This window comes from Hyla sarda, chromosome 8 (assembly GCF_029499605.1).
Source record: "Hyla sarda isolate aHylSar1 chromosome 8, aHylSar1.hap1, whole genome shotgun sequence".
Lineage (NCBI taxonomy): Eukaryota > Metazoa > Chordata > Amphibia > Anura > Hylidae > Hyla > Hyla sarda.
Genome location: NC_079196.1, coordinates 202,998,436 through 203,142,614, shown reverse-complemented (window position 1 = coordinate 203,142,614; position 144,179 = coordinate 202,998,436). Strand labels below are relative to the sequence as shown.

General features: G+C 45.4%; 1 protein-coding gene across 1 annotated transcript; it reads left to right on the top strand.

Moving 5' to 3' along the window:
- Window positions 1-48,680: 48,680 nt before the first annotated feature.
- Window positions 48,681-99,275, top strand: LOC130284834 (heparan sulfate glucosamine 3-O-sulfotransferase 2-like). Its single transcript, XM_056535672.1, has 2 exons — window positions 48,681-49,406; window positions 98,188-99,275. The coding sequence occupies exons 1-2, from the start codon at window positions 48,886-48,888 to the stop codon at window positions 98,804-98,806; spliced, it is 1,140 nt and encodes a 379-aa protein (XP_056391647.1). The 5' UTR covers window positions 48,681-48,885; the 3' UTR covers window positions 98,807-99,275.
- Window positions 99,276-144,179: the final 44,904 nt, after the last annotated feature.

Sequence of the window (144,179 nt, the reverse complement as noted above, 5' to 3'; positions counted from 1 at the left end):
TCTGGCTTTTTCAGCCAATAGCTCCTAGGGTGTGTCTATTTAATGTCAGGCCAGTCTAGCCTCTTGGCAGGTGATTGACTTCATTATATCCTGACTTGCTAAGATGCTGGACATGCTGCATGGAGCTCTTGGGGAACACTCTGGGCTTTTAATCTACTATTTTACTTTAGCATGCACTTTGTATTTTCTGATTTAAGCCATGGTTAGGTGGCATGCTTATAGTAGGTTTTAGTCTGTGTTACATTTGTCGGTTTTTCAGACTATGTTTGTTCGTTCTGCTCTGTCTGTGTTCACACTGTGTCTGAGTCTTGCTTGTACCCTGTGCTCTGTATGTTATGTTCCTGTTTGGTATTCTGGAGTCTATTCAGACTCATCTGGTTCTAGTCTAGTGTTTCATGTATTATATTTCCGTTTCCTACTGGGTCAGCATTTTGTCCACACGGTGGAGTGTGTCCGCTGGCCAGTAGCCTATTTGGCTTTATTATTAATGGCTACTTCATTAGTGAAGTGGAGTGTCCAGTCTTGTGTCCAGTGTGAACAGTGTCCTATGTTAGATCCCTGTTACCGCTCCATGGGTACTCCTTGTCTACTGGAGTTGTTCTGAGGGATTGCTATTTCTGTCTTGTGTTCAGTGTGAATAGTGTTCTATATTTATATCCTGTTGAATCCGTTTTCTGAGTTGTAACTTGGCATCCCTGTTACCCCTCATTGTGGACTCCTTGTCTACTGGAGGTGTTCGGAGGGATTGCTATTCCTGTCTTGTTTTCAGTGTGAACAGTGTTCTATAATTATATCCTGTTGTATCTGTTTTTCAGAGTTGTAACTTGTCATCCCTGTTTCCTGTCCATGGGGACTCTGTGTCTACTGGAGGTGTTCGAAGGGATTGTGATAATTCCTGTTTTGCAATAGATCCCGTTTACCTGTCCATGGGGACTCAGAGTTTATTGTTATTCCTGTGTCTACCAGAGGTTTTCTAGGGGATTAAGCTTATTCCTGTTTTGTTCTGGAGTATGTTCAGACGTATCCATTTTCCTGTCTGGTGTTTTGAACTCTATATGTTTCTTAGTTCTTTATTCAGATCCTTGGAGTTCTGTTCATGACTGCTTATCTATAGTGTCCTCTGTTCATGACCACTAAGTCCTCTGTTCATGCCCGCTGATATAAATTCCCCTGTGCTGCTCACTGATCTGTGTCTTCTGAACTTTTATACTATGGAGTTCTATGTTCCTGTATGTTTCTGGTTTGTGACCGACTATTTGTTAGTATGTGTTTTTATTTAGCTCAGGGAGGGACCAGCGCCCAGTTGTCGATCCACCGGTTAGGGTGGATGGGCAAGTAGGCAGGGAGGGTGGTTTTAGGGTCAGTTTAGGGCTCACTCTCCCTGTCCCCTGGTCGGTCCCTGACAACATCATTTACAGGGAGAACTTAGTAGTCAGTCCTATCTGTGCCTACTTCATTGAAAGGAAGGGACAGGAAGGCAGAATTATTTGTACCTGCATAATTTACAGGAAGTCACTTTTATATATACACATACTACGAGAGACATGGTAGTACTATCTATTCCTTCATCCTTCACATGGAGAGATATCGAGGCAGCACTATCTATCCTGAACTCATTTAAAGAGACAAGAATGGAGTACTATCTGTACCCACATTTTTATATGGGGAGACAGTATTATCTATACCTCAATAATTTACCTGCAGGGGGGCGCATGCACGCGTCTCACTAGGAAGGATGCGTTCTCTGTTGGCTCCACGCCACCTGCCGGGATTTAGCCTTCATAAGCGCTGTTTATTCAGCTCAATAGCGGTAAAACCTCTCCTGACACCTTGCTAAACATTCCGGGATGGGGAAGAGCAATCCTGGGGGTTCACAGCAGTCCCTTTCTCAGACAATTCCCGAGATCTTCAGAACAGGCCCCAAATCCGACATGGCGCCAACTCCTTTGCACGTGCCGAGCCCGCCAGCTACTGAGGAGGATGACATAGCAGACTCTGCACCACTCCTTCCCTTACCTGCTGATCCGATCACTCCGGCTGAACTATACCGATCCATCCAACAGATGTTCAAGGCCGAACTGAGAAAAGCGGTAGTCGACTTCACCAAGCAGGTGGGTTACCTGGGACAGAGGGTCTCCGACATAGAAATGAGGGCAGACGAACTGGTGGACTCCATTGAGAGCAACCGTACTGCTATTACAGACCATGCAGAACATATGAAACTACTCGAGCTTGAAATAGGGGATTTGGAGAACAGGTCACGCAGAGCTAACATCCGCATTCGTTGCTTGCCCCAATCCGTTACAGATCTTTCTCTCACCTCCTTCCTCAAGTGGAGGTCTCCCTATTACACATGGACCGTAGGCCGCCCCAAAGGCCCTGATATACCCGGGGACATTGTCCTCTGCATGCACTACCTGGAGATGAGAGACAAGATTCTACAAGCGGCTCGGAATGTATCTCCCCTTCCAGGATTTCCTCCATCAGTACACCTCTATGCTGACCTGGCCCCCTGCACTCTGGAACGGAGACGTAACATGAGACTGGTCACTCTCGCCTCCACTATAGATGGGGCTACCCCTTTAATCTGCTGTTTCAAATCCGCTCCCAACTGTATGTGGTACGCACCCTCTTAAGCTATGGATATCCCATATGATGAACACGCACCACTGCCGTTTAGATCACCTGCTCTTAAACATATGTGGCAGTGGGCTGAAATCCATCACAAGAGACACTGCTCTCACCCTCAGAAACCGAGATGATATGCTTACTGTTACGCCGAGCGCTCCGGGTCCCCGCTCCTCCCCGGAGCGCTCGCTTCACTCCCTCCGCTGCAGCGCTCCGGTCACGTCCTCTGACCCGGGGCGCTGCGATCCCGCTGCCAGCCGGGATGCGATTCGCGATGCGGGTAGCGCCCGCTCGCGATGCGCACCCCGGCTCCCCTACCTGACTCGCTCCCCGTCTGTTCTGTCCCGGCGCGCGCGGCCCCGCTCCCTAGGGCGCGCGCGCGCCGGGTCTCTGCGATTTAAAGGGCCACTCCTGTGTTGTTGTATATCTGGACGATATCCTAATTTTTTCTGCCAATCTAGAAGAACACCGCCAGCATGTCCGTATGGTTCTTCAGAGACTTCGTGACAACCAACTCTATGCCAAAATTGAGAAATGTCTGTTTGAATGCCAATCTCTTCCTTTTCTAGGATATTTGGTCTCTGGCCAGGGACTACAGATGGATCCAGACAAACTCTCTGCCGTCTTAGATTGGCCACGCCCCTCCGGACTCCGTGCTATCCAACGCTTTTTGGGGTTCGCCAATTATTACAGGCAATTTATTCCACATTTTTCTACCATTGTGGCTCCTATCGTGGCTTTAACCAAAAAAAATGCTGATCCCAAGTCCTGGCCTCCTCAAGCAGAAGACTCCTTTAAACGACTCAAGTCTGCCTTTTCTTCGGCTCCCGTGCTCTCCAGACCTGACCCTTCCAAACCCTTCCTATTGGAGGTTGATGCCTCCTCAGTGGGAGCTGGAGCTGTTCTTCTACAAAAAAATTCTTCCGGGCATGCTGTCACTTGTGGTTTTTTCTCTAGGACCTTCTCTCCAGCGGAGAGGAACTACTCCATCGGGGATCGAGAGCTTCTAGCCATTAAATTAGCACTTGAGGAATGGAGGCATCTGCTGGAGGGATCAAGATTTCCTGTTATTATCTACACCGACCACAAGAACCTCTCCTACCTCCAGTCTGCCCAACGGCTGAATCCTCGCCAGGCCCGGTGGTCTCTGTTCTTTGCCCGATTTAATTTTGAGATTCACTTTCGTCCTGCCGATAAGAACATTAGGGCCGATGCTCTCTCTCGTTCCTCGGATGCCTCAGAAGTTGATCTCCCTCCGCAACACATCATTCCACCTGACTGCCTGATCTCCACTTCTCCTGCCTCCATCAGGCAGACTCCTCCAGGAAAGACCTTTGTTTCTCCACGCCAACGCCTCGGAATCCTCAAATGGGGTCACTCCTCCCATCTCGCAGGTCATGCGGGCATCAAGAAATCTGTGCAACTCATCTCCCGCTTCTATTGGTGGCCGACTCTGGAGACGGATGTTGGGGACTTTGTGCGAGCCTGCACTATCTGTGCCCGGGATAAGACTCCTCGCCAGAAGCCCGCTGGTTTTCTTCATCCTCTGCCTGTCCCCGAACAGCCTTGGTCTCTGATTGGTATGGATTTTATTACTGATTTACCCCCTTCCCGTGGCAACACCGTTATTTGGGTGGTCGTTGATCGATTCTCCAAAATGGCACATTTCATCCCTCTTCCTGGTCTTCCTTCTGCGCCTCAGTTGGCTAAACAATTTTTTGTACACATTTTTCGTCTTCACGGGTTGCCTACGCAGATTGTCTCGGATAGAGGGGTCCAATTCGTGTCTAAATTCTGGAGGGCTCTCTGTAAACAACTCAAGATTAAATTAAATTTTTCCTCTGCATATCATCCCCAGTCCAATGGACAAGTAGAAAGAATTAACCAGATCCTGGGTGATTATTTGCGACATTTTGTTTCCTCCCGCCAGGATGACTGGGCAGATCTCCTTCCATGGGCCGAATTCTCGTATAACTTCAGGGTCTCTGAATCTTCCTCCAAATCCCCATTTTTCGTGGTGTACGGCCGTCACCCTCTTCCCCCCCTCCCTACCCCCTTGCCCTCTGGTCTGCCCGCTGTGGATGAAATTTCTCGTGACCTTTCCATTATATGGAGAGAGACCCAAAATTCTCTCTTACAGGCTTCTTCACGCATGAAAAGGTTCGCGGATAAGAAAAGAAGAGCTCCCCCCGTTTTTTCCCCTGGAGACAAGGTATGGCTCTCCGCTAAATATGTCCGCTTCCGTGTCCCTAGCTACAAGTTGGGACCACGCTATCTTGGTCCTTTCAAAATTTTGTGTCAAATTAATCCTGTCTCTTATAAACTTCTTCTTCCTCCTTCTCTTCGTATCCCTAATGCCTTTCACGTCTCTCTTCTCAAACCACTCATCCTCAACCGTTTTTCTCCCAAATCTGTTCCTCCCACTCCTGTTTCCGGCTCCTCGGACGTCTTCTCGGTCAAGGAAATTTTGGCTGCCAAAAAGGTCAGAGGGAAAAAATTTTTTTTAGTAGACTGGGAGGGTTGTGGTCCTGAAGAGAGATCCTGGGAACCTGAGGACAACATCCTTGACAAAAGTCTGCTCCTCAGGTTCTCAGGCTCCAAGAAGAGGGGGAGACCCAAGGGGGGGGGTACTGTTACGCCGAGCGCTCCGGGTCCCCGCTCCTCCCCGGAGCGCTCGCTTCACTCCCTCCGCTGCAGCGCTCCGGTCACGTCCTCTGACCCGGGGCGCTGCGATCCCGCTGCCAGCCGGGATGCGATTCGCGATGCGGGTAGCGCCCGCTCGCGATGCGCACCCCGGCTCCCCTACCTGACTCGCTCCCCGTCTGTTCTGTCCCGGCGCGCGCGGCCCCGCTCCCTAGGGCGCGCGCGCGCCGGGTCTCTGCGATTTAAAGGGCCACTGCGCCGCTGATTGGCGCAGTGGTTCCAATTAGGGTTTTCACCTGTGCACTTCCCTATATTACCTCACTTCCCTTGCACTCCCTTGCCGGATCTTGTTGCCTTAGTGCCAGTGAAAGCGTTCCTTGTGTGTTCCTTGCCTGTGTTTCCAGACCTTCTGCCGTTGCCCCTGACTACGATCCTTGCTGCCTGCCCCGACCTTCTGCTACGTCCGACCTTGCTTCTGCCTACTCCCTTGTACCGCGCCTATCTTCAGCAGCCAGAGAGGTGAGCCGTTGCTAGTGGATACGACCTGGTCACTACCGCCGCAGCAAGACCATCCCGCTTTGCGGCGGGCTCTGGTGAAAACCAGTAGTGGCTTAGAACCGGTCCACTAGCACGGTCCACGCCAATCCCTCTCTGGCACAGAGGGTCCACTACCTACCAGCCGGCATCGTGACAGTAGATCCGGCCATGGATCCCGCTGAAGTTCCTCTGCCAGTTGTCGCTGACCTCACCACGGTGGTCGCCCAGCAGTCACAACAGATAGCGCAACAAGGCCAACAGCTGTCTCAACTGACCGTTATGCTACAACAGTTGCTACCACAGCTTCAGCAGTCATCTCCTCCGCCAGCTCCTGCACCTCCTCCGCAGCGAGTGGCCGCTCCTGGGATACGCTTATCCTTGCCGGATAAATTTGATGGGGACTCTAAGTTTTGCCGTGGCTTTCTTTCCCAATGTTCCCTGCATCTGGAGATGATGTCGGACCTGTTTCCCACTGAAAGGTCTAAGGTGGCTTTCGTAGTCAGTCTTCTGTCCGGAAAAGCCCTGTCATGGGCCACACCGCTCTGGGACCGCAATGACCCCGTCACTGCCTCTGTACACTCCTTCTTCTCGGAAATCCGAAGTGTCTTTGAGGAACCTGCCCGAGCCTCTTCTGCTGAGACTGCCCTGTTGAACCTGGTCCAGGGTAATTCTTCCGTTGGCGAGTATGCCGTACAATTCCGTACACTTGCTTCAGAATTGTCCTGGAATAATGAGGCCCTCTGCGCGACCTTCAAAAAAGGCCTATCCAGCAACATTAAAGATGTTCTGGCCGCACGAGAAATTCCTGCTAATCTACATGAACTTATTCACCTAGCCACTCGCATTGACATGCGTTTTTCTGAAAGGCGTCAGGAACTCCGCCAAGATATGGACTCTGTTCGCACGAGGCGTTTCGTCTCCTCGGCTCCTCTCTCCTCTGGTCCCCTGCAATCTGTTCCTGTGCCTCCCGCCGTGGAGGCTATGCAGGTCGACCGGTCTCGCCTGACACCTCAAGAGAGGACACGACGCCGTATGGAGAACCTCTGCCTGTACTGTGCTAGTACCGAACACTTCCTGAGGGATTGTCCTATCCGTCCTCCCCGCCTGGAAAGACGTACGCTGACTCCGCACAAAGGTGAGACAGTCCTTGATGTCTACTCTGCTTCTCCACGTCTTACTGTGCCTGTGCGGATGTCTGCCTCTGCCTTCTCCTTCTCTACAGTGGCCTTCTTGGACTCTGGATCTGCAGGAAATTTTATTTTGGCCTCTCTCGTCAACAGGTTCAACATCCCGGTGACCAGTCTCGCCAGACCCCTCTACATCAATTGTGTAAATAATGAAAGATTGGACTGTACCATACGTTTCCGCACGGAGCCCCTTCTTATGAGCATCGGATCTCATCATGAGAGGATTGAACTTTTGGTCCTCCCCAATTGCACCTCGGAGATTCTCCTTGGACTTCCCTGGCTTCAACTTCATTCCCCAACCCTGGATTGGTCCACTGGGGAGATCAAGAGTTGGGGGTCCTCTTGTTCCAAGAACTGTCTAAAACCGGTTCCCAGTAACCCTTGCCGTAACTCTGTGGTTCCTCCAGTAACCGGTCTCCCTAAGGCCTATATGGACTTCGCGGATGTTTTCTGCAAAAAACAAGCTGAGACTCTACCTCCTCACAGGCCTTATGATTGCCCTATCGACCTCCTCCCGGGTACTACTCCACCCCGGGGCAGAATTTATCCTCTCTCTGCCCCAGAGACTCTTGCCATGTCCGAATACGTCCAGGAGAATCTAAAAAAGGGCTTTATCCGTAAATCCTCCTCTCCTGCCGGAGCCGGATTTTTCTTTGTGTCCAAAAAAGATGGCTCCCTACGTCCTTGCATTGACTACCGCGGTCTTAATAAAATCACGGTTAAGAACCGCTACCCCTTACCCCTCATCTCTGAACTCTTTGATCGCCTCCAAGGTGCCCACATCTTCACTAAATTGGACTTAAGAGGCGCCTATAACCTCATCCGCATCAGAGAGGGGGACGAGTGGAAAACGGCATTTAACACCAGAGATGGACACTTTGAGTATCTGGTCATGCCCTTTGGACTGTGCAATGCCCCTGCCGTCTTCCAAGACTTTGTCAATGAAATTTTTCGTGATCTGTTATACTCCTGTGTTGTTGTATATCTGGACGATATCCTAATTTTTTCTGCCAATCTAGAAGAACACCGCCAGCATGTCCGTATGGTTCTTCAGAGACTTCGTGACAACCAACTCTATGCCAAAATTGAGAAATGTCTGTTTGAATGCCAATCTCTTCCTTTTCTAGGATATTTGGTCTCTGGCCAGGGACTACAGATGGATCCAGACAAACTCTCTGCCGTCTTAGATTGGCCACGCCCCTCCGGACTCCGTGCTATCCAACGCTTTTTGGGGTTCGCCAATTATTACAGGCAATTTATTCCACATTTTTCTACCATTGTGGCTCCTATCGTGGCTTTAACCAAAAAAAATGCTGATCCCAAGTCCTGGCCTCCTCAAGCAGAAGACTCCTTTAAACGACTCAAGTCTGCCTTTTCTTCGGCTCCCGTGCTCTCCAGACCTGACCCTTCCAAACCCTTCCTATTGGAGGTTGATGCCTCCTCAGTGGGAGCTGGAGCTGTTCTTCTACAAAAAAATTCTTCCGGGCATGCTGTCACTTGTGGTTTTTTCTCTAGGACCTTCTCTCCAGCGGAGAGGAACTACTCCATCGGGGATCGAGAGCTTCTAGCCATTAAATTAGCACTTGAGGAATGGAGGCATCTGCTGGAGGGATCAAGATTTCCTGTTATTATCTACACCGACCACAAGAACCTCTCCTACCTCCAGTCTGCCCAACGGCTGAATCCTCGCCAGGCCCGGTGGTCTCTGTTCTTTGCCCGATTTAATTTTGAGATTCACTTTCGTCCTGCCGATAAGAACATTAGGGCCGATGCTCTCTCTCGTTCCTCGGATGCCTCAGAAGTTGATCTCCCTCCGCAACACATCATTCCACCTGACTGCCTGATCTCCACTTCTCCTGCCTCCATCAGGCAGACTCCTCCAGGAAAGACCTTTGTTTCTCCACGCCAACGCCTCGGAATCCTCAAATGGGGTCACTCCTCCCATCTCGCAGGTCATGCGGGCATCAAGAAATCTGTGCAACTCATCTCCCGCTTCTATTGGTGGCCGACTCTGGAGACGGATGTTGGGGACTTTGTGCGAGCCTGCACTATCTGTGCCCGGGATAAGACTCCTCGCCAGAAGCCCGCTGGTTTTCTTCATCCTCTGCCTGTCCCCGAACAGCCTTGGTCTCTGATTGGTATGGATTTTATTACTGATTTACCCCCTTCCCGTGGCAACACCGTTATTTGGGTGGTCGTTGATCGATTCTCCAAAATGGCACATTTCATCCCTCTTCCTGGTCTTCCTTCTGCGCCTCAGTTGGCTAAACAATTTTTTGTACACATTTTTCGTCTTCACGGGTTGCCTACGCAGATTGTCTCGGATAGAGGGGTCCAATTCGTGTCTAAATTCTGGAGGGCTCTCTGTAAACAACTCAAGATTAAATTAAATTTTTCCTCTGCATATCATCCCCAGTCCAATGGACAAGTAGAAAGAATTAACCAGATCCTGGGTGATTATTTGCGACATTTTGTTTCCTCCCGCCAGGATGACTGGGCAGATCTCCTTCCATGGGCCGAATTCTCGTATAACTTCAGGGTCTCTGAATCTTCCTCCAAATCCCCATTTTTCGTGGTGTACGGCCGTCACCCTCTTCCCCCCCTCCCTACCCCCTTGCCCTCTGGTCTGCCCGCTGTGGATGAAATTTCTCGTGACCTTTCCATTATATGGAGAGAGACCCAAAATTCTCTCTTACAGGCTTCTTCACGCATGAAAAGGTTCGCGGATAAGAAAAGAAGAGCTCCCCCCGTTTTTTCCCCTGGAGACAAGGTATGGCTCTCCGCTAAATATGTCCGCTTCCGTGTCCCTAGCTACAAGTTGGGACCACGCTATCTTGGTCCTTTCAAAATTTTGTGTCAAATTAATCCTGTCTCTTATAAACTTCTTCTTCCTCCTTCTCTTCGTATCCCTAATGCCTTTCACGTCTCTCTTCTCAAACCACTCATCCTCAACCGTTTTTCTCCCAAATCTGTTCCTCCCACTCCTGTTTCCGGCTCCTCGGACGTCTTCTCGGTCAAGGAAATTTTGGCTGCCAAAAAGGTCAGAGGGAAAAAAATTTTTTTAGTAGACTGGGAGGGTTGTGGTCCTGAAGAGAGATCCTGGGAACCTGAGGACAACATCCTTGACAAAAGTCTGCTCCTCAGGTTCTCAGGCTCCAAGAAGAGGGGGAGACCCAAGGGGGGGGGTACTGTTACGCCGAGCGCTCCGGGTCCCCGCTCCTCCCCGGAGCGCTCGCTTCACTCCCTCCGCTGCAGCGCTCCGGTCACGTCCTCTGACCCGGGGCGCTGCGATCCCGCTGCCAGCCGGGATGCGATTCGCGATGCGGGTAGCGCCCGCTCGCGATGCGCACCCCGGCTCCCCTACCTGACTCGCTCCCCGTCTGTTCTGTCCCGGCGCGCGCGGCCCCGCTCCCTAGGGCGCGCGCGCGCCGGGTCTCTGCGATTTAAAGGGCCACTGCGCCGCTGATTGGCGCAGTGGTTCCAATTAGGGTTTTCACCTGTGCACTTCCCTATATTACCTCACTTCCCTTGCACTCCCTTGCCGGATCTTGTTGCCTTAGTGCCAGTGAAAGCGTTCCTTGTGTGTTCCTTGCCTGTGTTTCCAGACCTTCTGCCGTTGCCCCTGACTACGATCCTTGCTGCCTGCCCCGACCTTCTGCTACGTCCGACCTTGCTTCTGCCTACTCCCTTGTACCGCGCCTATCTTCAGCAGCCAGAGAGGTGAGCCGTTGCTAGTGGATACGACCTGGTCACTACCGCCGCAGCAAGACCATCCCGCTTTGCGGCGGGCTCTGGTGAAAACCAGTAGTGGCTTAGAACCGGTCCACTAGCACGGTCCACGCCAATCCCTCTCTGGCACAGAGGGTCCACTACCTACCAGCCGGCATCGTGACACTTACTCTTCCCCCCGATAACCTTCTGAGGCTAGTTACTTGGAACTATGCTCAGGCGTGGATGCCATAACCCTGTTGGGACTTTCTGTTTCACAATCCTAGCTGATGATGCAACTCATGCCTATTTTGTTATGTATTGGTCTACTCTGGAACGGTTTATTACTTCTGGACTTTCTGGACACTTTTCCCAGCCATGGACTTTATTGTTCATCCCCCATCTGGATGATTCTGCTAGCCGTTCTACGGGATACACTTTCGTGCTCAAAGTTACCAGTGTCCTGCTACATCCTGTTATATATCTCTGGACTTAACTCCTGAATGTGGTCTACTGTACTTGATTCTTCCTCCTTTCCCCTCTCTTGCATTCCTTCTTTTTTTCCCCCTCTTTCCCATTACTTCTTCTCCTGATCCTTTTACCTACCCTCTGACTGATTTTCTTAATTTTCTGGTTCTTCCTCTCCCCCACTCCGATTTATTTACGGCTCTCCTGCAGACCACAGGGGGTTTTGACCTGTCTTCTAGTTTTCCCAGTGGGATGGACTATCATGTTGCCCTACTCTCTTGGGTTGTGTCGGACTTCGAGGGAAATGGTTATTGTTGCCCTCTTACTGTTCATCCTCTCATGTGTTATACTTTTACCTCCTGGGTTTTTTGTTGTTTTTTGTGTGTCCAGTCTTCCCCCTTTTTCCTTGTCTTGGTCCTTGTATGTTGTTTATTTTTCCTTGCCCGGTGTCCTGTATTTCTGTTTCTACTCCTCGTCTCTTCCTTAACCCCTTAGGCTGGAATTCCACTTGTTTTTTTTTTTCTTGTTTTTTTTAAATGCTAAGAAAAATGCCAATTCTGCCGCATGGCGTTTTTTCGGCCAAAAAACGCTGCGGCCAAATGTTAGCTGTAAATCAATGAGAAAATCGCAAAAGTCTTATTCCACTTGACATTTTTCACTTTGGCGTTTTTTTAAATCCTTTTGGCGTTTTTTCACTCTTTTCTTGCATTTTTGAAGTCGTTGGTAATCGCAGCATGTTGAGCCACTGGCGTTTTTTTTGTCAAAATCGGGGCGTTTTTCTCCCATTGAAGTCTATGGGAGTGAAAAAACGCCAAGAAAAATGATATGTTGGTTTTAACTTTGGCATTTTTGCAGGCGGTTTTTATTCTTTTTTGGACTTTAGCAATCCAAAAAAGTGATGGATATACCTTTTTTTAATAAAATTTTGTAGGGTAGCATAAAAAAAACCAAAAAAAGATGCAGAAGTGAAGGAAAAAACTTTATCTAACTAAATGTATCTTGTTTATTCCAAAATTTTTATAAATTTATGGGATCAATTTATGTGGGCGGTTGGGGACCCAAAATGTAGCCGACAATAATAAAAATTTAGTGTGTGTGTGTGTGTGTGTGTTTTTCACTTTCTTTTTTCAAGGTAGTACTACTACTCCCAGCATGGAACACACTGTTCCATGATGGGAGTAGTAGTACCTGTACTAATTGACAGATTGCCCGTTGCGATCCTTCTGTATAATATATAGATGCGGCAAGCCACTATTCTATGATCCCATGCACTCACGTATATATATACACATATTCATTTTTCCCGCAGAGAGCTGTGATTGGCCAGATGGTTCCAGCCAATCACAACTCTCTGTGGGAAATCGGAATGTGTATATTTACGGCAGTGCAGGGGACCATAGGAGAGCGGCCACTGCCTCTATACATTATACAGGAGGATCGCAGCGGGTGTCAGTAGTGATACCCACTGTGATCTTTCCTTAACTGCAGGTACTACTACTCCCAACATGGAGCACACTCTGCTCAATGCTGGGAGCTGTAGTACCTGCATTAATAGACAGATCACAGCGAGTGTCAGAAGTTACACTCGCTGCGATCTGTCTATTAATGCAGATACTACAGCTCCCAGCATGGAGCAGAGTGTTCTCCATGTTGGAAGTAGTAGTGCCTGCAGTTAAGGACACATCACAGTGGATTTCACTACTGACACCCGCTGTGATCGTCCTGTTGACTGTATACAGCGCTCCCATCTCTGCTCTGTATTCCGGCCACTCACTCATTGATATTTCTCTCAGAGCTGTGATTGGCTGCCACCATCCGGCCAATCACAGCTCTGGGTGGGAAATATGAATGAGTGATGTTCTATTGATATCACTGGCAGGAGTACAGAGCAGAGATGTGAGCACTATATAAAGCCACTCCACATCTCTACAATATTATGGACGATCGCATCGGGTGTCAGACTGACACCCGGGGCGATATGTCTATTAGTACAGGTACTACTACTCCCATCATGGAATAGTGTGTTCCATACTGGGAGTAGTAGTAGTACCTAAAAATTTAAAAAAATTGAGAAAAAAAAGTGAAACACACACACACTTTATTTAAAAATAATAAAAAATTTGTTTTAAAATATATACATTTTGTTTAATAAAAAAATTTCCATCACTGCTGCATCCTTTTTTTGGTACCCAACAAATTTTGGGTACCAAAAAATATGCCAAAAGGTGCCAAAAATGTAATTTCCACACAAATGAAAAAACGCCAGAAAAAACGCCAGACGCAGGACATTGCACTGGCGTTTTTTCAGGCGTTTTTTTATCCCAAAAAACGCAGCACAAAAAACCATGTGGAGTCCATGTGTCGTTAAGGTGGTATGACGCAGGCTCCCGACTCGAGCCCTGCGTCATACCGGCCACCCCCTAGCTGATTACTGTAGCTGGGTGCCGGCGTTAATAACCGACATGCGGCGATTGCCGCGGCCGGCTATTAACCCTTTAGATCGCCGCTGTCAAAGCTGAGAGCTGCGTCTAAAGGGGCCTTTATTCCATCCCTAGTGGTCCAGTGGTGTGGATTGTGTGATCACGCGCGGGGGGGTCGATCCATTGCGGAGGTAGCCTGAGGGCTTACCTCTCCTGCTGTCCCGGCTCCAGTGCTCAGAATGATAAAGCCTGGCAGGGCCATGCTTTATCAATCGAGCGCAGAGCACACAGATCAATGTGGTTTTATACAACCACATTGATCTGTATGAGGAATCAAATGATTCCTCCTAAACTAAAAGTGTAAAAAAAAAAGTTTAAAAACACACCCATTAACCCTTTCCATATTAAAAGTTTAAATCACCCCCCTTTTCCCAAATTCCATATAAAAATATATAAACATAATAATAATAAATATATGTGGTATTGCCGCGTGCGTAAATGTCTGAACTATAAAATAATATTGTTAATTAAACCGCACAATGGCGTACGCGCCGAAAAATTCCAAAGCCCAAAATAGCGTATTTTTTATCACTTTTTATATCATAAAAAAAAGCGATAAAAAATGGTACCAATTAAAACTTCAGATCACGGTGCAAAAAATGAGCCCTCATGCTAACCTATACGTGGAAAAATAAAAAAGTTATAGGTGTCAGAAGAGGACAATTTTTGTGCATGTAGTAATGATTTTTTCCAAAAGTACGACAAAATCAAATCTATGTAAGTAGGGTATCATTTTAATCGTATGGACCTACAGAATAAAGATACAGTTTCATTTTTACCGAAAAATTTACTGTGTAGAAACGAAGCCCCCAAAATTTACAAAGTGGTGTTTTTTCTTCAATTTTGTCGCACAATGATTTTTTTTCCTGTGTCGCCGTAGATGTTTGGGTAAAATGACTGATGTCATTACAAAGTAGAATTGGTGGCGCAAAAAATAAGCCCTCTTTTTAGGTACAAAATTGAAAAGGTTATGATTTTTAAAAGGTGAGGAGGAAAAACGAAAATGCAAAAACAGAAAAATGCTGGGTCCTTAAGTTACTGTTATACTTTGTATGATTTTTCTTGATTTGTACCAATGTGTTGTATTATGTCTCATCATGTTCGGGGTCTGAATTCCCCGTTTAAGCAGAAAAAGCCTTCCTTGATTACTACGGATGAGAGAATCGAATCTGACAAATCCAAATTCATTACGAATTTCAGGAAAAATTTGATTTGTAATGAATGAGAATATCGCCGCGATTCGATCATGCAAATCGCTTCATTAGACTCTATTTAGTGCAGTCCAGGCTCCAGGCATCTAAAATGACAGATCCACATATGAGGACATAGGGCAAGAAATCCTGGGAAGGCGGAAGGCAAGGCGGTTAGGCGGGATGACCCTGAATCACATGCAGCATGTAGCCTATCAGCAGCCAGTCACCCCTGTGATGTCACAGCCCTATATAATCGGCAGCCATCTTGCGAGCAGTCACATCAGCGTTCTATTACAGAGAGAGAGGGACAGACAGCAGTGTGTTGCCCAGAAAAGCTTTTTTCCAGCAGCGATTCACCTCCCAGTCACATCAGCGTTCCATTGCAGAGAGGGACAGACAGCAGTGTGTGTTGCACAGAAAAGCTTTTTTACAGCAGCGATTCACCTCCCAGTCACATTAACTTTCTATTGCAGAGAGAGTGGGACAGAAAGCAGCGTGTTGCACAGAAAAGCTTTTTTACAGCAGCGATTCACCTCAAGCCCAAATCCAGCCTAGAAGCACTGATAGGGAAGGGAGTAAGATTGAGAGAAAGAATGCAATTTTGGGTTTAGTATACAGTGACTGTGTGCTGCAGCACTGGTGTGTACAACAACTGAATAGCTAATAGTAGCCAGCCAGTTAGGGTGAGCAGAGCACTAAAAGCATATTGTCCTCTATTAAGTGTAACCTGTCCGTACATCTAAGTGGTGTACTATTTTGTTCCTGTTAAAATCTTAAGGGCCTAGATACTGTGAAAGGCCAGCCAAAAGTACACACCTGCTGGTGTTGTAGACAAATACTATTTTAAATGTACTGGAGTGCATTGTTCTCCCCTCATAAGTGCATACCACATACGTACATCTAAGTGGTGTACCATTTTGTTCCTGTTATAGTCTTAATGGGGTATTTCGGGCAAAAACATTTTATCCCCTACCCTGCAGCACCCGCTTTCTATGCGGTTGCTGAATCTCCAGTTTTGGAAACCCCCGGGTCTCCGGGACTGGGGACGTGACGTCACGCCACGCCCCCTTCATTCATGTCTATGGGAGGGGGGCGTAAAATGTACAGCGAAACCCCAAAAAATATTTTTTTAGGGAGAAAATTAAAATGAAAACTACAATTTTGCACATTTTGGAGGGTTTGGTTTTCACACTGTACACTTTACGTTGAAAAACGACATGTTTTTTTTATTCAGTGGGTCAATAAGATTAAAATGATACCCATGGTTAGATGGTTTTATATTTTTGTACCGCTTAAAAAAATCTAAAACTTTTTGTACAAAATCAGTAATCTAAAATTGCCCTATTTTGACCACCTATAACTTTAACACTTTTCAATACATAGGGCGGTATCAGGGCTCCTTTTTAGTGATGCCATCTGTACTTTTTATAAATACCACATTTGCATATATTAAACTTTTAGATAATTTTTTATTAACTCTTTGTGGAATAAAATGTGACTAAAAAGCAGCATTTTTGGATTTTTTACGTTTACGCCGTTCACTGTACGGAATCATTAACATTATATTTTGATAGCTTCGACATTTACACATGCGGCGATACCAAATATGTTTATTTAAAAAATGTACGCTTTTTGTGGGTAAAATGGGAAAAACAGACAATTTTCATTTTTATTGGGGGAGGGGATTTTTCACTTTTGAAATAGGAGGATAGGAGGACGAGATATGAGGACAGGATATGAGGTTGAGATAGGAGGTCGGGATATGCGGACAGGATATGAGGTCAAGATATGATGATGGGATATGAGGACGGGATATGAGGTCGGGATATGAGGACGGGATATGAGGTTGAGATATGAGGACAGGATATGGGGTTGGGATATGACAACAATATATAAGGACGGGATATAAAGTCAAAAGCTTCCTCCTTTGTTGATTTTCCTCCCCAACAAGGATTAGGAGGGAAAAACCGGGCAATGCCGGGTACTCAGCTAGTTGGTAATAAAACTGAATTCCATATGGTGGGGATTTGGAGCTCTGTTTCAGAATAACAGGGCTCTGAAAAATTATATAGAACTGAAGGGAGTACGGTTGGCATGAGTACCATTTTGAAAACATTTATTTCATAATGTTTTTTTAGATATTAAACTTTTCTTTTTTTAAACTATTCTTTTTTAGATATGACTTTAAAGTTGTGGGGAAACAACCAAAGGACCATAAAGTCATTTTCTGAGCATTGTGAGTTAAAGAAGTCCCGGGAAGACATTGCTTACATTTACTTTCTCTTCCTTGCCTTGTCTGTAAGCCATCACATGTAAGTACTGTATCCAGGTGATAGTCAGGAGGTGTGAATCTCATCTTTTCCAAAGATATAGAAGACGTAGCTTACAGACAGGAGACATGACACTTTGTCACTTGACTTTCCACCTGACCGCTTCTCGCAATCTCGGAACATCTTGTGTGGTGCAGACAGATTCTACATAATTTGGTGGCGTGACCCAAAAGTCCCATTTCAATTTTTACAAAATGGAGCCCAATATGCCCACTCATTATGGGCGGCAGGTGGTGTGTCATCAATACACATGTAGAGGTCACATGACTGCAGTGAATATTAGGTCTAGCGTTGTCTGAATGAATGATGTCACCCACAATCGGGCATTCTGGGTAGGGGGCTGGTTGCAGTTCAGATCCATACTGATTTCAATAACTGCCATCTTGTAGCTTGTTATCAAGTCTCTGGTTATATGTCTGCAGATTATTATTGTTGTTGTCATGAATGGGAGGGGGGGGGGCAGGGAGAAGTGAGCCCTGAACCTAAGACCACTCTCCCTGCCTACTTGCCCATCTGCCCTAAATTACGGATCAACAACTTGGAGCCGGTCCTTTCCTAGCGCTAAAGTGCATGGATGTCAAAGTCAAACAAAACAAACAGAACTTTAAAAAGCCGGGAAACAAGTCAAGAACATAATGGAGCCAACAAACAGATATATAAATACAAACTAGGCAGCATATAACATACTAACAAAAAACAGGTCAGGAAATCAAGAGCACTGTTCATCCTGGACTCAGAATAAAGAACACACTAGACACCCCACTCAAATCATGGAGGGACATCAATACCTAAGTCAAATAGGGAGAGATGGGGAAGCAGTACTATCTGTACCTACATCTTTTATAGACTGAGACAGGGACACAGTGCTATCTGTACCTTCATATTTTGTAGGCAGAGACAGGGACACAGTGCTATCTGTACCTACATACTTTATATGGCGAGACATGTACTATCTGTACCTACATATTTTGTAGGCAGAGACAGGGAGGCAGTATTATCTTTACCTAGATCTTTTATTGGCCAATACATGGAGGCAATACTATCTGTGCCTACATGGTTTACAAGGGAAGGAGTATTTTCTGGGGGTCCCTCCAATGACATTCACATGTCCTAATAGGAGATATGAATGTCATTGAAAAGGCCCCCAGGCCGGAGTTGTCTTTTTGACACAACTTCTTTAATTGAGACCACTTTTTCCTTTCCGAACAATTTGGCTCTATTCTCCATTAGCCTTGTTCCTTTTCTTAACCTAATCTTGACTTTGTCATTCCACTTAAGCCCAACATCCGACACCAGGCAGAACTCCACACTCATGTATGATTCAGAGCTCATCCCCGACACTATTAGGTTACCAGCTGCTTCCCACAACAGGCGGCCATCTCATTCATGGATTCTCCTCTCTGGTCCATTTCCACATAGTAAAAATCAGAAGAGAACTTCTAGAGAACACTGACCACAGTAATGGCCGCTGCTAATGTAATAATGTCACGCTGCGGCAGTGCGGAGGATGGGCTGACTTTGGCCTTGTGGTAGGATGCAGTTGCTTGCACAGCAAAGAATTAACAGATGGAAGATATGCAGACTACTGAGTAAAGGATCCTTTATTTGTCCTAGGAGGTAAAGCCGAAAATATTCTATCATCAGAGGTATTTTTCATCTTTTATATCCAGCAGGGCTGCAGCGAAAAGACAAGATGAAAAAAAAAAAAAAAATAGGAAGAAGATGAAAATAAGGCAGCTTTTTCTCTTTCTTTTAAGCAGGGTAGAGCGGGCTTAGATTCTGGAGTGTGCGGTAATCCCAGAGGACAATGTTAGTTAGGTAGTAAAAACAGACGTCCCTGTTATTCTTCCCCTCACACCTTGGCGTTGTCTCCAATCAATCATTGGCGTTTCACGCGGCAGGAGGTGGCCATATAATGCTGAGGAATGGGCTCCACTTTCCAAATATTTTCCACAACGCATGCAGTTCTATAAAGCATTTAAACAGGGGCATTAGTCAGCCGCTAGTCTTACTGTTCCCTATCCTCACACACAGCAGTATTCCATAAATTACTCCGAGGGGCGCCGCTATTACTGAATCTTAATGAAGAAATCATTAAAGGTCCAAAAAATGCCCTAGAGCTGAGATCAACGGCTAAGCAGCTGTAAAGGAACGTCATCTAGTGAGTTCTTATCATTCTAAAGTAAAGTTTCCAAAAGTGCTCCAGGACTTCAACGTTGGTCAACCCTCAATGCTCGAGGTGGCCTGACCTCCAGGGCCCCTCATGGTGGCCACAAGAGTACTAAATAGCTTTAATTGTCTATGAAGGTGCAATGGTTTGCTCATTCCATTTACCTCTTCATTGGGCTGATCGTGGGGGGGGAAGGTGAGTACAGAAGTTAGACCCTACCAATCAAATATTAAAGGGAGTATTCCCCCCACAGACATCTTACCCCCTATCCAAAGGATAGGGGATAAGATGTCTGATCGTGGAAGTCTCATCGCTGTAACCCCCTGCGATCTACGTGCCTCCCCTAGCATTCTAAACAGCTGGGTTTCCACGGCTGGAGATGTGATGTTACGCCACGCCCCATTGTGACATCACGCCACACCGCCTTCATGCATGTCTATGGGAGGGGACGTAACGCCGGTGCTGCACGGAGATCGCACGGGGGGGGGGGGGGTCCCAGCAACAGGACCCCCAGCGATCAGACATTTTATCCCCTATCCTTTGGATAGAGGATAAGATGTCTGTGGGCAGAGTACCTCTTAAATGGCCTTATCCTACAGATACAGCACTTGCCTATCCAAAAACAAGCGAGCAGCGCAATGGGGGACACAGGACAAGGCCATTTACAACCAACGCAAGCACAGATCCTTGGTAAGCATGTCCATTTTTGGCCCTAGACATCTTATCCCCTATCCAAAGGATAGGGGATAAGATGTTTGATCACGCAGGTCCCGCAGCTGGGGACCCCCGCAATCTCTCCTGCAGCCCCCCGAGTCATCACTGCACGGAGCTAAGTTTGCTCCATGTGTGATGACTCACGATACAGGGGTTGGAGTATTGTGACGTTGCGGCTCCGCCCCCTCAATGTAAGCCTATGGGAAGTCCCTTCCTAGCGCTAAAGTGCATGGGCGTCGATGTCAAACAAAACAAACAGAACTCTACAAAGTCGGAAAACAAGTCAGGAACATAATGGAACCAACAAACAGATATATAAATACAAACTTGGCAGGATATAGCATATTAACAAAAAACGGGTCAGGAAATCAAAAGCACCGTCCACACTTGACTCAGAACAAAGAACACACTAGACACCCCACTCAAATCATCTAGGGACATCAATACCTAAGTCAAATAGGATTCTAGTCAGAGGGCACACTCCACCGTGTGAATACAGACTAAGGCAACACAAAACAAATGCAGAACGAACATACAAAATACTAAAACCCTGACAAATATACCAAAACAAAGCAGGCTACAATCTATATATCAAACAGGACAGATAACCATGGTTAAAACTCAGGACATGTGTTCAAACAGACAAAACTAAGGTGCAAGACATGGTCAGTATACAAATCCAATTACCAGCAGCAAGTTCCAGCAGAGCTCGGGTCTAAATAAACCCACCCGAGATGCCATAGGCTGAAAGCATTGACTCTTCCTAAACCAGGGAGGATAGCGCAGAAACTGTTCAGAAACAAACCTAATGTCTGAACTTGGCCAAAAACAGAAAAATGCAAAAACATGGAAACGGTGGAATAAAAGGTAAATTTTAAAATTCGATGAATATGCACCGATAGGATTTATTCAGCCACAATTCCTCATTGTGAATGTAAAGCTGATTTTATGTTCTTGTTACCACTGAAGTCAAAAGTTTTTTTCCAAAGAAAGAACTTTGACAGGGACTGTAACAGATTTTTTGGCTTCTTTTGAAACTTCCTGTTTCTTTATCTGTAAAAAAGTCAGTTTTTTAAAGGAAGCAACAGGAAGCTTTTTAAGATCGAGAGTTCAATTTCTTTGACAGATCCATTGTATCAGTTTGCATCCTTTTTTAAACTGATGCTTTTTTTAGTTTGCCTTTTTTTTTTAGTGTTAAAGTCGACACACTCTGGAATTCTTTTTTTTATATGCTCATAGAATACTGTAAAGGTTCTTGGGTAAAGGTCTGTATGCTTACCTGTTTTAGCTGATGTGGCAGGCATGGGATAGGCTCCCTTTTGGATGTAAATTCATCACTGAACTGGTTATGTAATGTAGCCTACTTTTTCTATGAATCCTCTGGCTTTGGTTGTGGGGTTTGATCACTGCATCAGGTCATCTAATCAGGCTGCTGGCATTGGCATTCACTAAGGTGAACTCATTAGACTCATTAGGGAATTTAGTTCAGTTCACATTAAATTCTGATTTTTGATGTGTTTTCTGATTTAAAGTGTGTTTTTTTTTAGAGAAATATTGCCATGAGTAATTGTACCTATAATCACAATTGTGGATTTCTCATCTTTAGGCTGTGTCTGCACAATGAATTTTTTCTGCATTTTTCACAAGTTTTTACAGCATTTTGGATGTTTCTACCATGTTTTACCATGAGTCGCACATTTGCTGTAAAACAGCACCAATTTTGGTAAAATCAGAAAAAGTGCAGCAAGAAATGCAATGTGTGAACACAGCCTGAGAAGAGTTGTATAACTACATCCTACTTTATCCTGATTTCATAGATAACAGAAGCGGTAGTACACAGAACCTGGTGGGGAGGGGAATGGTAGATGATTATGCTATCCTGTAGTTCACCGGAAGTCAGGTCATTGAGGGACTCAACCTGACAGGGCCTAAGTGTAGTGTAGGGATCGTCCATGGATCGAGCTCCTATCTGACCCCAGCATAGTGCAAGGGGTTAGGGAACTATGGGGCTTGATTGGGGGGGTTTAGGAGCAGGCGTTGTTTGGGGAGGTTTGATTAAGGTGGGGGTTGAATAAGGGGGTTTTATTAAGAGAGGGCTGATTGGGAGGTTGAATAAGAGGGGGTTGATTGGGGAATTCGATTAAGGGGGTGTTTAATTAAAGGGGTACTCCACCGAAAAGCATCTTATCCTCTATCCAAAGGATGGGGGATAAGATGTCTGATTACTGGGGTCCCGCTGCTGGAGACCCCCGCAATCTCAGAAGCGGTACCCTAGTCATCCGTGCACGTAGTGAACTCCGCTCCATGCCGGATGACTGGCGACTACAGCCACCACCCCCCCTCCATTCATGTCTATGGGAGGAGGCGTGATGGCTACGTTGTAGCTCCAAGCTTCCGTGTTCCGCATGCCGCTGCTGCAGGCCAGGAGACCCTTTGGATAGGAGATTACATGTTTTTTGGCGGTATACCCCTTTAAGGGGGGTTGACTATGGGGGAGTTTATTGATGGTTTCATTAAGGGAGGTTGATTAGCAGGTTTCTTTAAGAAGGGAGTTGATTGGGGGAGTTGATTAAGGGGGTTTATTAGGGGAGTTGAATAAGGGGGGATGATTGGGGGAGTTTCATTAAGGTGGGGGTTGATTGGAGGATTAATTAGTGGGACCCATTGCAAAATCAGGAATCAGGGGGGGTGGACAAGGCTTGATTCAGATTTTTACTATAAGCCCCATGAATTCTAGTTATGCCCCTGCGCAATATGTCAGAAATCAACTCAGCCCAATTTTGATGTAAATATGGACGTATGGCCAGGTCTCCAGGTCCAGCGCACAGACCACGTTCTTCTGCTGTTGTGAAGAAATAAAAGTTCCTCCCCATCCTTCAGGAGCGGAGTGCCCCCTCACACATGCTCTAGTCTGGTCTCACTTGGCACAGAAAGGGTTTCACCGCCGCTAAGTATTATTTCACAGTAATTAGCTCTAGGATTCCAGTCCCTATAGATCCTGCAGTTCTAGCGCCTGTGACTGAGAGTCTGGGTTTGTCCTGTTCTTTGCACAATGCTAATTGCCTGAATCCAGATTTCTGGGTCACTAATTATCAGCAGCTCAGGGACACAATTACACAGAACCCTAATTAATCAGGAATAATTAAGAAACTTTACAATCCTGCATGAGATTAATGGAGCTGGAGCCGAGAAATCAATGGGCACAGGCTGAGGTTGGTACTACGAGATGTATAGTCTCTTCTGTATAGTGGACTCTCTGAACTGTGTCATGCAATGGTCGCATCCATTACTAGCCCCAGGTTATCATCACATGACTTCATTCCAGTTTTCCAGTACCATTCAGTGAAGTGCATACTAAAATTTTGTGACAAACCAGATGGTGCCCCCCCCCCCCCCCTTTTCACAGTGTATGGTATTACAACTGGGCCCCATTCACTTGAGTTGAGATGCAATACCAGACACAGCCTCTAGGGAGTGTGGTGCTGTTTCTAAAAGAAAGCATCCCGTTTCTTCTACAGGCTGTGTTCATATGTTAGAGAACATGTATTAACCCCTTCAAGTAGAACCCAATAAATGTACACCGTCTGCGTGCTAGGGGAAAGCCAAAATTAACCAAAGCCCCTCATCCCCCCCCCTGCAATCTCCGGAATGGGACCCTGTATTGCTCAGTGAGGAGCATGCGTCGTCTACCGCTAGACAGCGAGAGCTCCATTGATTTCTATGGAAGCTCCGATGATTTTCGAGTGCTGGACTCGGGTTTCTTCGGAGCTCCCATGGAAATCAATGCAGCCCGTGCCGTCTACTGCACCCGCTACTCACCCAAGCCTGGTACCATTCAGGAGATGGCGGGAGGTCTCAGTGGTCAGACCCCCCGCGATCAGCTACTTATCTCCTATCCTGTGCATAGGGGATAAGTTAGTTTTGGCTGCAGTACCCCTTTACCCTTTAGGTACTGTGATCAACGCTGATCACTGAACCAAAAAGTGAGAAATGGCAGATGCCAATGCTTTAGGGAGTCAGGACCACTGTACTCCACTGCTAACATAGGGGCCGGTGGACCTCTCCTGACTTCTGTGCTGCTCAATGGCCAATCTTTTCATGCAAGTAAATTGCATAAAGCACTGATCAGTGTTATGCCACTGAATCAATTGAATGATTGCTTACAATAGTGCCACATGAAGACTTAATAATGTGAAATAATTACATAGTTTATAAGGTTGAAAAAAGACCAGAGTCCATCAAGTTCAACCTATAACCCTAATGAGTCCCTTCTGAGTTGATCCAGAGGAAGGCAAAAAAAAAAAAAAACCTTCATACTAGAGGTAAAAATTCCTTCCCGACTCCAAATATGGCATCAGAATAAATCCCTGGATCAACATTCTGTCCATATAAATCTAATATCCATAACCTGTAATGTTATTATTCTCCAAAAATGCATCCAGACCTCAAAATTATTTTACCAAGTTAACCATGACCACCTCCTCAGGCAGAGAATTCCACAGTCTCACTGCTTTTACAGTAAAGAACCCCCATCTGTGCTGGTGTAGAAACCTTCTTTCCTCTAGACGTAGAGGATGCCCCCTTGTTATAGATACAGTCCTGGGTATAAATAGATCATGGGGAGATCTCTGTACTGTCCCCTGATATATTTATACATAGTTATTAGGTCTCCCCTAAGCCTTCTTTTTTCTAAACTAAATAACCCTAATTCTGATAATTTTTCTGGGTACTGTAGTCCTCCCATTCCCCGTATTACCCTGGTTGCCCGTCTTTGAACCCTCTCCAGCTCCACTATATCTTTCTTGTACACTGGTGCCCAGTACTGTACACAGTATTCTATGTGTGGTCTGACTAGTGATTTGTACAGTGGTAGAATTATTTCCTTGTCGTGGGCATCTATGCCCCTATTGATGCACCCCATGATTTTATTAGCCTTGGCAGCAGCTGCCCGATACTGGTCATTACAGCTAAATTTACTGTTAACTAAGACTCCCAAGTCCTTTTCCATGTCAGTCGTCCCAAGTGTTGTACCATTTATTACATAATCTTAGCCTGTATTTTTCTTCCCCATGTGCATTACCTTACATTTATCAGTGTTGAACCTCATCTGCCACTTCCCAGCCCAAACCTCCAACCTATCCAGATCCATTTGTAACAATGCACTGTCCTCTATGGTGTTTACCACTTAAAAAAAATAGGAAAATAGAATAGGACCCAAGACTGACCCCTGTGGTACCCCACTAGTAAGAGTCACCCAATCAGAATAAGTACTATTAATAACCACCCTCTGTTTCCTATCACTGAACCAGTTACTTACCCACTTACACTCATTCTCCCCCAGCCAAATCTTTCTCATTTTATGCACCAACCTTTTATGTGGCACAGTATCAAATGCTTTGGAAAAATCCAGATATACGACTTCCAGCCATTCCCCCTGATCCAGTCTGGAGCTCACCTCCTCATAAAAGCTGATCAGGTTAGTTTGACAGGACCGATCCCTCATAAAGCCATGCTGATATGGAGTCATACATTTATTTTTATCAAGATACTCCGAAATAGCATCTCTTAGAAAACCCTCAAACAATTTACATACAATGGAGGTTAAACAGGCCTATAATTCCTGGGGTCACCTTTTGACCACTTTTTAAATATTGGCACCACATTTGCCATGCGCCAGTCCTGGGGAACAGTCCCTGTTACTATAGAGTCCCTGAATCGGGGTTTGTCTATTACATTACTTAATTCCTTTAGAACACGGGGGTGAATGCCATCTGGACCAGGTGATTTGTCTATTTAGATTTTTTGTAGGCAGCACTGTACTTCTTCCAGGGTTAGACAGGTGACCTGTACTTCTTCCTGGGTTAGACAGGTGACCTGTACTGGGGAGGTTACCTTATCTTGCTGTATTTCACCTGGAATTTCATTTTCCTCTGTGAATACAGTGGAGAATAATTTGTTTAATATATTTGCTTTTTCCTGATCCCCGTTTATAATTTCTTCCTCATCATATTTTAAAGGGCCAACACTTTCATTTTTAACCTTTTTGCTATTTATATAGTTAAAGAACATTTTGGGGTTAGTTTTACTCTCTTTGGCAATGAGTCTTTCTGTCTCTATTTTTGCGACTTTTTTATTTTTTTATTTAAATATTTTACATTTTTCTCTATAGCTTTTTAATGCTTCTTCACTGTCATCCTGTTTTAGTAGTTTAAATGCTTTATTTTTGTCTTTTATTGCCCCTTAACGTTTTTATTCATCCATACTGTTTTTCTTTCTGACCGTTTTATTCCCATAAGGTATATACATTTTACAGTGAGAATTTAAGATATTTTTAAAAGTCTCCGATTTAGTGTCAGTATTTTTGTTTTTTAAGGACATTATCCCATTTTATATTGTTAAGGGCTTCTCTGAGTTGATCAAACTTTTACTTCCTAAAGTTCTTGTCATCTTCTCCCCAAGCACAGCTGCACCCTCCCCATTGAGGTACAGCCCGTCCCTACGGTAGAGCCGGTATCCGACAGAGAAGTCGGCCCAGTTCTCCATGAACCCAAACCCCTCCTTCCTACACCAGATTCTGAGCCACTTGTTTACCTCCCTAATCTCCCACTGCCTCTCTGGTGTGGTTCGTGGTACAGGTAGTATTTCAGAAAATATTACCTTGGAGGTCCTTGCCTTAAAGGGGTACTCCGCCCCTAGACATCTTATCCCGTATCCAAAGCATAGGGGATAAGATGTCAGATCGCCGCGGTCCCACTGCTGGGGAGCCCCGGGATCCCCGCTGTGGCACTGCGCTATCATTACAGCACAGAGCGAGTTCGCTCTGCATGTATTGACGGGCAATACAGGGGCCGGAGCATCGTGACATCACGGCCCGCCCCTTTCAATACAAGTCTATGGGAGGGTGCGTGGCGGTCGTCACGCCCCCTGCCATAGACTTGCATTAAGGGGACGGGCTGTGATGTCACAAGGGGCGAAGCCATGGCGTCACATTGCTCAGTCCCCTGTATCACGCGTCATAACGCAGAGCTCGCTCGCTCTGTGCTGTAATGATAGCGCGGTGCCGCAGCTTCAATGAACTCCAGATTAGATGACAGCCCGCCCGGACGATGATAAAGTCTGACACCGGCATCCTGACAGCACTACAACACATCCCTCTTCATGATTGGTCGCCGCCGGGACCTACCCAGCAGCTATTGGTCGTATTCTTCAAAATGGATTTGCCCCCAATGCCTCTAGGAATCACCCGAAGAGGATATACATGTCTTTATTCTGATTGGCCGCCACCCGGAGCGGTCCAGCAGCGATTGGCTGATACTTTTTGTACTTTTTTCTACTGCCACCAGCGACAAGGACCTGCAACCCGGACTTATACGTCCCCCCTCTGTTTGGCTCATCTAACATCACGGACAGCCAATCAGCATCCCGCCCACTATCCCCTTTGGACTATATCCCCGTACGGCCTATGACAGCGTAACAGTACACAGCCCAGTACGGCTCGCTCCTGATTGGCCACCTCTCACAGCAAGCGGCCAATCAGCTTATAGAGGCTCGTCTCCATTCATTCCCCACAGCGGCAACCCTGCACCGCGATTACAGCCTCCTCCTACTGCCTCCTGATTGGTTGCCACCACGGACATTTCTCGCGGTTCAGTTTGAACATCCAAATACTCCTGTAAAAGACTATACCTACCTACCTGTAGCTTTTTTACATGTTTTATGTGGTTTTCATGCCCCTTCTTTGAATATGTTTTATTATATAGGTCTTTAATGCCCGGCCCTTACCTGGCCCCGGCACATGATGTCACCAGCTCACCTGGTTTTGGCGCCATTTTTTCATGTATTTAAACACGTATACCTGTCACCTTGCCATACAGCAACCACCTGCAATTGAAAAAGGGAGCTGTGACTCCCGAAACGCGTCTTGCTTTATATTTATTATTTTCTTTGATTTCTTATGCTGTAAGAATAAATTATTAATTTTTCACCAATACCCACGACTTCGGGTTATTTCCTTGGGAGCGCCATCGCAGCTTTTTTCTCCTATACCTCTGCACACAATCAGTAGCTCAGACAATCGCTTAGTATACTTTCTTTTATAGTTACCAGACACCACCTCTCTCTTCCACTGCCTGGAAGTGAATGCAAAAATGTTTTTAAAAACATAATAATAATAAAAATATAGATATTTAATATTGCATTGTGCAGAAATGTCCACACTATCCACATATTATCTTTATAATCCTGCCAGGTGAACGTTATTAATATTTACCAAACACCTGAAAGGTATATTACAAAGGTAAAATAAAACAAAACATATATATGTTGTGGAAAAATAAGTGATGTCATTACAAACTACAATTGGTCTCACATAAAACAAACTCCCACATGGCCCTATAGATGGACTTATGTCTATGAGAATGCAATTAAAATTAGGGTTATCCAGCCTTGTCATACTGACAGCCTAGGACATCCATATTAAACCAATGGAACCTGGCACTCCCACGATCAGCTGATTAAAGGAGCTATGGCACTTGCACCGCCATCAGTTTTATAAGACTTTATAACCTCTTTAAAGGGGTACTCCGCTGCTCAGAGTTTGGAACATACTGTTCCGCCCCTTCATGACGTCACGCCCCGCCCCCTCAATGCAAGTCTACGGGAGGGGGTGTGACGGTTGTTTATGGGGAACAGTTTAAACTGAACTGGTTGGCAATGGGTAGGCAGTGAAGAGGTTGGCAGAGGGGAGGAGGACGGGGAGGAGCGAGGAGAGAGGTGGATCAGTCAGGCAGTTGAGGATAGACTAGAAGACAGCAAGAGCGTTTGATGGAAAGGCACAGAGAAGGATGTTGCAGTAGTCCAAGCAGGAGATGATGAGGGCTTGTACCAATAGTTAATAGGGTTATCCAGAAATGGAAAAACAAAATTCAAAAACCACTCCCCGTCTGTTTCCAGGTTGGGTGTGGTTTGGCAGCTCAGTTCTATTGAAGTAAAAGGAGCCAAGTTGTAATACCACACCCAACCTGGAGACAGGGAGACAGGGAGCGTTTAAAAAAAAAAAGAAATTAGCTCTGTTTTTCTATTCCTGGATAACCCCTTTTGTTTGATCCAAAGTTGAGAAATGTTTTGGAGGTGAAGGTTTACATCAAAAGTAGAAGGAAAGCATGAAAGACCAGAGGAAGGTAGTAGAATAACTTTATTTACCAGTACATGTTCATTTATTTCACAGCTGAAAATCGGCTTTATCGGCGCAAGCAGAAGGGACATAAAAGCTCCTAACAAAGAGAGTCCTGAAAAATTGCCCTTTGACCCCCCCCCCCCCCCCCCCTCCTCCTCCTGCCTAAAATCCAGCCCTGCTACATCTCTCTGTAGTAGTCTTTCCCAACCAGGGTGCCTCCAGCTGTTGCAAAACTACAACTCCCAGCATGCCCTGACAGCCTTTGGCAGGGAAGCTGCACACACCAAGCAGTGGTATTTATTTCTTTTTAACCCAAACTATTTGCAAGGTTTCTTTACTTTTTCATTTCAGATGCTTTGCAGCAATAATAAAAAAAAGAATTTTTTGCCAAAGTGTTCACCGTCTTTAAGATAATCAGACGAATGGTGATAAGGTCATCTGAAAAATGTCTTGTTTGGACGGGTTAATGAATGCTGGTGACTCTTCCTGCTTTGGACTAACATCTGTAATTTCCCTTTAAAGGGGTACTCTGCCCCTAGACATCTTATCCCCTATCCTAAAGGGGATAAGATGTCTGATGGCAGAGTTCCCGCTGTTGGGTGATCTCCCTGCTGCACTCGGCATGAGTTTAGAGCAGTGGTCTTCAACCTGCGGACCTCCAGATGTTGCAAAACTACAACTCCCAGCATGCACGGACAGCCGTTGGCTGTCCGTGCATGCTGGGAGTTGTAGTTTTGCAACATCTGGAGGTCCGCAGGTTGAAGACCACTGGTTTAGAGCAACAGGTGCAGTGCCCGAGGCTGGTGACATCACGGCCACGACCCGCTCGTGATGTCACGGCCATGCCCCCTCAATGAAAGTCTATGGGAGGGGGTGTGATGGCCGTCACGCCCCCTCCCATAGACTTGCATTGAGGGGGCGTGGCCATGACTCACGAGTGGGCGTGACCGTAAAATCACGAGCCTCTGCCCCGCATCGCCAGTCATCCGGCACGGAGTGAGCAGTTCGCTCAATGCACCAGATGTCTGGGGTGCCGCAGCCGGATAGGGGATAAGATGTCTAGGGGCAGAGTACCCCTTTAAAGGGAAATTACAGATGTAAAGTCCAAAGCCAGAAGGGTCACCAGCATTCATTTAACCGTCTAAACAAAATGACATTTTTCATATTACCTTATTACCATTCGTAATTAAAGAACCCCTTTAATTGAGGACGCTCGGTCTGCTGGTCCCACGGCTGAGCAGTCATTACCGTCCTGGTTTTACTGGCTAGTTACACAAGGACCCCCGGCTCCACCATCTGTGACAGCGGAATGTTGCTTCTCCTCTGATGTCCCTGTTTGCCCAGCTCTTTGGATACCCAGACACGATCTTCCTGAAATATGTCACATCAGTTTAAACAATTCCAGAGCAGCGGCGCCAGGAGGCTTCTCCGGCTCATCTCCAGTCAGGGGTGCGCGGCGTGCTCCTTTATGCTCCCCCCTGTATTGAGATAAGGAGTCTTTTTTTCCGTATGTCATCAGATTTTCTATAACATTACAGCAGGTTTCATGATCCCCTCTGGCGCGATGTTATGTTGTAACTTTCAAAGCTCCCATTGCCGCTCATTCTTACAGTCGCCCTATGATATTGTGGGGGCTTTAATAAAAACTGTTTTATCTGGTGCAACAATGACGCGGGCTCCATCTGTACGAGCTGATAAACCCAGCGTCTCACCAAGTCTTTCTTCTTGAAGGAGTTTAATCCTTTTGCTGCAATGCGATGCCAGCCTCTGGGGCAGTAACAGGATTAAGAGGCCTTACCACCCAATACAATGAGTGCATCTCATCTCGCCTAAATGACGTCCTTTTATATCTGTCACCCATAAGTGACACTCGCGGCTTGATGTCTGCGCTGGATTTGTGCTGAATTGATTGGATTGGAAGGAATCACATTAGTAACACGAATAGAAAGAATGTCAAACAGGCGCCCTCATTCTAGTAAGGTATTTGCACCCAAAGGGGCATTGGTGGTGGTAGTGGAGCTGGGCACCAGAGGTAAATAGTCCTTGGGTATTTGGCCTAATGCTCAGAGCTCCTGGTGTCAATGTCAGGGTGACGGCCAGAACGCCACGATCGGACATCTTATAAGATGTCTAGGGGTGAAATACCCCTTTAAAGGAGTTATCCAGGAATAGAAAAACAGAGCTACTTTCTCCAGGTTGGGTGTGGTTCTGCAGCGCAGTTCCATTTGTGGTGGCCCAGTACAGGAGGTGTTACCCCGTACCCTTGCTGTCCTGTCCGGCAGCCTCCCTTCAGTGTCCCCTGGGCTCCCTTGTACTTGTTGCCCCTCTGTATATGTTTATATGTGTGGTAGCCATTGGGGGGTGTATGGTATGATGTTGATATATGAGGGGTTAATATTAACCCAGTCACTCGTGAAGCCAGGGTGAGGGGTGGTATGCTGAATCTATGTTCCGGCCTATCGCCGCCCTTCCCAGAAGAGATAGGTGCAATGAAATGACTGAAGGTCCACAAGCAGATTTAACTTGAACTTCAATAACTTTACTGCAGTGCTTGCAATATCCAACACGTAATAACAGTCTCTTAATACAGTTCTTTGGTTGCTTAGCGATTGGTAGAAGTTGTGGACCTTGCATAAGACCTATAGTCTCTGAATTTAGGGAGTGATGTGCAGATCCGTCCGGATTTAGGGGAAATATTGAGTCCGGTGATGCTGCAGAGTGCTTAGGGGATGACACACTCTATAATTTATATCGTTCGGACGTTGCTGCAAGGCTCAGGCCTAACTCACTGTGATTACTGCAATACAGGTCCTTCTCTGATGAAAGCCAGGAGCAAGAGAGGTGTTGCTAGCTCAGCAACCAAGGAACAAGAGAGAGATAACATGGCCACCGCTCCCTTATATGGGCAGGGGGCGTGGTGATTTTGATTGGTCCGAACGTCTGCCACTCACTTTACATGGTGAGATGGGATTGCTTACGTCACAGGCTCCATGTACACTGTAGAACCAGAACGAGGCTACAGATACCAGAATGAGGCCTGGAATGCATCCAGAGTGAGGCTTGGAACGCATCACATGACCCGAAGGCCCTGCAATGCCATAGAAACAAGCAATTAACCATTTACATGCAGAAATAACACTATGTACATTATTTTTAGTGTTGAGCGGCATAGGCCATATTCGAATTCGCGAATATTCGCGAATATATGGACGAATATTCTTCATATATTCGCGAATATTTGCATATTTGTAATTTTCTCGTATTATTTTCGCATATGCGAATATTCGAGAATGCGAAAATTAGCATATACAAAATTAGCATAAGCGAAAATTCGCATATGCGAAAACTAGCATATGCAAATTTTCGCATATGCGAAAATGCGCACGCCAGTCTCACACAGTAGTATTAGAGCCTTCTTTACACCACACAAGCTGGAAGCAGAGAGGGATGATCACTGTGATGTGTACTGTGAAAGGAAAAAAAATAAAATAAAATATTCGTAATTACGAATATATAGTGCTATATTCGCGAATATTCGCGAATTCGCGAATATGCGCGAGCAACACTAATTATTTTAATCTATACACTATAATGGAGGCGACTAGGGGCGAACTGACCAATAAATACTACAAAGTCCTAGGGACTCTGGCTATGGGGACCCACAGATAAACAAGTACCGTGTGAAATGCGGTACTGGGACACCACATATGTATGTATATATGTACTTGTTGCCCCTCTGCATATGTTCTGCATTGTAATGTATTATAAAATGTAATGTTTAAGAGTTATACCATGTGACTCGTCATGTGATTGTTACCCAGGCGGTACCAGTGACCAGGTGATCCCAAGAGTGACCTATGGGCTCCCTGCTAGTCTCCCCCATATAAGCCCTGGGTGGAGCTTCTCTCTCTCTTCTGCTGAGGTCCAGTGCAGTCTTGTCTAGTCTGTGTATCCAGAGTGTTGGAGACCTCAAAGTCCAGTCCTGCAGCCACCATCAAGTCAAGTAAGATAAAGTCACAGCTTTATGAGTCAAGTCAGTCCTTGTCATCTGTCAAGTCAGCGTGGTCTGCATTCAATAGTCCAGTCCTACTACAAGTCCCAGCAAGCCCTTAAGTTCTCCGCATCACTGGTCAACTCCTTGGGCCCTGGCTGAACCGTATAGACCAGTGGTCTTTAACCTGCGGACCTCCAGATGTTGCAAAACTACAACTCCCAGCATGCCCGGACAGCCGTTGGCTGTCCGGGCATGCTGGGAGTTGTAGTTTTGCAACATCTGGAGGTCCGCAGGTTGAAGACCACTGATATAGACTTTACCAACTGTCTACCCTCAGTAAAGCTACCGTTGTCCGTAACTTGGCATCTGAGTCTTTATTGCCCCCGTGCCTAGCCCGGGAATCAGCGGTATACCTTCGGGTGGTTACAGGCTAAACCTCGCCCTGGCGTCACGAATACAAGGGGGTAATGCCATCTGCCCCTAGGGTAACAACATACGCCCTGCACCACACACCCCGTTACCACACATTGAAGTAAATGGAGCCAAGTTGTAATGCCACACACAACCTGGAGACAGACAGGGAGCTGTATAGGAAATAAGCTGTGGTTTTCTATTCCTGGATAACCCCTTTAAGGGTATTTCCATCATTAGCCTGTGCCCAATTGAGTCCAAACAACACCCTTTAAGCTTAAGCGTAACTGGGCACTGTCAGAATCAAAAACTTTTTATATGTTGTATATCTTGCCAAACATTAACCTTTCTAATATACTTTATAAAAAAAAACTGTTATCTCCTTTTTTTATAGAAACACCACTAGGGGTCGCCATATCATCCAGAACATAATCCTGTCCGGCTGCAGCATCATCTTTGTCCCAGCTGAAACACAGGCAGTGACAAAGTCCAGGAAGTGAGGGCGGGACTAGCACTCCTCTGTGCTCACTCCTGTCCTATCAGACAGCAGCATGATAACAGAGAGGAAGGGGTTACAGAGCAGCCTGCAGTGATTAGATGAAGAGACCCGGAACAGCACAGCAGACTCAGGGAGAAAGGGAATGCATCGTGAGTGAGAGCTGGCTCTTGGACACATTGTTTCCTGAGCAGTGGATGTCAGAATGAGTGAGCAGAAGAACAGAGGAAGCCAAATACATGAAGCTAGACATAAAAAAAACATGTAAACATTCTAGACATGTGAAGAATCTGTCATATGACAAGTATGCTTAAAGATGCCAATATGGGTACCAAAATGAAATGTTTAAGGACCCTCCCAGACAGGCAGCAACATTGGCCTGTTCTAAAGCAGGAATGACTTCATCAAAAAGTCAAATAAAGTGACAACCATCTGAACTCATATAAAAGACAGCAGAATTGATGTCTCTTCTATCCCAGTCACCCCATTTCATCCTACATGCAGGCGCCGGATAAAAGATGTTCCTTGCAGCATTTGTTCATCCAACCAAATCACACTGGAAAGCAACTATGCCGGGCAGTCCATAGATCCAGTGCTGAACCCATTGTTGCCTATGGGGCAATGGATGGCCAGAAATAGTGCCTCTCCTCACACACAGGGCAACTAATCCTGAATGGTCACCTGAAATGACAGCTATGCTTTAAAGGGGTAATCCACCCCCAGACATCTTATTCAAATGATAGGCAATAAGATGTCTGATCGCGGGGGACCCCCTGCACCTGGCGTTCGTCTAGAGTGCTGGCTGTGGTGCCGGAGGCTCGTGACCAGGGGTTATCCAGGAAAAAACTTTTATATATATATATATATATATATATATATCAACTGGCTCCAGAAAGTTAAACAGATTTGTAAATTACTTCTATTTAAAAATCTTAATCCCTTCAGTACTTATGAGCTGCTGAAGTTGAGTTGTTCTTTTCTGTCTAAGTGCTCTCTGATGACACCTGTCTCGGGAACTGTCCAGAGTAGAAGCAAATCCCCATAGCAAACCTCTTCTACTCTGTGCAGTTCCCGAGACAAGCAGAGATGTCAGCAGAGAGCACTGTTGCCAGACAGAAAAGAACAACTCAACTTCAGCAGCTGATAATTATCGGAAGGATTACGATTTTTTTTTTTATATAAGTAATTTACAAATCTGTTTGACTTTCTGGAGCCAGTTGATATATAAAAAAAAAAAAAAAGTTTTTGCCTGGAATAGCCCTTTTAGTCCTGCAGGGACACGTGGTAACTGAGTTCCTGCATTTTTTCCTCAGAAGAACACCATTCTCATTATCAGGAGTCCTGCAGGACCAGTCTTTGAGTGGAAGAGTTCCCACACTTTTTTTCCCCAGAACTTGACCCCTGCTCGTGATGTCATGTCACGCCCCCTCCCATAGACTTGCATTGAGAGGAGGGGGGTGTAGCCGTGACATCACAAGCCTCCGGCACCAGATGACTGTGGTTCAGCAGCAGAGATCGCGGGGGGTCCGATCAGACATCTTATCCCATATCCACAGTACCTCTTTAAGTCTGCCAACTGGGCGACCTTCCCTCTGTAATGGCAGCCATAAGTCTTGTACTAATTCACAGCCTTTATTATAGTCCAGAGCTGCATTCACAATTCTGCAGGCATATAACTAATGTCTCCCAGCATTCCCTGCTTGCTCAATGTCTTTTTTGGTACGCATCCTCTTTACAGAAGAAACTGTACATGAATCCAAGGTGGGGCATGTCTGTCGACTATATCCAATGACAACCAGCAGAATTGTGAACGCAGCTCTGGACTATAATGCAGATTGCTAGAAAATATCTAATACAATGTATATAGGAACTTACTTAAAGGGGTACTCTCCCCCTTATATATATATATATATATATATATATATATACATACATATATATATATATATTTTTTTATATTTTTATATTCATACATTAGTATTATACAGTCACAATAAGTATATAAGAGGGGATAAAAGGAGCATTGTGTTGTAATGAATATACTTATTGTGACACCCCTAGACATCTCATCCCCATCCAAAGGATAGGGGATAAGATGCCTGATCGCAGGGGTCCCACCACTGAGACCCCCGCAATTTCTGTGCTGCACCCAGCTTTCGTCTAGAGCGTCGGGTTCAGCGCCGGAGACTCGTCACTTCACTGCCACGCCCCCTTAATGCAAGTCTATGGGAGTGGGCGTGACGGCAGTCACACCACCTCCCATAGACTTGCATTGAGGGGCATGACCGTAACATCTCGAGCGTGGCGAGCGACATCTCGAGCGTCATCCGGAGCAAAGTTTGCTCCGTGCACCTGATGTCTGGGGTGCCGCAGCCCAGATCGTGGGGGTCCCCAGCGGCGGGATCCCCACGATCAAGCATCTTATCCCCTATCCTTTGGATAGGGGATAAGATGTCTGGGGGCGGAGTACTCCTTTAACTTATTCCACATATTCAATTAATATATAGAAGGTGAAACAGCGCTGTAAATTGGACGCACCTTTAAAGGGGTACTCCTCCCTTAGACATCTTATCCCCTATAAGTTTAGTTACCGCTGCAGGAGATGTGACATCACGCCACTCCCCCTTGTAACGTCCCACCACTCCCCCTCCATTCATGTCTATGGGAGGGGGCGTGACGTCTGTCACGCCCCCTCCCATAGACATGAATGGAGGGGGTGCGGTGTGACATCATAAGGGGGCATGCTGTCACGTCTTCCACCGCGGGAACTCAGCGTTCTAAACATACTGTTTAGAATGTCGGGTGCAGCACGGAGATCGCGGGGGGACCCCCGTGATCGGACATCTTATCCCCTATCCTTTGGATGTCTAGGCGTGGAGTACCCCTTTAAACTAACTCCTCTGAATACTATGGGGGAGATTCATCAAAACCAGTGTAGAGGAAGAGTGGTGCAGTTACCCGTAGCAACCAATCAAATCGCTTCTTTCATTTTTAACAAGGCCTTTGAAAAATGAAAGCAGCAATCAGATTGGTTGCTATGGGCAACCTTTACTCTGCACAGGTTTTGATAAATCTCCCCCTATATGAACTGGGACGGCGATTATTAGGCTTTCCCTATAACTTATCCATGAGGTAAAGGAGCGGCGGCCCATAATGAACACTAATTATATGTATAGAAGGTTTTTTGCGCTCCCATTTTTTAGCAGCCGCTCGGATGGGTCTGACTATAGGATTTAATCTGGGTGATTTTCTGCATTTTTACCGAAGATTCTCATTACGTTTTCTTATTAGGTGTTCTCAGGCTGGAGATTGATTAACACATAAAGGCTGTAATATGCCGCCATTGTCCCCTGTGGAATACACTTTAGACTTTTACGATGAAACATCGATTCTTGTTTTTATGTTTCGGTGTAATATACCGTGACCTACATTCATCAATTGGCTATAAAGGAGAAGTAAGTGTTATATGAAGAGTAGGAAGGCTTATGGCGGCCACTCACACTGCGATATCTGCAGGGCTATCAGACTAAGGCTGGGTTCCCACTACGTTTTCCCCCATACGGGAGCGCATACGGCAGGGGGGAGCTAAAACCTCGCGCTCCCGTATGCCTTTCTATTGGCTCCCGTATGCCATTCATTTCAATGAGCCGGCCGGAGTGAAACGTTCGGTCCGGTCGGCTCATTTTTGCGCCGTATGCGCTTTTACAACCGGACCTCAAACCGTGGTTGACCATAGTTTTAGGTCCAGGGAAAAAGCGCATACAGCGCAAAAATGAGCCGACCGGACCGAACGTTTCACTCCGGCCAGCTTATTGAAATGAATTACATACGGGAACGCATAGAAAGGCATACATCACGTTTTCCCCATACGGGAGCGCATACGGCAGGGGAGAGCTAAAACCTCACGCTCCCGTATGGGCGAAAACGTGATGTGAACCCAGCCTAAGGCCGGGGTGGACATGGCCTTCCTGCATTCACACCACGTTTTTGCAATACAGTTCCCGTATCAGGTTTTTGATGAAAAACGGATTCCTCAAAACCGGACTAAACTGTATTAAAACGTGTGTATAAATTTAAACCCATATACAGTTTGAAAAATGATGTCCGGTTGCATCCGTTTTTTTTTTTTAAATGTATACGTTTTTAACTTTTCACTCCATTTTGAATAAAGTTTCACTTGTTTGATTGAAATTCCAAGAAAGAAAAACTGTGCAAAGTCAAAAACCGGATGGTGAAAACCGGATGGTACCGTACGCACATACAGGTCTGTACGGGTCCCATTGACTCCCATGTTTAAAAAAAAAACTGTATACAGATTAATATGGTTTTTCATCTGGACCAAAAAATGTAGTAGTCTGCGGTTTGGGGTACATGTAAAAAAAAACGGACAAAACCGAATAAGACGCAAAACGGACTAAACCGGATGATGCATTTGACACACGGTTTACAATGTTAGGTCAATGCATACGGTTTTCAACTTGAAACCGTATACGGGAAGTGTATAGCAAAAACATGGTGCGCATGCAGCCTTAGTAAGACTGCTCTGCCATGTCCCACTGCGTGGTTTTCTTGTTGTCTGTTGGTTGTCAGAGGACGTTCTGCACTTTTGATTATTTGTCTTATTGTATTTATACCATTTGTAATGTATCTGTTATCTGTATTGACGATGTATGACCAGGGCCGTTTTTTAAATGGTCACTCTCATTAAAACTAATTTTTGCTATTGCGCTTATGGTAAATAAAAAAAAATCTTTCTAATGTACTTTGTTTAACCCCTTAGGGACTCAGCCTATTGTCACCTTAAAAGGTAACTCTCATTAAAACAAATTTTTGCTATTGCGCTTATGGTAAATAAAAAAAATATTTCTAATGTACTTTGTACTTTATGCAGAAATACGTCACTCTCAAAAGTGTCGTGGGTGCTGGAGTTAGGAATCCCAATCCTTAAGTATATACAAATGATAGAACTTCGCCATCCACTCTTCAGATAGATTAGATTTTATTAGCAATCCAACAGTTAAACAGTATGACGTTTCGGTCCTACCTGGACCTTCATCAGACCCGGATTGCTGTGGAGGTCGGAATAAAGAGCTCGGCATATAGCGGAATAAAGAGCTCGGCGTATAGCCGTGTATGGAGGTAGTATGGAATGCGACCTACGGTCGCATTCCATACTACCTCCATACACGGCTATACGCCGAGCTCTTTATTCCGACCTCCACAGCAATCCGGATCTGATGAAGGTCCAGGTAGGACCGAAACGTCATACTGTTTAACTGTTGGATTGCTAATAAAATCTAATCTACTTTACCATGAAGAGTGGTGTGCGAAGTTCTAATATACTTTGGTTTAAAAAAAGGAAGTTTTCTATGTTTTAGTTGTGCTTAAAAAAGCTCTAGAGCACATTCCCCCCCCCCCCCCCCCCCCCATCTCATACACAGACGTTGGACCGAAGCCCAAACACAGGAAGTGCAGCCTGGAGTGCTGAGGGGGGTGTGTCCAGCCTCATCCAATCATAGCTCCTCTCACACTTAACTGCCATATGCTGTTGGTTGGACACACCCTTCTCAGCACTCCAGGCTGCACTTCCTGTGTTTGGGCTTCGGTCCTAAGTCTGTGTATGAATTGGGGGAAAATGTGCTCTTGAGCTTTTTTTAAGCATAAAAAAAAACATATAAAACTTCATTTTTTTAAACAAAGTATATTAGAAATAATTTTTATTTACCATAAGGAGTGCAATAGCAAAAACATTTTTTAATGAGAATTACCCTTTAAGGTGAAAATAGGCTGAGTCCCTAAGGGGTTAAACAAAGTACATTAGAAAGATTTTTTTTATTTACCATGAGGAGCGCAATAGTAAAATTAGTTTTAATGAGAGTGCCCATTTAAGGACTCAGCAAATTTTCATTTCTGCATTTTCACTTTTTCCTCCTCCCCTTCTAAAAATCATAACGCTTTCAATTTTGCACCTACAGACTCATATAAGGGCTTGTTTTTTGCATCACCAATTGTACTTTGCAATGATTTCACTTATTTTATAATATAACCTGCGGCAAAACAAAAAACTAATTATTTGGGGGATGAAATTTTAAAACAAAAACGCCATTCTGTAAATTTTCGGGGCTCCCGTTTCTACGCAGTGCAATATTTGGTAAAACTGACACTTTATCTTTATTCTGTAGGTCCATACGGTTACAAGGATACCCAATTTTTATAGTTTTTAGTTTATTTTAATACTTAAAAAAATTATAAACTACATGCAGCAAAATTAGTTGGTTTGAAATTGGCATCTTATGTCCCCTATAACTTTTTTATTTTTCTGCATACGGGGTGGTATGAGGGCTAATTTTTTGCGCCGTCATCTGAAGTTTTTATCGGTACCATTTTTGTTTTGATGGGACTTTTTGATCGCTTTTTATTAATATTTTTTATGGTATATGAAGTGACCAAAAATGCACAATTTTGGGCTTTGATATTTTTTACGTGTACGCCATCGACCGTGTGGTTTAGCTAACCCTATATGTTCTGATTGCATACACTGATCAGTGTAGCCGGCGATGTGCTGCTCTAGGCTGCTGCGCAGGCATGGAGCAGTAGATTGCCGATCGGACAGTGGAGAGGCAGGTGAGGACCCTCCCGTCGTCCGGTAAACTGATCGGGTCATCGCGATTTTGTCTGCTGGGGATTCTTTTACTTTAGTTTTAGATGCCACATTCAACTTTGATCGCTGAGTCTAAAGGGTTAATTCCAGGCATTGGCCCGATTGGCCGTGCCCGGCATTAGCCATGGGTCCTGGCTGCCCGTAACAACTGGGACCCACCGGGTTTAACCCGTTCACCGCCGGTGAGAACGGTTTAAACCCGTTATACCAGACCAGGGCGTACAGGTACACCCTGAGTCTTTTATGATCGGAGGTGCAGGGCATATGCATACGCCCTGTGTCCCCAAGAGGTTAAAAACAAAATACATTTTTCTGTTTTCTTTGTGTTTAAAAAAGCTGCTCCAGAGCACATTAAACCCCCCATACCCCCCCCCCCCCCCCCCCATCTCTTGCACGGACTTTGGACTCCTGCTGGCCTGGTAGAAGTCCAAAATCTGGAAATGCTGAGGGGGGGGGGGTGCAGCCTTAGCCAATCATAGCTCATTTCGCACTGAACTGCTTTGGGCTGTGTGTAGCAGAGTGAGGGAGGAAGTTCTCCCCTGTACGGCTTCAGATGATGTCACGCCTGCTGGGGAACGCCCCTTCCCAGTCTGTGAATCTGACTGAGACTGAGCAGTTGATTTGAAAAAAATAGTTTTCCACCGGAGTACCCCCTTTAATCAACTGGTGTCAGAAAGTTAAACATATTTGTAAATTACTCCTATTAAGAAAATCTTAATCCTTACAGTACTTATTAGCTGCTGAATACTACCAAGGAAATTCTTTTCTTTTTGGAACACAGAGCTCTCTGCTGACATCACGAGCACAGTGCTCTCTGCTGACATCTCTGTCCATTCTAAGAACTGTCTAGAGCAGCATATGTTTTCAATGGGGATTTGCTCCAACTCTGGACAGTTCCTAAAATGGACAGATGTGTCAGCAGAGAGCACTGTGCTTGTGATGTCAGCAGAGAGCTCTGTGTTCCAAAAAGAAAAGAATTTCCTCTGTAGTATTCAGCAGCTAATAAGTAATGGAAGGATTAAGATTTTTTAATAGAAGTAATTTACAAATCTGTTTAACTTGCTGGCACCAGTTGATTTAAAAAAAATATGTTTTCCACCGGAGTACCCCTTTAAGTGGGCACTATATGGCAGTATTATGAAATCACTATTTAATGGTATTATGAGGGCACATACTATTATGTAAGTACTGCCAGGTTAATTATTTAGGGGGTACCATCAACTTATGAAAAAAAATGGAAGGTGCACTTTAAAACTCGAATTATCCATCACTGATATTATATCTATCTATCTATCTATCTATCTATCTATCTATATATATATAAGACGTCCAAAAACACAGCACCAGTCAGGTCATGGATCTTAGAAAAGCTGGGTTGTCTTTATTTTCCCCACAACAGTAGCAACGTTTTGACGGTAATAGCCTTTATCAAGCATGCTTGATAAAGGCTATTACCGCCGAAACGTTGCTACTGTTGTGGGGAAAATAAAGACAACCCAGCTTTTCTAAGATCCATGACCTGACTGGTGCTGTGTTTTTGGACATCTTGTACAATTATCCTGGGCTGGCTGCCTGGGCAACGACGAGCACAGAGGTCGAGACTCGGTGCTGTCTCATACACCCTTCATATATATATATATATATATATATATATATATATATATATATATACACACACACACAGTGATCCCTCAACTTACAATGGCCTCAACATACAATAGTTTCAACATACAATGTTTTTTCTGGACCATTGTAACTTGAAACCAGACTCACCATACAATGCACAGACAGTCCAGATCTGCGAAACGTCACAAGTGGAGGAACTGACCAATCAGAATGGGCATTTTACTGGGTCAGCAGAGAGCACTGTGGTCAGACAGAAAGGAAATCCAAAAAGAAGAGAACTTCCTGTGGAGCAAATAGCAGCCGATAAATACTGGAAGGATTAAGATTTTTTAATAGAAGTAATTTACAAATCTGTTTAACTTTCTGGCACCAGTTGATTTAAAGAAAAATGTTTTCCAGCGGAGTACCCCTTTAATATTGTAACTTGAGGGACCACTGTATATATATATATATATATATATATATATATATATATATATATATACAGTAACCCCCCGACATGCGATGGCCCCGACATATGATCAAATCGACATACGATGCTTTTATATGTCGGGGCCATCGCATTAACTGCTATCCGACAGCGCAAAATGCTTAAGCTGCTGTCAGATAGCAGTTTATGCATCCCGGGCAGGTTCACTTACCTATCCCCGCTGCTCCGGGTCCACTTCGCGATCCTCCGGTGTCTTGCGCATCTTCTCCGGGGTACGGGCCTCGCTTTCCGGCGTCGTTATTACGTCACTACGCACGCCGCGCCGGCGCCGCAACATAATAACATCACCAGAAAGCGAGGCCCGGACACCGGAGAAGATGAGGAAGAAGCCGGAGGATCCCGAAGAAGACGCCGGAGCAGCGGGACAGCATCGGGAGCCCCTGGGACAGCATCGGGAGCGGTGAGGATGCGGTCCGGAGCGGCGGGGACAGGTGAGTACAGCTTCCTATACTTTACATTGCACGGATCCCTCAACATACGATGGATTCGACAAACGATGGGTCGTTTGGAACGAATTATCATCATATGTTGAGGGACCACTGTATATACATATATATATATATATATATATATATATATATATATAGCATCAGGCATCTCGCGGCCTTGATTTCAACAATGTGTAATTTCCAGTGTCCTAACCGTCTGGATCTTCGATCGTCTCCTTAGAGAAGGCAGCAGTCTTGGCTCAGATCCGGAGGCTCTGGGGGCCACCCCACCGTTCCTCTGTTCTGCATGTCTTCTTCATGACAGCTGGATACCATGTAACCTGACACATTGTGATGCCCTCATTGATCCAATACTGTAGCATTTGACAGAGTTGTGGAGAAGGTTTATTTTATTCCGACAGACGTTCTCTGCAAAGTCCATCTTCAGCCGGCAATGCTAATGAGTGCACCAGCCGGAGCCGGGGCAGAGGTGGAGAGGGGCGGCTTTATCTGCTGTCATATGCTTTTATATGGGGGGAACCAGCTTTATAGTGGGCACAGAAGGGACAGGCCCCTCTCCACTACAATGCCAGCTCTTACATACATTATCGCAGAAGGGGCAGGGCGGCGGATAATAGTCTTCTGCCATGGTCACGGGTGAACTGAAGGCGAATGACCCTAGCGGGATGACGCTTAATGGTTTCCCATCACCGTATGCAAATTTATGGATGAAGAAAGCGATGGAAGTCGGAGTGACAATGTCCTTGGTCAACGCAGAGTGAACTCTGTATCTTTATTGTCTGATAAAGGGGTACTGGTTTAAAGGGGTACTCCTGTGGAAAACTTTTTTTTAATTTTATTTTTTTTAAATCAACTGATGCCAGATTTGTAATTTACTTCTATTAAATAAAAAAAATAAAAAAAATCTTAATCATTCCAGTACTTATTAGCTGCTGTATACTACAGAGGAAATGCTTTTCTTTTTGGATTTCTCTTCTGTCACGACCACAGTACACTCTGCTGACCTCTGCTGTCCATTTTAGGAACTGTCCAGAGCAGCATATGTTTGCTATAGGGATTTTCTCCTGCTCTGGACAATTCCTAAAATGGACAGCAGAGGTCAGCAGAGAGCACTGTGGTTGTGACAGAAGAGAAATCCAAAAAGAAAAGCATTTCCTCTGTAGTATGCAGCAGCTAATAGGTAAGAGAAGGATTGGGATTTTTTTTTTTTGCTAGAAGTAATTTACAAATCTGTTACATTTTCTGGCACCAGTTAATTAAAAAAAATAAAATAAAGTTTTCCCCTTTAAACATTGTCTACAACAGTGTTTCCTAACCAGGATGCCTCCAGCTGTTTTGAAACTACAACTCCCAGCATGCCCGGACAGCCGAAGGCTGTCCGGGCATGCTTGGAGTTGTAGTCTCACAACAGCTGGAGGCACCCTGGTTGGGAAACACTGGTCCACAAACTCATTTTAATGCAAATATGTTCCGTTCTTGAGCCACCCTTAGACACGGGGCTGTTTTCTCACGCCCCCCTCCCATAGACTTGCATTGAGGGGGCGGGGCATGATGTCACACGGGGGCAGAGTCGTGACATCACGATCTTCCGTCCCCGTGGTCGGGAGGAATTAGCCAGAGAACCTCCAGCGCTTCCAGAAGCAATTACAGGTGGGTGCTGCTTGCTATATTGTGGGGGTCCCCAGGGGCGGGACCCCGGACATCTGACATCTTATCCCCTATTCTTTGCATAGGGGATAAGATGTCTAGGGGCGGAGTACTCCTTTAAAGGCAATCTATCACAATGAAAATGCAGTTCAATCGTCAGGCCTCAGATAATAGAGCAGGAGAATCTGAACAGATTGATGTATAGTTATGTGGAAAAAGATTCAGTATAAGGTGTTTCCATGTCAATTGATGCTCAATCTGGGCTAAATAGTCATGTGGGCGGGCCTACTCAGTAATGACAGCTGTTTGTGTGTAAGTGTGTATATTTAGAGAGCTGTCAATCACTAAGTAAGACTTAGTGAGTAAGACCGCCCATACGAGCCCACCCTTACTGACCTTCACTTCCTCCCTGAGTCTGCTGTGCTGGGTCCCTTCATCCAGTCATGGCAGGCTTCTCTCTGATCTCCTCTCTGTTTTCATACTGCAGTCTGACAGGACAGGAGTGAGCACAGAGGAGTGCTAACCCCGCCCACACTTCCTGGACTTTGTCCTTGCCTGTGCTTTAGCTGAGACAAAGATGATGCTGCAGCCGGACAGCATTATGTTTTGGATGGTATGGGGACCTCTAGTGTTTGTTTGTTTTGTTATAATCCATGATTTCTATAAAAAGGAAATACAATTTTCTTATGAAGTATTTTAGAAAGGTTAATGTTTCGCCAAGATGTACAACATATAAAAAGTTTTTGAATCCTTGAATCACAAGGCTTGTAATGTAAAAAATGCATGGGATTAAAGGGGTTCTACGGTGCTTAGACATCTTATCCTCTACCCAAAGGATAGGGGATAAGATGCCTGATCGCGGGAGTCCCGCCGCTGGGAACCCCCTGTGATCTTGCATGCGGCACCCCAGTTAAAATCAGTCCCCGGAGCGTGTTTGCTCCGGGTCTGATTACCGGCGACCACAGGGCCGACGGTGTGTGACGTCACGCCTCCGCCCCCGTGTGACATCACGCTCCACCCCTCAATGCAAGCCTATGGGAGGGGGCGTGACTCCCGCGATCAGGCATCTTATCCCCTATCCTTTGGGTAGGGGATAAGATGGCTAAGCACCGGAGTACCCCTTTAAGTAACAAAAAAACACCTATACTAAAAAACATAAAAAAATAAAATAAAATAAAACACAAAAACTGCCCACTGCTGTCCGGGCATGCTGAGAGTTGTAGTTTTGCAAAAGCTAGAGGTACCCTGGTTGGGAAACACTGAATTGAATTCTACTGAATTCTATCTAACATTTGGCCTTTTTGAGAGAAAAAAAAAGGGGGGGGGGGGTGTAAGTAAATGTGGACTTGTGTATTTCAACTTTATCGTTTCATAAGATAATATTCATAATTTTCTGACAAGCATTCCGATTGCAATAAAATTAAATAAAAGAATAAGTAAATCTATATATGTATAAAACTCAACGTGTGTATGTATGTATGTATGTATGTGTGTGTATGTGTGTATGCATGTATGTATGTATGTGTGTATGTATGTATGTATGTATGTGTGTGTATGTGTGTATGCATGTATGTATGTATGTGTGTGTATGTGTGTATGCATGTGTATATATGTGTATGTTCCACAAAAACTTTCAAACGGCTAAAGATATTAACATGAAACTTGGCCACATGTTACTTATATGTCAACAACAAACATAGGATAGGTGATTTAACCCTTACTCACCCCCATTTGCCAGGGGCAGGGTTTTTGTTTAAAGTCCCATACAAGTCTATGGGAAATATATGTTACTGCATAACTTCCAAACGGCTGGAGATATTTTGATAATACTTGGTCACATGTTACTTATATGTCCACTTAAAATATAGGATAGTTATTTTAACCCTTAACTACCCCCATTTGTGAGGGTCAGGGTATTTTTTTTTTAAGTCCCATGCAAATCAATGGGAAATATATGTTCCTGCATAACTTCCGTACGGCTGGAGATATTTCAATACCTGGTACACATATTACAGGTCGGGATATGAGAACGGGATGGGAGGACGGGATAGGAGGACAGGATAGGAGGTTGGGATAGGATGTCAGGATAGGAGGTCGGGATAGGAGGACAAGATAGGAGGATGGGATAGGAGGTCAAGATAGGAGGTCGAGATATGAGGACAGGAAAGGAGGTCGGAATAGGAGGTCAAGATAGGAGGTCGAGATATGAGGACAGGAAAGGAGGTCGGAATAGGAGGTTGAGATAGGAGGTCGGGATAGGAGGTTGGGATAGGAGGTTGGGATAGGAGGTCGGGATAGGAGGTCGGGATAGGAGGTCGAGATAGGAGGACGGGATAGGAGGTCGAGGATGGGATAGCAGGACGGGATAGGAGGACGGGATAGGAGGACGGGATAGGAGGACGGGATAGAAGGTCGGGATAGGAGGTCGGGATAGGAGGACGGGATAGGAGGACAGTATAGGAGGTCGGGACAGGAGGTCGAGATAGCAGGTCGGGATAGGAGGTTGGGATATGACAACAATATATGAGGACGGGATATGAAGTCAAAAGCTTCCTCATTTGTTTATTTTCCTCCCCAAAAAGGATTAGGAAGGAAAAACCGGGCAACTCCGGGTACTCAGCTAGTAAATAATAAATACCAAAAAATTGAATAAATAAATAAACAAAACTAAAATAAATAAATAAAAAATAGATAAATTAATTAAATTAATAACTACATAATAAATGGATAAATAAATGAATGAATTATTAAATAATTAATTAATTATATAAATAAATAAATAAATAATTAATTATAAAATAAATATTCAAATAAATAGCATATAAATAATTAAAGCAATAAATAAATGAATGAATAAAGAATTAATTAATTAAATAATAAATGAATGGATAAGTAAGTAAATAAATAAGTAAAAATAAATAATCAAATAAATTGTAAATAAATAAATGGATAAGACATAAAAAATGAATGAATATGAATGAAGAATGAATTAATGAATTAAATAAATAAATAAATAATAAATGAATTGATAAGATAATAAATAAGTAATCAAATAAATAGTATATAAATAAATAAAGGAATAAATAAATTAATGAATAAAGGATTAATTAATTAAATAAATAATAAACGAATGGATAATTAAATAAATAAATACATAAAAATTAATAAATAATCAAATAAATAGTATAGAAATAAAGAAAGAAATTAATGAATAAATAATTAATTCATGAATTCATGAATTAAGTTAATTAATAATAAATGAATGGATAAGCTAGTAAATAAACAAATACATAAAAATTATCTAATAAATAGTAAATAAATAAATACATGAAAAATTTAAGAATTAATTAATGAATTAAATAAATAGATAAATAATATATGAATGGATTAGTAAATAAATAAATACATAAAAATAAATAAATAATCACATAAATAAATAACAAATAAATAAAAATTGAACTCTAGAAGCAAAATTCTTTTGTCGTATCGTAGAAATATGGTAAATGTGTGGTCAGTTTAACCCCATGTATACCAGTGCTGGGATAAGACATGGCAGATTCCCAGGTAAGACTGGATGCCAGGCTGCTGCTGCTGCTGCTCTTGAACCTGGTCTTGGATGTGATGTCTTGAAGACGTTTGCAGCAGCAGGGCAGGGGTTAAGCGTTGTGTAATGCATCTCTGGCCCGTTTTGGCACTGGGAGGGTTAAGGCAGAAGGGTGGGGGGATCCTGAGAGCCCTCCTTCCTCCCCCAGCTGATCTCAGACAGGGGGTGTGTGTGCCAGTCACCGGTGCCCGGGATCTGTGTGCAGCTTTTACCGGGACAGTCACACACATGCAGGAGCCCGGGGGGCCACAATGTGGCCCCTGTGCATGGAGTCATGGCACCCAGACTGAGCCCCCGCAATGCCCGCAGGTATCTCTTCCTATGCACCCTCTGCTTATCCTGCACCTTGCTCTGCTACAACCTCATCCTGCGCGGGGGGCACCCCAACATGCACAGCCGGGGGTACCAGCACCTAGGCTGCCCCCCAGTATTGGGGGGCAAGAAGCTTCTGCAGAAGGTCCTACTCCTGTGCCCGCACTCCGGAGCTGCACTTACCTTCTCCAACACGGACATAGCCTCTTACCCCGACTGGAGTGGCAAGAATCAGACTGAACCCCCAGAAATGAAGGGGACCCCTGCAAAACCTACAGAGCACCAGGCGCCCCCCACTGGGAATAGCACAGCTGCGCTAAGATACGGGCACAAGAGGCTGCCCCAGGCTATCATTGTGGGGGTCAAGAAGGGGGGCACTAGAGCAGTCCTGGAATTTATTAGGGTGCACCCCGAAGTAAGAGCTATGGGCACTGAACCCCACTTCTTTGACAGGAACTATGAGATGGGGTTGGACTGGTACAGGTAAGTGGAGAGAGGAATATGATGGATCATTATTTGGAAAGCTGAATGTAACAATCCATAGGACAGGGTTTTCCAACCAGTGTGCCTCCAGCTGTTTGCAACAGCTGGAGGCACAATGGTTGGCAAATATTGCCATAGGAGGAAGGGTCCAAGAAGCTAAGCTGTAATGTATTTGTAAAGCTGGGTATGAGGAATGTAACCATCCATAGGACAGTGTTTCCCTACCAGTGTGCCTTCAGCTATTGCAAAACTACAACTCCCAGCATTCTGGGAGTTGTAGTTTTGCAACAGCTGGAGGCACAATGTTTGGGAAATATTGCTATAGAAGGAAAGGGTTCAAGAAGCTAAGCTGTAATGTATTTGTAAAGCTGTGTATTAGGAATGTAACAATCCATAGGACAGTGTTTTCCAACCAGTGTGCCTCCAGCTGTTGCAAAAACTACAACTCCCAGCATGCTGGGAGTTGTAGTTTTGCAACAGCTGGAGGCACAATGGTTGGGAAATATTGCCATAGGAGGAAGTGTCCAAAAAGCTAAGCTGTAATGTATTTGTAAAGCTGGGTATGAGGAATGTAACCATCCATAGGACATTGTTCTCCAACAAGTGTGCCTCCAGCTGTTGCAGAACTACAACTCCCAGCATGCGGGGAGTTGTAGTTTTGCAACAGCTGGAGGCACAATGGTTGGGAAATATTGCCATAGGAGGAAGGGTCCAAGAAGCTAAGCTGTAATGTATTTGTAAAGCTGGGTAATAGGAATGTAACCATCCATTGGACAGTGTTTTCCAACCAGTGTGCCTCCAGCTGTTGCAGAACTACAACTCCCAGCATGCCCAGACAGCCATCGGCTGTCCGGGCATGCTGGGAGTTGTAGTTTTGCAATAGCTGGAGGCACACTGGTTGGGAAATATTGCCATAGGAGGAAAGGGTCCAAGAAGCTGAGCTATAATGTATTGGTAAAGCTGGGTATTGGGAATGTAACCATCCATAGAAGAAATGGACCAAGGATTTTAGTTGTAATTTAAATGTATTTATTTATTTGTAAAGCTGGGTATGAATGTAACAATCCATAGCAACCATCCTTGACAACAATGGTCCAAGAATCTAAGTTGTCATTTAAATGTATTTGTAAAGCTGAGTAGGAATGTAACAAGACATAGCAACCATCATAAACAGGATCATAGCTGTAATTTAAAATGTTTTTTCTTTGTAAAGTTGGGTATGAATGTAATGATCCACAGCAACCATTATTGACAGCAGTAGTCCCAAAAAAAAAAAACTTAATTGCCATTTAAATTTATTTGGAAAGCTGGGTATGAATGTAATAAACCATAGCAACGATCATCGATACTAATGGTCCAAGAAGCTAAGTTGCACTTTAAATGTATTTGTAAAGCTGGGTATGAATGTAACAAGCCATAGCAACCATGATTGACAGCAAAGGTCCAAGAATCTTAGTTGCGATTTGAATTTATTAGGAAAGCTGGGTAGGAATGTAACAAGCCATAGCAACCATGATTGACAGCACTGGTCCAAGAATCTTAGTTGCGATTTGAATTTATTAGGAAAGCTGGGTAGGAATGTAACAAGCCATAACAAAGATCATGAACAGCAATAGCCTAAGAATCATAGTTGTTATTTAAATTTATTTGGAAAGCTGGGTATGAACGTAACAATCCATAGCAACCATCATTGACAGGAATGGCCTAATAATCATAGTTGTTGTTTAAATTTATTTGGAAAGCTGGGTATGAACGTAACAATCCATAGCAACCATCATTGACAGGAATGGTCAAAGAATCTTAGTTGCAATTTAAATGTGTTAGGAAAGCTGGGTATGAACGTAACAATCCATAGCAACCATCATTGACAGGAATGGTCAAAGAATCTTAGTTGCAATTTAAATGTGTTAGGAAAGCTGGGTATGAACGTAACAATCCATAACAAACATCATTGACAGGAATGGTTTAAGAATCTTAGTTGCAATTTAAATGCGTTAGGAAAGCTGGGTATGAATGTAACAATCCATAGCAACAATCTTAAACAGCAATAGTCTAAGAATCTTAGTTGTTATTTAAAGGGGAACATCTAAAATATCAGACGACTGATCTGTGTGATAATTGGAAGGCAAAATATTTACAATAAATCAATGTAAATTACAACTAAGCTTCCAAAGATGGTTGCTATGGCTTGATACATTCATACCCAGCTTTCCTAACAGATATAAAGGGGTACTCCAGTGTAAAACTTTTTTTTTTTTTTTTAATCAACTGGTGCCAGAAAGTTAAACAGATTTGTAAATTACTCCTATTTAAAAATCTTAATCCTTCCAGTACTTATTAGCAGCTGTATACTACAGAGGAAATTATTTTCTTTTTTAATTTCCTTTTTTGTCTTGTCCACAGTGCTCTCTGCTGACACCTGATGCCCCTATCAGGAACTGTCCAGAGCAGGAGAAAATCCCCATAGCAAACCTATGCTGCTCTGGACAGCTCCTGACATGGACAGAGGTGTCAGCAGAGAGCACTGTGGACAAGACAAAAAAGAAATTCAAAAAGAAAAGAATTTCCTCCGTGGCATACAGCTGCTAAAAAGTACTGAAAGAATTAAGATTTTTTAATAGAAGTAATTTACAAATCTGTTTAACTTTCTGACACCAGTTCATTTAAAAAAAATAAAAAAGTTTTCCACCAGAGTACCCCTTTATTTTTGTTAGGAAAACTGGATATGAATGTATCAAGCCATAACAACTATATTTGGAAGCGACAATGGTCCAAGAAGCTTAGTTGTAATTTACATTGATTTATTGTAAATATTTTGCATGCCAATTATCACACAGATCAGTCATCTGATATAAAAAAAAAATGGGGGAAAAAAACATGTTAAAATGGTACTGTCTCTTTAAATGTAAAAAAAAATTTTTGTAAAGAAGTAACATTTATCACATGTAACTTTTAAGAACAATACACTGAGCAGCCAGGAAAAGTAATTACTGCCTGCATTATAAAAAGTTGATATATTTATAAGGCGGTGGTCTCCAAACTGTGCACCTCCAGCTGTTGCAAAACTACAAGGCATGCTATTAGATGTAGTTTTGCAACAGCAGGAGGTGCACAGTTTGGAGACCACTGTTATAAGTTATTAGTCATAAGATATATAGTATTATAAGGCAATGGTCTCCAAACTATGCACCTGCAGCTGTATCAAAACTACAACTCCCAGCATGCCCGGACAGCCGTTGGCTGTCCGGGCATGCTGGGAGTTGTAGTTTTGAAACAGCTGGAAGTGCACAGTTTGGAGACCACTGTTATAAGGTATTGGCTGTCTGGGCATGCTGGGAGATGTAGTTTTGAAACAGCTGGAAGGGCACAGTTTAGAGACCACTGTTATAAGGTATTGGCTGTCTGGGCATGCTGGGAGATGTAGTTTTGCAACAGCTGGAAGTGCACAGTTTGGAGACCACTGTTATAAGGTATTGGCTGTCTGGGCATGCTGGGAGATGTAGTTTTGCAACAGCTGGAGGTGCACAGTTTGGAGACCACTGTTATAAGGTATTAGTCATAAGATATATTATAAGGCAATGGTCTCCAAACTGTGCACCTTCAGCTGTTGCAAAACTACAACTCCCAGCATGCCCGGACAGCCAACGGCTGTCCGGGCATGCTAGGAGTTGTAGTTTTGCAACAGCTGAAAGTGCACAGTTTGGAGACCACTGTTATAAGGTATTAGCTGTCCAGGCATGCTGGGAGATGTAGTTTTGCAACAGCTGGAAGTGCACAGTTTAGAGACCACTGTTATAAGGTATTACTCATCCCACCTATCCCACCATACATTTAAAAATAAATATTGAAAATTCAAATTTTCATAACGAGGTATGGACACAAGATGGACCAATCAGAGCGCAGGACTCATGCAGGTACTATGTGAAATGTATCCACATGTTTCCAAAGGAAAACAGCGCTGCAATCAATAAAGGGGGTGGGGGTAGTTGTATTTATTTATTTATTTTTATTTATTTATTTATTTATTTATTTTTATTTATTTATTTTATTTTTATTTATTTATTTTATTTTTATTTATTTATTTTGTAATATTAAGTCAATTGGACTTTCCCTTTAAATCAGTCCAGGACGGCACCGACATGTATTCACGGTGTCACATGGAGGGAACGTCGCCACTCTCATCGTTTTAAGGAGTCGCCGAAATTTCTGATTCTTCCAAACTCACATCTCAGGCACGGAGTCATTTAGAAATGATGGAGCGCGGTTACCGAGAAGCATTGCATGGACTGCACAAATACTGCCAGCAAGGTGACCATGACAGATGGCTGGTAATATGGTATAAAATCACTGGAGACCATCCCTGCAGTGGATTCACCCCCCCCCCCCCCCCCCCCAATAAATAAAATTCCATCAGGCTTGGTGTATCCCAGCAGCACGCCTGGCCATGGAGCTGGGATCACTTGAGGTCTTCCTCCTGGATACAGGGACAACCTCCCAATATCTTACATTCATTGGTGGAGAAGGAAATATTAAGACTTTACCCTGCATAAGGGTCCCAGGGGGGGGGGGGGGGGGGGCGCAAATTGGTTCCAACACCGAAATGACCATCCAAAAAATAGTCGCCTAGGCCCCCCGGCTCTACAGCCGCACATTAACCCTTCCAGCGCCCCGGATCTACCTTGTTGTAATTGGCCTTGATTGCTGTCATAACCCAGTTTATCCGTCAGTCATCTGTAGAACGTTTTACTTCATTTTTACGATATGCGTCAGTCGGATTACGGGGGGGGGGGTTATGGGTTTTGGCAATAGTTTCCTAACTCTTATCGTAGTGCAGTCTGGATATACTGCTGGGATGTCATGTTATATATACAGTGTATACATAGGGAGGTGTGTCATATACTGAATGGATGGATGGATGGATAGATAGATAGATAGATAGATAGATAGATATGAGATAGATAAATATGAGATATAGATAGATAGATATGAGATAAATAGATAGATAGATATGAGATAGATAGATAAATATGAGATAGATAGATAATGAGATAGATAGATAGATATGAGATAGATAGATAGATATATAGATATGAGATAGATGGATAGATAGATAGATATGAGATAGATAGATAAATATGAGATAGATAGATAATGAGATAGATAGATAGATAAATAGATATGAGATAGATAGATAGATATATAGATAGATATGAGAGATAGATATGAGATAGATAGAAAGATAGATAGATATGAGAGATAGATATGAGATAGATACATATGAGATAGATAGATAGATAGATATGAGATAGATATGAGATAGATAGATAGATAGATAGATATGAGATAGATATGAGATAGATAGATAGATATGAGATAGATAGATATAAAATAGATAGATATGAGATAGATAGATTAGATAGATATGAGATTAGATAGATAGATAAATAGATGTGAGATAGATAGATATGAGATAGATATGAGATAGATAGATATGAGATAGATAGATAGATAGATAGATATGAGATAGATAGATATGAGATGGATAGATATATAGGAGATAGATAGAAATTAGATAGATATGAGATAGATAGATATATAGGAGATAGATAGAAATTAGATAGATATGAGATATGTATGAGATAGATAGATATATAGGAGATAGATAGAAATTAGATAGATATGAGATAGATAGATATATAGGAGATAGATAGAAATTAGATAGATATGAGATATGTATGAGAGAGATAGATGTATAGGAGATAGATAGAAATTAGGTAGATATGAGATAGATAGATATATAGGAGATAGATAGAAATTAGATAGATATGAGATATGTATGAGATAGATAGATATGAGATAGATATGAGATAGATAGATATGAGATGGATAGATATATAGGAGATAGATATGAGATAGATAGATATATAGGAGATAGATAGAAATTAGATAGATATGAGATAGATAGATAGATAGATATGAGATAGATAGATAGATAATGGGTGATAGTATGTACAACATGGATTCATCTTCTAGAAAAACTCCCCTTAAGCAGCAGTAGGAGGGTCAGAGGTTACAATGTGTGAGCGGCGCAGACACCGCCAGTGGCCATATTTATCATGTAGACGCAGATACTGTAGAAAATAACTCAAGTGGAAAAGTGTAGTAACATATATTTTTCGGTTACACCTAGATTACTATTTATGATGGACCGGGGTAAAGAATTTGCCAAGTTCTAGGAATCATCATGCTGAAGGCTGTCAGGGCATGATGGGAGTGGTAGTTTTGCTACAACTAGAAAGCCACAGATTGGAGTACACTGCTTTAGTGGGTGGGGAGGGTGTTAAATAGGTGGTTCAGGATTAGAAAAAAGGAGTTTACTTTATTTTTTCCATAAACAGCGCCACTCCTGTCTGTAGGCTGTGTCTGGTATTGCAGTAGACCCTTGTATGGAACTGAATATCAAATCCAGCCCATGGACAAGTTTGGTGCTGTTTCTTGGCAAAATTAGACTTTTTCCTGATTCTGGACAGCCCCCTTAGGGCCCCGTTCACACTACAGAATTTCACGAATTTGGCACGTGGAGACAACGGTGCCTGGAACCACTGCTTATTTTATGCAGAATTTTACAATGGAATAAAGCATTGTGGAAAAAAATCTTATTAGGATTCCGAGACAGAATTCCACAGAAAGAGTGAACATGAAATTCCACAGTGTGAACAGGTCTGCAGAAATCCCATTGAAATCGATAGCAGCTTCATGCAATGGAAATTCCATAGTGTTAATGGGCCCTAAAGGGGAACTCAAAACCCCCTCCCCCCTTTGGCACCTGGTATCCATGACTCTAAATTTGGCACCTTTGCTCTTGTTGTCATTATCCCCTGCAACTACGATATCTACACCTCCCCTGATGACGTCACTGTGACTGATGACAGAAACCCGTAGAGAGGAAGTCATTAATTACATCTAGGGGATGTTCTTTTGAGCGCGCTCGATCAATCTAAGCATGCTGAAGGACATCTGTATATAGTAACCTCATGACAATTGTGTATATATTTGGTCCAGTTGCTGTATCTGCCCATGATGCCGAGCTTTTAGCCATTTAGAAACAGCTTCTCTTTTTTACAGGGCATTGCAGTTCACTTAACTTTATATTAGCTGCCATACCAGTCACAGCCTTAGGAAATGAGTGGCACTGTTACTGGGGGAAGATCTAAAGCCTTTAGAGCCCATTCACTCTATGGAACTTATAAATGGAAATTCTGGTGCAGAAGCCTCCTATTAACACTGCGGACTCCATTGAAAGATTGAACATGTTCATTCTTTCGGCATCCCCCGTTACCATTGACAGCAATGAAGTCCGCACTGTCTTAGCAATGATAGATCCCGCCGCAGACTGAGATATTGTAGGGTGAATGGGCCCTTAAAGGGATACTCCACTGCCCCAGTGTTTGGAATATTTTGTTTCAAACGTTGAGTGCGGGCTTTGGGGGTTCGTGATGTCATGACCACGCCCCCTCCTTATGTCACATCACGCCCCCTCAATGCAAGTGTATGGGAGGGTGTGTGGAGATATTGTAGTGTGAATGAGCCCTTAAAGGGATACTCCACTGCCCCAGTGTTTGGAATATTTTGTTTCAAACGTTGAGTGCGGGCTTTGGGGGTTCGTGACGTCACGACCACGCCCCCTCCTTATGTCACATCACGCCCCCTCAATGGGAGGAGGCGTGGAGATATTGTAGGATGAATAAGCCCTTAAAGGGATACTCCACTGCCCCAGTGTTTGGAATATTTAGTTTTAAACGTTGAGTGCGGGCTTTGGGGGTTCGTGACGTCACGTCCACGCTCCCTCCTAATGTCACATCACTCCCCCTCCTTATGTCACATAACGCCCCCTCAATGCAAGTCTATGGGAGGGGGCGTGGCGGCTGCCACGCCCCCTCCCATAGACTTGCATTGAGGGGGCGTTATGTGACATTAGGAGGGGGCGTGGTCATGACATCACGACCCCCTAAGCCTGCACCCAACGCTCAGAACAGAATGTTCCGAAACGCTGGGGCAGTGGAGTACCCCTTTAAAGTAAGCAAAGTAAATGATCAAAACCCAAAAGGCGCAGATGTATAGGTCTCCATTACTCCAGTTGGCATTGATGGAGGGGCAGCAGTATGTATACGCCGCCCGCTCACTACTGACAGTAGGACCATTCGTCAGCGTCTCTGATTCATCCCTGATTCACTTCTCTGTCTCTCTGACTCACCTGTCACTGAGTTGTTTAAAGGGAACCTGCCGTGTTGAACATGCATTCTGATCTGCCAGCATTATTATAGAAATGGAAGATGTATAGTGTAATTAGCAAGAGAAGAAAAGACTCGTAGACTCACCACTCTGTAAAGACTTCTCCCTATGAAAAGAGGAGGTCACATGTACACACGGCAAGGGAAGCATGTAGCTTGAGGAAGTGCTAGACCGGCACGAAACCGCGCTGTCCTACTCGCACCCCCTGCCTTGTCCCCTGCCCTCCCTTGCCGTGTGTACATGTGACCTCCTCTTGGAATAGGGAGAAGTCTTCGCAGAATGGTGAGTCTTTTCTACTTATTATTTTTAATTCTGCTTAGGAGCCCAATGAGTGGTCTTAATTAGGGACTGACACTATATCCACAGGGACATAATTATAGGGGGCACAGAGGTAGCAGTCATACCGGGGCCCTGGTGCCTAAGGAGGCCCCAAGGCACATCTGCCCCATAAGAGACCGGTTTTGTTGCAGATTTTGCATAGGGGCCCAGAGTCTACAAGTTCCGCCTCTGTATATCCACATGCATGCTCACACTGGGAGGACTGTCAGTCAATGACTGAGACCGCCCTTTGGACTCCTAAACCAAAACGTAGTACCAAATCTTTTCTCCATAACCAGGGTTCAACTCCTGGGGAGAAAAAATATAGAAATATCCAATTAAGGGCTGGTCCTGCTAATGGGAACAGTGTTCCTGCTGTAAAAAAGTGCAGGAACTCAGTTCCTACACGTTCCTGCAGGACTTGAGCCCTGTCCATAACACTGTATAACAGCATTCACAGCTTCTACTAACATGAGTCTGCCAGTCCTCACATCTGCTTCCTCCCAAGTAAAGTTGGTCATAATTGGGCATTTGGGAAGCGACAAGGGTCGCGTGACCAATGATTACTGTGTCCCTCTGCATGACTCGTATTGCATCACAACATATGCAAGAAATCCATCTCGGATGGACTTCTTGTCATTACTGGGTGTCAGGATCCGGACTGGTATGTGGAGAGGACACTGGAGGTGAATCCTCTGTGTCAGTGAGGTGATGGCGTGGGCCGTACCAGGGGAACGGAATCTAAGGGGTTACTGGTTTTCACCAGAGCCCGCCGCAAAGCGGGATGGACTTGCAGCGGCAGGTAACCCCCAGGTCGTTCCACCCGATAGCGACTCAACCTCACTGACAGCTGAGACAGGCGCGGTACACAAGGGCAAGGCAAGAGCAAGGTCGGACGTAGCAGAAGGTCTGGGCAGGCAGCAATGGTTCCTAGTCAGGGGCAACGGCAAGGATCTGGATACACAGGTAATGGAACACACAGAAACGCTTTCTCAGGGCACTAGGGCAACAAGATCTGGCAAGGACAGGAAGGGGAAGTGGGTTTTTATGGAATGGAAGTGCTTAGGAACTAATTGGGCCAGGCACCAATTAATAGTGCACTGGCCCTTTAAATCTGAGAGACCCAGAGCGCGCGCGGGGACTGAGCAGAAGGACGGGGCCGGTAAGAGACAAGGGATGCGACCCGCCGGCGGGCACGTCCCGCCGCGGGGATCGCATCCCCGCCGAGGGACATAGAGCAGCGCTCCCGGTCAGACTCGCAGACCGGAGCGCTGCAAGCAGAGGAGCAACACCGCGAGTGCTCTGGAGGGGAAGCGAGACCCGGAGCACTCGGCGTTACACTGGGTTGGGTCTACTTCCTATTTGTTTGTTTTTTTTACCGCTAGTAAATGTCCGCCAGTACTTCATGTCGCGGTTTTACAGTTTATGGCGCATAATTGTTACTTGACTACAATCCTCTATAGTAGTGTTTCCCAACCATGGTGCCCCCACCTTTGGCAAAACTACAACTTCGGGCATGCTGGGGGCACCCTGGTTGAGAAACACTGCTCTATAGACCCAGCATCTCCATAATGCCTATCTTTAATAAAAATTACAAACAGGAACAGTCACTAGAGTATTTACCTAGGACTCCCCCATTTCTCTCCTGATTATGTGTCATGGTTCAATAATTTTTTTAAAATAAAAAACACATTTAAATAAAAAATTAAGATAACTACAGACAGGTATAAATTACATATGAGCCCTCTCGGCTGTGATATATGACTGCGAACACTTGTGCTGCGAAGGTAGATGGCTCATATATTTATTATGGAAATATATTGAATTTATGAGGAATTGGTTTAGCATACAGTTACTCCCATTATGTTAAATGTAATAGGCTGGTTGAGTGGGATCCCTATAGAACTTCCCAATCCAGTGGTGTCCAACTTGTTGCTCTACAGCTTTTTTGATTAAAAATAACTTTACTAGCATTCTGTCATCAGAAACATACATACAGTGTGCATCATACCACATGCTACACTAACATTCCTGCACACATTATCTAAAAAAGTCAAACAATAAAGCATTAAAGGGGGTACTCCACTGGAAAACATTTACATTTAAATCAACTGGTGCTAGAAAGTTAAACAGATTTGTAAATTACTTCTATATAAACATCTTAATCCTTCTAGTACATATTAGCTGCTGTATACTACAGAGGAAGTTCTTTTTGAATTTCTTTTCTGTCTGACCACAGTGCTCTCTGCTAACACCTCTGTCCATGTCAGGAACTGTCCAGAGCAGGATAGGTTTGCTATGGGGATTTGCTACTACTCTGGACAGTTCCTAAAATGGACAGATGTGTCAGCAGAGAGCACTGTGTCAGACAGAAAGGAAATTCAAAAAGAAAAGAACTTCCTTTGTATTATACAGCAGCTGATAAGTACTGGAAGGATTATGATTTTTAAATAGAGGTAATTTACATATCTGTTTAACTTTCTGTCACCAGTAGATTTAAAAGAAAATGTTTTCCAATGGAATACCCCTTTAAAGACAGAGGTGTGCGCGGCCATCAGGTTCTTCACCTCCCTGCAACTCCCAGGCATCTTGGCTTTGGCCAAGATGCCATCAGTATACGGCTCCTTGGCTGACACCTTGGTTATCGCTTAGGTCGATGTCAGGTGCATTTACGGTCCCTTAGTAACTTCGGCGAAAAGGGACGTTGAACCAGGACCCTTGCAGGTGCTTTTTGGACCGGAGGTGAAGGGTAGGTTTGTTGGGGGGCCTCTCTCCTGTTGGAGAAGGGCTTTGCGATAGAATGCATCCTTTGTGCATGTTTTTTATGTGACACATTTACACTTTTTCTTGCACTTTGGGTGATAGAGAGCACTTGCCTCGGCTCTAAAAAAAAAACAACAATTAAAGAGTGATAGGGGATGGGGGTTGGGTAAGAGAGGAGTAGGGATGAAAAATCAACGGCCCAAAAAATTACTTGTGGCTCTCTTGCTTTTTTAATTGAAAATAACATTATTAGCAACCAATAATGAGAAAAACATACTTACAATGTACTGTAACACTTCACAGGCTAGGAAGCGGCACACAATAAATTAACACAATTAACATACATAGCATGACCGTACAACATCCTTTACAGGCGTCCCTACATTATACATCGAAGAGAAAGCGACAGCGTCCAGCGCAGTCTCAATGCAATACGTTTCTTTTTATTCAGCAATCAGCCAACATAGAGAACAGGTGACGCATTTCAGCCACAGTATGTGGCATGTACTAAGTGGCATGACTAAGGCTACATACTGTGGCCGAAACGCGTCACCTGTTCTCTATGTTGGCTGATTGCTGAATAGAAAGAAACGTATTGCATCGAGACTGCGCTGGACTCTGTTCGCTTTCTCCTTCATATTACATGAGACGTGGGTCCGGTCTCGTCCGAGTTGCAGTGGAGGCTAGTAGGTGAGCTGTATCTTAACATATTGATGTATTACATTATACATCATACCACATGCTACACTAACATTCCTGCACACATTATGATACAATAAAGCATTATAGATAGTAAATGGGGATAGGGTAAAAAGCGGGAAAGGGAGGGGAAATCACAGGCTCAAAGCTTTTCTTGTGGCTCCCCAAATTTTTTGATAGAAAATAACTTTATAAGCAATCAGTCGTCATAAACATATATGCAATGTACTGCGACACAGCACAGTCTAAGAAGTAGCACACAATAAATTAATACAATTAACATAAATAGCACGGCAGTACAACATACAGCACTGGTGTCATGATACCACATGCTATACTAACATTCCTTCACACATTTTAAAATAAAGTCAAACAATAAAGCATTACAGACAGTGATAGGGGATAGGGGAAAAAGGGACTAGGGACAGGGGACCACAGGCTCAAAGCTTTACCTGTGGCTCACCAGCTTTTTCGATTGAAAATAACTTTGATAGTAATCAATCTTCATAAACCTACATACAATGTACTGCAATATAGCACAGGCTAAGGTGTAGGACACAATTAATTCTATTAGGGATCCTAGCCATACAGTACAACATACAGCACTAGTGTCCTTATGCTATACATCGTACCACATGCTACATTACCATTCCTGCACCCATTAAAATACAAAATCAAACAATAAAGAAACATACATACAATGTATGAACAAAGATGTAGGACACAATAAATTAGTTCAATTACTGTACATAGCGCGACAATACAACATTTTACATCTTACCACATGCTACACTAACATTCCTGCACACATTATAATACAAAGTCCAACAATAAAGCAATACAGACAGTGATAGGGGATGGGGAAAAAAGGGTGTAGGGACCCGAGACCACAGGCCTGAAGCGTTACTCGTGGCTCTCCAGCTGTTGCAAAACTACTACTCCCAGCATGCAATGCATATTGGAGACTATATTTTAGTTTTCTCTATCCCTGGGTTCTCCAACCCGTGAATCTAACGCTGTTGCCAAATTTTAACTCTTATCATGCCCTGACACTCTCACAAAATAACCTGGGAGTTGTCGTTTTGCAAAAGCAGAGGACAGGTTCCCTATGTTGGGAGTTGTAGTGTTGCAACATCTGGAGAGCCACAGTTTGGAGAGCACTTAACAGATTGGGTCATGTCTCAGCGCGGACTTAGAATGCAGGCCTTGTCACCTCGCAAGTCTCTTCACCACTTGATTCCTGTCTCCTTCTTCCCGTAGATTATAAACTCATTTTTAGCGGGGCTCTTGTGCCCGTTGTATCTTGTTTGTTTAAACTATTTAATTAATGATGTAATTATAATAATTATCCGGAGTAATCCCGACTCTGAAGAGCACTGCAGGAGACGCCCGCTATATCAATGCAGCAGGAGTATAAGCTGTCTACGATAATGTCCTTCAGAGGAGGCTCCTAATTGAACAAGTATATCAGTATTCAGGAATATCTTTCGCCTCAAGTATTTTTCTTTAAAGGGTCTTGTTTAATATGACCCAAGAGAATAAAGCCCCAACCCCCTCTCCCCTTCCTTCAAGCATCTGGAGGACCTAGCGTGCATCACACAGACTGGTTTCAATGGCACTGTGTAATGCTTTGTTTCTCCAGTGGTGGCGCTGTAGGAAAAACATACCACTTGCTACCTGGCTCTTCCACAGCTAATCCTCATTGTAAGAAAAAAAGAGTAATTAGCTCATTTTTTGAGGGGAGATCTTTCTAATAAAAAGTGGGCTCAATATTAGAACCATATTGCATAGTATACTGTTGCCTATTATTTCTCAGCCAAGTGTCAAGGAGGTAGAGACAAGTTTCTCAAGTGCCACAGCTTGGCATGCTCCCAGCCCCTCCTTGACTTAACTACTGGGCTGGTCAGTGAGGGTGAACAAGGAGGTGTGTCAGGCTGTGGCACTGGAGCAGCTCAGCTCCGCCTCCTTGACACTTGGCTGAGAAGTAAAAAAGGATATTTTATAAGTTTGGCAACACCATCTGATCCAGTGAAAAGTAGAATGTCTTCAGCTCTTAGCAGCAAATAACGCTGAGAGGTTAGACAACCACTTTGTATAGTATATTATTGTCTTTGTATTTCTCAGCCAAATGTAAAGGAGGTGGAGCCAGGATTCTCAAGTGCCACCGCTTGGCATGCCTTCCTGCTCGCCCTCACCTCCTAGGAATAGAAGTTGAGGGTGAACGAGTAGGGGTGCCAGGCAGGGGCATGTGAGCAGCTCAGCTCCACCTCCATGAAACTTGGCTAAAAAATAAAAAGGAGATTTTGTAAGTTTGGCAACCACCATCTGCTTCCAGGAATGGTGCTGTCTATGCAGCTGACATATTGCACAACCAATTTTGGAACCACTTTGCATAGTATATAATTGCCTTTTTATTTCTCAACCAAGTGTCAAGGAGGTGGAGTCAGGACTAGAAGGTGAGGGTAAATAAGTAGGGAAGACAGGATGTGGCACTTGAGCAGCTCAGCTCCACCCCCATGACAATTGCCTAAGAAATAAAAAGAAGATTTTGTAAGTTTGGCATCCACCATCAGCTCCAGGAATGGTAGAGCAACCACTTGGGCTCAATTTTGGAATCACTTTGCATAGTACATTATTGCCTTTTTATTTCTCTAACAAGTGTCAAGGAGAGGAGGAGCCAAGATGTTCAAGTGCCACAGCCTGGAACACCATTCCACTCGCCCTCACGTCCAAGCCTCTCCTTGATGTTCATACAGGACTGTAAGGTCAGGGTGAATGAGTAGTTGTGCCAGATTGTGGCACTCGAGCCGCTCAGCTCCGCCTCCTTGACACTTGAATAAGAAATAAAAAGTTTGTAAGTTTGACAATCACCGTCTGCTCCAGTAAAGGTAGCATGTCTTCAGCTCTAAGCAGCATATACAGCTGTCAGATCGGACAACCAATTTTGGAGCCACTTTGCATAGTTTAATATTGCTTTTTCATTTCTCTGCCAAGTGTCAAGGAGGTGGAGCCAAGCTTGGAACTTTTCCTCGTTTTATCACCTCCCAGTCCCTCTTTGATATACAGTACAGACCAAAAGTTTGGACACACCTTCTCATTCAAAGAGATTTCTTTATTTTCATGACTATGAAAATTGTAGATTCACACTGAAGGCATCAAAACTATGAATTGACACATGTGGAATTATAGACATAACAATAAAGTGTGAAACAACTGAAAATATGTCATATTGTAGGTGGAAAGTGTCCCCAAGTGCAGTCACAAAAACCATCAAGAGCTACAAAGAAACTGGCTGACATGCGGACCACCCCAGGAAAGGAAGACCAAGAGTCACCTCTGCTGTGGAGGATAAGTTCATCCGAGTCACCAGCCTCAGAAATCGCAGGTTAACAGCAGCTCAGATAGAGACCAGGTCAATGCCACACAGATTTCTAGCATCTCTAGAACAACTGTTAAGAGGAGACTGTGTGAGGCCTTCATGGTAGAATATTTGCTAGGAAACCACTGCTAAGGACAGGCAACAAGCAGAAGAGACTTGTTTGGGCTAAAGAACACAAGGAATGGACATTAGACCAGTGGAAATCTGTGCTTTGGTCTGAAGAGTCCAAATTTGAGATCTTTGGCTCCAACCACCGTGTCTTTGTGCAACACAGAAAAGGTGAACGGATGGACTCTACATGCCTGGTTCCCACCGTGAAGCATGAAGGAGGAGGTGTGATGGTGTGGGGGAGGAGGTGTGCTGGTGTGGAGGAGGAGGTGTGCTGGTGTGGAGGAGGAGGTGTGATGGTGTGGGGGTGCTTTGCTGGTGACACTGTTGGGGATTTATTCAAAATTGAAGGCATACTGAACCAGCATGGCTACCACAGCATCTTGCAGCGGCTGCTATTCCATCCGGTTTGCGTTTAGTTGAACCATCATTTATTTTTCAACAGGACAATGACCCCAAACACCTCCAGGCTGTGTAAGGGATATTTGACCAAGAAGGAGAGTGATGGGGTGCTGCGCCAGATGACCTGGCCTCCACAGTCACCCGACCTGATCCCAATCCAGATGGGTGAGCTGGACCGCAGAGTGAAGGAAAAAAGGGCCAACAAGTGCTAAGCATCTCTGGGAACTCCTTCTGTTGGAAGACTATTTCAGGTGACTACCTCTTGAAGCTCATCAAGAGAATGCCAAGAGTGTGCAAAGCAGTAATCAAAGCAAAAGGTGGTTAGAACCTATAATATGACATATTTTCACACTTCGTTATGTCTATAATTCCACATGTGTTAATTCATATTTTTGATGCCTTCAGTGTGAATCTACAATTTTCATAGTCATGAAAATAAAGAAAACTCTGAATGAGAAGGCGTGTCCAAACTTTTGGTCTGTACTGTACTTCCCTCAAAATGATACTAATAGGTAATACAACTCCTTTCCATTGAAATGAGAGGGGGGGGGGGGGGATTCAGAACGTTGTGTGGTAGCCCTTTGGGGATATAGTGTAGTTGGGGTGTTGCTTCAGAATATAAGGGGTGAGGGTTAATATGCTGAGGTAAATCTCCGGTCTACCGCCACCCTTCCCAGGAACGATAGGTGCGTGCTTAAATGAATGAAGGTCCACAATGGAGATGAACTTGAACTTGCATAAACTTTATTGAGGTACTTGCGGTACATCCAATTAACAGCAACAGTCTTAGTAATACAGTCTCTATATAGCACGGCAGTGATTGACAGATGCTGAGGACCATTGACTTATCCAAAGAGTTATTAGATTTAGGATTTTTGCAGAGATCCGTCCGGATTTAGGGGAATATTTAGGTCCGGTGATCTTGCTGAGGTAATAGGGATTGAAGTAACTCACAGTTCTGAGAGATGGCCGTTGCCGCAAGGCTTAGGCCTGGTTACTGCTGATGACAGCTGCGCAGATCCGTCCTCATCAGCAGCCCACGAGGAAAGAGAGGAGAAGAGACCTAGTCATGACCGCCGCTCCCTTATATGGGCAGGGCCGTTTTGGATTGGTCCGTGTCAGCTGTCACTCACCGTTACAAGGCATGGTGGGTGAACACGTCACGGGGACCTCAAAAGGTCCTTAAGTAAAACCATAGTGTTTCTACCTGATCACGTGACCCGCAGGTCCTGTTACACTCCGTACAGGTAAACAACCAAATATATACAGTTTCTATACCTATAGCTATATAAATATCAAATAGAATTACTATATATCTACTGACAAAGTGAGAGGTGACAAGGGGAAGACTAGACAAGAGAGACCCCGACGTCCTAGGGACTCTGTGGGATACCACAGTTGCGTGGGAGTTTTATTGTGGCCCCTTAAAGGGGGGATAAGTTATGGATCGTGTGGGGTCCGAGCGCTGGGGCCCCCAGGATCTCCTGGACGGGGCTGCGGCAGTTTGCAGGAAGTGAAGTTTCATCCCCAGCAGAAAGCCGCGGCAGACACGCCCCCTCCATGCATCTCTATGGGGTCGGCTGGGACGGAACGCCCCCTTTCCAGCATACTGCCACGTCCCCATCCAGGAGATCCCGTGGGGCCCCAGCGCTCTGACCCCCCAGCGATCTATAACTTATCCCCTATCCTTCGGATAGGGGATAAGTTATATTGCACTACAGATGTCCTTTAAATAAAACAATATTCTACAACCCTCAGTGCATCAATATTGGGCACCCCTGGATTATACCATTATATTTGGCGTTTGCTGATAAAGCAATTCCCTATGATGATCTGCCAGGTCTCTTTTTTTTATCATGCAAACTCGTGTAAAAAGACTTGAAATAATTTTTCAACTCCTTTCAAGATAAAAAACAATATATAAAAGTATAGATTTCTACGCAGAACGAGAAGCAATAGTCTTGGCTGCCTCCCAAGTTCTCTGGTAATGAACGGGGAAGGGAGGGCACACGAGGACTCGTTGACTCCTATGAATTATAACACGACAGCTCAACTCGCCAAGTCACGGCTAAGTGTTTTCTTATACTGGAGTAGTTCTTAAAGCTTGTCGCTGCATTTACCCCTGGGGGGGGTCACTAATTTCATAGGGCCATATAGCAATGTCAGGAATAGGCCCCTACTATGTGACAATAAACTGTAGTCCTGCAAACTGTAGTGGTCTCCAAACTATACCATCAATGGTCTCTATAGACCTCCAGATGTTGCAAAACTACAACTCCCAGCATGCCCGGACAGCCGAAGGCTGTCCGGGCATGCTGGGGGTTGTAGTTTTGCAACATAGGGAACCCGGCTTCTGCTGTTGCAAAACGACAACTCCCAGGTTATGTTGGGAGAGTGTCAGGGAATGATAAGAGTTAAAAATTTGGCTATAGCGTAAGATTCATAGGTTGGAGAACCCAGGGATAAGGAAAACTATAAAATGTAGTCTCCAATATGCATTGCATGCTGGGAGTAATGGTTTTGCAACAGCTGGAGAGAGCCACAAGTAACGCATCATGCCTGTGGTCTCCTGTCCCAACCCCCCCCCCCCCTTTTTTTTCCCCATCCCCTATCACTGTCTGGATTTCTTTATTGTTGGACTTTGTGTTATATGTGTGCAGGAATGTTAGTGTAGCATGTGGTATGATGGTCTTAAAGGGGTTATCCAGGAAAAAACTTTTTTTTATATATCAACTGGCTCCAGAAAGTTAAACAGATTTGTAAATTACTTCTATTAAAAAAATCTTAATCCTTTCAGTACTTATGAGCTTCTGAAGTTAAGGTTGTTCTTTTCTGTCTAAGTAATCTCTGTTGACATGTGTCTCGGGAACCGCCCAGTTTAGAAGAGGTTTGCTATGGGAATTTGCTTCTAAACTGGGCATTTCCCGAGACACGTGCATAGACTTGCATTGAGGGGGCATGGCGTGACATCATGAGGGGGTGTGGCAGTGATATCATGACCCCCGCCACCTGCTCCAAGTGTTCGGAAGAAAATGTTCCGAGCGCTGGGGAGGCGGAGTACCCCTTTAAGGGTTTTTTTGGGCAAAATTATTCCATGACCTCAGGATTATTGGTCAATATCAGATGGATGTGATGCCAATGCCCAGGCAGCAGTTTTGCCAGAGCCACAGCGTGGGCATATACAGAGAAACAGAACCCTAAGCAGATTACTCCATACACTGCATTGAAAGAGAACTGTAGTAACCCAGCATGGCCACTACACAGTGTATGGCGCTGTCTGCTTGCAGCTCTGTTTCTCTATGTATGGTGGCAGTATGGCTTTGGCAAACGTGTAAGGGTGCTGGATGTCTGATATTAATGACCTAACATCAATCAATTATAACCCAGATAACCTTTTAAGAGGGACCCTGAACTTCTGTGGCCCACAACAATTGCAATCGTAGTGATAGGTTGAAGGGATCATGATTATTTTTGTTATGTAATGTAGTAGCTATCTGACATCCTCCATTGTATGCCATAATAGCTATAATCCAAGCAAATGTGTAAAAAAAAAAAGAAAAAGAAAAGAAAGAACAGAAAAAGGGCGACATTTAGTGCCTACAGTAAATGTAGGCAAGGTGATCTGCTCACCTGGTCGTGTTGCACTCTGGTGACTATACTAAGAAAACAGTATAGAATAGAATGGTTGGGAGCAGCCTCCATCCAATACAGCAGATGCAGGAGAGGAGCGGTGTTATAGTAAGGACGAAGGAGAGAATCGCAATGGATCAGTGAAGAATTAGAAGCACAGAGTGGCGCTCACCAGTAGATACATTAAACCATCAATGTACGGGGTTAAGAAAATAATAAAAATAAATTTGGACTACATGACTGCAGAGGTTGAACCCTCTCTATCATTTTCGTCGGGAGGACCTGAGGGTTCTACCTCCCAAAACACATAATCCAAATAAAATACACTGTTCAAAAAAACAAAGGGAACACATCCTAATCTATGAAATAATGGTATGAAATACTTTATTTATTACTCCTTAAATAGTTGAATGTGATGACAACAAAATCACACAAAAATTATCAATGGAAATCAAATTTATCAACCCATGGAGGTCTGGATATGGAGTCACCCTCAAAATCAAAGTGGAAAACCCCACTACAGGCTGATCCAACTTTATGTAATGTCCTTAATACAAGTCACAATGAGGCTCAGTAGTGTGTGTGGCCTCCACGTGCCCGTATGACCTCCCTACAATGCCTGGGCATGAACCTGATGAGATGGCGGATGGTCTCTTGAGGGATGTCCTCCCAGACCTGGACTAAACTCCTGGACAGTCTGTGGTGGATGGAGGGAGACATGATGTCCCAGATGTGCACAATCAGATTCAGGTCTGGGGAACGGGCGGCCAGTCCATTGCATCAATGTCTTCCTCTTGCAGGAACTGCTGACACACTCCAGCCACATGAGGTCTAGCATTGTCTTGCATTAGGAGGAACCCAGGACCAACTGGGGTCTGAGGATCTCATCTCGGTACCTAATGGCAGTCAGGCTACCTCTGGCAAGCACATGGAGGGCTGTGCGCCCCCCAAAGAAATGTCACCCCACACCATTACTGACCCACCACCAAACCAGTCATGCTGGAGGATGTTGCAGGCAGCAGAACCTTCTCTACGGCGTCTCCAGACTCGGTCAAGTCTGTCACGTGTGCTCATTGTAAACCTGCTTTCATCTATGAAGAGCACAGGGCGCCAGTGGCGAATTTGTCAAACTGCGTCTCATGCTACCACTATAGTGAAAGCATCGCTAGCATTCAAAAGTGACTAAAACATCAGCCAGGAAGCATAGGAACTGAGAAGTGGTCTGTGGTCACCACCTGCAGAACCACTACTTTATTGGGGGTGTCTTGCTAATTGCCTATAATTGTCTGTTGTCTGTTCCATTTGTACAACAACATGTGAAATTGATTGTCAATCAGTGTTCTTCCTGAGTGGACAGTGTGATTTCACAGAAGTTTCATTGACTTGGAGTTACATTGTGTTGTTTAAGTGTTCTTTTTATGTTTTTGAGCAGTGTGCTTTATTATTTTTCTTAGTCCCAGTCCGCTGACGGTCAATTGTATCCGCCGGTGAGCATTGCTGTGTTCATCTAATTCTTCAGTGATCCCTTGGGATTTTCTCCTTTATCTTTTCCATAATGCCGCTCCTCTCCTGAATCACGGTATCGAATGTGGCTGCTCCCAACCACGAGAATATTATATTTTTACTGTTTTATTGGTGTTACGCTTAGTGCGCAACACAACCAGGTGAACACACCATGTTTAGACTAATAGGGTGACAGGACTAAATGGAGTCTTTTTCCTGTTCATATTTTTTCTATACAGGGTCAGGGGGAAAGAATTAAGAGGTTGAACCATACCTTCATCAAGTCCTCCTGACGACCCTGATGAAGAGAGGGTTCAACCTTTCAAAACACGTAGTCCAAATTAAATACTTTTTTATTTTCTTTAACCCTGTTCATTGACAGTTAATGGTATCCATCGGTGGGCGCCGATGTGTGCATCCAATTTTTCAGTGATCCCTTGGGATTCTTTCCTTCGTTTTCCACTAGAATAGCTATTATGGAACTGCATCCCCTTTACCCTCTAAAGTCTCTCTGTCATTAAAGGGACTGTCCAAAATATTTTTTAGTTTTCAAAGGTGTCAGGGTGGATTAAAAATAAAAAAAGGTTTTTTTTTTTACCTGCCTGATCCACTGTTACTGCCGTGATGGTACCTAAGTTGCCAGATAGCAAGTTTATTCTGCCAATAGGGTGTGAATGCTAGGTTAAGGGGGGGGGGTGTTTGAGAGATTTATATTCAAACCCCCTGAACAGGGTTCACTCCCCCTTAGTCTAGCCTTCACACCCTGTTTTACAATAAAGTTCCCGCCTAGTTGACTATTCATTGAAAAGTACAGACGGTCAACGACATGGTAAATCCCTTGTATCTCAGGGTGGGGGGTGGCATGACAGTAAAAACAATAATGGAATCAATGCACTCAATTATTTTGGATTGACCACAGGTCCTCCTTAAAGGGGTTCTCCGCCCCTAGACATCTTATTGTTAGGATTCGGCAGGCTGGATGTGGATCCTCTGTGTCAGCGAGGGATTGGCGTGGACTGTACCGGTGGACCGGGTCTAATTTGCTACTGGTATTCACCAGAGCCCGCCGCAAAGCGGGATGGTCTTGCTGTGGCGGTAGCAACCAGGTCGTATCCACCGGTAACGGCTCAACCTCGCTGACTGCTGAGAAGGCGTGGGACAGAAGGACTAGACAGAGGCGAGGTCAGATGTAGCAGAAGGTCAGGGCAGAAGGCAAGGTTCGTAGTCAATGGAAACGGCAGAAGGTCTGGAAACACTGGTAAGGCAATCACAGGAACGCTTTTACTAGGAACAAGGCAACAAGATCCGGCAATGCTGGGAAGGGGAAGTGAGGTTATAAAGGTGTGGAGCAGGTGGGAGCTAATTACACTGATTGGGCCAGGCACCAATTAGTGGTACACTGGCCCTTTAAATCATAGAGAGCTGGCGCGCGCGCACCCTAGAGAGTGGAGCCGCGCGCGCCAGGACGTAACAGCCGGGGACCGGGACAAGTAAGTCAATTGGGATGCGATCCATGAGCGGGCGCGTCCCGCTATGCGAATCGCATCCCCGCCGGCAGTGTCAGTGCAGCGCTCCCAGTCAGCGGGTCTGACTGGGGCGCTGCAGAGAGGAGAACGCCGCGAGCGCTCCGGGGAGGAGCAGGGACCCGGAGCGCTCAGCGTAACACTTATCCACTATCCAAAGGCTCTGCACCCGGTGTTTGTTTAGAGCGTCGAGTGCAGCTCCGGAGGGTAGTGACGTCACGCCCACGCCCCCGCAATGCAAGTCAAAAGCGGGCGTGACTGTGACATCACGAGCCTCCGCCCCGCATCGCCAGTAATCCGGCACGGAGTGACGTTCACGTCGTGCATCGGGTGTCTGGGATGCCGCAGCCAAGATCACGGGGGTCCCCAGTGGCGGGACCCCCGCAATCAAACATCTTATCCCCTATCCTTTGGTTAGGGGATGAGATGTCTAGGGGTGGAGTATCCCTTTAAGATGCTTGACTTTTGCCCATGTCTTGACCAATCCTTACCATTCATTCTTTCAAGATGTATAAAATCATGGGGTGCATCAATAGGGGCATTAGATGCCCACGACAAGGAAATAATTCTACCGCTGTACAAATCACTGGTCAGACGACACATAGAATACTGTGTACAGTACTGGTCAGACCACACATAGAATACTGTGTACAGTACTGGTCAGACCACACATAGAATACTGTGTACAGTACTGGTCACACCACACATAGAATACTGTGTACAGTACTGGTCACACCACACATAGAATACTGTGTACAGTACTGGTCAGACCACACATAGAATACTGTGTACAGTACTGGTCAGACCACACATAGAATACTGTGTACAGTACTGGTCAGACCACACATAGAATACTGTGTACAGTTCTCGTCAGACCACGCATAGAATACTGTGTACAGTACTGGTCAGACCACACATAGAATACTGTGTACAGTACTGGTCAGACCACACATAGAATACGGTGTACAGTACTGGTCAGACCACACATAGAATACAATGTACAGTACTGGTCAGACCACACATAGAATACTGTGTACAGTACTGGTCAGACCACACATAGAATACTGTGTACAGTACTGGGCACCAGTGTACAAGAAAGATATAGTGGAGCAGGAGAGGGTTCAAAGACGGGCAACCAAAGTAATACGGGGAATGGGAGGACTACAGTACCCAGAAAGATTATCAGAATTAGGGTTATTTAGTTTTAGAAAACAGAAGGCTTAGGGGCGACCTAATAACTATGTATAAATATATCAGGGGCCGTACAGAGATCTCTCCCATCTATTTATACCCAGGACTGTATCTATAACAAGGGGGCATCCTCTACGTCTAGAGGAAAGAAGGTTTCTACACCAGCACAGACGGGGGTTCTTTACTGTAAGAGCAGTGAGACTGTGGAATTCTCTGCCTGAGGAGGTGGTCATGGGGAACTCTGTAAAATAATTTAAAAGTGGTCTGGATGCATTTCAGGAGAGTAATAACATTACAGGTTATGTAGTCTAGATTTATAGGGACAGAACGTTGATCCAGGGATTTATTCTGATGCCATATTTGGAGTCGGGAAGGAATTTTTTTACCTTTAGCATGAGTTTTTTTTTGCCTTCCTCTGGATCAACACAGTAGGGACTCATTAGGGTTATAGGTTGAACTCAATGGACTCTCCTCCTTCTCCTTAGACCCACCAGGTGCAGCTTCTTTTTACCAGTTGACTGCATTAGTTGATGAGTAGTAAAATGAAGAGTAAAGAAGCCGATCCATCTGCCGATAACTAATAGACTGTCCTCCAAACGGGTCAATAATTCTGATAAGAGGTATAATGGGAAAATCTATGGTCGACCGTGATTAGATTCTGGCGGATGCAAGGATTTCTCTCACTCCCAAGTTTTCCCTTTAATTTATATCATCCTTGTGGTAGATAGGTGCTCGGCAGGCCTAGGAACTATATGGAATGGGTCAGCTGGGAGCTTCATCTGCCAAGATCACAGTTCTTGAATGGTACTCTTATTGGGAGAATACGCTGACTTAGGTCTCTGAAGAGCGGTGTATTAGCATAGCTTGGGGAGAGTACACTGCCAGCACTGGATCTGATTTGTGCTGTCCTAAGGCTTCCTGACTAATGTGCCGGTGATTTATTACAGTGCAGAGTTCAAAACATTCCTGCCAAATGCTCCTTCCAATAGTCAAACCCGATTTAAGTGACATACTTTTCCCAACGGCCATATTGTTCATTGATATGAAACATCTGATAAGGAGGATGGGAAAAGGTTGTTATAGAGGAGCAAGGCTTTGAAAATCCACTTTGTTGATATCTTGGTAAATCTTGGGGTATTACACTTTTTTTTTCAAATTGTCATATGCTCTCAATGTGCCCTTTTGGTCTCAATTGTAGAACCAGAGGGAACCTAAAAGGGTTGTTCCACTAAAGTAAGTGATGGCACTTATCAATGGAAGTCGAGGTAGACTGCCGAGACCATGATGATTGGTATCTTTACTAATTTCCCCTTACAATCATGGCTGTAATTTGTTGGTACCCTGACATTTTTCTAGAAAATGAAGTATTTCTCACAGAAAAGGATTGCAGTAACACATGTTTTGCTATACACATGTTTCTTCCCTTTTTGTGTATTGGAACTAAACCAAAAAAAGGGAGGAAAAAAGCAAATTGGACATAATGTCACCAAACTCCAAAAATGGTCTGGACAAAATGATTGGCATACTTTCAAAATTGTGGATAAATAAGATTGTTTTAAGCATGTGATGTTCCTTTAAACTCACCTGGGGCAAGTAACATGTGTGGGCAATATAAAAATCACACCGGAAAGCAGATAAAAAGGAGAGAAGTTCACTTAGTCTTTGCATTGTGTGTCTGTGTGTGCCACACTAAACATGGACAACAGAAAGAGGAGAAGAGAACTGAGAGACTTGAGAACCAAAATTGTGGAAAAATATCAACAATCTCAAGGTCACAAGTCCATCTCCAGAGATCTAGATTTGTCTTTGTCCACAGTGCTCAACATTATCAAGAAGTTTGCTACCGATGGCACTGTAGCTAATCTCCCTGGGCATGGATGGAAGAGAAAATTTGATGAAAGGTGTCAATGCAGGATAGTCCAGATGGTGGATAAGCAGCCCCAAACAAGTTCCAAAGATTTTCAAGCTGTCCTGCTCGCCCAGGGAGTATCAGTGTCAGCGCAAACTATCCATCGACATTTAAATGAAATGAAACGCTATGGCAGGAGACCCAGGAGGACCCCACAGAGACATAAAAAAGCAGAACTACATTGTGCCAAAATTAAATTGAGTAAGCCAAAATCCTTCCGGGAAAAGTTTTTGTGGACAGATGAGACCAAGATAGAATTTGTTGGTAAAGCACATCATTCTATTGTTTACCAAAAATGGAATGAGGCCTACAAAGAAAAGAACACAGTACATACAGTGAAATATGGTGGAGGTCACTGATGTTTTGGGTTGTTTTGCTGCCTCTGGCACTGGAGGCCTTGAATGTGTACAAGGCATCATGAAATCTGAGGATTACCAATGGATTTTGGGTCGCACTGTACAGTCCAGTGTCAGAAAGCTGGGTTTGCGTTTGAGATCTTGGGTCTTCCAGCAGGACAATGACCCCAAACATAAGTCAGAAAGCCCCCAGAAATGGATGGCAACAAAGCGCTGGAGAGTTCTGAAGTGGCAGCAATGAGTCCAGATCTAAATCCCATTGATCACCTGTGGAGAGATCTTAAAATTGTTGTTGGGAAAAGGCGCCTTCCAATAAGAGAGACCTGGAGCAGTTTGTAAAGGAAGAGTGGTCCAACATTCCGGCTGAGAGGTGTAAGAAGCTTATTGATGGTTATAGGAAGCGACTGATTTCAGTTATTTTTTCCAAAGGGTGTGCAACCGAATATTGAGTTAAGGGTGCCAATAATTTTGTCCCGCTCATTTTTGGGGTTTGGTGTGACATTATGTCCAATTTGCTTTTTTTCCTCCCTTTTTTGGTTTAGTTCCAATACACACAAATGGAATAAACATGTGTATAGCAAAAAATGTGTTACTGCAATCCTTCTCTGTGAGAAATACTTCATTTTCTAGAAAAATTTCAGGGGTGTCAACTAGAGATAAGCAAACTTACAGTGATTCAATTCGTCACAAACTTCTCGGCTCGGCAGTTGATGACTTTATCCTGCATAAATTAGTTCAGCTTTCAGGTGCTCCGGTGGGCTGCAGACTCTCCTAGGACTGTATCCACCTTTTCCAGCCCACCGGAGCACCTGAAAGCTGAACTAATTTATGCAGGATAAAGTCATCAACTGCCGAGCCGAGAAGTTCGCGAGGAATCGAATTACTGTAAGTTGGCTCATCTCTAGTGCCAACATTTACGGCCATGACTGTATATAGTACCCACTGTATGAGCTACCCAATGTATCAAGAATAACAACACAGCCCCATGCCACAGCCGGTGGCATGGAGTACCACTGAACTAGAATTTTAGAAATTTCCAAGATCTCTGCATTCTGTTAGAAAGTGGAGAAAGTCTTGCAGAAACCAGTGGTTGGAACCCTGTCTCAATGATATCCAAACAACGCCGGTGCATAGCATACACATATATTGTACAATAGATACATTAAGCCTATTGACTTATAGGTGGACAACCCCTTTCTCTATGGACAGTGATCTATGGACAACCCCGTTTAAGTATGTTTTGGTAAGGGAAACCTGCTGCTATCAATGGGCATGGATTGATCTACTTAAAGGGGTACTCTGCTGCCCCAGCATTCGGAACATTTGGAACGCTTGTAGAAGGCTGCGGGGTTATGATGTCACGCCACGCCCCCTCAATGAAAGTCTATGGGAGGGGACGTGGTGGCCGCCACGCCCCCTCCCATAGACTTTCATTGAGGGGGCATGGTGTGACCTCACCAGGGCCGCCCACACCCAGTGTTCTAAAAGAACGGCACGTGCTGCACAGAGATCTTGGGGGTGACTCCCTGGATAGATCTTTTGATCGTCCCCTTCTACATGATGTGCCCTAAGAACCTATTATGTCAACATGGCAGTGGACCCCAGAATAATAATGTACTTCTTATATATCATTCCATTTATCATCATTAAAAAGATCATTGTATCTCTACCACACAGATAGCCAATGGAAGGTACATCCGATCATTGCCCTGTAGGGTCTTCACTTGGCCATGATCATGGACGTGCACACATAGACTAGAAAGGGGGCTTGAGCCCCTTCCCTTTTGATGCCCCCTCTTTAGGGCCCCTTTTGTCCTGGACAACGCTGCTGCTGATAGCAGTAATATCAAGGTAAGCGAACTGCCCGTTTTTTCATTTCCCCAAAATGTCCGTGCACGTTCCTGCCTGCCATGCTTGCCGAGTCTTCTACATTTTTTTTTACCGCCTTTAGATAAGATTTTCATTTACACCAAGTTCTTATATAACCCTGGATTGTTTAACATATTTCAACGCTCTGGGCCGTAAGAGTGTACAGAAGAATTTTGCCGAGCCCGAGGACATCATATTCCGCTGCCCATGAGAAGTCCGACTGTTCTTCACAACACATTCACGAACAGGACTGTTCTATTCACGTTAGAAAGCACAAGCAGGCGTGATCACTTTTGTTAACACTTCCCCGTGTGTATATACATGTTATGTCTGCAAGCTGTGTCTGGAATCATCAACACTTGTTGTGCCAACCAAAGCTTTGTCTGGGAGGATGGCGGTAAGCGGAGCCTGGCGGGGCCGATAGAGGTTGTAATCTGTTTTTAGGGCCTCTGTGGCATGTCACTCAGATATACCAGTCATGATGTAGCTGATAAATAAAGAAAAGTCGGAGTCGTCCTCAGAAGACTTCATTTCCCTTCAAAGTTTATTCATGCCTTGGCATTTTCTTCTAGGTCTTGTATATACGCTGCCAGGGAATATAAAGGAGAATGACTTCAATTCTCAGACATCGTTGGTTACAGGAATTTGCCGGTTATGTAATTGTCTTCTTGTAAACGTGAATTGTGCGGAACCTGAATAGGTATATTCTCCCAGCGAAGTACATTTCCTGCTCACATCACATTGTGTAGAAGTTCTATTAACTCTGAAAGCCCCTGATGCCATCTCACTTGGCCTGCCGGAGGAGCCTGTGCGAATAGATGATTAAATATTTAACCAAATATACTTATTAAATAAAGGAAATCATTGTGTGATTAGAATGAGATACGAGAAGCTTGAAGATGAATGTTCTACGGCTTCTCGTAGGGGGATGAAACATTTTGAGAAAGTTTTAACATAAGACTAGATGAGATCAAACCTTTTGGCCACCAGGGACGCCCACTAGGTTATCAGGAAGGAACTGCTTCCCTTGCTTGGCTGCCAGGCACTGGACGCTTGTCCACTGGGGTCAAGTCCTGCAGGAACGTGTGGGAACTGAGCTCCTGCACTTTCCACAGCAGGAACACCATTCCTATTAGCAGGACCAGCCCTTGAGTGGAAATCATGGGTGAGTTCCTTCACTTTTTTTTTTCCCCAGGACTTGACCCCTGCTTGTCCATCAGTCTGTGATACTATCCTCATTCTTTGGTTAGAAAAAGATACTAATTGACTGTGTTATGGACTCTTGCTCCATAAAGGGGTACTTCGCCCCTAGACATCTTATCCCCTATCCAAAGGATAGGGGTAAGATGTCTGATCGCGGGGTTCCCACAAATGGGCCCCCTGCGTTCTTGGCTGCGGCATCCCAGACATCCGGTGCACCGAGCGAACTTCACTCCGTGCCGGATGACTGGTGATGCGGGCAGAGGCTCGTGACGTCACTGGCATGCCCCCTTAATGCAAGTCTATGGAAGGGGGCGTGACAGACATCATGCCCCCTTCCATAGACTTGCATTGAGGGGGGGTGTCAGTGACGTCACGAGCCTCCAGCGCTGCACCCAGTGTTCTAAACGAATGCCTGGTGCAAAAGGGAGATCATGGGGAGTCCCCAGCAGCGGGACCTCCGTGATCAGACATCTTATCCCCTATTCTTTGGATAGGGGATAAGATGTCTAGGGGTGGAGTACCCCTTTAAGCCACAAAAGTGCAGAGACTTCACAGAGAGGATGCCTATGTAAGTGCAATTAGGAACAGCCTTGGTAGGGGGTGAAGTTGATCATAGACAAGAGATATTTTTTGGAAAATCCAGTTAAATTTGGTGTGATCTGACAGGAAGCTAGTATATATAGGTCACTATAAACATTCAACTGTCTGAAGGTCCCAGCAGAACTAGTTGCTTCTGCCAGCAGATAAACCACGCCTTATGGACTTGACTTCAGATGTGTCCTGTCTTAACCTTTTTCTTGACATGATGTAAATGGCATAGAATCCAGTGTAGAAAACATATATATGTGAAGGATGCCTCTGACGGTCCAACCACTGGGCCACCAATTACAAACACAGAGGTCAGTAGGTGTCAATTGAATAAAGAAGTAGCATGCATGCTTGGCCACCACTTGGACCATTGCCCCAACAGGAGCTGAAAGCAAAGAGGCAGTGTTAGAATACAACATGTCAATTTCCTACATGAGAACTGCCAGGGGTGACCTACCCAACTTCCTATGACAGTAAACATGTTCCACCAGTTTGGAGGGCCCTATCCCAAATAAGACTAATATATATTTTTTTTTATTATGGTAAATGACTTTCAGTTCTTAGCTTATTTAGGTGTGATGGGGTGATGTGTTTCCTTGGGGATTTTTAAGGCCCGGGTTACTATTGCCAGCCACTGGAGGTAGCTAACCTGTATATCAGAACAAGACTAGGAGTTATCAGACAAGCCAGAATCCCCTCCAAAAGAAAGATAACAGAAGAAAATGAGGAAAATTGGATTGTCTAGGGGCTTGTTCACACTACCATTGTGCTCCAGGAAGGGAGATCTGTTGATCAGTCCATCAAGAAGGATGGGTATTAAAAGAGCTTTAGTGATCATTCAGTCATCATTACAAGTTATACAATAAATTACAATCACACAAAACACAATGACAGTACAATATACAGCACAGGTTCCCTAAGATATACACTGTACCACATGCTACGCTAACACTCTGCTCCATCACTCATTATCGAACAAACAAAGTAAAAAAAAAACAACAACACATTTAAATCTGTGATCGGAGAGGGGCATGGTATCTATGGAGGTAGGGAGGGGCGGATCACAGGGCCAAACTACTCAGCAAACATAAGGGGAGGTGGGGAAGTAGAGGGGCGTTAATCCTCTTCTTCATTGACGTCTGGACTGTCCAAGATGGAATAGTCTGTAAGCATGCTATGGATCAGCCTGAGCCGGCCTGGACGGACATGTCCTCCCTGTTGTAGATGAGGCGGTTCCTGGTCAGCCATATAGCGTCCTTAAAGGAAAACTGTCAGATCTTTTCTCCCGCACTATCCACAGTACTTGTGTATAGTGCGGGAGACGCTGATTAAAACGAGCCCTACCTTACCAGGATCCGCCCGGCATTGTAGTTTTAGTCTATGTGTATATCTTGCTGTAACTGGCACGGGCGGGGCTTCTGCAGGTTAACTGGCACTGATGTTAGGATCGGCGAAGAGAGGGAGAACTGACGTCAGTGCCAGTTAACCTGCAGAAGCCCCGCCCGTGCCAGTTACAGCAAGATATACACATAGAATAAAACTACAATGCCGGGCGGATCCAGGTAAGGTAGGGCTCGTTTTAATCAGCGTCTCCCGCACTGTCCACCAGTACGGTGGATAGTGCAGGAGAAAATATATGACAGTTTTCCTTTAAAACAGTTCATAAGGCGCCAGGCCTCCTGGATGGTCTCAACATTGTGAACCCCAGGAAAAAGTCCATAAAGCACTGAATGGTACGATAGGTTGTTCCTGGGTACCGAGTGTCTAAGTTCAAGTTCCAGGGTGATCAAGAAGGATGAGAGTTTAGAAAAACAATACTGCATGTCCTATTTTTTCATGCTTATCTTCTGTAAAATATCAGATCCCTAATAGACCCCATGAAATTCAGTGGGATCCATCCGGACTCGGTGGTATTTGTTATGTTCCCGCCCGTTCTAGGTCCATTAGGGGGGGGGGGGGGAAGCCGAACAGACGTGCAACTCAGCTATCTGTTGTGCTTGTGTTCTTACCTTTCACCAATACAGAGAAAAGTGCCAGTGGCTTAGGTGAGAGGCCATACACGTGTGCAGCCTACGGGGAAGACAACCAAACTGAGTTAGGCAGGCAGGCAATGCTGACTGGGAGACATTTTTATAGATCCGGCCGGATGTCCGGGCAGTATACCTGCGCACATTTACTTATTTATTTTTGTTCACTGTGTCCCTTTTCATGTGTTGTATGTACACAGGATTGTTAGTATGCGGTAGTCCTTCTGTGTATCCCTCTTTGCAGTCTAGGGGAGGTGTGTGTGGCCATCAGGTTCCTCACCTCCCTGCAAAAACCCGTGGGTACTCCTACATGGGCATACAAACCGTTAACGGCTCTGCAGGCAGATACATTGGCTAACTCCTAGGGCAGTAGTTACCAACCTTTTTCCATGGGGCACCCCTACCGAATAACTTTCAATGCACCTTCTCCATCTGGTTCGGACCGTCATGATGGTTTCTTCCAGTCACAGCTCTTCACCACATACCTGCAATACACACATATGTTAGGCTCCGCACCTTTCTGGCATCATCCTCGATCCCCCCACACACACACACACATATACAAATGCCTCCAGCAAGAAGGGCTTAGCGATAGATCCTTTGTGCACGTTTTGCTAGTGTAACATGTTTGCACTTTTTCTTGCACTTTGGGTGATTCGAGAGCACGATCCTCGGCTCTTAGATAAAAATGCTGACTGGGGAAAAAGTATGCAAATTAGCTCTCATCCAGAAGGAAAAGAGTTGACTCCTGTAAATAAGTGTCCAATCCCCCAAAAAAGCCTTGTAACTTAACAAGGGATTATCCCTAAGGAAGGACCGAAACGCGTCTAAATATCAGCATACTAAGCTTATGCTATACACCATTTTCTATCCCTGTTCCTGCACTTCCCTGCCACGAGGACGCCAAGTTTTTTTTCTTTTTTCTTTCACTGCTACCACAAACCAGCAACTCCAACAACGTAACTGGCATCTCCAACATCACTACAGGCATCTCTGCACACATTCAGGTCTGCACACTACTAGTGAGTGCAAGAACCAGGAGGCACGCACAGATCTTTTCTCCCGCACTATCCACAGTACTTGTGTATAGTGCGGGAGACGCTGATTAAAACGAGCCCTACCTTACCAGGATCCGCCCGGCATTGTAGTTTTAGTCTATGTGTATATCTTGCTGTAACTGGCACGGGCGGGGCTTCTGCAGGTTAACTGGCACTGATGTTAGGATCGGCGAAGAGAGGGAGAACTGACGTCAGTGCCAGTTAACCTGCAGAAGCCCCGCCCGTGCCAGTTACAGCAAGATATACACATAGAATAAAACTACAATGCCGGGCGGATCCAGGTAAGGTAGGGCTCGTTTTAATCAGCGTCTCCCGCACTGTCCACCAGTACGGTGGATAGTGCAGGAGAAAATATATGACAGTTTTCCTTTAAAACAGTTCATAAGGCGCCAGGCCTCCTGGATGGTCTCAACATTGTGAACCCCAGGAAAAAGTCCATAAAGCACTGAATGGTACGATAGGTTGTTCCTGGGTACCGAGTGTCTAAGTTCAAGTTCCAGGGTGATCAAGAAGGATGAGAGTTTAGAAAAACAATACTGCATGTCCTATTTTTTCATGCTTATCTTCTGTAAAATATCAGATCCCTAATAGACCCCATGAAATTCAGTGGGATCTATCCGGACTCGGTGGTATTTGTTATGTTCCCGCCCGTTCTAGGTCCATTAGGGGGGGGGGGGGGAAGCCGAACAGACGTGCAACTCAGCTATCTGTTGTGCTGTGTTCTTACCTTTCACCAATACAGAGAAAAGTGCCAGTGGCTTAGGTGAGAGGCCATACACGTGTGCAGCCTACGGGGAAGACAACCAAACTGAGTTAGGCAGGCAGGCAATGCTGACTGGGAGACATTTTTATAGATCCGGCCGGATGTCCGGGCAGTATACCTGCGCACATTTACTTATTTATTTTTGTTCACTGTGTCCCTTTTCATGTGTTGTATGTACACAGGATTGTTAGTATGCGGTAGTCCTTCTGTGTATCCCTCTTTGCAGTCTAGGGGAGGTGTGTGTGGCCATCAGGTTCCTCACCTCCCTGCAAAAACCCGTGGGTACTCCTACATGGGCATACAAACCGTTAACGGCTCTGCAGGCAGATACATTGGCTAACTCCTAGGGCAGTAGTTACCAACCTTTTTCCATGGGGCACCCCTACCGAATAACTTTCAATGCACCTTCTCCATCTGGTTCGGACCGTCATGATGGTTTCTTCCAGTCACAGCTCTTCACCACATACCTGCAATACACACATATGTTAGGCTCCGCACCTTTCTGGCATCATCCTCGATCCCCCCACACACACACACATATACAAATGCCTCCAGCAAGAAGGGCTTAGCGATAGATCCTTTGTGCACGTTTTGCTAGTGTAACATGTTTGCACTTTTTCTTGCACTTTGGGTGATTCGAGAGCACGATCCTCGGCTCTTAGATAAAAATGCTGACTGGGAAAAAAGTATGCAAATTAGCTCTCATCCAGAAGGAAAAGAGTTGACTCCTGTAAATAAGTGTCCAATCCCCCAAAAAAGCCTTGTAACTTAACAAGGGATTATCCCTAAGGAAGGACCGAAACGCGTCTAAATATCAGCATACTAAGCTTATGCTATACACCATTTTCTATCCCTGTTCCTGCACTTCCCTGCCACGAGGACGCCAAGTTTTTTTTCTTTTTTCTTTCACTGCTACCACAAACCAGCAACTCCAACAACGTAACTGGCATCTCCAACATCACTACAGGCATCTCTGCACACATTCAGGTCTGCACACTACTAGTGAGTGCAAGAACCAGGAGGCACGCACAATCACAGGAGAGGAGCAACATCGCCAGAATATCCTCATCGCTCTGTGCGCAGCCCCACGCTTCTGACACTAGGTTTGCACCGGCGACTGTAACATCGCTTGTCCGACTGCAAGAACCAGGAGATCCACGCTGATACAACTAGGTCTGCACATCGCATACCCGGCTGCAAGACCAAGGAGAACGACAATTGGGTGAGCGGTACGCTGCACCACCTACGTTCTCCATAGACTTATTATACAGACTTGCTATTGTTTTACTATAACCTCAATCAGGGAAACGTTGCAGGCAATTTTTGGATGGACATTTAAAGGGGTTATCCAGGAAAAAAAAAAAGTTTTTTATATATCAACTGGCTCCAGAAAGTTAACCAGATTTGTAAATTACTTCTATTGAAAAATCTTAATCCTTTCAGTACTTATGAGCTGCTGAAGTTGAGTTGTTCTTTTCTGTCTAAGTCCTCTCTGATGACACGTGTCTCAGGAACTGTCCAGAGTAGAAGCAAATCCCCATAGCAAACCTCTTCTACTCTGGGCAGTTCCCGAGACAAGCAGAGATGTCAGCAGAGAGCACTGTTGCCAGACAGAGAACAACAACTCAACTTCAGCTGCTGATAATTATTGAAAGGATTAAGATTTTTTAATAGAAGTCATTTACAAATCTGTTTAACTTTCTAGAGCCAGTTGATATATAAAAAATTTTTTTTTCCTTGAATACCCCTTTAAACCTTTATATCATTCAGCATTTTATCCCATTTATCTTATCCTATCTATTTGTATATATTGATTGCCTCCTACCAGCAAGGGCCCTGTGTAATGTTGACAAATCTATTCTTTTAATTAATTATTTTAATAAAATATTTGCCGTATATTCAGATCTTGAACACTAGTAACATTTGTTATTTCTATATATTATTTTATAGACACCTGCGGTTGGTGTTTTACTAGTTGCCCGATCTACACACTGTCGTTTTAGTATAGGAGAGCCATCCCATTATATTTTTTCCTTTCTGTTACGCATTATTAAAAAGTCGCACATTTTGTCGCACGGATAAAAAGTTGCACAAGTCACAGAGGGATACAAAGTTCTGTACTGAAGTAAGAAGTAAAGGGGTACTCCGCTGCTCAGCGCTTGGAACAAAATGTTCCGAATGCTTAGAGCCGGCGCTGGGAGCTTATGACGTCATAGCCCCGCCCCCTCATGATGTCACACCCCGCCCCCTCATTGCAAGTCTATGGGAGGGGGCGTGACGGCTGTCACGCCCCCTCCCATAGACTTGCAATGAGGGGGCGGGGCTATGACGTCACAAGCTCCCAGCGCCGGCTCTAAGCATTCGGAACATTTTGTTCCAAATGCTGAGCAGCAGAGTACCCCTTTAATTGGGTAAAAAGACGTTTACCTACACCACTCTTGATGAATACCCCCCCAATTTGTATATCTGATTGTAATAGGAGCAACTCGATGAACGTGTAATGACAAAACTAGGTTTATTTCAAGATTTTCACCTTTATGAAAAAATAAGGATAATTTGGGGAACATTTATCAAAACCTGAGTAGAGGAAAAGCGGAACAGTTGCCCATAGCAACCAATCAGATCACTTCTTTCATTTTTAAAGGGCCGCTCAAGAATGAAGCAATCTGATTGGTTGCTATGGGCAACTGGTCAACTTTTCCTCTGGACAGGTTTTGCTAAATCTCCTCCATTGTTCTTATCTTTGACATAAAGCTGGGTTGAATTGATGGGATGTTATGTCTGTTCTGTCAGTACAAGGGGGGTCGTCTCTAACACAGCATTTTCCAACCAATAGGCCTCCAGCTGTTGCCAAACTACAAGGCTGTCCGGGCATGCTGGGAGTTGTAGTTTTGCAACAGCTGGAGGCACACTGACTCAGATTTCTCCATAGGGAGATCACAAGTTACTGTCGGGAGTCCTATAGGCCAGGCAGTGCATCCTGGGAGGTAAAGTATGTAAATGAGCTCTCTTCCACTTGCTCTCTAGTTCCACCTACTGGCCATAGTTCCAGTGTAAGGGCCTGATATCTCCCTGTATAATAGGGATAGCAATCAGCCAACAAACAAGCTAAGAAACCATTGGCCGTTTTTTGCACATCTCATGTAATGGGGGACAAGGGACGGCTGATTTACACAAAGGGCAACATGAACGATCCAATATTTGTTCACGCAGCCTCCCCACCAAATGTTTGTTTGATCCTTAAAGAGATTTTAAACACGACTAGGGATCACGTTTAAAGTGTACCTGTCATTAACAAAAATGTTTCATATAATGTAGAAAATAATATTATATGAATGTGGTAGGCCTCGGGTAGGGGTAGTACAGTCAGGGATTTGCTTTGGTATATCAGGGGTTAATGTTAACCCTATAGTTCGTGACGCCAGGCTGAGGGCTAGTATGCGGAGATGATTCTCCGGCCTATCGCCGCCCTTCCCAGTAACGATAGGTGCATAAGAATAAAGACTGAAGGTCCACAAGGTAGTTGAATTTGAACTTGCCTAAACTTTACTTAATGGCTTGCAGTACATCCACAGAGTAGGAACAGTCTCAATTAAACAGTCTCTATATACTTCAATGACTGACAGATGTTGCGGACCTTGACTTTAGACAATAGTCTAGGAATTCAGGGTATATTGCGAAGATCCGTCTGGATTTAGGGGATAGATAAGGTCCGGTGGTCTTGCAGAGTGTTTAGTGATTGATACACTCACAAGTTGGAATAGAACAGCCGTCACCGCAAGGTTAAGGCCTAGACTCACTGATGACTGCAGCGCAGATCCTTTCTTGTCAACAGCCAGGAACCAAGAGCGAGATTAATGGCCGCCGCACCCTTATATGGGCAGGGGCGGGCCGTTTTGATTGGTCCAGCCATCTGTCACTCACCGTCACAAAGGAAATGAGTGCATTACGTCACAAGGACCTCCAAAGGTCCTCAAGCAGAAATACCATAGAGTTTACCTGATCATGTGACCCGAAGGTCCTGCTACGCTTCTCACAGGTAATTAACTATTTACATACATTTTATACAGTTAGACTTCCACAAATAAAGAGCATATGATTAGAGCAATGACTATAGGGATGAGAGGTGACTAGGGGTGGACTATACAAAAGGACCCCGACGTCCTAGAGACTCTGGCTATGGGGACCTATAAACAGGTACCGTATAGGATGCAGTACTGGGACACCACATAAATATTTGTAATATATAAATGTGTATATTTTTGTCCCCGCAGCTATTGCCTGTGTGTCTCTGTGAGGAGTCCAAATACAGGAAGTGATGGGGGACAAGCGGGGCTCTGTACACTGAGGACAAGCAGGGCTCTGTGCAGTAAGGAAAAGCAGGGCTCTGTACACTGAGGACAAGCAGGGCTCTGTGCAGTAAGGAAAAGCAGGGCTCTGTGCTGTAAGGAAAAGCAGGGCTCTGTACACATAGGACAAGCAGGGCTCTGTGCAGTAAGGAAAAGCAGGGCTCTGTACACTGAGGACAAGCAGGGCTCTGTACACCGAGGACAAGCAGGGCTCTGTACACCGAGGACAAGCAGGGCTCTGTACACCAAGGACAAGCAGGACTCTGTGCAGTAAGGAAAAGCAGAGCTCTGTACACTGAGGACAAGCAGGGCTCTGTACACTGAGGACAAGCAGGGCTCTGTACACCGAGGACAAGCAGGGCTCTGTACACCGAGGACAAACAGGGCTCTGTACACTGAGGACAAGCAGGGCTCTGTACACTGAGGACAAGCAGGGCTGTGTGCAGTAAGGAAAAGCAGGGCTCTGTACACTGAGGACAAGCAGGGCTCAGTGCAGTATGGAAAAGCAGGGCTCTGTACACTGAGGACAAGCAGGGCTCTGTACACAGAGGACAAGCAGGGCTCTGTACACCGAGGACAAGCAGGGCTCTGTACATTGAGGACAAGCAGGGCTCTGTACACTGATGACAAGGGGGGCTCTGTATGCTGAGGACAAGCAGGGCTCTGTACACTGAGGACAAACAGGACTCCGTGCACTGAGGACAAGCAGGGCTCCGTACACTGAGGACAAGCGGGGCTCTGTACATTGAGGACAAGCGGGGCTCTGTACACTGAGGACAAGCGGGGCTCTGTAAACTGAGGACAAGCGGGGCTCTGTATACTGAGGACAAGCGGGGCTCTGTACACTGAGGACAAGCGGGGCTCTGTACACTGAGGACAAGCGGGGCTCTGTACACTGAGGACAGGCAGGGCTCTGTACACTGAAGTCAAGAAGGGCTCTGTACACTGAGGATAGGCAGGGCTCTGTACACTGAGGACAAGCAGGGCTCTGTTCACTGAGGACAAGCAGGGCTCTGTACACTGAGGACAAGCAGGGCTCTGTACACTGAGGACAAGCAGAGCTCTGTACACTGAGGACAAGCAGAGCTCTGTACACTGAGGACAAGCAGGGCTCTGTACACTGAGGACAAGCAGGGCTCTGTACACTGAGGACAAGCAGGGCTCCGTGCACTGAGGACAAGCAGGGCTCTGTACACTGAGGAGAAGCAGGGCTCTGTACACTGAGGAGAAGCAGGGCTCTGTACACTGAGGACAAGCAGGGCTGTGTTCAGTAAGGAAAAGCAGGGCTCTGTACACTGAGGACAAGCAGGGCTCAGTGCAGTAAGGAAAAGCAGGGCTCTGTACACTGAGGACAAGCAGGGCTCTGTACACAGAGGACAAGCAGGGCTCTGTACACTGAGGACAAGGGGGGCTCTGTACGCTGAGGACAAGCAGGGCTCTGTACACTGAGGACAAACAGGGCTCAGTGCACTGAGGACAAGCAGGGCTCCGTACACTGAGGACAAGCGGGGCTCTGTACACCGAGGACAAGCAGGGCTCTGTACACCAAGGACAAGCAGGACTCTGTGCAGTAAGGAAAAGCAGGGCTCTGTACACTGAGGACAAGCAGGGCTCTGTACACTGAGGACAAGCAGGGCTCTGTACGCCGAGGACAAGCAGGGCTCTGTACACCGAGGACAAACAGGGCTCTGTACACTGAGGACAAGCAGGGCTCTGTACACTGAGGACAAGCAGGGCTGTGTGCAGTAAGGAAAAGCAGGGCTCTGTACACTGAGGACAAGCAGGGCTCAGTGCAGTAAGGAAAAGCAGGGCTCTGTACACTGAGGACAAGCAGGGCTCTGTACACTGAGGACAAACAGGGCTCTGTACACTGAGGACAAGCTGGGCTCTGTACACTTAGGACAAGCAGGGCTCTGCGCAGTGAGGCTCAGTGACATGCTCCCTGCTCACATAGAAGGATGATTGACAATTCGGGCGCCTGCACAGAGCCCTTCTTGTCCTACCCTCACTTCCTGTATTTGGACTCCTCACAGGGACACACAGACAATAGCTGCAGGGACAGTATTTTTTCACCCAACACTATACACATTTTATAACCAATGTATATTACAAATATACATAATATGGTATTATCTACATTATATAAAGTTTTTGTTAACGACAGGTGCACTTTAAGGTAACTTGTCATTACTTTCATACTGCCTGAACTATGAATCATTGGGGAGGTCCGAGGTGGCTTGTCACTGCCCTGCTGACCTTAATTGATAGATCTCTTCCTATACCCAAACAAGAAGAGATCTATCGATCAAGGGTGGTAGGGCGGGAAGAAGCTGCTGGGGAATCAGCCTGATGACCAGTGGTTCAGGCAGCATGAAAGTGATTCCATGTTCCCTTTAAAGGGGTACATTGGTTAGTAAAAACATATCCCCTATTTTTAGGAAAGGGGTTAAGTGTCTGATCTCTGGGGGGGTCCAACCACTGGGACCCCCGTGATCTCCAGAACGGGGTCTGTCTCGTTCCTCTGATTGCTCCGGCCCTCAACTTTCGAGAAAATCTGGTCTCGAGAGTGACAGTCAGCTCAACAAATCACCAGCCACAGCGATGTCCCGCCTCAGCTGGTGATTGAAGGGCCGTAACTCTTCAAACCAGTTTGTCTCGGAACGTGGGGGATGGAGCACTCAGAGGTAAGAGACAGACCCCGTTCTGGAGATTGTGAGGGGTCACCCATCCCCTCCACAATCAGACACCGTGATCTTGTGCATAGCGGACACGTTTTGCATAACCAGAGTACCCCTTTAATGGATCAAACAGATAGCCCTAGAACAGCAGTCTCCAAACTGAGGACCTCCAGATGTTTCAAAACTACAACTCCCAGCATGCCCGGACAGCCAGCGGCTGTCCGGGCATGCTGGGAGTTGTAGTTTTGCAACGTCTCAGTTTGGAGAGCGCTGCTTTAAGACATCATTAAGAAACTAAGCAGAGATACATTTTTTTTCCTTCTTCTTCTCTAGGACAGCTTTTTGCATATTTTACCCAGAATGCACTGAATATAGTCTGCTTATTTTCCATTCATATGCAAAGGAAGAACAGAAATTCTGCATGTTGTTATTTGGATGTGTCTGTGGTTTATCTGCATTCCCGCACACAGTTATATGACCTAACAGCTTAGCTCCAATTATATACCTGCTATCCAAGCTCCCACAATGCACTGCACCCTTGTAACAAAACAAATAAAAAAAAAAACAGTCAATTTACAAAGTTATTTTTGTACGTGAACAAAGAAGAAAACTAAATTTAAAAAAAATGTGTAGTGTTGATAATGGTAAAAGACTACAGAAGGTTATGATGACACCATGAGATATAGAATGTCTCAGGCAGCGCTGGTTCTCCTTAAAGGGGTACTCCGGTGGAAAACTTTTTTTTTTTTTTTTTTTAAATAAAATGGTGGCAGAAAGTTAAACAGATTTGTAAATTACTTTTATTAAAAAAAATGTAATCCTTCCAGTACTTATCAGCCGCTGAATACTACAGAGAAAAATCTTTTCTTTTTGGAACACAGTGCTCTCTGCTGACATCTCTGTCCATTTTAGGAACTGACCAGAGCAGCATATGTTTGCTATGGGGATTTTCTCCTACTCTGGACAGTTCTTAAAATGCACAGAGATGTCAGCAGAGAGCTCTGTGTTCCAAAAAGAAAAGCATTTCCTCTGTAGTATTCAGTAGCTAATAAGTACTGGAAGGATTAAGCAATTTTTTGAAAGCCGAGGTACGTGCTCTCAAATCACCCAAGTGCAAGTAAAAAGTGCAAATGTTCACACAAAAAAACTGTGCACGAGGATGCGGTCTATCGCAAGCCCTTCTCCGAAAGGAGAGAGGCCCGCCAACAAACCAAACCCTTTGCCTCCGGGCCAAAAGGCACCTGCAAGGTTTCAGGTACAATGCCCCTTTTGCCGAAGCTACTCAGGGACCGAAAGTGTTCCCGGTAGACAACTAGGCGTTAACCAGGTTGTCACCAAGGAACCAGTAAAACCGGTTTGGCATCCTGCCAAAACAGGATGACACGGGGTATAGCAGGGAGGTGAGGAACCTAATGGCCACTCACACCTCCCCTAGACCGGCAGGAGGGACACCCAGAAGGGCTACCGCACCCTACCAAATCCTAGTGGACAAAACGAACACAAAAAATGGACACAGTGACACTGTGCACAGTGTAATACTGCCCGGACATCCGACCGGATCTATAAAAATTCCCTGATCCTAGCCGAAAAGGCCGGGATACTAAGGGTGAGTGCCCAGAAGAGTGAGAGAAAAAGTGTGTGCTATGTGCTTTCATTCAAGTGGGGTTGCCAATCCCAAGTGAATTCCGGCACCCTGGGGTCACCACTCTCAGGGAACTTGTGCACCTCGGCCTTCACTCTACCCGGACCCTATGGCCAGATCCAGCAGGGAGCAGGGCTCATCAGAAGATGACTGCTTCCCATACAGCAATCCCTGGTACCCCCCGTCCTACTGTGTGGTTCCCCATCCTGCCTTGATGGTCTTCCACACCGGCAACTAACAGGAAAGGTACTACACTTGATCTTAGCCAAAAGGCCGAGAAGCGATTAAGCTATTTTAATAGAAGTAATTTGCAAATCTGTTTACCTTTCTTGCACCAGTTGATACAAAAAATAAAAATAAATAAATCCCCTTTAAGGAGAGTATCATCTGGAGTAGGGAGTTTTAGAATCCAGTCAATGCATCCTGGGAATCAAAGTATGCAAATTATCTATCCCCCAGGAGGAAGAAGCATGGCTCTCTAGAGCCATCTATTGGAGTTAGCTTTCCTGTAATTTAGAAATGATAATAGGTTTTAAAGAGGCACTGTCATTATAAAAACCTTTTTATATTTTGTAGTACTACTAATAAGATGACTTTTTTAAATGTACATATTAGAGATGAGTGAATTGAAGCTGACGAACCCAAATTCGTCACGAATTTCATGAAAAATTATCGGCCCGATTCTATTGCGCGAGTCGCTTCATTAAACTCCATTTACTGCGGTCCAGGCTCCAGGGCATCTAAAATGGCGGATCAGCATGTCATTACATGGGACAAGAAATCCTGGGAAGGCGGGAAGGGAAGTAGGCCCTGAATCACATGCAGGATGCAGCCTATCAGCAGCCAGTCACCCCTGTGATATCACAGCCCTATATATTTGGCAGCCATTTTGCGGCTCGTCATTTCATTCATTACACTGCACAGAGATAGGACGGACAGCCTGTGTGTGTGTGTGTGTTACACAGAAAAGCTCAATCCAGCAGTGTTTCACCTCCTAGTCACATCATTGTTATGGTGGACAGAGAGCAGTGTTTTTTTTCACTGAAAAGGATTTTTACGGCAGCCATTAACCTCCCAGTCACTTTCTTCAGCATTGTATTACAGAGAGGGGCAGAGAGCTGTGTGTTGCCTCAGCTGCAGAAGGTTTTCAGAGGAGCGTGAAATTATTTTTTAGGGCAAATCTGTGTCTTTGTTCCACAACAACTGGTCTGCTGGTTTTACTAGTCTGTAGACGGTATAATCCATACCCAGCAGTCCATTCCTAATAGAGAGTCTTTTTGCAATTTTGGGTTTAGTACACAGTGACTGTGAGCTGCAGCATTGTTGTGTACTGCTGGTGTTGTGGGTAAATTTCATTTAATTTTTTTTAGCGTACTGTAGCACATTTTTCTTCCCGCATAAGTGGTGTACTATTATGTACCCTTTTAATTTGTCAAGGGCCTACATACTGTGAAGGGACAGACAAAAGTAATCACCTGCTGGTGTTTTACTCAAATAATAGCGATGCCTGTAATCTGCAGGTCATACTAAATAACAGTATTATTTCACAACCCCAGCACACTCCATATGCGTGTAAGAACAAAGCAAAGTGTTCTATACCCCTATTGAGGCTCTCTGTAGGCCAGAAATAGCAGTTTTTAATATAGATTCGCCACAAATAAACCTGACCCGATACAAATTTTTTCGGAAAATTCGGCGACTCGGCCAAATCGAATTTTTCAAAAGTTTTCTCATCTCTAGTACATATATTTTTTAAAAAATTACATTTTACTAAAAGGATAAAAAAAATTAAGATAGTGCCCACTAGGGGTCATCTATCTTTATGCAGACAGACTACTCTGTATTTTGCAGCATACTGAATACCGGCAGTAAAGTGTGTGGGTATCCAGTATAGGAGATCACCACTACAGCCTTCAGCTGTACCTAAACTACAACTCCCATGATGGGAGTTGTAGTTTTGCAACAGCTAAGGGTACAATCTTTGTAAAACCCTGTGTTAGAGCTGTGTATCTCCAGCTCTTGCAAAACTACAGACAAAGGATGTGTGGGCATGCTGGGAGTTGTAGTATTGCAGCAGCTAAAGCAAAACTACAACTCCCAGCATGCTTGAACAGCCAAAGCTTTCTCTGACTCCTGAATGATAAAAAAGCTGATCTGACATTCAGGAGTCTGCGAATGACACACACAGTGATAGCTGTGTTGATTAGCATCCAGCTTTACAAGGAACAGATAAAAAATGTATACATAAAAACTACAGTGCAGTGATTTGCAGGCTGCCAGGCTGCTCCCAGACTTAGAGCAGATGAGTCATGACAGTGAGGGAGAGACGGACACGCCCTCTTCATAAGGCAAGAAGACAAAGCAAGTGAGCAGCATATAAATGCTATTTGTTAGGGATATATAGGTCCTAGAGACATGTACTTGATCAGGATTAGGTACTGAGTAACATATAACTGATGTGATGTGATTCTATATTCCTACATACGCATACATTTTATTTCGTTCTAAGAATGTATCTTAGAAGAACACAACAGTTTTTTTTTGCTGTGGGCAGTTCCTGAGGTAGACTGTTCCATAAGACAGTTCTTATGCTGAAGAAGGCTTATCACCTCTAGAGACCTTTAGAGACATTGTCTCTTGAGAGCATAATTTTGTTTTCATGAGAAACCCATTTTGCTGGACCATGACTTGAGAATGTAGTCCCATCTGTAGGTACCATGTTATAGAGCAAGAAGTTCTAGGTTGACCTATCATTTGGTCATGTAAGTCTCTACTCATCCTGGGGTAAGTAGTCATGTGTGTGGTCCTAATTAGTAATTGACAGCTATCTGAATGAACATAGAGAAAGCTGTCAGTCAATGAATAGGACCACTACTTATTGCTTGACAGATGTGCACTCAGATAGCTGTCAATTACTAATTAGGTCCACCCACTTGACTACTTAGCCCAGAATAAAGAGAGAATTACATGTGTAAATGACAAGTTATCCTGGATTTTTTTTTTTCTTCTTCAGAAAACTATATATATGAATGTGCTCAGCTCCTCCTGATCAATAACTCAATGCCTGCAGGTCTGGATATTCAACATGGCAGATGCGGTACAGTTAATACATTTGAGGTGTAGGGTGGTCCTCAGGGAAGGAATAAGGGGCTAACCGGCTCATGTCATTCCCCTCCTCAGTTCTGAAGAAGGATCAGCCATAACCCTGTTTTCAGTGGCACTCATGCAGAGAAAGCAAACATGGTCCTAACTGATGGCTTCACATGAGCGGCTGCGGTAATTTCCAGAATGTTTCTCGCACAGTGCGGATGCGCAGTACACGGATAAATCTTCATCCCGACAAGCTTTTGATTAGGAAATAATTGCAGCAGCTGTAGCTTATTATGAGGAGTTTTAATGAATGTAGCTGCTTTATCTGGGTTGGAATTTCACCTCAGATTAATTACTTTGAGACAAATTAACTGCACATAAATGCCTGTCTACGTAAGGCAGAGACTGGGCGAGTATACGGCAGCGCACACGCACATCTATAGTGGATTCTCTGTTTTAATGATTTCCAGCTCCACCGAGTGCTAAGAGGGCTTTATGTATTGAAATTCTCCTTCTCGGGTGGCAGACTGGCAGTGTTTTGATTAATTAGGACTCGCCTAAGTCACGGGTGCGAGCAGCTGTCACTGACGGGAAAACAGTGTCAGCCAGTCCTGTGTTGTGTCTGAGGAGCACATGGATCTGGACCTTTTAACATCTTCTTCAGAGATGTTTCCTGTTAACCTGTTGAGGGCTATAGAACTTAAAGGGGTACTCCGCCCCTAGACATCTTATCCAAAGGATAGGGGATAAGATGTCTGATCGCAGGGGTCCCGCTGCTGGGGACCCCCACAATCTTGGCTGCGGCACCCCAGACATCCGGTGCACAGAGCGAACTTCATTCTGTGCCGGATGACTGGCGATGTGAGCCGGAGGCTCGAGACGTCAAGGCCACGCCTCGTTCGTGACATCATGCCTGTCACGCCCCTTCCCATTGACTTGCATTGAGGGGGCGAGGCCGTGATGTCACAAGCCTCCGGCACTGCACTTGACGGTCTAAAGGAATGCCAGGTGCAGAAGAGAGATCAGACATCTTATCCTTTATCCTTTGGATATGGGATAAGATCTCTAGGGGCAGAGTACCCCTTTAATTCATACCTGTTGAGATCTTGCAACCCTAGTTGAGTAGAATGGATTCTGTGGTCTATAGTAAAGGATGTGAGAAGGGCAGGTTATAAGATCTGAAATCCAAAACTATTAACCTGTTGGGGACTGTAGGACTAACTGCATAGATGTTGGTTGAGACCCCAGTTTGGTTCAATGGATTTTGTGGTCTACAGTAGAAGCTGTGAGGAGGATAGGTTATGAGATCAGAAATCCAAAACTATACCCAAGCTTGTTGACATGGTTCTTGTTAACCGGTTGAACACCAGAGAACTTACTGCATAGATGTTGAGATCTTGCAACCCAAGTTTGGTTCAATAGATTCTGTGGTCTACAGTAGAAGCATTGAGAAGAACAGATTATGAGACCGTAAATCCAAACCTATGACCAAGCTGCCTGACATGGTTCTTGTTAACCTGTTGCAGACCATAGAACTTACTGCATACATGTTGAGCTCTTGCAACCCCGGTTGGGTACAATGGATTCTGTGGTCTACAGTAGACGCAGTGAGGAGGACAGGTTGTGAGATGTGAAATCCAAACCTGTGACCAAGCTGCCTGACATAACTTGGTTCTGATTCTGACTCTAAAAACCCACAAATGTATTTGATGGCTTCATTTTGTATTGTGCTGTAATTGGGCTTCTAAAGAGGTTTAAGCTAAGACTACACAACATATTTGGCCAGAGAACATGTGCCTTGGCCAAAGATTGCTGTGTCATGACATCATGATGCAATTATTGTCATTGTAATTAACTTTTGACATGTCCCATTGAGTTAAGATCGGTCAGGGTCTCACTTCTGAGACCCAACCCCCCTCCCCCTCAAATAGTTGCACTTTACAGCAGATTACAGACTCCATTATATTCTACAAAGCCCATGTCCTGCATTGAGGCAAGTGCGCTGCTGCTTTCGACAGATCTTAATTTTTGTCATGTCTACTTTAAGATCACAACATGAGCACATGTTGAGGTCTCTTTCATTTGCTGTGATGTAGCAGTGCGACACATTGATCCTAGGTTGGGATACATGTTGTACGTCCAAAGTTGCCATGTACCCCTAGTCTTTGAAGCTGATATTCTCTCCAAATATGCTTCTATGGAGAAACAGGTTTTTCTGTCAGATTCTATGTATACATATGTTATATAGTCTCCATGCATCACCATGCAGATTCTGCTATGTGTAGGATACCTTAGGAGACCCATAAGCCTAACCAACTATTGCTTCTAGGGGATAATATTTTGGTAGGTACGACTCCCAAAATTAATGAAAGATGTGCTATTAAATTGTTATTACTAACACTTTATTTGAAAAAGTCCTATTACCTAAGGAAAATCAATGGTTATCTGGTGATCTGGTGTCCTTCAGAGAGTCAGCCTCTGATCTCTCGCCAGCAAAGGACACTGTTTAAGTGCCATCATTATCTTGTACTATTGTTACTAACCAGAAGAGGAAGATATCCCCCCCAAAAAATAAATGTAAGGACTTTGTATAGTATACATATAGGGGCACTGTAAGACCCAAGATCATACTACTACAGTGGCCGCTCAACTTACAATATTAATTGGTTTCATTGTATGTTGGGACCATTATATAATGAAACCATTGTATGTTGGGACCATTGTATGATGAAACCATTGTATCCTGAGACCATAACTTTATGGAAACCTGGTAATTGGTTCTGAAGCCACCAAGATGTCATCCAAAAATAGTAAAAAGTGAGGATTAAAGAAAATAAGTAGATAACTAATATAGATAAAGCAAATCCTTACATATAAAAGTAATAAAGATCTGCTGGGAGCTGTAATCACTGTCTATGTAGAGGGCAGGAGCTTCTTCAGGGTCCTGTACAGTACACGCAATGTCCTAAAAAAGTAAATTTGAGTTGCCCTCACCTGGTGTCCAAAGGAGCAGATAACCCTGGTACAGGTAAAGAGTACAGAACACGTAATACCTCCCTGTACTGTAGGGGGCACTACCGGACAGGAATTCAGTGCATGCACTTCAGTAATACAGGGGTTTTATCAGTGAACGTCCATCTAATTGGTCGGTTCTTTCAGCCATTGACACATATCACAGATCTGAACTGTCCGTAGTATTGTATGTTGAGTCTGGTTTCAAGTTACAATGGTCCAGAAAAGAAAATTGTACGTTGAAACTATTGAATGTTGTGGCCATTTTAAGTTCAGGAATCACTAGGTGATGGGACATCAATAAATATTCAATCAATTAAGTTCAAATAATCAAGGGTTAATGATAAAATTGTAATTCTAAAGGGACATTGATATTTTTGAATTGCCACAAGGTTTTTAATATTTTAAATTTCCTCTCTTTAAATATAGAAACTTGATGCCTCGATCCCTGGATCGCCAGATTACAGTGGAGAAGACCCCCAGCTACTTTGTGACACGAGAAGCCCCTCGTCGGATCTCACACATGTCACCTAGAGTCAAACTGATTGTGGTAGTCCGTAACCCTGTTACCCGGGCAATCTCGGATTATACTCAGACTCTTTCTAAGAAACCGGACATCCCCAGCTTCAGTGAACTCGCCTTCCTGAATAGGACGAGTGGGGAGGTGGACACTTCCTGGAATGCCATTCGGATTGGGCTGTATGCATTACATCTGCAACCTTGGCTTAGTCATTTCCCAATATCCCAAATGCATTTTGTAAGTGGTGAACGGCTGATCACAGATCCAGCCGGGGAGATGGCAAGAGTACAGGACTTCCTTGGCCTCAAACGTCTAGTTACAGAGAAACATTTCTATTTTAACAAGACTAAAGGATTTCCTTGTCTCAAAAAGCCTGGTGGTGGAGGAGCACCACGTTGTTTGGGCAAATCTAAGGGTCGGGCTCATGTACAGATCAACACCGAGGATATAGAACAGTTACGAGAATTCTATAGACCGCATAACATTAAGTTCTACGAAACTGTTGGGCAGGACTTTCATTGGGATTAGGGTATCCGGTGAAAACCATGGGATGAAGTCTATCGAGAAGAACATTTTCAGAAAGGGCACAAGGTAATGAGAAATAGGTATCTTTACTCTATGGACATTCAAAGTAAATTGGTCTTCACAAAGGGTCTAGAGATGTCCACATCCCAAAATTTAAACCTTCATGGATTGACATGTCAGGAGACATGTAGCACGATGCACTTTGCTCTTCCAATGCAAGTACCAGAGAACATGATCTGTAGATGAAGTCAAAAGCAACAAAACTAGAAGGTCCCAGTTCACAAGACGCAACAAACTGTTCATCCATTTCGTGATCCAGTCACTCCATTATGTTCTCCTAAAAAGGAGGGTTCTAATCATTTGAGAAAATTTCCCCCTCCCCCGCAAAAAAGAGTTTTAATGTAAAAAGTTTTAATCATAAATGAGGAATTATTATTAAAGGATCAAATTCTAATAAAATGAATGACCAAGAGTTGGTATTGCCATCAATTCTGAAAATTGTCTTAAATTTTCTTTTCTTAAGGTTCATATATGTTCAACGTTTGTGGCTTATGTTTTGGCTTAATTTTGCATTGAGTAAAGTAAAGTGGAATTATGGGCATGAACTTAGGTATAGCATTGCCCAAAGAAGGTCTCTCTCCATTCCATGAGACTGAAGACTATTAATAGGCAATCCAATCTTTAAGTTATATTGTTATTCCATACTGAAGTAGTTGTATGAGAACTTTAGTACAGGCTGTAAAAGAAAATATGTCTGTCATTTTTGGCACCAGATATGTAGGGCATGTGCATTGTCAGTGGAGACCCCAGAACACTTTAAAGGGGTACTCCGCCCCTAGACATCTTATCCCCTATCTAAAGGATGGGGAATAAGATGTCTGGTCACGGGGATCCCGCCTCTGGGGACCCCCGCGATCTCCCTGCTGCATCCGGCATTGATTTAGAGCGCTGGAGGTTTGTGACATCACGGCCCCCCCTCAATGCAAGTCTTTGGGAGGTGGTGTGACGGGCGTCATGCCCCCTTCCATAAACTTGCATTGAGGGGGCATGGCCGTGACGTCATGAGCCTCCTTTGCTTAGGGGATAAGATGTCTAGGGACAGAGTGCCCTTTTAAGCAGTGTCCTGGCAGAATCCTAACCTTATAGTGACAACCTCCCCCAGTGGGTTTGGGGACCTTTGTCCCTACTTCTAGGACCTGCTCCTATATAGGGAACAGAAGACTCCCAGCTTTCTGGTGGCCACATCACCCAGTGGGTTTGGGGACCCTTGTTCTCAACTTAGGTCTAATAGATGTGGATCCTACCTCTAGCACCTGTTCCTATGTGGGAAACGGGTCTCCTGACCTTCTGGTGACCACCTCACCGAGCCGGTTTGGGAACCCTTGTTCTCAACATATGTTGGATAGATGAGGATCCCATCTCTAGGACCTGCTCCTATACAGAGAACAGGGTTCTGCAAACGTTCTGGTGGAAACCTCCCCCAGCAGGTTTGGGCATCTTTGTTCTCAACATGCATCTGATAGATTTGGATCCTACTTCTTCTAAAACCTGATCCTATGTGGAGGACAAGGAAGGGTCTCCTGACCTGCTGGCGGCTACTTTACCAAACAGATGAAGAAACCCTCATTCTTAAAGGAGATATCCAGTGGTGAAAAACTTATCCCCTATCCTAAGGATAGGGGATAAGTTTCCGATCGCGGGGGGTCTGACCGCTGGGGCCCCCCGCGATCTCCTGTACGGGGCCCCGACAGCCCGTGGGAAGGGGGCGCGTTGACCACCGCACGAAGCGGCGGCTGACACGCCCCCTCAATGCAACTCTATGGCAGAGCCGGAGCGCAGCCTTCTCCGGCTCTGCCATAGAGTTGTATTGAGGGGGCGTGTCGGCCGCTGCTTCGTGCGGTGATCAACACACGCTTTCTGGCCAGAAAGCCAGGGCCCCGTACAGAGAGATCGTGAGGGCACCAGCGGTCGGACCCCCGCGATCTGAAACTCATCCCCTATCCTTAGGATAGGGGATACGTTTTTCCCCAATGGACTACCCCTTTAACAAGGGTGCAGATCCTAAAGGTGTGAACTGCATCTGTCAGACATTTTGTCATAATCTAGCTGTTAAAGGGGTACCCCGCCCCTAGACATCTATTCCCCTATCCAGCGGCGGGACCCCCGTTATCTCCCTGCTACACCCAGTGTTCGTTTAGAGCGTCGGAGGCTCGTGACATCACGGCCACGCCCCCTGAATGCAAGTCTATGGGAGGGGGCGTGACGTCCGTCACGCCCCCTCCCATAGACTTGCATTCAGGGGGCATGGCGGTGACTTCATGAGCCTCCACCCCGCATCGTCACTCATCCGACACCGAGCAGGACCCCCATGATCAGACATCTTATCCCCTATCCTTTTGATAGGAGATAAGATGTCTAGGGGCGGAGTACCCCTTTAAGTAAGATTTTTGCATTGGGCAATGTTCTGTGTGCCCATTGTTCAGTGAAACAAAGGGGCACATTGTGCCTCATACCTCATTTCTGCTACTGTTAAAGGATCTGCCTGTAACATAGATAGAGGCGACCTACAGTCCGCAGCAGTTTTTTTCTTGCGTTTCCCCTGGAGGTTAATATCTTCTGCCGTTCCTCTGATCTAGGGGGATTAGCATTGTGATTATACGGAGATAAGACGAGTTTGAGGCACGATTCCAGATCATTTACAAAAATCCTTTCCAGTCTTGAAAATCTTCACTCAGAAGAAATTAAATTTTGGAGCAAGGAGCCTTGTCTGTCAGGAGGCTACGGCATGTTACGAAACATCTCAATCCAATAAAACCAGTCAGATGAGCTATAGATGTGTGGCATTTAATCTCTTCCTGCGTCTACATACCCAGAATGCATTGTACCACTAAGACGCGGCACCAAGGGATCTTTCTGGTCAGCATTGATTTTGCAAATTGTACACTGTCTGCCAGGTAGTAGACCGCACGATGGAGGATAAAAGGTTCAATGTTCTTCACACCTGGTTATTAGAGTAGGTCTGTTACCCCCGGGACAACCACACAACATCGAATAAAATGTTAACTATATACTGAAAGAAAACAAAATCTGCAGTATGTGACCTCTTTATATAATATACTGCTACATAGGCTTCTCTCTCACAGTGTATGACGCATTGCCACAATAAAAAACATTGGTCAGGACGCATCCTGCAAAGAGTCTGACTGGCTTAAAAAAACTATTTGATGTGCCTATTAGGATAGGCGTATCACCTATAAGCCACAACATAGAAGAGCTGCAGGATGTCACTCAGGATCGGTAATTTATTGTGATTTCACCTGCAGAAGAGCGAGTGCAGTTCTGGAGCATAATGCAGGATAAGTAATGTAATGTATGTACACAGTGACTCCACCAGCAGAATAGTGAGTACAGCTCTGGGGTATAATACATGATATAACTCAGGAACAGTACAGGATAAGTAATGTAATGTATGTACACAGTGACTCCACCAGCAGAATAGTGAGTACAGCTCTGGAGTATAATACATGATATAACTCAGGAACAGTACAGGATAAGTAATGTAATGTATATACACAGTGACCTCACCAGCAGAATAGTGAGTACAGCTCTGGAGTATAATACAGGATATAACTCAGGATCAGTACAGGATAAGTGATGTAATGTATGTACACAGTGACCCCACAGCAGAATAGTGAGTACAGCTCTGGAGTATAATACATGATATAACTCAGGATCAGTACAGGATAAGTAATATAATGTATGTACATAGTGACCTTACCAGCAGAATCGTGAGTGCAGCTCTGGAGTATAATACAGGATATAACTCAGGATCAGTACAGGATAAGTAATATAATGTATGTACATAGTGACCTTACCAGCAGAATCGTGAGTGCTGCTCTGGAGTATAATACAGGATATAACTCAGGATCAGTACAGGATAAGTAATGTAATGTATGTACACAGTGACTCCACCAGCAGAATAGTGAGTACAGCTCTGGAGTATAATACGGGATATAACTCAGGATCAGTACAGGATAAGTAATGTAATGTATGTACACAGTGACCTCCCCAGCAGAATAGTGAGTACAGCTCTGGAGAGAGGTTGGGTGTGTCTGAGCTCCTGTTACTTCCAGACTCTTCCAGTGAAGCAGTGATTTCCATCCGCCCCTCCCCAGGTGTGTGGCAGATACCTGGGTAGAGGGTTTTCCTGCTATGGAGCCCCAGGAGGCTTCATCTTGCACTCCCCGTACCCGGCCGGCGGGGGGTGCAAAGGAAAATGTGACGGCCAGCAGCCAGGATGGGGTGAGACGATCCACCAGGGCCCATCGCCATGTGGGGCCCCCTCCCCCATCCCCAGCTGGGAGCTGCAAGGCTTCCAGCAAAAGTTCCTCTGGGAAAAGAAGCTCATCCAGGCAGAGGAGTGGAGTGAAGGCTTCTACCTCGAGCTCCTCAGAACCCCAGCAATGGGGGGTCAAGGGGCCAAGGGAATCCCTGGAGACTTTTGGTTCAAGAATCCAGGCAAAGATGGCCCAATATGAGCAACTTGGGAAACAGCTTCGTGGTCTTAGAGAAGACATAAAGTTTGCAACTTACCAGGCGGATACAGCAGCCAAGGGCAAGAGAGCAGCGTTCACTGCAAAGGTGAGAGCACTAAAGAAAGAGGTGGAGGAGATTGTGCAGCTGAGAGCGGACATTGTGGCTGGAGCCGGCTTCTTCAGTGAGAAGATTCTAAATGAAGAGAGGTTCCCCAAAAAGGGGGTCTCCAGAGGTTCAGAAAAAGAAAGTCACCAAGATGAGAGTGAGGAGGAGGAGGAGATGGAGGAAGGTGAGGAGGGGGATGTGAGTGAGGGGGATATGGACACGGGTTCTGTTTGTACCACCACCACTGTTACCCCAGACCCCCCACTTACCCTGAGTGCGGACTATATAAATCCAGCTCAGGTGGCCTTACCTCCCTCCAGTGAGGACGATGAGGATGGCAGTGACTGTAGTGATTGCAGCGGCTTGGCAGATGGGGGTCTCCTGCGGGCAATTGTTATGCAGGAGTCCCCCACTCGTCTAGAAAATTTTTCTTTCGGGGATGACTTGGGCCCAGAGGAGAAGAAAAAAGCGAAGGGCAAGAAGAGGAAGAAGACACAGACGGTGAAGTTTGTCTTTGCTCCCTTCCAGCAGCCTGGGTCGGCTGAAAAGTCGGTTCAGGGTGCTGGGTCCCCCAATCTGCCAGACCCCGTTTCTGTAGTGGAGCGGGGCCAGCATGGGGGATACAGTAGTGCACCCAAAATGGCCGCGGGTGCTATAGAAAAAAAAGGGCACCCTCCTGTGAGGGGGGAGGGTGTCCAGGCACCAGAAAATAGCGGCAGATTTACCAATTTGGGGGGCGGTCCCCCGATTGAAGCTGGCAGTATAGGTCCTGGCACTGCGGGGCACTCCCCTGTGAGGGGGGGGAGTGTCCGGGTGCCGGACCTTGTTGGTTCAGGGGGCGGTCCCCTAGGTTACACAGTTGGTACCAGTTCTGGCGCGTCGGGACTCTCCCCTGTGAACGGGGAGGTTCTGCGCCCGTCAGCTGCAGTAAGCGGGGCGGGAGTGCATCCGGTGGGACAGCTCCCGCCAAAATCTATGGCGCTGTGCGAGGGGGCGGAGCCTGTGTCCGTGCCCCAGAAGACTGAACGGAGGAGCTGTGCAGCGCTGATCCTTAAGCCAGCAACCCTTGTACACGGAGCTATAGACCAAGCCAGCCCGGCCTCTTATACATCAAGGGACAGTGTAGGCAAGAGTGAAAGTGAGGGAAAAAATGTGACTAAAAATGGTAATGTGCAGAATGTGAGTTATAGTGTGCATGGGAGGAGTTGTGGTAGCAGTGTGGATGAGAGGGGAACTTGTGGGGTGCAAGAGAAGGGTGCAAGTGGAGTGCAAGAGAGGGGTGCAAGTGGAGTGCAAGAGAGGGGTGGTAGTGGAGCGCAAGAGAGGGGTGCAAGTGGAGCGCAAGAAAGGGGTGCAAGTGGAGCGCAAGAAAGGGGTGGTAGTGGAACGCAAGAAAGGGGTGGTAGTGGAGCGCAAGAGAGGGGTGGTAGTGGAATGCCAGAGAGAGGATTGGTGGCAGACACCTCTGTTAAGAATAAGGGTGCTGGTTTGGGGTCTGGATCAGGTTCTGGTTCGACTGCCCCCCCGGTAGTGGCTGCTTCTCCCAGAAGCTATGCCAGCGTCACTGCCGGGGGATCAGGGGGATCCCCATCTCCATCTGGCTCTGGTGGTCACTTGCAACAGCGCCTACTGGAGGCTCTACGTAGGGGAGACAGGTCAATCCATGTAGAGGGGAGGGGTGAGGTTGACCTGTCTTTTTGGATAGAAAGACATGGCTTAGGCGCATTCCGAGAACATAATGGGGAGGTGGTCTGGTCCCTCCCCACATCCGGGCAGGAAAGTGGCCGTAGGAATGTGGTCCGTTTAGTGTGGAGGGGCGAAGACGTGTGTCCGCCACGGGGTAAGGTGGTTGAGCTCCTCCTCCAAATGGAATTCAGGGCAAGTGACATCTTTGCCCTGATCCACCCCTACGCTACTTCTGAGTTTGACATCAGCTTTGTTCGGCCGGAGGGTCTTGAACTCTTCTGGTCGAACTATGAGGTGGTGAAAAACGAGCCCGGCTGGCGGGATTTTGCTGTAAAGGCGATATCCCGTCAGAATTTGACCAAGAAAGTGACCGTTTTGACACGTAACGAGTCACTATCTTGCTATGATATCATGACCTGGCTCAGCCGATATGGTGATGTGACGGACATGCCAAAAAAGAACTATGACGAACATGGGATCTGGTCTGGGGCCTGGACGTTTTCCGTCAAACTGAAGCGTTCAGGGAGCACTGTTGCCCACATCCCATCAGCTGCTTTTCTTGGGAGAGACAGAATCCAAATTTTCTACCAGGGGCAGCCCAAGGTCTGTCACAGGTGCGGCAGCCCCACTCACTTTAGCGCAGCCTGTACTGTGCAGGTCTGTGCTCTGTGTGGTGGGGTAGGTCATCTTGCCGCATCCTGTAGGCAGATCAGGTGTCATCTGTGTGGTGTCTTAGGACACCCTTTCAGCCGTTGTCCTAGCGCCTTTGCCCGTGCGACGGTCACCTTGGCTGGAGACAGCAGTAATGTTGCTTCAGCTGGGGAGGGCACGAGTGCGGGTGAAGGTGCAACAGGGTCAATGAGGAGGAAAAGTCCCGCCAAGCTGAGGCGGGAGGCTAATCGGAGAAGGAGCAGGGAACTGGAGAGTTCCCATGTGGCAGGGGTAGCTTCTGGCCCTGCTCCAGAGGTTAGTCCTGAAACTGCTGAGGCCCTGGAGGAGAATGTGCTGGATGAGGAAATGGGGAGAATCTGTAAAGAAGAGGGCAGCAAGGCCGATCTTTCCGATTCCTCCCACTGTGAAAGTGTGGATGAGGAGGGTGAAGAGAGGCCAAAAAAGAAGGGCAGTAAAGGGAGAAAGAAGAGGTCAGAGCCCTCTAGTCCCCGTGCTACGGACCAGGTCCCAAGCGGAAGCTTACCTGCCCCCCCTCTGATTGATCTGTCTAACCGGTACTCTGTCCTTGAAGACATCTCCTCCCCCTCCATGGAGGGGGGGGTCAAGGATGGGGTGCCTGAAGTGGGGGAGCCTCCAGGGGGAACTGGGCCCTGTCCACATGGGGCAATTTCCTCAGGGGATGGGGCCAAACCAGAGCCAGGCGGAGATGGCGATTTAAAAATGGACCAGTCTGAGTCCAAAAAAAGGTTTAAAGAGAAAGAAGCCTCCTCTTCCGGGGATGAGGGGGTAAAGAAAAAACAGAAATGAGGGGGTTAGGGCTATCTAACTCAATCACTCATGATGGCGGCACTCACCCCATTGACGCTGGCATCTATTAACTGTGCCAGCATAAAGTCTGATACGGCTAGATTCGCAGCCTTTGATTTTCTCGGCCGTGTTGAAGCCGATATTTTGTATCTGCAGGAGACCAGGTTGTCAGATCTTGCCTCTCTGGTAAAATCCAGGAGAGAGTGGAGGCGTGGCCCCTCCCACTGGTCTCTTGCGGCTGAGCCGTATAGTGGGGTGGCGGTCCTTTTTACCGCTCCTGTTGAATGCAGACGGGTTATTGAGTTAGAAATGGGGAGGTGCCTGATCTTAGATGTCCTCATGAAGGGGCAAGAGCTCCGGCTCATTAACATCTACGCCCCACAAACCAAGTGGGGACGAAAAGATCTCTTTATGAGGATTAAGCCCTTTCTTTTTACAAGCCGACAGGTGATCTTTGGAGGGGATTTCAATACTGTCACGAGATCCCAAGATAGGAGAGGCTCCAATGATCGGTTGGCTTATGATAGCATAGCTCTCAATAGTATAGTTAGGGAAGCTCGCCTAGAGGACACCCACATCCGGAGCCCCTCAGGCCACGCGGGTTTCACCTATCATCGAGGTAGCTGCAGGTCTAGAATAGACAGGTTTTATTTGAAGGAGGAAGCTGTCTCTTCTGCAGTGTCCGTGGTTGAGGTGGAGTTCTCCGATCACTGTATGATTTTGTTTTCCCTGAATGTTTCAGAGACCCCTCGGATGGGTAAAGGTTATTGGAAGCTGAATTCGGCCCTCCTGGAGGAAGCGGAGGTAAGACAGTCCTTTGAGGATTTTCTTCAGAGTCAGGTACCTTTACTGGGCCTATGTAGTAGTAAGTCAGAGTGGTGGGAGATGTTCAAGAAGCGGGTTGCGGGGTTCTTCCGCCGGCTCTCGAGCCTCAGGTCCCTGAATAGGTATCGCCTGTATCAGGGACTGAGGAGGAAACTCGAGCTTCTCGTCTCGACTGGAGGTAGCCGAGAGGATATCTCCAGAGTGAAATCCTTGCTGATGAGGTGTCAGTACGATAGGCACGCATCTTTGGTTTTTGAGAGGGATTTCGGGAAGTACCGCTCGCCCGACCCTTACAGAAACTGTAAGATGTCAGTGAGTAGTAAAGTCATTTCAGGACTGATTGATAGTACGGGATCTCTGAATCGGTCCAGATCAGGGATCTTGGAGGTCGTCAGATCCTTCTACTCGCACCTCTTGGGAAGGAAGGATCTAGATCGAGACGGGATGTCGGCTTTCCTGGCTGAAACCATTCCTGAGCCAGGGGTAGACCCCTCTCTTGATGTTTTGGCAGAAAAAATCAGGGAAGAGGAAGTGAGACTGGCGATTGAGGGGCTTGCCCCCAAGAAGTCACCAGGTCCGGATGGCTTAACATCCGAGTGGTACAAGACCTTTAAGGAGTCTTTAGCTCCCCTCTTGACTGAGGTATTCAATAAGTGTCTCTCCTCGGGCACTCTGCCAAAGTCAATGAGGAGGTCAGCCCTGATTCTTCTCTCAAAGGGTAAAGATCCCAGCCGTATTGCGAATTGGAGGCCCATAGCTCTTCTCAATACGGACAGGAAGCTTCTGGCCAAGATACTGTTTAATCGGCTGGTGAAGTTTGCACCCCGGCTCCTTTCGGGGGCCCAGCACTGCTCTGTTCCAGGCCGAAGCACCTTAAGTGCTGTTCTCGGTGTCCGGGAGGCAGTGGAGCGGAGTAGTGCAGGTCTCTGGAAGGGGTACTTGCTGTCCCTGGATCAGGCCAAAGCATTTGATCGGGTGAACCACGAGTATCTCTGGTCAGTCCTCCTGAGATATGGCTTACCGTGTGCTTTTATTAATTGGCTTAAGACCTTATATGCAGGGGCAGAGAGTTTCCCGCTGGTGAACGGTTGGTCTGGCCGCTCTTTTGAGGTGGGGTCTGGAGTCCGTCAGGGTTGTCCTTTGAGCCCGCTTTTATACGTGTTCGCAATCGATCCCTTCGTCCGGAGGGTAGATTGTGGGCCGTTGGCGGGAGTCGGGATGAGTCTGGCGGAGCTGGATGTCGCCCAGAGAGTGGTGGCGTACGCTGATGATGTCACCATTTTCGTGTCCTCGAGAGAGGAGGTCGATGTGGTGATGTCGGAGGTGGAACGCTACTCGGAGGCATCCGGGTCTAAGATCAACCGGGATAAGTGTGAAAGTCTCTGGCTGGGAGGGGGAGATCCCACTTTTGATCTCCCGGACACCCTCCCAGGGCCCCAAGACTCAGCAAAAATTCTGGGCATCACATTTGGCCAGGATGATTATCCCACCAAAAACTGGGATGGTAAGCTCCAGGATGCCACTCATAGGGTGGATCAGTGGAAGGGTTGGTCTATGACCCTCAGGGAAAGGGTACATCTGATCAAATCGTACCTGCTCCCCTTGTTTATCTATCTGGGCAGTGTATGTATCTTGCCAGAGGCTTACTACACTAGGATCTACAGCCTGTTTTTCCAACTGTTATGGGGGAACAGGATGAACCTAGTCAAGAGAGAGGTTACGTACCGCACAAGGAGACTAGGGGGTTTATCTATGGTAAACCCTGTGGTGTTCTTAACAAACACCTTCTTGAAAGCCAACATCGCAAACCTCTGGTCAGAGAGGGCTCCTCCGTGGGTACTCTCCTGCAGGGAATGGTTTCGGCCTTTCTTCCAGGAATGGGAGACAGGAGGGCAAGTGAAGGACCTCCGTACGCCCCATGGGCATCTTCCGGCTTACGCTACCCCGACTCTGAAGGCGATACGTCGGTGGGGTCTGGGAGTGTGGGAGATCAGGACCCAGTCAAGGCAGTTCCTTGACAAACGGGTTCTGTTGACCCACTTCCAGAAGCCTCTGGCGCTCAGGGACTGCCCAGGTCGGGATCTGAGGGTGGGGTTGTATCTCTTAAATATGAAAAGGATCCCCCAGAAGTTTTGGGACTTGGCCTGGCGCTGCTTTCAGGGGAAGCTATATGTGAGGGACAATTTGAAGTGCAGGAGATCTGATGACCGGGGATGTCCCCGAGAAGAGTGCGGGGACATGCTGGAAAGCATGGACCATTTCCTGCTTCATTGTCCCTTTAATATAAGGGTCTACAACCGGGTGGGCGCTTCCATCGGCTGGAGTCAACTTGGCGGCCTTACCTATCCAGAGTGGGCTTATGGGGCATTCAGGAACCTGGGTGGCCGAGATCGGGGCACTTTGTTTTTAGTCAGCTTAGTGGTTAGGTACTACACGTGGAATGCACGGTGTTTAGTGTCTAATCAGCGTAAAGTCCTCTCCGAGGTGGAGGTCTGTAGGAACATCACCGGTGACCTCGGGAAGATCAGGTCTTTGGAGTATGGCAGTCTTGGTACCAGTAGGGCTTCTCTCCTATGGAGAGGGTTTTCTTTTGATGTGCCCTAGGTACTAGACCTTTTGGGTAGAGTACCCTTGTTTTTGTTAGGGACAGTGATGCAGGGACAGGGTTAGGGTGATAGTAGGGACAGTTTATCTTTAGGGATAATGGTAGGGTGAGAGGTAGGGTGCAGTTAGGGAAAGAATATACTTTTTGTATGTATCAGGATTGCCATCCTTCTTCCTGGTGGTGGGATAATGCATGTGCACCCTAGCTTTTTGTTTTGTTTTCAGATGCTATGGTTATGAAGGGCTTACAGGCACCGAACTTGGGCCTAAAGTGGGTTGTATTGTTTGCTTATGTATGTTAAAGCTGGTTATGGTTAAGTTGGTTGGGAGGAGTTCTAGGTTGGGAGGGTATATTTGTGGGTGGTGGTGGTCTTTTCTTTTGGTGGACCTGGCATGGGTCAGTTGTGGACTGGACATTGAGGACTATGAACTGTATGGAAAAAACTCTGACCCATGTACAGGAGGGCGGGTGGTGTGGGTGAAGGGTCAGTTTAGTGTAGAATGTTCTTTTATATTTGTAGGTGTGTTTTCTATTTATTTATAGGTGTATATAGTTTGTGTATAGTATTGTACATAGTAGTGTATATAGTTAGTTATGTATATAGTATGTATAATGTATGTAATATTATTATATAATTTTTTTTTTATTTTTTTTTTTTAAGTATATAGTATTTATAGTAGAGATAGACATGGCAGTCGAACCAGTTTTGTTTTTGTAGTAATGTTTCTTTAGTATCCCGTTGTGGATTTATTTTCTTTGGTTTATATATGTAGTATGTAGTAAAGATGTGTGTAAGCATGTGTGTATTGTGTTTTCTGAGATATTTTCCCGAGTTTGGGTATTTTGAGTTGAATTTAATTTATTTATTTATTTATTTATTTTTGGTTTCTTGGTTAAATGTAGTTAATATATGGATATATATGTGTGCATGTGTGAGTGTGGTATAGTGTTATTATTATTATTAATATTATTATTTAAAAAAAAAAAAAATGGTGTGCAGTGTGAGTGCTTGTTGTGTTTTCTATGTATGATTTTTCCCGAGTTTGGGTGTTTTGAGTTAAAGCGAAATAGTGCTATTTTTATGTTTCTTATGAGTGTGTTGTTTGGCTATGCAAGGTTTAGTTGTAATATTTCTAGTTCTAGTAGGAAAGCTGGGCTGGCCGGTTAGGCAGGATTTTTGTTCTTTTATTTAAATGTAAAGTTTGGGTTTATGTTATTTCATGTTGTTGTTTTCCGTTATGGCAAAGTTGTGCTGGTTTATGTTTTGTTATGATTTATATTTTTCTAATAAAAGATTTACAGGATATAACTCAGGATCAGTACAGGATAAGTAATGTAATGTATGTATACAGTGACCTTACCAGCAGAATAGTGAGTGCAGCTCTGGAGTATAATACAGGATATAACTCAGGATCAGTACAGGATAAGTAATGTAATGTATTTACACAGTGACTCCACCAGCAGAATAGTGAGTACAGCACTGGAGTATAATACAGGATATAACTCAGGATCAGTACAGGATAAGTAATATAATGAATGTACACAGTGACCTCACCAGCAGAATAGTGAGTGCAGCTCTGGAGTATAATACAGGAAAAAATCAGGATTAGAAATGGGCAAACCAACCCTTTAGAAGAGTTCTGTCAGAACTTTGCTAAAAGTTCAGTTCAGCTAGAACTCAAACTTGGGGTGATTCAGTAGATTCGGCTAAAATTACATCAGCAACATGGCAGAAAGGGAAATGAGGAAGGATCACATGACCTCAGGAAATCCCATAATGCCTTTTAAACAGCCAATCAGGAGGCAGTATATGGGTGATGTCAGAGCCACAATAAAAGTTAATGCACAAAGCTTTAGTAGCCATTTTATAGATAGAAGGTGTTAGGTGAAGATCAGGGATGAGCAAATGGAATCTGACTAATCAGAATTTCAGGAAGAATTTGATTTGCAACGAATGTGAATATCACCACGATTCGATAGCGCAAATTGCTTCATTTAGTGCGGTCCAGGCTCCAGGACATCTAAAATGGGGGATCCACATGTGAGAACATTGGGCAAGGAATCCTGGGAAGGTGGAAACGAGGGTAGGCGGGATGACCCTGAATCACATGCAAGATGCAGCCTATCTGCAGCCAGTCACCCCTGTGATGTCACATCCCTATATAATCGTCAGCCATCTTGCGGCCAGTCGCTTCAGCCTTTTATTGCATAGAGATAGATAGAGACAGACCGCGCTGTGTGTTGCACAGAAGAGCATTTTTCCAGCAGCGATTCACCTCCCAGTCACATCAGTATTCTATTACAGAGAGAGACAGAGAACAGTGTGTTTCACAGAACAGCAGTGATTCACTTCAAGCCCATATCCAGCCTAGAAGCACTGATAGGGAAGGGAGTGAAATTGAGAGAAAAAGTTTAATTTGGGGTGTAGTACACAGCGACTGTCTGCTGCAGCACTGGTGTGTGCTGCTGTTTTAAGCGTACTGGAGAACATTGTCCTCCCCTCATAAGTGTATACCACATACGTACATCTAAGCGGTGTACTATTTTGTTCCGTTTAAAGGGGTACTACTGTGCTTATAAGTTGCCCGATCGTGCGGGGTCCCGCCGCTGGTGACCCCCGTGATCTCGCACGCAGCACCCCGCTCTCATCAGGCCCCAGAGCGAACATCGCTCCGGGTCTGATGACTGCCGATCACGGGGCCGGAGTATAGTGACGTCACGCTCCACCCCCTCAATGTAAGTCTATGGCAGGCTGTCTCGCCCTGGCCATAGACTTGCATTGAGGGGGCGGAGCGTGATGTCACACGGGGGCGGAGCTGTGACGTCACGATCACTGGCCCCGTCATCAGGCCCAGAGCGGATGTTCGCTCCGGGGTCTGATGAGAGCGGGGTGCTGCGTGCGAGATCGCGGGGGTCCCCAGCGGCTGGACCCCGCACGATCAGGCAACTTATCCCCTATCCTTTAGATAGGGGTTAAGTTGTCAGCATGGTAGTACCCCTTTAAAGTCTTAAGGGCCTAGATACTATGAAAGGCCAGGCAAAAGTACTCACCTCCTGGTGTTGTACACAAATACTGTTTTAAGCATAGTGGAGCGTATTGTACTCCCCTCATATACGCACTAAGTATGTCAGGCAGAGAAGTGCCAGGACGTGCACAGAGGAGTGGCAGAGGCCTAAATTCATCAGGCAGAGGTCACAGCAGACTAGGGGCAAATGGCAGCAGGAGTCGCAGCGCGAGGCATGAGCTATCGGTCATGTCTCGACCAGCAACCCATCTGCCATCATCGATTGGTTAACATGGTCATCCACTTCATCGCAAGTGACATCTGACACCCCCAGTCAACAGTCGGTGGGTTCCTCCGACACAACCTTCAGTTGGCATGGCCCAGGAGCAGTCCCTGTTCTCCCATTGCCTTTGTCCTATGCTGTTCCCTCCCCCACAGAAGTATCTTATGCTGTGGGTTCAGCTCCACTATTCAGTGAGGATGATCTAATAGAGGACAGTCAGCAGCTATTGCCCAGCCAGGAAGTGGAGGAGACATCCGTCGCTTCCTTCGCTAGGAGGGAAAGTAATGATGAGGAGATTGGCGTGGAAGGTGGTATTGCGAACATTCAGGCTCCTGAAGCAGACACAGTTGAGGAACCTGAGGAGGACATCAGTGACGTGCAGACACAACTCGTTGATGATGAAGCCGATCACATTAGGGAGCCGGCTGCAGAAGGGGCTTCATCATCATCATTAGAAGCAGGTTGCCCATGAGGCAGCAGCTGAGCCAGTAAGGTGGTAGCATGGTTGGCAGTCAGCACGGTGGCAGAAGTGGAAAGTCTTGAGCCAAACATGCCTGAGGTAGACCACCTTCTTCGTGGCAGCCTACCTTCCCGGAAGGTAGTGGAACAGGTGGCAGCAGTAGTCAGTGCAGACTGTTGGTGGGAATATCAGCTACTCGGCGGTGTGGCAGTTTTTCATCAAGCATCCGGAGGAGGTTAACATGGCCACATGCAAGATGTGTCGGCAGAAGGTGAAGCGTGGCAAGGGTCACAATGTTGGCACCACGGCCCTCCATCAACATATGCAGCGTCACCATGAAGTGGCCTGGGAGAACCGTGGCTCCAATGTGGTGGTCCAGCCTGCTGCATGACTCAGTGGCACGCCGTTCCCTGTTTCAGCCAGCCAAGGCTCCGCCACCTCAGCCGAAGGGAGCTGTGTGTCATACCCATCTTCTTTCGCTCCAGATGCTCCTGCTCCTTTTGTCAGTCATTTTGCCAACAATCCATCAGCGAATCCATGTCCAAGAGACAACAGTATGCGCCCACTCATCCAATGGCGTAGAAGCTAAATGTGCTCCTGTCCAAGTTGCTGGTGCTGCAGTCCCTCCCTTTTCAAGTGGTGGCCGAGTTGGAGAGTCCCAAGCAGTCATTTCTTTGCAAAGAAGGCAGTACCAGCCCTGCACAATTTTGTGGAACAGAAGGTGGGCCAGTCGGTGTGTACCAAAGTCCACGGCAGCGCCGACGTGTGGAGCTGTAACTACGGTCAGGGATACTACATGTCCTTTACAGCCAACTGGGTGAATGTGGTTCCTGCACAGCCATAACAGCAGCTTGGACAGGTCACGCCGCTTCTGCATCCACGCTCTCAGGCCATTGGTGCTTTGACAGTGTGCGTCTTTGCCTCCTCATCCTCCACCGTGTCTTCAGCCTCCACTGCCCAGACAAGTCTCAGTGCCCCTCCAGCATACCATGTGTGCAGGGAACGGCAGTGTCACACTGTTGTTCACATGGTTTGCTTTGGTGAAATCGAATCATGACTTACTCCACAAAAACTGGAATTGGGAACCATAGTGACCGACAACGGGAAGAACATCTTGTTTGCGCTGCGACAAGGATGTCTGAGACATGGCACATGTGTTCAATCAGGTTGTCAAGCGGTTCCTGAAGTGTTCCCCCTATCTGCAAGACATCCTAACAATGGGAAGGAAACTTTGCATGCACTTCAGCCACTCGTACACCGCAAAGCACATCCTCGAAAAGCCATCACAGATTTCTTGATGATCCAAGCGGATAGGGGGACTCCTCTGTGTAACTTCAATGTCAACCAGTGGCAGCTCATACGTGACACCTGCCATTTGCTCAGGCCCTTTGAGGAAGCCACATTATTAGTCAGTTGCCAGGATTACGGAATGAACAACATAATTCCAATGCTTCATCTTCGATAACGTGTTGGAAATTATGGCTGGTCAGGGCACTGGAGACATGGCACCTACATCTCACAGCCAAATGAGCCCTGTGGGGGCTGAACTGGAGGAGGAGGAGGGGCACAGTGGAGCACAGTTTAGGTTTCGCGAGATTGGCATTTTTTCTAGTCATCTGACAGGAGAGGAGGAGCAGGAGTATGTCACCTACACCACCAAGTATTGATGTGATGCAAAGACCTCTAAAAGGTGGAAGGGAACAACGTATGGTCCATTGTAACCGATGGGGGTAAAAACTTCCCCTAAAAAGGGCGGCCCCACACAGGAACCTCTCCCTATTTCCACCTACAAACCCTGGGAAATGGCAGTGTTTGTAGGTGGAAATAGGGAGAGGTTAGTGTGTGGGGACGCCCTTTTTAGGGCGAATTAAAGGACATCTGCAGTGCTGGGCAAAAAAACTTTTTTTTACCTCATTTAATAGGTCTTTGAAAGACCTTTCCAACGATGTCTCCCCCATCAAAATTGGCCCAGTCTTTCTCCCGTTATCAGCACACGAATTACGGAGGAGAAGTGAAAATAAAACTACATCTCCCATCATGCCTTGTGCTTACTTCCTGTAAGCTGCTGCCCTCCCCCTGTTCTATCCCCCCGAGCAAATTATTATATTGTAACGCCCCCATCTCCCTTCCCTATGCATACACCCTCCCCTTCTGCTCATCTCCCCCTCCCCATGCTGGCTCCTGTCCAGTGATGAAGCAGCTGCCTCCGTGCTCACTGTAGTGTGGACACTGGAGAGTGGAGAGTGAAAGGAAAAATGGTAAAAAAAAACACATAATTGTTTGTCTATAAAACTGTCCTGATAGGGGTCCCTCCATCTTTTTCACAACTACAACTCCAAGCATGCCCAGTTATTTTATATGCTGTTCGGGCATGCTGGGAATTCCAGTGGTGCCTCCAGCTATTGCAAAACTACAAATCCCAGCATGCCCTGTCAGCTTTCTGCTGTATGTGCATGCTTGGAGTTGCAGAGGTGACTCCAGCTGTTGTAAGACTACACATCCCAGCATGCCGTGTCAGCTTTCTGCTGTTTGAGTGTATAAAGGAGTTGTAGTTCACCAACACCTCTACTGTATCAGGAGACTCCTGGGAGTTGTAGTTCACCAACACCTCTACTGTATCAGGAGACTCCTGGGAGTTGTAGTTCACCAACACCTCTACTGTATCAGGAGACTCCTGGGAGTTGTAGTTCACCAACACCTCTACTGTATCAGGAGACTCCTGGGAGTTGTAGTTCACCAACACCTCTATTGTATCTCTGTAGTTTCCTGGGGGTTGTAGTTCACCAACACCTCTATTGTATCTCTGTAGTCTCCTGGGTGTTGTAGTTCACCAACACCTCTATAGTATCAGGAGTCTCCTGGGAATTGTAGTTCACCAACACCTCTATTGTATCTCTGTAGTTTCCTGGGGGTTGTAGTTCACCAACACCTCTATTGTATCTCTGTAGTCTCCTGGGAGTTGTAGTTCATACACCAGTGTTTCCCAACCAGGGTGCCTCCAGATGTTGCAAAACTACTACTCCCAGCATTCCCTGGTTGGGAAACACTGGCATACACACACACATAACAGGGACTACAACTCCCAGCATGTGTCATTCAGTAGTCCCCATCTCACACACAGAATCATCTCCAGTATGATATTTATTCCCTGTATACACCACCAGCCCGTGCAGTGTAATATGTCTCCTTCACACACACGTCCTCCCCCCCTGCTCTGTGGTTTGCTCTGTGTTTCCCCCATGAAAACTTGAATCCTCCCGGTGATAAGTGAGGTCCTATGTAGACAGAGCAGGGGAGGGGGGAGGAGCTGTGGACGTCCTCATTCTCTCCCTGCTTCCATCTTACAGATAGGGGCGTTTCTGAGGATGAGCCTATGGCTGCCTCAGAAAGCACCCGCTCATGCATATGCATAAGCAGGGAGGAGCTGACAGAGGCTAGGGGGAGCACAAACACTGCTGGTAGGAAGAGATCTCCGTCCCCAAGATGGCAGCTGCAATGTAATGAATAGGGGACGGACGCAGGACCACTGGGCTATGCTGGCAACTCTAATATCTCAGAAACGGCTGCATATAGGTAAATAGAACTAATTGACTGAATTGTATAACTTTTGTTTGGGGAACATTTGGGCAGGGATTTTTGACCACTACAGTTGTCCTTTAATAATAATTTGCCCTAAAAATTTATAATAATTTAGTAATTGAGTAATTAATATTAATTTAGTTCCGAACGCTGTGTGCGTGCTTCGGGGGTCGGCCACGCCCCTTCATGACATCAAGCCATGCCCCTTAATGCAAGTCTACGAGAGGAGGCGTGACGTCCGTCACGCCCCCTCTCGTAGACTTGCATTAAGGGGCATGGCTTGACATCATGAGGGGGCTTGACCAACCCCCGAGCGTTCGGAACTAAATGTTCCGAATGCTGCCCAGTGGAGTACCCCTTTAAGTGCAGAATGATTGGGGAACCTTGACTTTTCATTTTTTTTTATTTTTTATTTTAGCCAAAGGAGCAACATAAGGAAATGTGAAAAAAGTGAAAGGGTTTGAATACTTTTCAAAAGCAAATTGACTATATTGAATTGACTTGATCTTTCAACATATCCAAGCTTAGCATTATGCGTAGTACGATGATGTGGAATTTGGAGTGCGGAGATTATCTATTTGCAGTAGGAATGGGAAACAGATGGATATAATATTCTATGTGACAACAGACTCTTTCAATAACCTTCAATACAAGCATCCCGGGCCCCATGTTCTGTCAGACGCAGATTATGATGTGATTGTTGTATCTCTTTTTGGCACGTGAACGTTTATTAATCATCGCTTATTCTCATTGATCCTTAGATCTGGACTGGATCTGTATTAGCCATTACCATTTACAATATATATGTCTAGCATCTGCCGGGAGAGATACTGGAGCAGAAGTCACTTGTGCATTGTAAATAATAGGCTTCCCAGGATAATGAGTTCTGCCCGTGTTCCGGATAAAATCTGTGCACCCCTGAAATGTAATGCAGGTAGGCGTGAAATGACTTACTGTACGCGTCTTATGATTTCACTTATCACCTAGAGAGGAGCGCGGCGCGATCTCCAGCTGCACTCCGAGAACGGTCCTTCAGCTCACATAGGGCTGGAGGCAAAACTCTGCTGCGTCAGCAATACCTATGGCAGAGCAATGTCTCATGGGAAACGGGAAGACAGAAATCCCCCCGATCATCTGAGTAACACCAGATAACACCACTAGTTGCTACAATGTAGAAGCCATACTGCCACAGTGACGATAGGGAACACAACTGGAGATTTGCCAATAACTACATTTATTCCAAACCAAATTCCCCAAGTGTTCTGCAAATCTGCGGAGGTCCTGCACTTGTAAACCATTGCTAAGGGCGATCCCCAGCAAAAAATTGCGTACAATGGAGGATGCCTGGAAACGGTCACAAGTACCACAATGGCATCCTGACACCAGATAAATGTGTATGTGGATCAGTGGCGTAGCGGGGGGCCCCCGCAGCCCCCGCAGTGCGGGAGGGCCCCGTCTAGGCTGGGGCCCCTTAGCCCCGGCCCCATGAAAGAATTGTGTGCCCAGGCCCTTCTTTAATGCGGGGCAAAAGGGGCAGCTGCCCCGGGCCCTGTAATTCCTGGGGGCACAAAAGCAGCTCACCCCTTTTGCTACCTTTTTATGTTCACCGCCGTCACTCATCCCCAGGCAGCCAGTACCGCAATGGCTGCCTGGGAGATGGTCACGTGACGTGATGTGCGACATCACGGGCGGCATCATAGAGAGGAGCAGAGCAAAGAGAGTCTCCCGCTCCTCCTCTCAGTCCCCACACGGCCGCTTCCAGGATCCATTATCATCTGATAATCCCCTCCCCCCGTACGAATCCTGTACTGATGCTGAGTTATATCCTGTAGATCTTTTATTAAAATTTCAAACATAACAATAAAAAAAATTACAAAACATAAACATACCATATCCGACAGAACATATCAATATAGCGAATCGTAAAACCAAACACCATAGCATAAAATACAACACCGGTCCACCCCACACTCATTCCTGCACACAAACAAATATATACAATATTTACAAAAGACAGATTCCTATAATACCCATTATACCCATACCATACTAATAAACTATATACACTAATATACACTAATACTAAATGTGAATTTCCTGGCCCAGTTGCAATACCAAAAACCCAATACCAGTAATATACCAAAAAGAATAACAACAACAACAATAATAATATATACAAAATAATAAAAAACCAACACAAACAAAATAACACCACTTTTTTATTTTTTTTGTTTTTTTTTTTTTTATTTTTTTTTTTGTTGGCCCTGAGCTGGTCCCGCATCCCATGCCCCCAGTACATGTTACCAGACGTCCATGAACCAGTCCAGGATTTTCTGTATATATAAAAGTCCCATACAAACCCCCTCCCCCCTTTTAACCCACCACCCAACCTAAACTAAACCCAAACCCCAGGTGGCATCACACAATATATACAGTATATACATTACATAAAATATACACAGACTAACAATATATACAATACATAAGTATACAAATAGACTACAACAATAAATACAATAACAAATACATATAACACTATAAGCCAAACAACAAACCCCTAAAGCTCAAGTTCAGTGCCTGCAAGCCCTATATTACCATAAACCAACTGCTCAAAACAAAAAGACTAATGTGCCAGCATCAGCCCACCACCAGGGGGAGACAACGGGCTAAGGCACTTTAAAGGCAGAGCCCCTCCACAGACGAGAGGCCCTGCCAGCACCCAGCCTCTCGTACTCCAGAGAACGCACCTTCACCAGGTCACCGAGAATGTTCCTTACCACCACATCCACAGGGAGGATTTTACGCTGCGTCGACACTAAACACCGTGCATTCCACGTGTAATACCTGACCACTGAGCTGACTAGGAATAAAGTGCACCGGTCCCAGCCTCCAAGGTTTCTGAATGCCCCATAGGCCCATTCTGCATAGGAGAGACTGGCCAGCCGAGGCCAACCAATGGAAGCGCCCACCCTGGTGTAAACCTCTGTGTTAAAGGGACAATGAAGCAGAAAATGCTACATGCTTTCCAGCATGCCTCCACACTCTTCGCGGGGACATCCCCGGTCATCAGAGCTCCTGCACTTCAGATTGTCCCTCACACACAGTTTCCCATGGAAGCAGCGCCAAGTCAAGTCCCAAAACTTCAAGGGGATCCTGATAGAATTCAAAAGCTCTAAACCCTCCTCCAGATCCCGACTTGGGCAGTCCTTGAGCGCCAATGGCCTCTGGAAATGGGAAGACAGGACCCCCTTGTCAAGGAATTTCCTCGACAGAGTCCTAATCTCCCCCATCCCCAGACCCCACCGACGAATAACCTTCAGAACCGGGGTAGCATAAGCCGGGAGATGCCCGTGTGGTGTGCGAAGATCCTTCACTTGCCCTCCTGTCTCCCATTCCTGGAAGAAAGGCCGAAACCATCCCCTACAGGAGGATACCCACGGAGGAGCCCTCTCTGACCAGAGGTTTGCTATATTGGTCTTATGAAAGGTATTCACTAGGAATACCACGGGGTTGACCATACACAACCCCCCTAGTCTCCTTGTACGGTAAGTAACCTCCCTCTTCACTAGGTTCAGTCTATTCCCCCATAACATTTGGAAGAACACACTGTAGACCCGGGTCCAGAGAGGTTCTGGCAACATACATACACTGCCCAGATATATCAACAAAGGGAGCAGTAATGTTTTGATCAGGTTAACCCTTTCCCGGAGGGTCAAAGACCAACCCTTCCACTGATCCACCTTCTGAGCGGCGATCTTAAGCCTGCTGTCCCAGTTTTGTTTGGGGTAATCCCCTTGGCCAAATTCAATGCCGAGAACTTTTGCAGATTCCTGGGGCTCTGGAAGGGCGTCCGGGAGATCAAAACTAGGATCTCCCCCTCCCAGCCAGAGACTCTCACACTTATCCTGGTTGATCTTGGACCCGGATGCCTCCGAGTAGCGGTCCACCTCTGACATCACCCATTGGCCTTCCTCTTGTGAGGAGACAAACACGGTGACATCATCAGCATACGCTACCGCCCTCAGAGCCAAATCCGGCACCGCCAGGTCCATTCTCACCCCCGCCAACGGTCCACAATCAATCCTCCTAAGGAAAGGATCAATTGCAAACACGTACAGCAACGGGCTCAAAGGACAACCCTGACGGACACCAGACCCAACCTCAAAAGAGCGGCCAATCCAACCATTCACAAGCGGGAAACTCTCTGCCCCTGCGTACAAGGTCTTAAGCCAATCAACAAACCCCCCCCCGGCAGGCCATATCTCAGAAGAACAGACCAGAGGTACTCATGGTTAACCCGATCAAACGCTTTTGCCTGATCCAAGGACAGCAAGTACCCCTTCCAGTGGCCAGCCCTACCCTGCTCCACAGCCTCTCGGACACCGAGCACAGCACTAAATGTACTGCGGCCCGGAACAGAGCAATGCTGAGCCCCTGAAAGGAGCCGGGGTGCAAACTCCACCAGCCGGTTAAACAGCACTTTTGCCAGAATCTTTCGGTCCACATTGAGAAGTGCTATGGGACGCCAATTCTCAATGTGGGACGGGTCTTTACCCTTTGACAGGATGATCAGCGCTGACCTCCTCATTGACTTTGGCAGAGTGCCCGAGGATAGACACTCATTAAAAACCCCAGTCAAGAGGGGAACCAAAGTGTCCTTAAAGGTCTTATAGAACTCAGATGTTAAGCCATCCGGACCGGGTGACTTCTTGAGGGCAAGCCCATCAATAGCCATCCTGACTTCCTCTTCCCGGATCATCTCTGTCAAAACGTCAAGAGAGGAGTCTACTCCTGGTTCAGGGACGGTTTCAGCCAAGAAAGCTGATACCTTATCTCGATCTAGATCCTTCCTTCCCAAGAGGTGCGAGTAGAAGGATCTGACGACCTCCAGGATCCCTGATCTGGACCTTTTCAATGATCCCGTACTATCAATCAGTCCTGAGACTATTTTACTATTCACTGACATCTTGCAGTTTCTGTAAGGGTCGGGCGAGCGGTACTTCCCGTAATCCCTCTCAAAAACCAAAGATGCGTGTCTGTCATACTGGCACTTCATCAGCAAGGACTTCACTCTGGAGATATCGTCACGACTACCTCCAGTCGAGACAAGGTTCTCAAGTTTCTTCCTCAGGCCCTGGTACAAACGGTACCTGTTTAGGCTTCTGAGGCCCGAGAGCTGGCGGAAGAATCTCGCAACCCTCCCCTTGAAGATCTCCCACCACTCTGACTTACTGCTACAAAGGCCCAGCAATGGTACCTGGCTCTGAAGAAAATCCTCAAAGGACTGTCTTATCTCCGCTTCTTCCAAGAGAGACGAATTCAGCTTCCAATAGCCTCTGCCCATCCGGGGGGTCTCTGTGACATTCAGAGAAAACAAAATTAAACAGTGATCGGAGAACTCCACCTCAACAACAGACACTGCTGAAGAGACGGCTTCCTCCTTTAAATAAAACCTGTCTATCCTAGACCTACAACTACCCCTATGATAGGTGAATCCCACGTGGCCTGGGGTGTGCCGGATGTGGACATCCACCAGGCGAGCCTCACTCGCTATGCTATTAAGGGCGACGCTATCATAAGTCAGCTTGTCTCTGGCACCTCCCCTGTCTTGGGGCCTCGTGACAGCATTAAAATCCCCTCCAAAGACCACCTGCCGACTTGTAAAAAGATAGGGCTTGATCCTCATAAAGAGACACTTCCGGTCCCACTTAGACTGTGGGCCGTAGATGTTAATAAGGCGGAGTTCTTGTCCCTTCATGAGGACATCTAAGATCAGGCACCTCCCCATTTCTAACTCGATAACCCGTCGGCATTCTACCGCTGTGGTAAAAAGGACTGCCACTCCGCTATACGGCTCGGCCCCAAGAGACCAGTAGGAGGGCCCATTCCTCCACTCTCTTTTAGCCTTGTAGATAGATGACATATCTGTTAGCCTGGTCTCTTGCAAAAATAAAATATCAGCATTAATATGGGCAAAAAAATCATAGGCCGCAAATCGAGCCGTATCTGACTTTATGCTGGCAACATTAATAGATGCCAGAGTCAACGGAGAGGGTGCCGCCATCAAGGGTGATTGAGTTAGACAGCTTTCTTTTTCCCACCATCCTTCCCATCCACCCCACCACCCTCCTCATCAGATGATGGTTTACCCCTTTTAAGGGAAATAGATGTGTCCATTTTCCCTTTATATACATTTTCCTCGTCCCCTGACTCTGGGCCAGTCTCCCCCCCTGAAGACATAGATTCCCCAGGGAGAGAGGACTCAGCATCTCCTGTGAGCCCCACCGCAACATCCGGAACCTCACCCCCAGCCCCCCCCCCTCCTCCGAAGAGGAAATGTCGCGGAGGGCTCGGAACCGGTTGGAGAGACCAATCAGAGGGGGGTCAGTTGTACCTTCCTTTGGCATCTGGCGGGTGGGAGAAGATCTTACATCTCTCCTTTTCTTATTCTTCCGAGTACCCCGCTTTGTTTCTGCCCATCCCCCACTGTCCTCATCCGCGCTCCCACCATGGGAGGACAGTAAGGAGACGGCATCCCCCTCTTAGTGGATCTTCCCAATCTCCTCATCCAGTTCACTATCCCCCAGGGCCTCAGCAGTAAGATTGGCCGCAGGGACAGGATCAGGAGTCACCCCAGTTGGTTGATGCTCCTGTGAGTCCTGAATCTCCCTGTCCCTTTGACGCTTCTCGAGACGCCTCAGTTGGGCAGGCGTCTTCTGCTTACTTTTCTTCCCTGGCCCCTTCATCCCCGACAGCCATCCCCCCAGCAGAATCCACCTCACGGCTTACTCCCACCGGGGCAACAACCGCGTTGACAAAGGAACGAGGGCAGCGACTGAATGGGTGACCTAAGTCACCACACAGGTGACACCTAATCTCTGCACAAGATGTAGCGAGATGGCCTATTTCCCCACACAGAGTGCACTTCTGCACATTACAATTGGCACTAAAATGTGTGGGGTCACCACATCTGTGACAGAGCTTCGGCTGACCCTGGTAGAAGATCTGGATACGATCCCTTCCGAGGAAGGTCGCAGATGGTATATGGGTAACGGTGTTTCCTGAACGCCTAAGCTTGACCATAAATGTCCAGGCCCCTGACCAGATGCCATATTCATCCCTGTTCTTTTTTGGGACCTCCACCACCTCACCATACCGACCTAGCCACGTCATGATGTCTATACAAGAAAGCGATTCGTTACGGGTTAAAACGGTCACCTTCTTGACATTATTTTGGCGAGACACTGCCTGAATGGCAAAGTCTCGCCAGCCGGGCTCATTCTTTACCAACTCATAATTCGACCAGAAGAGCTCAAGCCCCTCTGGCCGAACAAAGCTGATATCGAACTCAGGGGTACCATAAGGATGTATTAAGGCATAGATGTCAGCTGCCTTAAAGCCCAGCTTCAGCAGAAGCTCAACAACTTTAGCTCTTGGAGGACATGTATCACTGCCTTTCCACCTCAGCCGGACCACATTCCTTCGGAGACCACCTGGCCCGGCTGTTGGGAGAGACCACACAGTATCCCCCCCTCTTTCCTCTCGGAAGGCTGAAAGACCATGTCTTTCTATCCAAAAGGATAGATCAACCTCCCTACCCTCTACATTGATTGATCTCTCCCCTCTCCTTAAGGCCCCCAGGAGACGCTGCTGCAAACTGCTCTCCCCAGAGCCAGAGGACGAGGAAGCTGCCCCCCTTCCCCCAGCGGTGACATTCGCGTAGCTGCGGACGGGTGCTGCCACCGCTGGGGGTGCAACTGGACCAGGCCCTACATTCCCACCACTATTCTGTGCCCCTTCACCACCCTCCTCCACATAATCCATACACAAACCATTGACCCCTATTTTAGCTGATGTGCCCCCCATACCTCCACCCGTGCTACAGCCCAAACCACCATTCAAAGCCCCATTCCTGTATTATACTCCAGAGCTGCACTCACTATTCTGCTGGTGAGGTCACTGTGTACATACATTACATTACTTATCCTGTACTGAGACCGAGTGTGTGTGGGATGGGGGTGGGGGACCGGGGGGCCCAAAAAAATTGCTTGCCCAGGGTCCAATCAAAATTAAAGACGGCCCTGTGTGTGCCGCTGGCGCTGCACTGCGCTGCCACTCGTGGGCCCCTTACCGAGAATTGTGTGCCGCTTCGCTGCTGCTCGGGGGCAAAAACAAATGTAAGAATTACCTACAGATGCTCTTCATAAGTCCATTGAAAATGCCTACGGCAGTACATATCAGTATGGGCGGAGTAATTTGTGATGGGTGGGGTATATTGGGGTGGGCGTGGCATACCTTTTGGGGAGGAGCTTAGGGGCCTCCTCAAAAAATCTCACAGGGGGGCCCCCAAATTTATTGTTACCCCACTGATGTGGATGCGTTAAACATGAATAACTTTAAACAAACACTTACATTGATGTGGTCTAAGGTGATACAAGGTGCTCATCCCCAAGTGCAGTTGTGCACCTACGTTGGAGTGGAGGACCTGCACCTATGGATCACAATATGGATTCACTCCTGTGGTTAATGTAAACAATGACATTAGTTAACCCTCAAAACTGATGTAAAATTGAGACATTCGCCAGTATATCCTAAAATGAAGGACACACTTGAGCCCGCACACCACGCCAAGGTTTCTCAAATGGTGCGGGTCCCTTTACTAGTAGAATAAGCCTAAAAACTAGACTCCAAATTAATAATTAGATAAACAAAGAAACCAGCTACTCAGAATATTATGAATAAATAATTAATCTTTATTAAACATAAAGTTAAAAAATGCAGGATTAAAACAGGAGAGAATTGACAGAGACAGGCGGCATATCTGGGACATATATATATCAGGGCATAAATAAAGTGCAAACCATACTAGCACTGAAAGAGATGATGTTTCTTACTGTATGTATGAGTGCAAGTGCAGTATAATGGTAAGTATTGAATGGAAACCAAACAGTAGCAAACAGTGAATGAATGCATACCACAGTGCAAATAGAAGTACTAGAAGTCCCAGGATGCCGCCACCCCTAAACGTGTTTCAGTCCGCTGACCTTCGTCCGGGGGGGGGCACACATATCGGCGCACACTCCCTGCTCTGCTTCTGGCGTATGGGCCGCAGCATAGTGCGTCATGTGTCAGTCATGTGATGTAATCACATGTCTGAACACATAGAGACGCGCCGCCGCACGTACGAGCGCACAGAGGGGCCGGGAGGCGCGCGCAGGGAACAGGGGATGAAGCGCTCACAGATCTATATGGCATTGACATCTAGTGGACAGATTGCTAATTGCAGGCATAATGCGAATAATTAAATAAATGCATATATGTACACATATAACCAGCCCAGCATATCAAACTTGAATAGATACAGTGGGGATCAAATGTTTGGGCACCCCAGGTAAAAAATTGTATTAATGTGCATAAAGAAACCAAGGAAAGCTGGAAAAATCTCCAAAAGGCATCAAATTACAGATTAGACATTCTAATAATATGTCAACAAAAGTTAGATTTTATTTCCATCATTTACACTTTCAAAATAACAGAAAACCAAAAAATGGCGTCTGCAAAAGTTTGGGCACCCTGCAGAGTTAATATCTTGCCCCCTTTGGCAAGTATCACAGCTTGTAAATGCTTTTTGTAGCCACCCAAGAGTCTTTCAATTCTTGTTTGAGGTATCTTTGCCCATTCTACCTTACAAAAGTCTTCCAGTTCTTTGAGATTTCTGGGCTGCCTGTCACACACTGCTCTTTTAAGGTCTATCCATAGATTTTCAATTATGTTGAGGTCAGGAGATTGTGAAGGCCATGGCAAAACCTGCAGTTTACACCTCTTGATGTAATCCCCCGTGGATTTCGTGGTGTGTTTAGGATCATTATCCATTTGTATCAGCTTTGCAAAGGGGGCAGTGCATGCTATAAATTCTGCAGGGTGCCCAAACTTTTGCAGACGCCATTTTTTTGTTTTCTGTTATTTTGAAAGTGTAAATGATGGAAATAAAATCTAACTTTTGTTGACATATCATAAGAATGTCTAATCTATGATTTGATGCCTTTTGGAGATTTTTCCATCTTTCCTTGGCTTCTTTATGCACATTAATACAAATTTTTACCTGGGGTGCCCAAACTTTTGATCCCCACTGTAAATAAATTCATAATATAATGGAACAAAACTATGTGAATATAAGGCGTAGTGCATACAGATGGAATAAATGAATACATTACATAAATAATCAATCAATAATTCATACACAAGTACCGGTATATAAGGCTAAATGAAATAAATTAATAAATAGATATATTAGTATGTAAACAACAGAATGGGTAAAAATAAAAAGAAAGAAGAGAGGTGGAAACATTTTTTATTTTTACCCATTCTGTTGTTCACAAACTAATTTATTTATTTCATTTTGCCTTATATACTTGTGTATGAATTATTGATTATTTATTTATTTATGTAATTTATTCATTTATTCCATCTGCATGCACTATGCCTTATATTCACATAGTTTTATTCCATTATATTATGAATTTATTTATTCAATTAAGTTTGATATGCTGGGCTGGTTATATGTGTACATATGCATTTATTTAATTACTAGCTGAGTTTTTCCTTCCTAATCCTTGTTGTGGAGGAAAATCAACAAAGGAGGAAACTTTTGTCTTCATATCCCGTCCTCATATATTGTTGCCATATCCCAACCCCATATCCCGACCTCCTTTCAAGTTCTTCTATCTTGACCTCCGATCCCGACCTCCTATCTCGACCTCCTATCCCGACCTTCTATCCAGTCCTCATATCTCGACCCCCTATCCTGTCCTCATATATTGTTGTCATATCCAAACCCCATATCCCGACCTCATATCCCGACCTCCTATCCCGTCCGCCTATCTTGACCTCCTATCTCGACCTCCGATCCTGACCTTCTATCCAGTCCTCATATCTCGATCTCCTATCCCGTCCTCCTATCCCGTCCTCCTATCCTGACCTCCTATCCCGTCCTCCTATCCCGACCTCCTATCCCGTCCTCCTATCCCGTCCTCCTATCCCGACCTTCTATCCCGACCCATAATATGTGTACCAGGTATTGAAATATCTCCAGCCATACAGAAGTTATGTGGGAACATACATTTCCCATTGATTTGCATGGGACTTTAAGCAAAAACCCCGACCCTCACAAATGGGGGTAGTTAAGGGTTAAATTAACTGTCCTATATTTTTTATTTGACATATAAGTAACATGTGACCAAGTATTATCGAAATATCTGCAGCCGTTTGGAAGTTATGCAGTAACATATATTTCCCATAGACTTGTATGGGACTTTAAACAAAAACCCAGACCCTGGCAAATGGAGGTGAGTAAGGGTTAAATTACCTGTCCTATGTTTGTTGTTGACATATAAGTAACATGTGACCAAGTTTCATGTTAATATCTTCAGCCGTTTGGACGTGATGCAGGAACACACACACACATTGAGATATATATATATATATATATTTATATATATATTTGCATCATGCCTGCAATTAGCAATCTGTCCACTAGATGTCACTGTCTTGTAGATCTGTGAGCGCGTTATCCCCTGTTCACTGCGCATGCCTCCCAGCCCCTCTGTGCGCTCACACGCGTGGCGGCGCGTCTCTATGTGATTACATCCCATGACTGACACATGACGCACTATGCTGTGGCCCGGACGCCGGAAGCAGATCAGGGAGTGTGCGCCGATATGTGTGCCGGGTGAGACGCACCTGACAAAGGTCAGCAGACTGAAACACGTGTAGGGGTGGCGGCATCCTGGGACTTCTAGTACTTCTATTTGCACTGTGGTATGCATTCATTCACTGTTGACTGCTGTTTGGTTTCCATTCAATACTTACCATTATACTGCACTTTTTTTCTTTGCTCTTGGTCTTTTGGACAAAGCCTGAGCTTGTAGTAGTTCAACTCATACAGCAGGTAATAAACATCATCTCTTTCAGTGCTAGTATGTTTTGCACTTTATTTATGCCCATATATATATATATATATATATATATATATATATATATATATATCCCAGGTATGCCGCCTGTCTGTGTCGATTCTTTCCTGTTTTAAAGGGGTACTACCGTGGAAAACTTTTTTATTTTTTAATCAACTGGTGCCAGAAAGTTAAACAGATTTGCAAATTACTTCTATTAAAAAATCTTAATCCTTCCAGTACTTTTTAGGGGCTGTATACTACAGGGGAAATGCTTTAATTTTTGGATTTCTCTTCTGTCATGACCACAGTGCTCTCTGCTGACATTTCTGTCCATTTTAGGAACTGTCCAGAGCTGGAGAAAACCCCCATAGCAAATATATGCTGCTCTGGACAGTTCCTAAAATGGACAGCAGAGGTCAGCAAAAAGCACTGTGCTGGTGACATAAGAGAAATCCAAAAATTAAAGCATTTCCTCTGTAGTATACAGCCCCTTAAAAGTACTGGAAGGATTAAGATTTTTTAATAGAAGTAATTTACAAATCTGTTTAACTTTCTGGCACCAGCTGATTTAAAAAAAAAACCTTTTCCAGGGGAGTACCCCTTTAATCATGATTTTTTTAACTTCATGTTTAATAAAGATTCATTATTTATTCATAATATTCTGAGTAGCTCCGTTTCTTTGTTTATCTAATTATTCCTCCTCCTACTAATGCAACTAAGAGTATTGTGTCTTTGGCTGCGTTCTGACACCCCGGAGTATACCACAAAGCATATTGTGGCATTAAAGTGTGTTCTGCAACCATCAAGTTCTGCCCTTCCAACAAATGTAATGTGCCCCCTAGTGTGTCCTGCATCCACCAACCATATTGTGGCATCAAATGTATACTGCTGTTATCAAGCGTATCATGCCAAGTGTGTGCAACCACCAACCATATTGTGCCACCAAATGTACCACAAAGTGGATTGTGCCACCAAATGTGCATTGTAACCATCAAGTGTCATGCCACAAAGAATATTGTGCTACCGAGTGTGTCATGCAGCCATCAAGTGTGACCTGTATCCACCCCTCCCCCCAAGCCTATTGTGCCATCAAATGTACCAAAAAAGTGGATTGTGCCTCCAAATGTGTTCTGCAACCATCAAGCACATTGTGCCACCAAGTGAGTTCTGCATCCACCAAGCATATTGTGCCATCAAATGTGCCACAAAGTGTTTCGTCCCTCCAAATGTGTTCTGCAACCATCATGCCACCAAGTACACAGTGATACCAAGTGGGCCATGCAGCCATCGAGTGTGTTCTGTAACCACCAAGCATATTGCTCCACCAAGTGGGCTTTGCAACCATCAAGTGCGCCATGCCACTTTTAAAACCAGGAGTAAAGATATTTGCTCAACTGTACAGTAGTTCCGCATTATTTCCAGAAAAGGGGGGGGGGGTGAACCCTCGCGACCCGCACGTCTCTACCGTGAATAATTCCTCATCAGAATGAATTGAGATGTTCCGTAATAGTGTGGAATTGTGTTATATCTAATTACATTGCAGGAATGATATTTATTACAATGGTTATACTGTGGGACTCCTTATTACAATAATCCTTATTACATTGATTCCCTTCCCTTGGGGAAATAGAGAAAAGCTGCACAATTTCTTCCTATATTAGGCTTGACCCACGATCTATTGCCTGTCACACTATCCAATGAGATAATAGGTGATAGAGACGGCACTCACCAAAAGGGTCTTCTTTATTTAAATTCTGCAGTGCATACAGACAAGGGCAGGTAGAAGTGAGAGGGCAGGGGCGTCCTGACGCCCCTGCCCTCTCACTTCTACCTGCCCTTGTCTGTATGCACTGCAGAATTTAAATAAAGAAGACCCTTTTGGTGAGTGCCGTCTCTATCACCTATTATCTCATTGGATAGTTTACCTGCTTTAGATTGAGCATCACTAGCGTTTGGGTTTCATGTGCGGTTCAAGACACAGCTGCGTCCTGACGCCCCTGCCCTCTCACCTCTACCTGCCCTTGTCTGTATGCACTGCAGAATTTAAATAAAGAAGACCCTTTTGGTGAGTGCCGTCTCTATCACCTATTATCTCATTGGATAGTTTACCTGCTTTAGATTGAGCATCACTAGCGTTTGGGTTTCATGTGCGGTTCAAGACACAGCTGCGTCCTGACGCCCCTGCCCTCTCACCTCTACCTGCCCTTGTCTGTATGCACTGCAGAATTTAAATAAAGAAGACCCTTTTGGTGAGTGCCGTCTCTATCACCTATTATCTCATTGGATAGTTTACCTGCTTTAGATTAAGCATCACTAGCGTTTGGGTTTCATGTGCGGTTCAAGACACAGCTGCGTCCTGACGCCCCTGCCCTCTCACTTCTACCTGCCCTTGTCTGTATGCACTGCAGAATTTAAATAAAGAAGACCCTTTTGGTGAGTGCCGTCTCTATCAGCTATTATCTCATTGGATAGTTTACCTGCTTTAGATTGAGCATCACTAGCATTTGGGTTTCATGTGCGGTTCAAGACACAGCTGCGTCCTGACGCCCCTGCACTCTCACTTCTGCCCGCCCTTGTTTGTATGCACTGCAGAATTTAAATAAAGAAGACCCTTTTGGTGAGTGCCGTCTCTATCACCTATTATCTCATTGGATAGTTTACCTGCTTTAGATTGAGCATCACTAGCGTTTGGGTTTCATGTGCGGTTCAAGACACAGCTGCGTCCTGACGCCCCTGCCCTCTCACTTCTACCTGCCCTTGTCTGTATGCACTGCAGAATTTAAATAAAGAAGACCCTTTTGGTGAGTGCCGTCTCTATCAGCTATTATCTCATTGGATAGTTTACCTGCTTTAGATTGAGCATCACTAGCGTTTGGGTTTCATGTGCGGTTCAAGACACAGCTGCGTCCTGACGCCCCTGCCCTCTCACTTCTACCTGCCCTTGTCTGTATGCACTGCAGAATTTAAATAAAGAAGACCCTTTTGGTGAGTGCCGTCTCTATCACCTATTATCTCATTGGATAGTTTACCTGCTTTAGATTGAGCATCACTAGCGTTTGGGTTTCATGTGCGGTTCAAGACACAGCTGCGTCCTGACGCCCCTGCCCTCTCACTTCTACCTGCCCTTGTCTGTATGCACTGCAGAATTTAAATAAAGAAGACCCTTTTGGTGAGTGCCGTCTCTATCAGCTATTATCTCATTGGATAGTTTACCTGCTTTAGATTGAGCATCACTAGCGTTTGGGTTTCATGTGCGGTTCAAGACACAGCTGCGTCCTGACGCCCCTGCCCTCTCACTTCTACCTGCCCTTGTCTGTATGCACTGCAGAATTTAAATAAAGAAGACCCTTTTGGTGAGTGCCGTCTCTATCACCTATTATCTCATTGGATAGTTTACCTGCTTTAGATTGAGCATCACTAGCGATTGGGTTTCATGTGCGGTTCAAAACACAGCTGCGTCCTGACGCCCCTGCCCTCTCACTTCTACCTGCCCTTGTCTGTATGCACTGCAGAATTTAAATAAAGAAGACCCTTTTGGTAAGTGCCGTCTCTATCACCTATTATCTCATTGGATAATTTACCTGCTTTAGATTGAGCATCACTAGCATTTGGGTTTCATGTGCGGTTCAAGACACAGCTGCGTCCTGACGCCCCTGCAATGCTAATATTTATCGCGAATATCGCATATTCGCGAATATTGCGAATATAGCACTATATATTGGCAATTATGAATATTGGCCTTTTTTTTTTTCAGTACACATCACAGTGATCATCCCTCCCTGCTTCCAGCTTGTGGTGCAAACAAGGCTCCAATACTAGTTACCGTGTCAGATTGGCGGGCGCTCGAAAATTAGCATATGTGAATATTCGCATATGCAAATTTTCGCACATATTGATCCCTGTCTTCTTTTAGCTCTTTTATCACGTGATATTGCGCATGCGAATTTCATGGCGCATAGTAAAAAAAAGGCTGTGAATATTGCGAATATGACAATTTTGCCAATATATGACGAATATTCGCAAACTCGAATATGGCCTATGCCGCTCAACACTAGGCGTGAACAGTGCCTAGTCCTACATGTGCCAGTCATCACCTCTTCTTGTCACTCTCACAGTCACACAATACCTGTTGCAGATATCCAGTCCCCTGATGGGATTCTGCTGATCCAGCATTGTAGGGGGCAAACCCGGGGCCCACACCTATCGCAAACTGTAAAACCATTCTAAGAATAGGACATCCATAGTAAAAACTAGAAATCCTCTTTAAAGGAGTAGTCCAGTGGTGACTCAGTGGTTTACAACTTATCCCCTATCTTAAGGATAGGGGATAAGTTTGAGATCGCGGGGGGTCCGACCCCTGGGGCCCCCCGCGATCTCCTGTACGGAGCCCCGACAGCCCGCGGGAAGGGGGCGTGTCGACCTCCGCACGAAGCGGCGGCCGACACGCCCCCTCAATACAACTCTATGGCAGAGCCGAAGCGCTGCCTTCGGCAATCTCCGGCTCTGCCATTGAGATGTATTGAGGGGGCGTGTCGGCCGCCGCCTCGTGCGGGGGTCGACACCCGCTATCTCGGCGGAGAGCCGGGGCCCCGTACAGAGAGATCGCAGGGGGCCCCAGCGGTCGGACCCCCCGCGATCTCAAACTTATCCCCTATCCTTAGGATAGGGGATAAGTTTTTCACCACTGGACTACCCCTTTAAGGATGTTCAGCACATTTATCAGTCTTATGTCATTTGGGATTTTAAGAAGGAAAAGATCATCTCCAAGTCACTTGACAGCACTTCGAATGGAAAGGTAAGACAAGGGAAACATAATATAAGGATCATTAAGTCAATGGAGCCATAACATGGATTTCCAGTTCCAGTTCTAAGAGATTTTCTCTAATATTTATGGTCCTGTGTTAGGACACAGGTGTAATCCTCGACTCCATCTAAAAGGGGTAATCCAGAAAAAAAACTTTTCTTTTTTTATCATCTCAACTGGCTCCAGAAAGTTAAACAGATTTGTAATTTACTTCTATTAAAAAATCGAAATCCTTCCAATAATTATCAGCTGCTCAAGTTGAGTTATTTTCTGTCTGGCAACAGTGCTCTCTGCTGACATCTCTGCTTGTCTCGGGAACTGCACAGAGTAGAAGAGATTTGCTATGGGGATTTGCTTCTACTCTGGACAGTTCCTGAGACACGTGTCATCAGAGAGCACTTAGACAGAAAAGAACAACACAACTTCAGGAGCTCATAAGTACTGAAAGGATTAAGATTTTTTGGAAGTAATTTACAAATCTGTTTAACTTTCTGGAGCCAGTTGATATATATAAAAGTTTTTTTTCCTGGATAACCCCTTTAACTACAATGTCTTCTGGGAGTGTGTAGTAGCCTGAAACTCAACTACTATCTCTAAAGATTAAAGGGGTACTCCCCTATAATAATATAAAATAAATAAATAAAACTGGTCCCAGAAAGTTAAACAGATTTGTAAATCACTTCAATTTAAAAATCTTAATCCTTCCAGTACTTATCAGCTGCTATATGTTCCACAAGAAGTTCTTTTCTTTTTGAATTTCCTTTCTGTCTGGACTATGTCCATTTTAGGAACTGTCTAGAGCAGGATAGGTTTGCTATGGGGATTTGATCCTACTCCAGGCAGTTCCTAAAAATGGACAGAGGTGACAGCAGAGAGCACTGTGGTCAGACAGAAAGGAAAATTAAAAAAGAAAAGAACATCCTGTGGAGCATACAGCAGCTGATAAGTACTGGAAGGGTTAAGACTTTTTAATAGAAGTAATTTACAAATCGGTTTAACTTTCTGGCACCAGTTGATTTAAAAATATTTTTTTCCAGGGGAGTACCCCTTTAAGATAATCTGCAGAGTATAACAGTACCAGCATAGTGTACTATGTATAATAGTCCTAGTTTTTACTGCCTTGCATTCTACATCTGTGTCCAGCCATGGAGTCAATGGAGCCAACAGTACAAAAAGAGTGTGTGTGAAGAAAATGGGATTTGCAGTCACTCCCTGGAACATGGCGCCACTCAGGGACCCTTGAGGTGAGATTTATTGATTTATTCCGCACTGTGTGTACATGGTTTGATGTTTCACACGGGGGAACATGGTGTGTTCACAGCATGCGTTTGTGACACGCATTGATGTACACAATATGGTTCAATATATCTCCACCAGCATACTTGTGTGTTTTAACTTTTCTATTCAGGCCAGGAAGAGGTTAATGTGGCTTCATCCCTGCTAGGTGTAATTATGCCTCACCTGGTTGGCCTTGCCTGGCTTTCTCTTGATCCATATGTCAGTTCCTGTCTGACAGGGGCGGAGAGTGTGACCCACGGTGGGTTCTGGGATTGTTTCAGTAGGTATTTAAACCCCCGTGGGACATGGTGTCAGTGCCATGACTAAGAGCAACAGCTCGAAACGCGTTTACTCCTGATTTAAGAGTGACGTCACTTGCCACCTGCCGTGGCATTCCCCTTTTTTTAATGTGCATGATTAAAAGTTACGTTTTAGGATTTCTGCTTTTCACCAGGAGCTGGATTTTTTTCCCCTTCAATTTTTCTTCACTTGAGGTGAGATACTCATCTTGTCTCGGCTGAAAACCCATGCCTGCCACATGAGCTAAAACAGGTAAGCAGAAGCCATATACAAAAACTTCTACATTATTCCCACAGAAAAAAAAAATCCATAGTACTTTTTTAAAACTCTAAAGCCACCGCACAAATCCGTACTAGGGTGTCCGCCTACTACGTGCCAGTTATAATACTGGTGTTTTCATATGTGGTAGATGAGCCATTGAGGCCCTGCTGGCACTGACCAGGCCCAAAGGTTTTACTGCTACCACTTTGTCTCCTAAAGCTACACTGCCGTAATAGAGGTAGGTAACATATTGCTCTATACCAAGTGTGGATCAATAAATTCCCAACATACATTTTTGACACCCAAAAAGAGGAGGCCACTGGCCCTATCTGACCATCACACAGTCCTCATCATGCGCCATTAGTCAGTTTGTGCATATATCAGTCATGTGGCCCTAGATCCCACTTCTCTTCTCCCTTTGTGTTTAGAGCTTTCGGTATCTTGGGTGTAAATGTAATTATATTCTCACCTTTGATTTATGAATATCTGATTGGATTTAAGCTTTCGTCATGTCGCCTGAAGCCGGATGGGATTATGTTAATATGATATTCCTCCTGGTTGGCCGCCCTCACCACGTCTCTTACATTAAGAAAGACAATTCCCTTATATGTTAGCACATGATCCCTACCTGGGTTTTATATTCTGCCTTGAATCTTTCATTATCTGTATGGTAAATGCCCTTTGCCTGGTATGACTTAATCCTTATGATCCCGTCGGCTTCATACGTTGTCATGATCTGAACATGAGAACATGAGCTTAAAGGATCATCCATCTTTTATTTATTTGGCTTCAATACTTCCCAACATCCTACTGTGGTTTGGTGGAAATCTTCTCTCTACTGTAAGATCAAAAGTACACTTGGAAAAATATATCATTTATGATCAAGAAGATAAAAATAATACAAAAAAATTTTCTACCCACGTTTTAACACTTATTGATATGTTTTAGGTAGTAAGCCCCCCCCCCCCATGAGAGCGCGAATAATAACAAAAAATCCAGAAAAACACAATTTCAAATAAGTATTTAAAGGGGTAGTCCAGTGGTGAAAAACGTATCCCCTATCCTAAGGATAGGGGATAAGTTTGAGATCGCGGGGGGTCCGACCGCTGGGGCCCCCTGCGATCTCTCTGTACGGGGGCCCCGGCTCTCCGGCCAGATGGCGGGTGTCGACCCCCGCACGAAGCGGCGGCCGACATGCCCCCTCAATACATCTCAATGGCAGAGCCGGAGATTGCCGAAGGCAGCGCTTCGGCTCTGCCATAGAGTTGTATTGAGGGGGCGTGTCGGCCGCCGCTTCGTGTGGAGGTTGACACGCCCCCTTCCCACGGGCTGTCGGGGCTCCGTACAGGAGATCGCAGGGGGCCCCAGCGGTCGGACCCCCCTGCGATCTGCAACTTATCCCCTATCCTTAGGATAGGGGATAAGTTGACACCACTGAGTCACCACTGGACTACTCCTTTAATTCCCTATCAATCTGCAAGATTTCTGGCTCCCCGATGCCTTTTATACAGGTAACAAATTGAGAATAGGAGCACTCTCTTAAAGGGAACACTCCTAATCTCAGCCCAGAATCAGCCCAGAACTACACGGATCTTGTCAATGATCTCAAGGCAGCTGGGACCATAGTCACCAAGAAAACAATTGAAAACACACTACACCGTGACATTCTGAAATCCTGGAGCGCTCCTTAGTTCCCCTGATCAGAAAAGCTCATGTACAGGCCTATCTTAAGTTTGTCAACAAACATCTGAATTCACCACATTGGAAACCACTCTTTGCAGTGGCTCTTCAATCTGGCTAATATGGTACCCACTCCCATGATCAAAGAGCGGGTTATTCAGATTGACCAACCAACATCAAATCTCTTGTGACTGGTTAACTTTGATGTTTGTACTTTCAGAAACCTCTTCTGTAAGAGCAGTGTGGCTCGGTATCTGGAGCGCTTCGTGTTATCCTTCTCGTGATACTTGACTTGATTTTGGTATTTTTTTAAGATCTACACCTTTGCCCCCAGCATTATTGTACCTGCTTTTTTCCATACACCTCTCTTCTGGCCTTTGAATCAAATGTTTTTCGTAACCTCTAAACGAGCTTATTAAGTGCGCTCCCCAGGTCCTCAACAAAATCAATGCTTATCGATCCATTTACTGAGCTTCCAGATGCCTCCGAACAGCAGCTGAAAGAATCCTCAGAAACCGTCCTCACCAACCAATAAAAATATATCTGTTTAACAAGAGACAAATCCGATACGTGCGTGATCCGGGGTCCACAGAGGAAGCTCACTCTGTATGCTGCAGAAGATGAATGTCTACAGGTGGACTAGTTCACAATGAAAATGTATTCTATGTGGTCTATAAAGTCAGATGCACTCAAGGTTACACTGGAAAAAGGAAAACTGTACAATTACCACGACTTGTACAATGACCATGTGACAACATCAATTTATACATACGACGGCTGTAGGATTACCTGAGATTTTTATACCAATAAATAATCATTGACATTGCAGCATAGCAATGGCCATTCCATAATATGCCATAATAGTGCATTATGATGGCACTATACAGGTGGCTTACTACCAGCCACCCAACACAAGTCAACAAATGTGTTACACAGGTTACAATGTCCTTTTTTTTAAAGCTGAAAACCTCTCACAGCCTTACTTGCAGACTGACTCTTGCCTAGTTTTAAAGCCCAGTGATGAGCTGTTTTCAGGACCTGTGCTGATCTGGACAACACTGAAAACCTAAGGCAGCCCATGAAGGGGATGGAAGGCTTTACTAGCAAACCTGCCTTCTATTTAAAAAAATAAATAAATAAATCCCATCCTGATAAACTAAATCTCACCAGAGATTTACCGTATTTTTCGCACTATAAGACGCACTTTTTCTTCCCCAAAACTGGGGGGGAAAAGTCGGTGTGTCTTATACGGCGAATACACCCCTATCACGGCGGTCCCTGCGGCCATCAACGGCCGGGACCTGCGGCTAATACAGGACATCACCGATCGCGGTGATGTCCTGTATTAACCATTCAGACGCGGCGATCAAAGCTGACCGCCGCGTCTGAAGGGAAAGTGACACTAACCCGGCTGTTCAGTCGGGCTGTTCGGGACCGCCGCGATTTCACCGCGGCGGTCCCGAACAGCCCGACAGAATAGCCGGGTTAGTGCTTACAGGACACCGGGAGGGACCTTACCTGCCTCCTCGGTGTCTTCTCCGTTCAGGGATCCCCTGTATGCCGGCGCTCTCCTTCCTCGTCGTCGCGTACGTGCGTCGGCGTGCGTAACGACGTGATGGCGGCGACGGAGAGCGAGGATACCCGGCCGGCAGCAGAGACGTTCCGGAGTGATGGGGACACGGCGACAGCGATAGAGCGACATCCAGGGCAGCGGTGACGGGTCCGGAGCAGCGGGGACACGTGAGTATTACCTCCTCCTGCAGTGGTCTTCAATCTGCGGACCTCCAGATGTTGCAAAACTACAACTCCCAGCATGCCCGGACAGCCAACGGCTGTCCGGGCATGTTGGGAGTTGTAGTTTTGCAACATCTGGAGGTCCGCAGGTTGAAGACCACTATTGGGTTCAAAATCTAAATTTTTTTAGATTTTGCCCCTAAAAATTGGGTGCGTCTTATACGCCGGTGCGTCCTATAGGACGAAAAATACGGTAACTATTTTTGGATTTCCCACATCCAAACTAGCTTTCCCTGGCTGAGATGTGCACTTGAAATCTGGTATCCACATACAACAAGGTAGCTTGGGGAAATATAGCTATACCCGACCACTATTCATGTCACTGTCTCAAAATCGCTTAACATAACCTTGTGACCATGACAACGTATCCAACTTAGGCTGGGTTTACACCACGTTTCAGCCATATGGCAGCTGTCACGTCACATCCCAGTCTCTGAGGCAGCACCCGGCACAGAATGGCGGGGGGCTGCACAGATATCGTGGGGGTCCCCAGTGGCGGTACCCCTCCGATCATACATCTTATCCCCTATGCTTTGGATAGGGGCTAAGTTTTATAAAGCCGGAATACCCCTTTAACAAAATAGAAATCCTTGTGCACTTTTTATCCATTTGGGTGAGTGCACAGTCTTCAAAACTAATAAATATACTTTACTATGATCGGTTTATATTTGAATATTTGATCAGCTAGTTATGTCAGGTCCCCATGAGGCCAGATAAAGATTTTTGTTCTCTGATAATATATAGGGAAAAAGTCAGGGGCCGATCTGTCATATAAGAAAACACCAATCTTATAAATGGCGCATGCTAGGCAGGGATTCCATAGAACACACAAGCTGTAAAGTGGGGCCCGGCTACAAATCAGTTAGTACAATAATGATGCCGAATAGGTCACATTAGCAATAAGTACTTGATGCGTTCAGGGCAGCAGAGCAGTGACAGGACTCGGGGGATCAAAGCTAATAAATATTCCCCTGTTAACATTTCATGAGAGGGAACGTTACAGCGGTGAATACATGACATCCACTCTCCAGGGGCTGACACTTACATTTGTGCTACATGCCGCTATCTCATCCTCCGCTATCTTTTGGTTATATTAAAGTGATTAATACAATTATCATCACTAATGGACATGGCCTGACACCTGCTTATTTAAGGTGGATGCACACGTGGTAGACTTTGTTGAGTTCATCTGAATAGAACTTGCAGAAGTCCATATGCTTTCTGCCAAAGCAAGGGAAGATAATAGATGAGAATCACAAAGTGTATTAGAAATGGTATTATATACCCAATGTCCACCCCCCCCCCCCCCAAATCCTCCTGGAATGAGAGCTATAGGGCGCAAACTGATGTATCTGCCATGTCCTGATACCCATTTACCAGCTGCTGTGGTCTAAAGGTTGACTGAAGACCTAGGATGCGCATGGGTTGATGTTTATGTACTGCAACCACTGGTGGATCATATGTAAAAATGCATGAGGGGTGGGTCACATGACCTTCCTTCAGACTGACTTCTACTAGAAGCCACTAAAAAGGTTTTGAGAGAGGAGCCTCCCAAGGCAAAACCTCTCTCCCCAGAGTGCTTGAACCAGTCTAGGCTAGGAAGCAGTCGTTCTCTAGTCTGTCTGTGCCCTGGCTACGCCATGTAAACAGGAACAAAGGTCTAGGCCTAGACCAACGTTCCCCTGTGCAGCAAATTATTGTATACCTGGCTCTGCCAGAGAATCCCTAATCTAGTTCCAGGTTGCTAAAGTCTAACCTGAGTCAGCTCTGTGTTGGTCATGGTGATCCTGGCACCTGATCCACCTGGAATGCCAGTGGGCTATAAGGCTGGGTTCACACTACGGTTTGTAACTACAGTTCCCGTATACGGCTGGGAGGAGGGGGGGGGAGGGGCTTAATCGCGGCGCTCCCACACTCAACCGTATTCGGGAACCGTATTTAATACATGTCTATGAGCCGACCGGAGTGAACCGCAGCCTCCGGTCGGCTGCTTTTTCGGCCGTATGTGGTTTCCCGACCGTAGGCAAAAACCCGGTCGACCACGTTTTTGCCTGGGGTCGGGAAACCGCATACGGCCAAAAAAGCAGCCGACCGGAGGCTGCGGTTCACTCCGGTCGGCTCATAGACATGTATTAAATACGGTTCCCGAATACGGCTGAGTGTGGGCGCCGTGATTAAGCCCCGCCCCCCTCCTCCCAGCCGTATACGGGAACCGTAGTTACAAACCGTAGTGTGAACCCAGCCTAACTCTCCGTACACTGTTAAGGAGAAACCTCACCCCTTTGACTTACCGTAAGTTATTACACAATGATTATTGGGTTTGCATTTTGTGTGCAATCTCTGTTCATACTACTTTCACTGCAGTAAAGCTGCAGTACCAGACGCCGCCCACCGTCAAGTGTGGTGCTGCTTCTTGATCTTCAATCCCAGGACCTAATGCAGTACAACAAATATCACTTATGTGATTTCATAAACACTATATAAAAAAACACTATATAAAATGTCATGAGGCAGATAGCGCTCTCTCTCTCTCTCTCTCTCTATCTATCTATATATATATATATATATATCCAAAGAAGAAGCGGCACTCCAATGTGGCAAAAAAATTTTGTATTTATTCACCCATCCAGTTACAAGTGCTACGTTTCGGTCTGCACATTGAGACCTTTCTCAAGCTGGCTATTTCTCTTTTTGCTTGTTTATCTATATATATATATATATATATATATATATATATATATATATATATATGCAAACAGAGAAATAGCCAGCACAACAACACGGGTGCACGCTGCTGTGGAAAATACAGAATATACAAAAAAAGAGGATTGCAGCAGCACACATTGGTCAAAAAATTGAGGCTCTTAGCGCACTTTTTGATCAAAACTTGTCCCCCCATCCACCACGCGGAGGTGGCCTCATTTAGGATGGGACCCTAACACAAATTCTGAATTCAGAATGTGTGTTAGGGTCCCATCCTAAATGAGGCCAACTCCGCGTGGTGGATGGGAGGACATGTTTTGATCAAAAAGTGCGCTAAGAGCCTACATTTTTTTGACCAATGTGTGCTGCTGCAATCCTCTATTTTTGTGTTCTCTCTCTCTCTCTCTCTATATATATATATTTATATATATATATATATATAGTGTATATACAATATACACCTGTAATTGTTCTTAGTTTTAGCTGGAAGTATATCAGACACTGCCTCCAATGTCAAGGGTTCCTCCATTCTCCGAATATATTTCTTCATCCCACAGGTTGTCTGGCTCACATGGTGTGTAGGAGAGTGCACAATTCAGTAGAGCCTGTCCTAAGAAAGGTGAGCGTCTTATTGCTGTACATGGCTCATTAGCTTATGTTGTAACCTTGTAAGCCGGTGAGATTCTTATTCTCTCCTTTTTTTTATGCAGAACATAGACTGCGGCTGTATCCTTTATTATTGGTCTCTTGTCTTTGCGGGAATGTTTTCATGGCTGAAAAGGGGGAGATGAGGCTAGTAGAGTATGCCCAAAAAGAACCTGGTGTTGCTGGGTTACATGGATGTTGATGCTCTGTACCACTACACTTGGACTGGTAGCTGCTAGAAAGTTAAGATTTTTTTAGTTTTACACCAAAATGGTAGAGTGCAGTTGGTCTGCTTGCAGTGCCTATTGGAGCTGCTGTTGGCCGGTGAAGTGGTGACACCTGGGGCCTTGTACACCTTGGGGGATTATGGTGTGCTGAAAGCCGGTGCAGGTTTGGACATCGGAAGCATTGATGGATGGAAGGCTGGAAAATAAATTGTCCACTGAAGAGGCTGGAGGCCAGAAGAATGACATATGGTCTAAGGAAAACCGCAAAGAGCGGCACCTATTGTTCTGAAGGGAGACTCTATAGAGAAGCATTTCTACTGCCTTGCTGAACAGTCTGGTTGTCAGAGAAGCAGATGGTGAGATATTTGGTACTGGTTATGAGACAGAACTAGGGAGGTCGGCTGTGGTGGAGGAGTAGTAGTATAAGTTGGGCTCTTGAGAGTTTTCCAGGGTACTGAGCAACTAAGACCCTTGAGAGCAAGGACTGAGTACAAAAGAGCTTGAACCCTTAAAGGTAGGTTCTGGGATGGGAATGGGACCGTTATAGTGGAGCCAGAGACAAGTCAAAGAGGGCTATGAAGAACATAGCCAGGGATAAGAGGGATATCCATCTGGCAATGAGTTGAAAGTCAACCATGAGTTGAAGCCTGTGTGAAGCAACAAAGCCCTGGAATATGGCTCCTAGAAGAAGATGCTGGCTAACGGCTAGATAGTCGCCAAACACCAATCATGAGTTGAAATGTGAGAAAAAACATGTAATATACCTTGTATCAGCTGAGACAGGGCAGCTGTTCTTTAGCACATAGCTCATAGATCGCCCTTGTCCATGTAACCAAGTCATGTGAACGGGCCGCATATTGACTCGAACCTGGTAGGCATCCTCCCAGTGCTTCACTTTCTATTTAATGTCATGGTGGCAACTTCTTATGTCTTTGTCATTGTTTGGGCCCTCTGATGTAGATAATGACTAAAGCAAAGGTGCCCATATACAGTTCCATGTACACTGGATCTTTGGAAATCCAGCTTTCGTAATCAAGGTAGGGTGTCCCAGTGGTTGGCCCTTTTGTGATCTTACACTTATCCCCTATCGTAGCGAAAAGTGTTAAACCTGTCCCAATCCTTAACATACATGTACATACAGGTGTCATTGGTCGGGTGAGGGGAATA

Excerpts from the sequence above, each read along its gene's own strand:
- LOC130284834 (XM_056535672.1), top strand. The coding sequence starts at position 48,886 with ATGGCACCCAGACTGAGCCCCCGCAATGCCCGCAGGTATCTCTTCCTA. Across the intron at positions 49,407-98,187 it reads ATGGGGTTGGACTGGTACAG|AAACTTGATGCCTCGATCCC; the intron begins GTAAGTGGAGAG and ends CTTTAAATATAG.